The sequence below is a fragment of the Equus przewalskii genome, chromosome 2 (assembly GCF_037783145.1).
Source record: "Equus przewalskii isolate Varuska chromosome 2, EquPr2, whole genome shotgun sequence".
NCBI classification, from domain to species: domain Eukaryota; kingdom Metazoa; phylum Chordata; class Mammalia; order Perissodactyla; family Equidae; genus Equus; species Equus przewalskii.
This window is the reverse complement of record NC_091832.1, coordinates 33,854,843-33,995,659: the sequence shown is the minus strand read 5'-3', so window position 1 is coordinate 33,995,659 and position 140,817 is coordinate 33,854,843. Positions and strand designations below refer to the sequence as shown.

Genomic DNA, 140,817 nt, shown 5'->3' with positions numbered 1-140,817 from the left:
CCATATGATCCAGCCATTCCACTTCTGGGTATTTATCTGAAGAAAATGAAAATACTAATTCAAAAAGATATCTGAACCCTTAAATTCATGGCAGCATTATTTACAATAGCCAAGATGTGGAAGCAACCTAAGTGTCCATTGATAGATGAGTGATAAAGAAGATGTGGTATATATGTGCAATGGAATCTGACTCAGCCATGAAAAAGAACGAAATGTTGCCATTTGCAGCAACGTGGATGGACCTATAGGATATTATGCTAAGTGAAATAAGTCAGGCAGAGAAATACACCTACCATATGATTTCACTTATATGTGGAATCTAAAAAACAAAACAAATGAACAAACAAAACAGAAACAGACTCATAAATACAGAGAACAAACCGGTGGCTGCCAGAGGGTAGGATGAGGGGGATGGGTGAAATAGGCAAAGGGGATTAAGAGGTACAAACTTCCATAACATAAACGAGTCATGGGGACGTAATATACAGCATAGGGAGTACAGGCAATAATGTTGTAATAACTTTTTATGGTGACTGCTGGTTAGTAGACTTGTCGTGGTGATCATTTCATAATATATACAAATGTTGAATGTTGTACACCTGAAACTAATAAAATATTGTATGTCAACTAGACTTCAATTAAAAAATCAACTCATATTTTTAACCTGAAAAAATAATAAAATAAAACAAGGCAGGGAGACAGAGGGTAAGTGAGGGCGGGAAGGTGGTTAACTCAGGTTGGGAGGGCAGGGCATTTTCCTGAGTGACAATGGTCAGCTGAGCCCCTGACAGAAGGGGCCGGTTTTGCAAAGGGCCCAGGGAAGTGTCTTCCAGGAGAGACCCCAAGGTGGGCAAGGCTTGGCCAGGAACCTAAAGCAGAGAGAGAAGAGCGAGGAATCCCTCTGTTGCCTTCTCTGAACTGCTTTGAGTTTTTACAAACTGTCTTGAAAATCTCTTCTCTATTTTAAATGAAAAAGAATAGAGGACCATGAGCTAGAGAGAGCCAGCCAGGTTCTGACTCTGGGCTGTCAGGCTGCCCGGGGTCAGGTCGGCTTTCAGGTTGACCTCAGAGGTGAGCAAGGATACCAGGGACCCCAAGTGCAAATGCCCCATTCTCGCTCAAGGGGGCACTGAGACAGAGGGGCAGGTGGGGCACAGGAGCCCCGGCTCCACCTGCATGTCACAGCACTGGGGAGCACGTGAGAAAGGAGTATGGGATGTGGGGGCAGGATCCAGCTGGACAAGTAGGCAGAGACGTGAAGACGTCATCCGCCCATCCTGGCCCTGACCTGGGGCCCCGGACCCCGAGGCAGAACCCTGGATCCATGCGACCGGAGGGTTGGAACAGCCAATGGTGAGAAGGGGCTCAGTGCAGGATAAAGTGCCCCAAATGTGAGGGCTCTACTTGAGGGCGATTATTATTGTTGGTATGATTATTTCTCACTACTCCTTTCCCCCAGGATCCTGACTGGCCACACCCACCCTGACATCCTGGTCCCTGGGCATGGCTATTCCCTGCCAAGGGGCACTCAGGGCCGAGTCACCAACTATCCTAGTAAAGTGTGTGGGAGGTAGGGTGAGTCATTGCTTGGAGCCAGAGAAACCTGGGTTTGAATCCCAGCCCTGCCACTTATCAACAAGTGACTCAATCTCTAGTTTTAGTTTCTGCAGCTGGAAAATGCAGGTGACTATACCAATGTCCCGAGGGAGTTGAGAGGGGTGGGTGAGTGGGCACCACAGGTGTTCACTGTCAGGAGTTCAATGTTCGCTCTGCTTCTCCCCAGCGGGTGTCCCACTGCAGAACCTGACCCCAGAGGGAACAGGAAGCCCTGTCACTGCATCCTTCTGCTGCCTCCTACATCCAGTGCTCTTTGAGAAACAGAGGCCGAGAGCAGGAGCTGCCTGTCTCTCCTTCCTTTGCGCCTCATAATCAATTTCAGTAATTGGAAACTGGCCCAGGATGAGAACTCACAGGGTGGGAGGGTCCTGCTTTATTTGGGGGACTCAGTCCTGGCTGCCCTGAGACCCCATCTGCCCATCCCACTCCTGGTCCAAAGTCCCGAGTCTTTACCAACTTGGGATTCATTCATTCATTCAACAAATACCTATTGATCTCCTACTATGGGGTCACCAGGCCAGTTACCAGGTGCTTAGCTCACAGAGGGATAGCTGCAGGCCCAGCCCTGCTCCTGCCCCAGCCCCGGGCTTGCCCATCCTATCAACAACCCCACCAGCCTCAATTCTAGCAGCTACCTGCCCCTCAGAGACATCGACCCTGTCCTCTCTCAGGGGTAGATAAACCGAGGAATCTAGACCTACCAGGGTAACCCCATCACCCTGGGCCACCATGGTTTAGGGTGGCCAGACCTGAGTGGGAGGGCTGCTGGGTGGTGGTGCTGGGCTTATTAAAAAGAGGCATGGAAGAGACAGCTGGATGTTTCTCTGCTGGCTGGTATCATGTCCTGGCTTGAGGTCTGGACCACGGCTGCCGTCTTGGAGCAGGGAGGGGACCCACCCAGAGGGCAAAGCTGACACAGTGAGGGTGGCCGAGCCAGGAACAGGAAAGAAACCAGGCACTGATGACATCATCAAGCCGCTAAAAAGCCACCTGGACTTCTTGCCACATGAGATTATTAATGTCCTCATCACTGAAGCCCGTTGAGTCACAGTTTTTGGCTGGAAGCTTCCTGACCAGTAGAAATGGACCAGAGTGCCAGGGAGCAGAACGGGAAGAGTGTGGGGCGAGTCCCGGCTCTGCCTTTTGCTGGTTGTGGGACTTCAGGAGGTTCCTATTCCTGTTCTGAGCCTCAGGCTGCTGATTTATAAAATGGGGATAATAACGCCCATACCTGCCAACACTGATGTGGTCACAAAGCCACTAAGCCTGGCACACAGGAGCTCTTAGGGACAACTAGAAGTCACCAGCTCTTCACTGAGTGTCTTGAACAAATGGACGCCGTGCATCATTTAACCGACACAGCTTGCACAGTGGCGTAGAAGGGAGAGAGGAATGGGGTGGAGAGAGGGGAGCGTGATGAACTATTTTCTCCCCCTGATTTATCTTGGGAGTGACTTCAGATTCGGTCACTACATAACAACAACAACAATAATAATACCGTTAACATTTAAAGAGGGATTACCATGTGCTAAGAGCTTAATACACCTTAATCTTCTTTAATACTCAGACTGACCTCCTCTTGTTTTCTTCTTAATTTCTTCTATGCTTCACAAAAAAGGAAACTGAGAGTCCTCATGTAAGGTCACAAGGCTGGTGAGTGGTACGGCTGGAATTTGAACCCAGTGCCCATAGTTCTTAATTCCTATTACACTGCCTTGCTTGAGCCACTGAGCGTCACGTAAAAGGAAAACTGCTCAGTCAACTGTGTCATAGATGTGTGTCACAGGCTAGAGGGTGTGGGTGGCTCCAGGTGCTCCAGCCCCACTGCTGGAGATGTGGCTAATGACATATGAATAAAAGATTGTGGATCCTTATATGAAAAAGTTATCCATCCACCCATCCATCCATCCATCCATCCATCCACCCATCTATGCATCCACCCATCTATCCATCCATCCATCCATCCATCCACCCATCCACTCATCCACCCATCCACCCACCTATTCATCCATCCATCTATCCATCCACCCATCCATCCATCCATCCATCCATCCACCCATCCATCCACCCATCCATCCATCCACCCATCCATCCACCCATCCATCCATCCATCCACCCATCCATCCACCCATCCATCCACCCATCCATCCATCCATCCACCCATCCATCCACCCATCCATCCATCCACCCATCCATCCATCCACCCATCCATCCATCCACCCATCCACTCATCCACCCATCCACCCACCTATTCGTCTATCCATCTATCCATCCACCTACCCATCCACCCATCCATCCATCCATCCATCCATCCCCCATCCATCCACCCATCCATCCACCCATCCATCCATCCACCCACCCATCCATCCACCCATCCACCCACCCATCCATCCACCCATCCATCCACCCACCCATCCATCCACCCATCCATCCACCCATCCATCCATCCATCCACCCATCCATCCATCCATCCATCCATCCATCCATCCATCCACCCATCCATCCACCCATCCATCCACCTATCCATCCATCTATCCATCCATCCACCCACCCATCCACCCATCCATCTACCCATCCATCCATCCAAAGTCAGTTCCCCTAGAAGCCAAGCCTGAGACAAGGATTCTTGAACAAATGAATGATTTATTGAGGGAGTGCTCTCTGGAGACACCTATAAGGGAACATGGGAAACAGGATAGGCCAGGGGATGAAGCTAAGCAAAGAAGTGGTTCCAGATGTCTACCCTCAGCCTGATCCCACGAGGAGCTCTGGGGCACACAATGTGCCACCCTGATGGTCCTGCACAGAGGCTGGGCAGTTCTACCCTTGATGGTGTTATACTCCCTAGTCATTGGTTAGAGGAAGTTGGAGTGGGGAGGGGTGATGAGCAGACAGGGGCAATCCTTAAGAGAAGGAGGCAGATGTGAGCATTAGCAGCCAACACCTGGCTTAGCTGGGGTTTGGGGGCTGGGCTGGGAGAGGATTAATTGAGCACCTATTGTTAGGGGGGAACAGAGGAAATAAAGATGAAACAGACACGGTCCTTGTCCTCCAGGAGCTCCAGTCTATTTGGGGGAGCCCAGAGAAGTCTGGACAATTACATACCACTTGAGATAAAGCTTGGGAATTGCAGACCCATAAAGTGCTCTGGGAGCTCGGAGGACAGAGTGAGTCCTTGGAGCCAGGAGGAATCAGCCTGGGGAGACTTCTGTAGGAAAAAGACTTTGGACCCTGAGGAGCCTGAGGAGAGCATTTCTGCAGAAGGCCCTGCCTGAGCAAATGCCCAGAAACAGGAAAGGAAAGCCAGGAGGACATGTGGCATGTGCTCAGGGACCTGGTGCCTGGGGAAGGGGAGCAGGCGGCTTTATCCAACCCCTCCCTCAAGAGGCGTTGATGGAGCCCTGTCTCTGTTCCAGGCTTTGGACACCAGGGAAGCAACTGAGTAGAGACAGGCCTGGGCCTAGCCCGCAAGGACCTCCAAGCCTCGTTGGGGACGGGGACACAGTGCCAGACAGTGCGAGTCCCCAACTCCTGTGAGAGGCCCTAACCTGGGGCGGTGAAAGTCTTTGGGGTTTTAAGAAGTAGAGTCACATGGACAGAAAGATCGGTGTCGCCCTCTAGAGGGGCCACTCTGGCTGCAGTTGGACAGTGTATTGGAAGGTGGGCCTGGGTCAGGGAGGCCTGGTGAGTGGCCCTGTCAGGGAGAACCTGCCACACCTAGGCCTCCAGGCCCCTCCCCCACTGCCTGCTGCCCTCACTCTAACACCATCCCTGGGGGCTCCCAATCCACTCCCAGGGGAGACAGCTGCTGCCTCGGCTGGGAAATTTTAGAAGGTCCAAGAGACAAGATGGGGGGTGGGAGGGAGGCCGAGACCCTCCATCCTCCCAGGAGTATTTTAAAGGAGCCAGGCTGGTTCAGGGGGGTAGACACTGGGGGCGGGGGTGTCAGCAATCCTACGGGACTTCCAGAGCTCAAGATGCCAAGGGGCAGAGGGCGCGGGACAGCTGGGGCTTCTCCTAGCACATAGGGGTCTGGCCCTTGCAGCGGGGCCGCCAGTAGAAACGCAGATGATTCTGGTAGGTGTCCAGGTTACTCTTAAGGCAGAAGGCCAGCTCCTTGTCACAGGCACACAGCTGCTGCTCGCACCAGCTCCCCTTCTCAGCTGTGGGGTGGAGGAGGTGGGCTCAGTGTCTGTCCCTTCCTGAGACAGAGCCAGGGGTGGGTCTAGGGCCCCTGGAGGGAGCCTCTGAAGACAGCGCAGTCCTTGCTCAGCTTTAGGGTACCCAGCCCAGCTGCTTTGACTCTAGCTGTGTGACCTTGGCACGTACCCCGGCCTCCCTGTGTGTCTTTGTTCCCTTACTTATTTATGCATCCGTTCAATCAACAATCCAGCACCTATCCTGCGGCTCGCCCTGGGGGACAGGACTGAGCAAAACGGACACACGCATGTCAGATTCACACTCCCATGGGGGCGGCAGATATTTGAGAACCACGGAATGAATATCACCGTGCTACACGGAAGCAGGGAAGATGCGGGGCCACGAGAAGTTAAAGTAGGGGCACCTGACTCCATGCCAAGAGTCACTGGAGCTGGGAGCGGAAGGGCCCACTCCCCCACGGACAGCCAGGCTGGACAAGGGTAGGTATTCCAGGCCGAGGGAACAGCAGGTGCAAAGACAGCAGGGACCACAGGGCTTTGGTTTCATTATCCTTAAAATGGGGACATTGGGACATTGGGAAGTGCTGCCTCTGGGGGCTGTCATGAGAATTAAAGTAAGAAGGCCTAAAGTGCTCAGCGCGTAGTAAGTGCTCAATAAATGTTGGGCCTGCTGTTATTATTATTAAGCTCTCAATTAACAGGGGCTGCTGTAATGAGCCCTGGGACCTGCCACCTTTCTCCCGTGCAAGGACCCAGGGGCCAGGTGACCTGGGTTCCAGCCCGGGCTCTGTCCTTTGCAGCAGTGTGACCCCAGGCAAACCCTTCATCACTCTAGTCAGTTTCCCGGTCTGTAAAATGGAGATTGGCAGAGCGGTGCCACCTCCTGGCTGGGCTGCTGTGACCTACTGTGGACGACAGTAGGAGCAACAATATGGGCGGCCCGTGTGATGGATCAAGCAGGCGCTCTGCAGCAGGCATCTGTCATCTCTTGTTTTAGTTCTTGAATTAACTTTATGGCGTAGAAGACTGTTATCACCCTGAGTTTCCGGATGGGGATACTGAGGTTCAGAGAGGTTAAACACTGTGTTCAAGGTCACACAGCTGGTCGGTGGTAGGCAGGGAAATAAGCTGAGGTCCACCAGCCTTCCAGATCCTGAAGAGGTCAAAGCCCCTCTCGGACCTCTCCATGCTCCCACCTCCATTCCTGCCCCTCCTTCACAGCTCAGCCACCACCATTGGACACATGAGAAAAACAGAGAGGTCGGGCAGCTTGTGCATCATCACACAGCACATGAAGGCAGTGAGTGCCAGAACTCCCTTCCTCAGCCTCCAACTCCAACCCCGAGGCCCGGGCACTCACGGCACTGGACGTCCCCCTCGGAAAACGTGTAGTGGTAACGGTCCCAGCGGCGACGGCATTTGTGGTACTTCAGATGAGTATAGCAGCAGTCATGGGCATGGCAGCACCTGGAGGGAGAGGACAGAAGGTGGGACAGGCAGAGAGCACAGCTGCACGCTCCTTGGCTGACTCAGGTCTCTGGCTGCCCCTGCTCCAGAGGAGAAACCTTGGAAGAGCTAAGTCCTGCAGAGTTCTAGTCCTCTTTATGGTCATGCTAGTTAACACTTATTGAGTGCTTCCTGAGTATCAGGCACCTCCTTCATGTCTGAACTTTCTCTTAATCCTCGCTACTCCCTATAATAGAGATGCTAGTATTATTCCCATTTCACGGATGAGGAAACTGAGACTCAGGGAGGCCAAGCCACTTGCCTAAGGTCACACAGCCTGTAAGTGGTAGATCAGAGAAGTGACCCTGGGCCTGGCTGGCTTTCATCCTTCCTCTGGCTCATTCCCAGGTTCGTTGTGAAGATCACATCAGATAATGGCAAAAAGAGGTGGGACTTTTTAAAGACAACATGCAATGGCAGTGGGGAGTGTGTGGGGGTATTCTATCTAGATTAGAGATTGGAGTGCAAGGGGGTCCTTCAGAGTCTCTGGGGAGCCCTCTAGAAGGCAAGATCCAAGAGAGATGGAACTGTGCCGGAGCTCAGCAGAGTTCCCAGCACAGAGTACAAAACGAATTTGTGGAATGAACAAATGAACAGAGAGGAAAGGGGAGAGTCCCGGGGAGGGGGCAGGACAGGATTGCCACTGTGGGCCTGCCTGCGAAGGGGTTACCAGTCCGTGGCGTCTTTGGGCTGGCCTTTGCCACGGAGTCCACAGTGACAGCCGTAAAACCAATAGGAGAAGAAGGGTGTCTTCCCGGTCACCTGGCGGATCATCTTGTTCAGGTCCAGAATTCCTCCCTGGGTTGGAATCACACCTGCCAAGGAGCCCAGCAACAAGGAGAGGACATGAATCTCAGGGGAGGCCAGTGGGCCACAGGCCTGGCACCTCTGTTCTGCCCAGCTCAGACTAATGACCTTGATTAATAAAATAACATCACACACAATAGATATTAAAAATATAATGACAGTTGGTGAGTGCTTACTATGGGTCTTTTCATGTTGTAATTTATTGACTGCATCAATCCCATGAGGTAAATTCTTTTTTTTTTTTTTTTTTTTTTGGCTAAGGAAGATTCACCCTGAGCTAACTTTCACTGCCAATATCCTTCTTTTTGTATGTGAGCCACTGCCACAGCATGGCCACTAACAGATGAGTGGTGTAGGTCTGTGCCTGGGAACCAAACTGGGGCTGCCAAAGTGGAGCATGCCGAACTTAACCAACAGGCCGTGGGGCCTGGCCCTAAATACTACTTTTTAAAAAATAAATAACCTTTTATTTTGGTGTATTCTAGATGTATAGAAAAGTTGCAAAGATCATTCAGAGAATTCTCATATACCCCTCACCCAGTTTCCTCTAACACTATTATCATCTTACATAATTGTGGTATATGGAGGAAAACTAAGAAACCAACATTGGTATGATAAATAATATTTTTAATCCCCATTTTAGAGATGAGCAGACTGGCGCTCAGTGACTTGCTCCAGGTCACAGTGGCTGGTAAATGGAGGAGCCAGGACGAAACCCAAGGCGGTTTGGCTCCATTCCATGTCTCTGGGCATTGAGTTCCCATTCTATTATAGGAAGGATAATCAGCCTCACCCTTCTTCCTACACTCCCCACACTCCCCCTCTCCCCCCTGCATCCCATAGAGAAGTCCGCTTATTAAAGATCGTGCACAGCGGTCCTGGGAGGCAGTGTGCTTTAGAAATCAATCATTTTCATGGATGTTTTTCCATTTCAGTTATAGCAGCTGCGGTTAGAATTGATCATAAGGGAAATTTATTTTATTGGGAGAGAGGAATGCATTATGCTGAGTTAGGAGGAATAAAGTATATTAAGTCCATGAATTCAGGGGAGAGTTTGGGAGAAACAGACAAGATAAGAAGGAGACGGCAATGTGTGTGTGCAACCACAAGAGATGATTCGAGAACACAGATGGAGCCGAGAGTTTCAGCAAGACTGGGCTGGGGAGGTCCCTAGTTTTGGAAGACACGCACCCCCCATCCTCTGGGAAATGATGTTATAATGAAAGCTCCTCACACAAATGAAATAGGGTGAGCCCCACATTGGGGGTCGTTGGGGTGGGAAGAGGGGGTTGGGAGGGACTCGTACAGTGGACTCAGGGTGAGATCACAAGCAGGTGGTCTCGAGCTGCACCTCCAGGGACTGGTGGTGTCCGGTACTTGCAGGCCTGTGTCCCCAGTGTGTCCCTTCAAGGTTAGGGAATACACGTCGTCACTCCTTTGGCTCTAGCTGCACTTGATATTAATGGGAAACCTTGCTAAGCTTCCGCAGTGCTAATGACCGATCCCAGGCCCTCTGGATTCCCAGATTCAGTGATAAGAAACCCAAAGGCAACCAATGGCAAAGAGAGTGACAGTCCACCGTGCGGGCCAGCCAGGGACCTGGATTCAGAATCTTGTCTCTTTGGTATTCCTCCACCCCCTTTTCTGCCCTAAATCTAGCCCTTTCCATTGCATCTCAGAAATACCCACACAGATACACTCACACCTGAATGGTGCAGCTCTCTCTTTCCAGGCAAGCAATAAATTCAGCTTTGATTCAGAATGCTTTAAGATGGTCTTATTTCTAACAATTTTAGAGTAGGTGAACCCAGCCCTGAGAAATTGAGGCACTCAATCTGTGGATATGGGGCCTTTGGGGAACTGGCTTAGCTCGTCAGCAATTCCTGTCTTGTTATTTTCCCAACCTTGGCTGCCATCGGAAGGGGATGGAGCCCCTTCTCCCAAGGGTTAATCACAGCCATGGGAGGCAACAGCGCTCCCACCTCTTGCATGTGCTGCGTGTTAAGCTATTGCTTGCTTAATATTACTCACACTTGCTAAACGCTTTGTATATATTTTCTCATTAGAGTCCTTCTAACAATCCTGTGGAAAAGATGCTATTGTGCCCATTTTACAGATGAGGATATAGAGAGATGGGGTGACTTGGCCAAGGTCATACTACTCTGAGATGGTCGGGCTAGCGTTTGAATGCAGGTTCATCTCTGTATTCTATCTCTACACTGTATTGCCTCTTTACGTCTGAGAGATGAATTTCGGTAGTGGATTGCAATTTTCCTACTGGTTTTCAGTGTAACCCTGGAGATCAGTTCCTCTCAAGAATTTGGGAGCCCCAAGATAACATAAAACCACATTTAAAAATGCCAATCCTTCCTAAAATCACATATTTTGAGATGGGTCAAGAAACAAAACTGCCAGCTTGCTAACAACCACATTCTTTTTTTTTTTTTTCTGCTTTATCTCCCCAAACCACCCCCCTGTACACAGTTGTATATCCTAGTTGCACGTCCTTCCAGTTGTGGGATGTGGGACGCCGCGTCAACGTGGCCTGACAAGCGGTGCCATGTCCGCGCCCAGGATCCAAACCTGGGTTGCCGCAGCGGAGCGAGCGAACTTAACCACTCGGCCACGGAGCCGGCCCCTAACAACCACATTCTGACATTTGATCTGCTAAAGACCGAATGGACACTGCTCCATCTCCCTCTGACAGTCAACAGAGCCCTCTTCCCAGGGTCAAGGGGGAGAATGAAGACGAAAGGACTCTAGAAAGAGAGAGAGCTGTGCCTATGCCAAAGGTCGCTATTATTCAGTCAAATGAAGAGAGGGGTGCAGGAGGCGGTGGGAGATCCATTTCTGTAATTTGTGTCCGTGGTACTATAGGGGTCAGCTCAGCAGGCCCCCAGTTTCTGAACCTCTAGCTCTCCCCTTCACAGCAGTCCAGGGGCATGCCACATAGCTTGGCTGCCCAGAGCTCTCTGGCTGGAGCCCCCATTCTAGGTGCCTGGGAGCCGCTAATGGCTCCTTACAGGAGGTGGAAGGGTTGAAGCCTGGGGGGCCAAGGTAGTGGGGATCGGAGCAGCAGCTCAGTCCAGGAAGGAGATAAAGGACCTCCTCACATCCTCCCTCACCTTCTCAGCTGTGGGTCCTGCCCCCACTCACCAGCAAACACCACCAGCACGCACAGCAGGGGAACCTCCATGGTCCCAGCGCAGAGCGATGGAAGCAGCTGCTGGAAGTCCCCTTCCGTGTGGGCAGCTCCTTATATCAGCTGGACCCCCTGCGCCCACTCCCACTCAGTCCAGCTCCAGCTCTGGTGCAGCCCACTCCTGCTCTGTCTGTTCCTCTTTTCTGCCCATTGGGAACTTCTTTCTTTTTGAAATATCTGGTTTCTGGGCTTTTAAAAAATTTTTCGATTACAAAACAAACATACATTCAGTATAGAAGATTTGGAAAACATCAACAACAAGAAAAAATTTAAAGTCACTGTGAATCCATTAAGCACCATTAACTTTTTAAAATCGAAATATATTTGACATATAATATTGTGTAAATTTAAGGTGTACAGCATGTTGATCTGATACGTTTGTATATTGTAACATAATTGCCATGACAGCAACAATTAGCACCTCTATCACTTCATATAATTATAATTTCTTTTTAGTGGTTGACATGATTGACATCTAGTCTCAGCAAGTTTGATGATTACAATACATTGTTCCTTTGTTCACTGTACTGTGCGCTAGATCTCTAGGACTTATGTATTACTTGTTGCAAGTTTGTACCTTTATACAACAGACATCCTGTGCCCTCTCACCCCCCCATCCCCAGGTAACCACGATTTTATTCTCTGTTTTTATGAATTTACCTTTTTTAGATTCCACATGTAAGTGATGTCACACAGTATTTGTCATTCCCTGTCTGACTCGTCTCACTTGGCATACATAATGTCCTCAAGGGCCATCCACGTTGTTGCAAATGGCAGGATGTCCTCCTTTTCATGGCTAAATAATATTCTATTCTAATATAGTATAATTATATATATATATATATATATACACACCACACCGCATCTTCTTTATCCATTCATCCATTGATGTGCACTTAGGTTGTTTCCACCATTAACATTCTGGTGTATGTTCTTCTGGTTTTATTGTTGTATGTACAACAATATATATTTCCATACTTTTCCCTGACTAAATTGGGAAAATGTTATAGGTCTTTGCAGTCTGTCTTCTCATTTACCAATATATTGGACACATTTCTAAGTTGTTAAATATTCTTCTGCAGTAACATATTGAAAGGTAATCTTGTATTCCATTATACATCTATGCCATTCATTTAACAAATCCCCCATTGATGGATATACCGGTTGTTTTCGATTTTTCACTATTCGAGACCGTACAGGGAAAGGAATCCTTGAGGCTGAATCCAGTCCATTTCCAGAATTGTTTCTGTAGAATGTGCTACTGAAGCGGACTTGCTGAGTCAAAGCACAAGCCACTTTGAAGGCAATTGATGTGCGTCGACACCTTACTCTGCAGAAGTTCCGCCCCATTTCACGTTTAAAAATCCTGGTGAGGCAAACAGTGTGGACGCAGCCTAGCTAGGGTGGAGGTGCTGATGGCAGGACATACCGGCCTTACAAAGAGGCATCTGCCACAAAGGCTCCACCGGTAACCTTTCAAGGTTTAACAGCGAGTCCCTTGATAGCAGAAATTGCTTTTCTTCCATGCCTGTTAGATGGCTGTTCAAGGACATGGTGCACAGGCTGACCTCTTTGCTGCCAGCTCATCGGTTCCCCCAAAAGAGTGTGCCAGCAAGAGCCCCTGCTGGGAGTTATTCCCTCTGTCCCTCTCAACTCTCTTTCCTCTCTCTGTTAAATCTCATTTTTGCCTTTATCCTTTGACTCAGTCACCAACTGACCACCTCATGTATGAGAAAACAATCTGCATACAAAATAAACAGCAGGCAAAGTAAATGTCTCCGGCATGTTCTTTGACATACCTCCCCCATGCACGCTCTTACCAGTGTAGGACCCTACCCTACAAGAGATCTTCCACGTCTGGGCCGTTGATAGGGGCACAGAGCTACTTCCCAGAGCCCCAGCTTCCCCTGATCTGGTACTGTTCGGGCAGGAGGAAAAGCAGCCAGGACCACTTGTTGACCCCAGAAGGATTTTCCCTAGGGGGAGAGAAGACAGGCTATGGATGCTGCAAAGGGACCTCAAAAACAGTTGTCCCTGCACCTCAAGAGGCCCCAGGGCACATCTGAAAGGCTGGGTTTGAGCTCAGAGGGAACTGGTTCAAATTCCGGCTCCTTTTCAGACCAGCTGTGGGAACCTGGGCAAATCTCTTGACCTCCATGAGACTCGGTTTCCATATTTGCAGAATTGGGACAATATGGGGACAACAGTCCCTCCGTCCTCTGGTTGCTGTAGGGTTTAGAGGTCACATGCATACAGCACACTGCACCAAGCTTCACCTACACAGAGGATGCCATTGTGGTGACCACCACACGGGCTGTGAGCATCACGCGGAGGTGAAGAGGATGGGGAGGTGGGGGTCAAACCCAGGTCGCCTGGATTACGCTTGGGCTCCCTCCTTCCAGCTGCTTCACCTGGAGAAAGTTGCTCAACTCTGTCTTTCATTTCCTCGTGTGTAAAATAGGGGTGGCAACAGTAACTACTTCACGGGCTTCTTGTGGAGATTAAACGAGATGGTATGTGAACGGGGCTTGGTCCATAGCTAGAGATCAATAAATGTTAGCTTTGGTTACTCCCATCGTCATCATCTTCATCCACACCGTCACTGCTTAGAATAAATAGAATAAATGAGCATTTCTTCTGCGCTGCCCGATCTGCTGTTAATCCCATCTGCTGTATCTTTCATCTCAGGAGGTGTATTTTTTCTCTCTAGAAATTTGCTCTGGCTCTTTTTTACATCTTCTATGTTTTTACTTAACATTCTCAAGCTTTCCTCTATCTTCCTACATGTATAGAATACAGTTATAATAACTGTTTTAATGTCTTTATCTACTAATAGTCCATGATTTGGGCCACTTCTGGGGCCGTTTCTATTCATTGATTTTTTTCTCACTATGACTTTAGGTCACCAACACTCATTGCCATGGATAGCACTATGACGATACAGCTTTGTCTATTTTGAAAGGGTGGTTTCTTTAGGCTGGATTCCAGAAGTGAAATTGCTGGGTCAGAAGATAGGATTTGTAAGGCTCTTCCTCTCTCTGAAGTCTGTGGGAAATTAGACGCCCGTCTGCTTCTGCCTCCATCAGCAGCTCGTGGGTACTCCTTGGATGTGGTGGGTCCTTGAGACTTGTCAGCAAGTCTGTGTGTTTTTACTTCCCTAGAAAAAAAAAACACATGATGATACTGTTAGGCCACAATCTGTCAAGATCTCCAGGTAATGGATGGGAAGGAGCAGGAGGGGGCTTAGGTGCTGGAGTACAAATTCTATTAAGAATAGTCACGATCGGCTGCGCCTTGACTACATGTCCAACAGTGGGTTGATTTTTCACAACCACACCATGAAGGAGATACTGCTATTCCCGTCTTACAGGTGAGGGAACTGGAGCTCAGAGAGATTGGAAACTTGCTCAGGATCACATGGCAGGTAAGCAGCAGAGTTTGGGTTAGAACACAGGTCGGCCAGAGCTCGCCCTCCCTCTGGGCTGGGCCTTGTTCTAAGTGGTCCCACATAGTAAATGTGAGCAGAGGCTGCCCTAATCCCCATTTTACAGATGAGTCACTGTACCCAGGGGCTCTGCCGGACTTTCTTGCCCTCTCATTATAGATGGAGGTAGAAAGGAGAAGAGCTGGCAGAGCCTGGAACCTGCTGCCCCCATCCTCACTGCAGAAGAGAAGAAACAGGACCCTCGTCATCGAGATACCCCGATGGGTGGGAGCGCGTCCTCTTCAGCCAGCGGACAGAGTCCTCCCCCTGACCCACCCCTCCCTGCAAAGCCCCATTTACTGGATGGTCCCACTGCCTGGACTCCATGTATGACGTCACCTGCCAGAGGGTATTGGAGATGAAGCTCAGAATTACTGAAGGTTTGCAGGATATGGGAAAGTAAAAGGAGCTGGGCTTCCCCAGGCGTTCTGAGCTTCAGATCTGAAACACGCTGGCAGGGGAAGAGGAGGGAGGAAGAGATTTGAGACGTCTCTGTGGGAGAATGACCCACTTTTCTCCAGTTGCACCCAGGCAGAACCAAAGCCAGTGGGTTAAACAACCAGAAACCATCCAAATGTCTGTCACCTGCACAATGGATAAATGATGGCAGAGCCACTCCGCTCTTGCTAAGAGGGCTTTGGGGGTGCTGCTCATGTGTTCCTTTGACTGGGTGTTGGTTACACTGGGGTGTTCACACTGTGAAAATTCATCCAGCTATTTTAATTTGTGCGTTTTCCTGTCTATATTTTATACTTCAATACATTTAGGTAATGATGACAATAATGATAAAAGCAAATGGGCTCAAACTTCAGCAGGAAGTATTTCAGATACCCTTCTAGATGATCAGACAGCCTTCCAGATTACAAACTGAGGTTATGTAGCAGAAAGAAAAGCCCAGCTTTGATATCAGGCAGATGTGGCTTTGAATTCTAGCTTAATAATGGCATCGCCTTGATTACATTACATTTGTCTCTCTGAGCCTCAGGTTTCCCATCTGAAAAATGGGGCAATTTATGGATCCTCTGCAGGCTTGTTGTCATGATTTCAAGTGGAATGATTGGCACACTGTAGGTGGTCAGTAAATGCTTGGCACCTGGTGACCTCCCCCCAACCAGGAGGAAAGAGTAGAAAGTTCTGACCAAAGCAAGAGGCTGGGCCAGTGGACATCCCCCCCAGCCTCAGGCCCAGAGACTCTTGTTTCTGAAGGAGGCAGAGCTGGTCCCCCACCGCAGGGGGATTTGCACTTTGACCTCTCAGTTCATTCAGAGGGATCCAAGTTCAGACATGAGGCCACAGAATGTACTTTCAAAATCACTTGACACTCCCACACCCTGCAGCTTCCAGATGGTCATTGCCCAAGGTTCTTCCTGTTTTGAGACGCCCCAGCCCGCCGCTGCCTTCCTCAAGTCACCTTGGGCTGTGAGGCAGCAAAGCCCGGGCGTTCAGAAAGAGACTTGGGGGTCAGACGGACCTGATGTGGACCCTGACTCCCCTCTGCTTTCTCATTTGTTAAATGGGGTGGAGGAAAATGGGAAGGCCCAGCTGTGAGGACTCCTCTGAGGGTTCTGAGACATGGGGCAACATACACCGTGCTTGGCTTGTACACAGCAAGCGCTCAGTGATGGTAGTGTGTGGTATTGTTATTAGTAATAGCTTATGGGAGGCAAAGACTACGCTTCCAAGAAATCCCACAGGAGCCAGCAAATGATTCCATTCAACAGGCCTTTCCAGAGTGCCTACTACATGCCAGCCCCTAGGCAGACCCAGCACCCTGTGTACGGTGCAGAGAGGAAGCAGTCAGACCAATCACTTTCAGGCTGGTTGGAACTGGGGCTGTGCAGACCCCCGGTGGCCTGTCCGGTGGGTGGGGTGGCGGGGGGGGCTCACACTGATTTGCACAAGTGGATTTGCATGGAGGTGGGTTGACCTGCCTGAACAGTCAGAGTGAGGGAATGAGTGTGGACAGCAGGATATTTGTCTGGTGGCTTTAGCCTGAGCCCTGCGGAGAGAGCCCTGTAGAAGCTCCAGGCACAGGCTAGGGTCACCCGGAGGGGCTCTGCAGGGCCCAGGGGACAGCCGGGTGCAAACATGGCAGGGAATGGGGCTGAGGGCACGCCCCCTCCTCTGTGCAGAGCACAGTATGCTCTGAGGCTGGAAGGTGGGGGTACTCCACCAGGCCCCCGAGAGCCTGCAGCTTGGGGCGCCGAGTCCTCTGTGAGGTGGGGGTGGGGGGGGAGTGGGGCAGGGCAGAAGGCTTCTCCCAGGGCTTCTCTGCAGGCTCCCAGAAATAACAGCAAGACTTTGTTTTGGGGGCATAGGGGAGGTGCTGACTTGTGTGGGCTGGACAAGAACCCAGAGGTGTTTCTTACTGTGAATCTGATCCCCCGGGGGGCCGCAGCCTCTTGAGAGCTGGGAAGGGGCTAGCCCAGAGGGATACACCCCTGACTCTGCGGGAAACAACATGCTCAGGCTCACACCCAGCCTTTGATCTCACTCCCTCCTCAAAGCACAGCTTACACGGTGGTGGGTGTTATTTGTCACGTCTGCACGTGGGATTGGCGTGGCTCCAGAGGGTCAGCCACTGCTCAAGGAGAGGACCGAGCAGACTAAGTCTTTGCACTCCCAAGTCTGATTTTGGTCCAGTGGGCCACAGCCATGGGCCATACGCCTATTGCTATGGGCTGAATTGTGTACCCCTCCCCAAATTTGTGCGTTGAAGTCTTAGCCCCTAGAACTTCAGAATGTAACCGCATTTGGAGAGAGGATCTTTAAAGAGGTAATTAAGTTCAAATGAGGTCATTAGGGTGGGTCCTACTCCAGCATGACTCGTGTCCTTATGAGAAGAGGGGACTCGGATTCAGGTACGGAGGGAAGACCGTGCGGAGGAGACAGCCATCTACAAGCCAAGGAGAGAGACCTCAGAAGAAACCAGCCCTGCTGACACCGTGATCTCCGACTTCCAGCCTCCAGGACCATGAGAAAATACATTTCTATAGTTTAAGTCACCTAGTCTGTGGTTCTTGGTTGTGGCAACACAAGCAAACTAACATAGGTGTTAAGAGAGCCCAGAAAAAATAAGGGATGCTCTGGCAGGCTTCCTGGAGGAGGTGAGCGGCTGTTAGTCATTGTCTCTTTCTTCTGCTTGCTCCCCTCCCCTCCCCCTCAGTGCACACACACGGTCCCTGCAGTACAGAGACCTGGTCTGAGGGACTGGCCTGGTCTCTCGGGCCTCCTGACTCATGAGGCTGAGACATGTGGCTTCCCAGCTCGGTGCCTCAGTTTCCTCCTCCATCAAATGGCAATAATGTCCTTTGACACCTCCCTCCCCCAGAGTCAACGGTTTAATGATTAGGAATTATTTGGCAAAAACAATCATTATATATATGTATATATAAAAATTTTTGTTATGAATGTTTTAACAATAGGTGTTTCTTATAAACCTGTTTTGTTTCTTTTAAAGTCAACTTTAGTGAGGTATAATTTATATAAAGTAAAATGTAACCATTAAAATTTGGTGAGTTTGGACAAATGTACACACTTGTAGAACCACTTGCCCAATTGAGATAGGAAACATTTCTGTTACCCAAAAAAGTTCCCGTGTGCCCCTTGGAAGCCAACTCTACTCTGAGCCCCAGCCCTAGGCAACCAGGATCCACTTTCCATCACTCTAGGTGAGTTTCACCTTTTTCTAGAATTTCATGTAGATGGAATCACACAGCACGTAGACTTTTGTGTCTGGCTTTTTTCACTCAGCAAAATTCATTTGCAATTCATCCATGTTGTTGTATGTAACAATAGTTCATTCCTTTTCATTGCTGAGTAATATTCCATTGTACGAATGAACTTAAGTTTATTTATCCTTTTTCCAACTGATGGATATTTGGATTGCTTTTAGTTTTTAGCTATTATAAACAAAGCTGCTATGAACATTTGTGAATGAGTCTTGTATGAACACATGCTTTCTTTTCCCTTGGGTAAATACCTAGGAGTGAAATGACTGGGTCATATGGTTGGTGTATGTTTAACTTTATAAGAAACTGCCAAACTTTTCTCCAAAATGGTTGTACCATTTTACATTCCATTCCCACCACAAAAATACAAAAGTTCTAATTTCTTCACCTTGCCACCAAAATTTGGTATGGCCAGTCTTTTTAATCTTAGACACTCTAACAGGCATGCGGTAGAATTTCGTATGGTATTAATTTTCACTTCCCCAATGGCTAATGATACAGGGCCTCTTTTCTTTGTGCTAATTTGATTTATTTTAGAATTTAGACGTATCTTCTTTGGTGAAGAGTCTGTTCAAATCTGTTGCTTATTTTTAAAAATTGGGTTGTTTTTCTATTATCGAGTTTTGAGAGTTCTTTATATATTCTGGATACAAATCCTTTATCAGATATGTGATTTGCAGATATTTTCTTCTGGTCTGTGATTTGTCTTTTCCTTATCTTAGCAAGGTCTTTAAAAAAGTAGACGTTTAACTTTCACGAAGTTCAATTTATTGTGTTGTTTTCCTCTTACATATTTTGTTTTTGGTGTTGTATTAAGAAATCTGCCTTATCTAAAATCACGAAGATTTTTCTCCTATGTTTTCCTCTGGAAATCTTATGAGGCTTGGGTTTTACATCTAGGTCTATGATCCACATTTTTCATATTTGTTTTTAAAAATTTTGGTAATACATAACAAAACACATAACAAAATTTCCTGTCTTAACCATCATTAAGTACATTCACATTGTTGTGTTAGCATCACCAACATCCCTCCGTCCATCCACGGGACACCTCTCCTGGTGCGAAACTGAAACTTTGTACCCCTTAGACAGTAACTTATCATTCTACCCTCTTCCCAGCCCCTGGCAACCAGCATTCTACTTTCTGTCTCTGAATTTGGCTACTTTAGAGACCTCATATAAGCAGAATCATACATTATTGGTCCTTTTATGACTGGCTTATTTCACTCACTGCCCTCAAGGCTCAACCATGTGGCATGTCAGAATTTCCTTCCTTTTTAAAGCTGAATAATACGATCCATTTTTAAAACAGCTGTATTGAAATATCATTTGCATGCCATACAATTCATTCATTTAAGTGTACAATTCTCATTAGATGTTTTTTTGTTTATTCACAGTTATGCAACCATGATCACAATCGAATTTTAGAACATTTTCGACATCTCCCAAAGAAGCCCTGCCCATTAGCAGTCACTGCCCAAACCCCTCTTCCACACGCTCCCTCACCCTGGCCCTCGGCAACCACTAATCTACTTTCTGTCTCTATAGATTTGTCTATTCTGGACATTTCATATAAATGAAATCGTACAATATGTGGCCTTTTGTGACTGGCTTCTTTCATTTAATTTAATGTTTTCAAGGTTCATCTATGTTGTAACATGTATCAATATTTTAATCCTAATCGTTTAATCCTTTTAATTGTATAGGTATACCACATTTTGTGTATCCATTCATCAACTGATGGACATTTGGCTTTTCCCACTTTTCGGTTATTATGAATAATGCTGCTATGCACATTTACGAGCAATTTTTTGATGTGGATGCATGTTTTCATTTCTCTTGGGTAGAGACCCAGGAGTGGAATTGCTGGGTCATAGGGTAACTCCACGTTTAACCCTTTGAGGAACTGGCGAGCTCTTTTCCAAAGTGGCTGAACCATTTTACATTCTCATCAGCAATGAGATTTCCAATTTCTCCATATCCTTGCCAACACTTGTTATCATTTCTCTTTTTTATTACAGCCATCTTCCTGGGTGTGCAGTGGTATCTCATTATGTTTTTGATTTGGCCATTTGTTTATCTTCTTTGGAGAAATGGCTATTCAAATCCTTTGCCTATTTTTAAATTGTGTAAACTTAACCGCTGCGCCACCGGCCCTGCCCCTCTTTTTGCTTTCTTGATGGTATAGTTTGCAGCACAAAAATTTTTAATTTTGATGAAGTTCAGTTATCTTTTTTTGGTCACTTGTGCTTTTGTTATAATATATAAGAAACCATTGCCTAACCCAAGATCACAAAGATTTACTCTGATGTTTTCTTCTAAGAGTTTTATAGTTTTAGCCCTTACACTTACATCTATCATCCATTTGGAGGTAACTTTTGTGTACGGTGTGAGGAAGGAATCCAGCTTCATTCTTTTGCATATGGGTATCCACTTGTCTCAGCACCATTTGTTGAAGTCTTCTTTCCCTGCTGAGTTGCCTTAGCGCCCTTGTTGAACTATGATCCATTCTGATTAATTTTTGTATGAAAGATGAGAAGTATGGATGGAAATTCTTTCTTTCCTTTTTTCTTCATATGATAGCCAACTGTTCTAACAATGTTGTTGAAACATGATCCTTTCTCCATTGAATTGCCTTTGCATCTTTGTCAAAAATAAATTTTCCGTATATGTGTGGGTCTAATTATAGATCACCTATTCTGGCCCATTGATCTATTTGTCTACCTTTATAACAATCCACACCGTCTCTTACAGTGACTTTATAAGTCTTAAAAATCAGGTAGTGTAAGTCCGCAACTTTGTTCTTTTTAAAGTTGATTTGATATTCTAGGTCCTTTTCATTTCCATATGAATTTTAAGATCAGCTCATCAATTTCTACAAGAAAAGCCTACTAGGATTTTGACTGAGAGCGTACTGACTCTGCAGAGCAAATGGCAGAACTGATGTCTTAACGATGTGGAGTCCTGATTCATGAACATGGTATGTTCCTGCATTTATTTTCATCTTCCTTGATTTCTCTGAACATTGTTTTATAGTTTTCAGTGTACAAGTCTTCCAAATATTTTGTCAGATTTATGCCTAAATATTTCTTAGTTTTGGATGTTATTGTAAATGTATTTTTTTCAATTTCAATTTTCAGTTGCTCATTGCTAGCGTATAGAAGTAAAATTATTTTCTTGTATTTTCAGCTTATATTCTGCATTCTTGCTAAACTCAGTTATTAGTTTTAGCAGGTTTTTTGCAGATTCTACAGGACTTTTTACATGGACTGCCATGTGCAGTTTCAGGTGTACAGCATGATTCAATATTTGTATATATTGCGAAATCATCACCACAGGAAGTCTAGCTAACATCCATCACCACACATACTTACAAATCTTTTTTCTTGTGATGTGAACTTTTAAGATCTACTCCCTTAGCAACTTTCGAACATACGGTACAGTATTATTAACGATGGTCACCACGCTGTACAGTACATTCCAGGAACTGTTTATTTTATCTCTGGAAGTTTGTGCCTTTCAATCCGCTTCACCCATTTTGCCCACCCAACCACCAATCTGTTCTCTGTATCTATGATTTCACTTTTTTTTTTTTTTAAGATTCCACGTACAGGTGAGATCATGCGGTATTTATCTTTTTCTGTCTGAGGTATTTCATTTAGCATAACGCCTTCAAGTTTCATCCACGTTGTCACAAATGGCAAGATTTCCTTCTTTTTTATGGCTGAATAATATTCCATTGTATGTATATATACATATATGTATATGTATATATACACCACATTTTCGTTATCCATTCATGCGCTGATAGACACTTACTTTGCTTCCATGTCTCGGTATATTGATCAAGTTCAATATAAAACCAACCTTTTGTTTCTGGGATAAACCCCATTGGGCCATGGTATGCTTTCCTTTTTACTTATTGTTGGATTCTGTTTGTTAAGAATTTTTGCATCTAAGTTCGTGAGGGATATTAGGCTGTAGTTTTCTTTTCCTGTAATGTATTTATCTGGTTTTGGTATCAGAATCATGGTGGCTTAACAGAATGAGTTGGAAAGCATTTCTTCCACTGAAATTTTCTGCAGGAATTTGTGTATAATTGCCGTTATGAACTGAATTGTGTCTCCCCCAAAATTCGTATGTAGGAGGCCTAAGCCTCAGCATCTCCGAATGTGACTGCAGCTGGAGACAAGGTTTTAAAGAGGTGAGTAAGTTCAGATGAGGTCATTAGGATGGTCTCTAATGCAATATGACTGGTCTTCATAAGAAGAGGAAATTTAGACACATGAAGAAACAGAAGGGATGTGCATGTACGGAGAAAGACCATGTCAGGACACAGTGAGAAGGGGCCACCTGAGAGCCAAGGAGAGAGGCCTCCGAATGAACCTGCACCTGCCGACACCTTGATCTTGGACTTTCAGCCCCTAGAACTGTGATAAAATAAATTTCTGTTGTTTAATCTACCCGGTCGTCGTCCTTTGTTACGGCAGCCCCCTAGCAAACTGTTACAGTTGGTATTATTTCTTCCTTAAGTATTTGGTTAAATTCACCAGTGAAGTTATCTGGAGTTTATTTATGAGAAGGTTTTAAACTACACACTTCTTTAACAGACGCAGGGGCTGTTTCCAGTTGAGTGAGTTTGTGTCTTTCAAGGAAATTGACCATTCCATCTTCGTTGTTGAATATATTGTCTTACATTCATTTAAAAACAAAAAAAATTACAAATAAGAAAATAAAACTACCAGTTATCCTACTGTCTAAAAATAGCCATTACTAATATTTGGCTGTGTATCCTTCCACATAATATTTACATGTGTGCACACCAACCTCCTCACTACCCCCCCACCTTAATATCCAGACTTTTTTTGGTTTGGTTTTGTTAAAGCTTTGAAAACATGATTATGGATAGATGGTTAATAATTTGCCTAGCTAATTTGGGGGAGTACATAAAGAATGCCACAGTCTGCATCCTTTTTCATCTGTCTCTGGGAACAACTCAGGTTTACATCTCGGTTTATAGTTCCCGAAGTGGAATTACTGGGTTGACCAGTTTACTATTGACTTCTGATATTGAGCACCATGTGCCTGGTAGGGGGAGGGTGGCGAGAGGGAAGAACGCATCCCCCCTCAGGGATCTACCTCTCTGCAGACCGGCCCAACCAGCTCAGCCAGCGGGAATGCGAGATAAGAACATGGCAACAGGGCTTCTCAGGTGCTCTCAGGGGTCCTGCGCTCCAGCCGTGCCCTCCTTGGCGTAGATCTAAGTGACTCCTGGTTACCTGCACGTTGGAGGCTGTATCTGCAGTGTGTGGGCTGTACTGGGCCCCACTTCTTGGTTCCTCCTCCTTTGGAGTGAGTGAGGTCATTAAGAGGCTTGTGCAAAAACTCAGGTGAAGACTGAAGCCAAGCTTTGTGCAGACAAGTGAAGGCAGAGCCCAGCCTTATCCGTCCATCACTCTCAGTCCTCAGGGAGTTCCCAGTCTGACGAGGCAGGTGCAACCTCTGTCCCATGGGGAACCCCTGGGCTTTGGAAGGAAGTTACTGTCCCCTGTTCTCCGGGAGCCCCAGTCTGAGTGAAGTGTCAAGGTCCACAAACCAAAATGTGTACAGTCACCTACGAACGGCCGTACAAGCAAGTGCAGACCGACGCCTTCCGTGCAGGGGTGTGACTGCACGCAGGGGGTGGTTTCCTAGGATAACTTCCTGGGAAAGAGAAGGGCCTGGCTCCAGAGAGAGGAAGCTGGGTGGGGGAAGGACGGGGCCTGGGAGAAGGGGGAATGACCGGTGGGATCGGCCACCTGGCTGTCTTGCCAGGGCCAGAAGAGGAAGTTGGGAAAGCTAGAGGGAGGATGGGAAGTCCCAGGGGGTCTCTTCTGTCCTTGTCAGCAAGTTGGGGACATTAGGAGAGAAGGGCCAGTGTGAAGGGGGGGATTGTTTGGAGTTTTAATTTCCAAGAGTACCTTCTCTCCCCCTCCCTCGTTCCCCTTTCCACCACCTCAAGGCTGGAGAATGGGCTTACGCTTGACAACTATCAGATCTTTATCTGAACACCTACTCATCACAAGCCCCATGCCACAGGACACCTGCCACCTGTTAGCATAATCCTCACTCAGGAGGCCTGGTCCCATCCGTGCTACGGCGGAGGACACAGAGGCCAGGGAAGAGAATGATCCTGCCGGGATCTCACAGCCAAGAAGTAGGGGTGCTGGGATCAGAGTCCCTGTCAGCGCGACAGTGTGAACCTCCAGGGGCCCTGGGGCTCCAGCGCCCCCTGCTTCTCTCCTGTCTGTCTTTCCCACACACATGCCACCTGCCAACAAGAGGCAAAAGGCACCGACTCCCAGGCCACCAGGCTCTCAACCAGAGGTGACTGTGCACCTCAGGGCACATCTGGGCGATGTCTGGAGGCATTTTTAGTTGTCACAACTTGGAGAGGTGTGGGGAGAGAGAAGCATGGGGAGGGAGCTACTGCGGGGTCTAGTGGAGGAGGCCAGGGATGCTGCTCAGCACCCAGGATGCCTAGGACAGCCCTCCAACAGAGGGGTGTTGGGCCATAGGACAGTGGTCCCGGGCCCCTCCAGTCTCAGCCAGATGTGGGCACCAGCATGCTTGCAGATGTGGGCAGAGAGTTCTCTGCAGATTCTGGATTAAAGCCCTTCCAGATGTGGAGGGGTGCCTTACAGACACGGCACATCCACACGGAGGGCCTCCCTGACAAAGATTCTGTCCTGGACCAAACTCTACTCAGGCTTCCTCGATCTCTTTTTCAATTAGGTCTCAACTTTTGGACTCTGGGTTCCTCTCTGCATTGTCTGATTTTAGCAAGAATCCTGCTGTCAGCTCAGCCAGGATCCTCCTCAACATCTGGTGGTGTTCTTCACTCGCCACCCACCGCAGGTGTTGTCTGATCACCCCGACCCACCACCAGCAGGAATCCTGGTGGGTGGGTTTAGCCAGAATCCCCTCTGCCACCGATGTTTTCTCTTGGTAGTTTTCTATCCACTGCCCCTCACCTGCTCCTTGGCTATGAACCCCCACTTTTCCTCGCTGTCTTTGGAGATGAGCCCAATCTCTCTCTCCCACTGCCAGACCCCGTTGTAGTGGTCCCCACACACATCCGACGGCCCCCCTTGAACAGAGTCTGCATCACTGTATTACTGTGCTTCAGCAAGTGTCATTGAATAATTTTTCTTTACCACCCCTTTCAGATGGAAATAGAGAGGCCTTTGGGCCAATTTCCTTCCAGATGCCCGGGGAACGGTCAACTCCTGGTCAGGTGCTTAAACTCGTACTCCCTGCAGGCCAGGGCACCCTGGTAGGACTGGACCAGGTCGCTGTGGGCAGGGTGGTGGTGGTGGGAGGAAGGGGGTGGAGCCTCCTTTTTTTAGGGTGTGTGTCACCTGCCTCCTACCCAGGGGCATCGCCCCGGCACTACTCTGCCAGTGTGCGTGGCAGCGAGCTGGGGCCTGCTCCCCAGGGCCTTCGGAGCAGATTGCGGACCTTGCGAGCCCTATGTTGCTGGCCTCTAGGAACCCAGAACATGGCAGATGGGGCGCAGGCCAACCCCAAAGGGTTCAGGAAGAAGGTGCTGGTTAGCTACCCCTCTGGGCGGAGGGGCCCAAGTCTCAGGGCCTCTTCGCCTTCGAGAACCTCCAGGTACGTGCCTGCTATCCTGGGACGGAACCTCCATAGAGTGGTGCAGGGATGGGGTGGGGAACTGACTCCCAGAATCCCTTTCTCCAGAAAGGAGAGCTCTGAGTTTCTGAGCGATGGCTAAGATATGTCACTGCAGCTTTAGCTCTAGAAGGGCCTGAGGCATCATCTAGTCAACCCTCAGAGGGCACTGGAGACCCAAAAAGGCTAAGGGATCTATCCACAGTCACACAGCATTTTGGAAGCAGAGCCAGGATTAGAACCCAGGGAACCAGGTCTCTTGGCTCCAGGTGCAAGACCTAGCCCCCAGATTGGGTCACGTGACTCCCTGCTACACATGTGGAAGAGAGGTTGGTTCCCATCTGCGACAGTGGCCCAACCCCGTGAGACAGTGAACTTCCTGTCTTGGACGCTGATGCACGGAGGGGATTCCTGCTCAGGGTGGGAGGGGAGGAGGCTCCTGGTGGCTCCCGGTTCTGCCATCCTGGGGGTGTTCCTCCCGGAGGTGCCGGGCAGGCGGGAGGTGCTCAGATCTTCCTGGAGGTGCTAATCACAGAGAGGGACAGTAGGGGAGCAGGACCCGAGGCATCAAGGGACAGCATTGATGGCACCTATAATGAGGCCCAGGAGGGAGCAGCAGGCCCAGAACAGCAGGCAGGTGGAAGGGACCGACTCAGGACTTGGGTTTCCTCGTCTCTCAGATCTAGCCTGGCTGCGAAGTTCTGCGCCATTGCCCTCCTGGCCGGCTGCGGTGAGTAAAGGCTCTGGGGAGATTCCACCTCCTCTCCCCCCTCAGCCTTTCTCCCATGACCTTGGGCGCCCAGGTTCTCATTCCACTGACTGGTGGCAAGACCTCGGGCCTGTCGTTTCTCTCTCTGGGCCTCCACTTCCCCGCTCAACCCCTTGTCAGGCTTCATCCTCTCTCCGGGGCTGTTTACTCCTCCAGCCACCTGTAAACACGCCAGGGGCAGCCGGCTTTTATGAGCCTCAGGTGGGCAGGGCTCAGAGCTGAGCAAGCCTCATAAAGTGGTGCCATTCGCTGGGCGTCTGGGCACCACAGCAAACCTGGGTGTTTGCGTAGATGGGAATGCATGTTTGCATATGTGTGTTTGTGTAGACAGGAGCTAATGAGTCTGTGTGTGGATACACACATGTATCTATGTGTGAACAGGTGTGTCTGAGCATATGGTGATGTCTCTGTGTAAACATGTCAATAAGATGTCTAAGTGTGTGTTAACTGCCGTGTGTATGTCTCTAGGGTGCATTTGAACCTAGGGGTGCACATACCTGCAGACAGTGTGCGTAGCAGCGGTGACTATGTGTGAGTGTACAAGAAGACGGTGGAGCAGGTCTGGGGACGCCTTTCCCAGGCATGGCGCTCCCGGGCATGTGGATCCGGGAAGCTGAGGCTCCTGACACAAGTCTGACCCTGCCCACATCCAGATGTTCCAAAACAGGTGCCTCAGGTGGGCGCAAGGTGAACCGAGCCCCTCACTGACTTTTCACGGAGCCTGGTAAACATCACCGGACCACAGCCGGGCTTGGGGGAAGGAAAGAAAGTCCAGAAATAAAAGAAGGTTAAATGTGGCCAGACGCGTTGGTTGAATTCAGGCAGTGTAGCCTGTTATTTACAGAATAACCACTTGAGTTCAGCCCAAACCACTGGCGGGGACAGAGTCTTCGGCCTGACTAGACGCAGATGTCATTCCTGTTGCTTGGAGTGGGAGTGCGGACGTGGCCTCAGCTTCAGGCCACGGATTCCACTCTGGGTGCTGTGTGTGTCTGTGTGCGTTTGTGATGAGTGTGTGCACACATGTGTACAAGTGTGTGGAGAGTGTGAGGTGGGTGAGAGTATGTTTATGTCTGTGTGCATGTGTGAGTGTAAGAGCGTGTGTGCACGCATGTGCTCATATGTGTGTCCACCGTGTGTATGCCTAGATGAATTTCTTCTCGCAGCCTGGGAGCCGATCACTGGGGGACCCTGGGGGCTGAAGCTGCCCCTCGGGGGTAACACCTGCACAGTTAGCAGGTGGGTGGGGGGTTGGAGGTGGAGGGCTTCAGGCTGGGGGAGCGAGGAGGCCAGGACTTCACCGGGGGTGGTCCCTCCTCCAGGCACCCTCCCCGGGGTGCCCTGCAGGGGAGTGTCATTTACTGGCCGTCCTCAGACTTGGGAACTGAGGTCACAGAGGTTATGCAATGGCCCACGGCCTTAGGGTGCTGATGAAGAAACCTGTTGGTCTGCCAAACCCGGGTCTGTCTGCCTCCCAAGCTGCTCGCACGTACATTTTCCTACAGCAACAAGAGCCCCGCAGAGTAGGAGGAAAGGGTGGAGAGGAGCCAACGTGCCCGGGAGGGTCCCCTTGGCCCCTGTCTCCTTCTCCTTCAACAGCCATCAGGCCACATCTTCTGTGTGCAGCTCAAGACGCTCCGGCCCCTGGACTCAGGTCCTCTCTCCCTGCCCTGGACCCCAACGTACACATTTAGATGGCTCTCAACCATCCTCTTTGATCTGTCATTTCTCCCTACTCCTGCCTCATTTCCTCTCTTGTTTGTTCCTTATTCTCTGTAATGATGAAAATCCCTAAGCCAACAGACAGGAAAACTCAAGTGGAGCAGGATTCCCAAAGTCAACCCACTGACAGGGAAGGCAGCCCTGGCGCAGGGTCTCCACAAGCCCCAGGAGGTGGCGCCGTGGAGGGATCGAGCATCTGGCCCAGACGCTGAGCCGGCATTGGCCTGCCTGATCTCTGGCGGTCAGGATTGTTATTCCCATTTTACAGAGGGGAAAACAGAGCCCCCGGGAGTTTTAGTTATGGGCCCAGGTCTGTCTGACTCCAAAGTCTGTGCTCTTCCCTCTAAGGCATGTTGAGGTGGTGAGCTCCGCATCAAGAGAGATGTTGGACAACCACATCTCAAGAAGTGAGTCTCTGCGGTCTTTGGGGTTCTACCCAGGTGCCAGTTCCTGAAATTCTTGGTTTCCTCCCTCTCACAGTACATTTCCTCTTTTGGGCCATGGAGGAGGGTGGGGAAGGTGGAGAGAGTAGGGGCCAGGATGCTGAACTGGGCACCGAGCCCTGTGCACAGCTGGCGGAGCCCCAGGGAGGGGGAGGCAGGAGGGAGCTGCACCACATGGCGGTTAGCATCCCAGCCCTGGGGCACGCAAGCCAGGTTCAAGGCTGGGCTCTGCCACTTCCAGGCTGTATGACCTGGGCAAACCTTTACCTTCCTGAGCCTTAGTTTGCTCATCCGTAAAATGGGGCGAGAGAGGCTCTCCTGCCTGTGTGTGGGGAGGCCTCGCCCAGGTAAGGATCTAAGCACAGCCTCCGTGTTCACTCAGCAATGAGCCAGGAGGCAATGTGGGGGAAGCACGGGCCGCCAGCCCAGGAGGCAGGGAGCAGGGAGGGGAGGCAGGCCTGCCAGGCACCGGGAAGCTGATTCTGCTGGTATGGGAAGCTCGGTTGCACTATTGTTTCCTGTGAGACGGGGACAAAGGGAGAGATGTGTGCGTGTGCACGCGTGCGCATGTGTGTGTGAGGGTGTGTGTGTGTCTTCATTGAATGACCAGAGCATCCTATTGTCTCTAGATTAATCCTGAGATGCACCAGCCCCAGGACTGTGATGGGGACATTGAATCACCATGGGGGCAGAGGGACCAGGCCAAGCTGGAAGGGCCTAGAACAAGCCCCTGTGTTCAGAAGAGCACGTGGCCTTTGCAAAGCTCCTTACAGTTTACCGGGCTCTTGGGCTCTCTCTGCCCGGGTCCAAGCTCTGTCTCCACGGCTTTTCGACAATGTGTTCTTGAGCAAGTTACTCCGTGCTCTGGGCCTCAGTCTCCTCATCTGTAAAATGGAGGTGATAATGGCACCTGGTAGGTTGCAGTGAGTGCTCAGTGAGTTAATGCAGGAAGCAGCGGAGGACAGCGCCCGGCCAGGAGAAGCCCTCCCCAAATGGTAACTACGATTCCTTTCTCAGGGCCGTAGGGCTTACCGTGAGAATGTGGGTAACGCACCATACTCCATGCTTTGTAGGTTCCTTCCTTCCTTCCTCCTGCTCTACCTCCCTCCCCCTTTCCCTGGCCCTGGGGTGTGGGGGGCCGGTCAGTGAGATGGCAGGGAGCTCACAGCACCCCTGTTCTCTTGCAGTCCTGCCCGCTGCCCACAGCAGCCTGCTCAACCTGAAATCCATGGTGGAAGCCATCACGGGGAGAAACGCCATCCTGTCCTTCGTGGGCTACGGCTGCTTCTGCGGGCTGGGGGGCCACGGGCTGCCCATGGATGAGGTGGACTGGTAGGTTCCAGGGCACCTGGGCTGACGTTGGGAACCGGGTGGGGGCCGCGAAGGTCAGGCTGATCTCCATCTCTAGGAGGCAGGAGAGGGCCCTTTCCCCAGAGGATGGGGCTCGTTCGATGAGTTAGTGACCAGGAGCCTGGCCTGTAGACACTTTCTGTTGTCCATCTCCAAGGTCTTGGGCCTGGAGACATTTGAACTCCCATTCTCATGGGAAGGAAACTTTGATCTGCTCCCAAACACATATGAGAGCAGCTGCCACCCAGCTCATGCTCCACGAAGGTGAAGGCTGTGATCCCCACCCCCTCCGACTGGAGGCTCGAGAGGGGGGACCATGCTTCCTCCATCAGACTGGGACTTCCCAGAAGCCATGGCTTGTCTTCTGCTCCTACTTCCCCAAAAGAAGCCAGCACCACGTCTAGATCACTGGGGCCTTAATAAATGCATGTTGACTAACTGCCCTCCCTCCACTGGAGGGGATGGGGACAGTTACATCGCATTTGCTTCCTGTCCCCCACCCCCAACCCCCACTCAACCCTCCAGACCTTCATCCGTCTCTGGCCATCGTGCACAGCTAAGCATGACCTCTGCAGATAGCTGGTCTCCTCTGATGACTTAACCCTAACCCTCCCTCCCACCTGGACCACATTGCCTGACCTCCCCCGCCGCAGCTGCGGCCAGGGATCCAAGAGTTTATAAAGCTGGGAGCCTGGGCATAGGACAAAGAGGCAGGATTGTGGACAAGAACCTGGAGCACAGGCCCAGCTCTGCCTGGCTCTCCGACCTCGGGCAAGCAACTGGCCCCCTTTGAGCCTTCGACTGAAGGTCTGACTCGTGAGGACCTGGAGCAGATGATCAGTATCTCTGCCCGTAGGAGACGGGCCAGCCTGGCTACACCTGTCTGCTCTCCTCTACCCGCCCCCAGGTGCTGCCACGCCCACGACTGCTGCTACCAGAAGCTCTTTGACCAGGGCTGCCACCCCTATGTGGACCACTACGAGCACGCCATCGAGAATAACGCCACGATTGTCTGCAGTGAGTGTCCCGCAGCCGCCATCCAGCCCCAAGAGAAGGGCGTGGAGCGCCAGCCCTGCCAGCCTGTGCTGGGGGCTGTGCGCAGGGTTGCCAGATGAAATACAGGATGCCCGGTTCGATTTGAATTTCAGATGAACAACAAAAAAATGTTTTCACATAAGGCTATCCCAAATATTGCACAGGACATACTTATACTAAAAATAAAATGTTAGCATAAAACTCATTAGTATAAAATTGAGAATTAGCATGAGTATGTGCGGTGCAAAATTTGGGGCGTACTTATGCTAAAATATTCATCATTTTCTGAAATTTGAATGAACCAGGCTCTTGTTTTGTTTATTTGTCTGCTACATCTAACAACCCTTGCCATGGTTCTAGCACTTCTCTGTGATGTGCTCTGGTCCTGCAAACTGAATTGGTACCTTGGTTCTCCAGTCCCCAAGATTCTTAAGCTTTGGGGAGCGATGCTGATTCAGCGGGTCTGGGTGGGCCCAGGAATCCGCTTTCAGCCAGATCCTCAGGTGACTCTGAGACTTTGTGACCCGCTTACCTGGGAGTCAGGAGACCTGGGTTTCAACCTGGGTCCTGCCAGCACCTCCTCATGTTGTAACCCTGGGCAGGGTCATTCCCCACGTGGCCTCAGTCTCCCCATGGGTACATGGAGGGGGTGTGGATCAGAGCAGATCTGTCCCCTCTTCATCTGTCATTGGGGCCCCACCAGGCGGTAGCCCCACCCCAGGATACGCAGGGTCTCTGGGCATTGGAGGGATGGGAGCCCAGCCCGGTGGGGTCCCTCCTTTCCCACGAGCTCTTCATGGTCGTCCCCCAGCTGTGGGGTGCGGCATCCAATCTAATAGCCCAGGTGTCCCTGCCCTGTCCCTCCGTGCTGCCATGGGTGGCCCGGGGCTCCCTTTGTCTCCTTGTCTCTCTGTACGTCGTCCATCCCTCACTGATAGCGAACAAGCAATGCCAGCTTTGCAAAGAAACTCTCCTGTTCTCTGGGAAAGAGTCTGGTGGGGAACTGGGCACGCCTGGGGCTCCCTGGGAGCCAGGGCCCTGTGGTCTTCGTATTCTGCTGCTCGAATGTGGGGTGAAGGACTGGCTTGAGAGAGGGGGTGTCACCCCAGGAAAGCAGTTCAAGGAGAGAAATCTGTCCCCCGCCCCAGCAGGCCCTGGATGAACCCAAGAGTGGTTTTCATGCTGGTTCTGGGGATTCTGGGGCATTGGGTCAGCTGCTGCAAGATTGGAAGGGGTGTCCCTGAGTGGTCCAGTGGGCTCTGTAACATATACTATCGTTTAAGTGGCTTCTCTTTCTGTTTTATTTGATATATTAGCCTTACTGCAAGGAGTTTCGTTTAAGAGAAGGGATTCTGCTGATGGGAAGTTTGAAAAGTTTGCAAACCATGGGGCTAGTGGGTGATTCTCAAAGGGTGTTCCCCGAACCCACAGCACCAGCATCATGTGGGAACTCGTTAGAAATGCAGATTCTCAGGCCCTGCCCAGACCTGCCGAATCAGAAGCTCTAGGGGTAGGGTCCACAGTCTCAGTCTAAACAAGCCTTCCAGCTGATTCTAAGCGCACCTAAGGATGAGAACTATCGGGTAGGTGATTTCTGAAGGCTGATAATAATACCACCAGCAACAGCAATGGCAGTTGCTAGTTATTAAGCATTTGCTTCATGGCAGGCACCGAGCCAAGCTCTTTATAGGTGCTTTTCTCACTCATCCTCACCACGAACTCCCTCCAGGATGGGTGTTCTGTGATTTTGTGACTTAAGAGAGGAGGCCTGGGGTGGTAGAAAGTAACCGGCCCGGGGATGGGGCGTTCCTGACACCTGAGTTCCTGTCCCACCTCTGCCTGTGGTTCTGGGGGACGTAGATAAACCCATCCTCCTTTCTGGGCCTCAGTTTCCCCAATTATACAATGTCCTGGTGGACTTCAGTGGTTCTCCAATTTTAACATTCTCCAGAGTCACCTGGAGGGCTACTGACACAGACTCCTGGGCCCGGCCCAGAACTTTTGAGCCCCGCAGGTCTGGGGTGGGCCTGCTGATGCTGCTGGCCCCAGGACCACATTCCAAGGGCCCCTGGAACCTCAGGGTCCATGTGCTCTCCTCCCCATAGGTGAGCTCAACAAGACAGAGTGTGACAAGCAGACTTGCGAGTGTGACAAGAGCCTGGCTCTGTGCCTCCAGAGCCAGACGTACAACGAGGAGCATCGCAACTACCTCAACATCTACTGCCATGGCCCCACGCCCAACTGCAGCATCTACGAGCCGCCCCAGGAGGAGGCAGCATCCATACATATCTCCCCGGAGCCCTCTGCACCTCCCTAGTGCCTTCTGGGGTCTGAAGGAGAAGAGGGGTGGAGGTTCAGGCTCTGGGGACCCGAGGGATGGAGCAGGTGGAGTTGAGGGCAGATGGGGAGCCCACGGGCTGCCTTCACCTTGCCCTCTAGCGAGACCTGCCCCCAGAGGACTCAGGAAGGCCTGGGCCCTGACTGTGGCCTCCTAGCTCCTCCAGCCCAGCACTGGGTGTGGCTGCATCCTGGACTTGGCAGGGAGCATGTGGCTTGTTCGGGTCTCTCCTAAGTGTGGAAGGGGAGGCCTGAGAGAGAGGAGGCTGGGGGCTTCTGTTGCTGGCCCTAGCTTGACTTGCTCAGCTTGGGCTTCAAGGTTGGGCCCTGGTGTCTTAGAGACCAGACCCTGAGCGGCCAGCACAGGCCCAGAGCTTGGTGTGTCTGAGGACCAGGTTCCCAGGCACACAGACTGCTGGTCACGAGGCCTGGGTTCTGGGGGCCCCTTGGCTGCTCCTGCAGGATGAGTCAGGATGATCCCTGCTTTGGGGGCCTTGTGGCTCTTTCGAGCCCCATTAGACAGCAGGTGGCCTATCCTGGCCTTCGTCAAGGTGGCCCAGGAGTCCAGGTCCAGAAACCACAGGATAGCAACAGTGCTTAGTGACCCAGCTCTGCAGTCTGGCCTCAGTTATCCCAGTTGTCTCAGAGCAGGCTCCTGGCACTGACGGAACCCACATGTGCACCTGTCGGTGCACAGGGACCAAGATGGGGCACACTCGCAATGCCCCTCACACTCACAGGTCTTCCTCTGCCTCCCCCACTGACCCTCTCACATAAGAGTCACATCCTGGCCCTGCAACATTGCACTGCTCCGAGGGGCACCCCAACCCCGGGATTCCCGGGTCCCTGACAAACATGGGAGAGGGCAAGGCCCAGGCCCCTCCCCATGCACTTCTCCTCATGCAGCTGCTGGGCCAGTGGGTGGGAAGACCCCAGACTCTGCTCTCCCTGGGCAGGGAGAGGCGAGGCTGCAACCCAGCATCAGAAGCCCTCTCGACAGGAAGGAGGCTGAGGGCTGGGACCCTCCTCTGTGAAGAGGGAAGCAAAGTAAAGAGACGGGGTCCAGGCAGGAGGCCGCATGGATGATTCAGGAAGGCAGGAGGGAGGGAGCAAGATGCAAAGAGGGAAGGGAGAGGAGAAGGTGGGAGAGAGGTGAGACCAGGTGAGGGTCGGACGTCCAGAACAGAGTGGTCTTGGCAGGGGAAGCGGGGTAGAGGAGATTTGGGGGGCAGGGACCCCTGGGATTGTGGCCAGGGGTGGAGGAGGACAGGCCTCAGTGGGCCAGCTTTCTTGTCTCTGCCCAGCACTTGTTTCTCCAGGTGCACCTCCCCCGTCTCTCTTGCCTCATCTCTTGACCTCAGGGTCCGTGGCCTCCAAGTAGCCAGTGTGCCTGCCTCACCCCCACCTTCTGCCTTCATCTGGTGTCAACCTTGAGGACCTACTGACACAGCGCTGCGACCCTCCTGGACTCCATGAACAGCCACCAGGAAGCTCAGCCCACCCCGCCGGTGCCCCGTGGACCACTGTCACTGGGGGAGGGGCAGCCAAGAAGGACGGAGGCAGGGAGAGGAGTGGGGGTGGGGAGAGAGCTTCTACGGAAAAGATGGCAGGACTGGACGGAAACAGAACACGGGCTTTGGGTACTGAGGGTGAGGCTGCCGGCTGACGTCAGCTGTCAGTGTGTGGGAGGAAGCCCTTCCACCGCTCACCTCCTGCTGGCCGGCCATGGTGGGATGGCTGGGTCCTCTGTGTGCCCTGACCTGACCTGTCCAGTCACTGAGATCTTCTTCTTCTACCCTCTCAGGAGCCCAGTTAACAAACTACCTTCTTTTCGCCATTCTGGGCTGGCCCATCATCACTGAGCAAAGCCCCCACCAAGCAAGCGTGGAGCCAGCACCGTGCACCAGGCGTCGCCCCGGAGCGAGGACTGCGGAGGCCTCGGCCCCTCGCCTGTGGGAGCCCGATTTCTGCTGTGCCCCTCCGCACGTGCACACATCCTCATCTCCTGGGAGTCCGGCCAGTGTGTCGGGATGAGACTCTGCTGCTAAGGAGTCCTGCTGGCCTGGATCTCACCCCAGACCCTCCCGGATGCTGCAACCCCCAGAGATTCTCCACGGGACTCGGCACCCCCTCTGCAAATGAATAAAGGCCTCCTGCCTCAACTCCCCGCTGCTGGGTCCTCCTTGGCATGCACTCAGTGGCCCAGCATCAGGGGAGGCTGCAGTGACTCCCTCTTGGGTCCCAGCTCTGGGGAAAGCAGGTTGGCTGACACCCAGCATGGCCTGTCCCCTCTTGTCCCTGGCCTGAGCGAAGTGGCCCTGCTCCAGCAGAGGCAAATGTTGGGAAGGTTGGAAAGTGGCACTGAGGCTGCAGTCACTGTGGTCCAGCAGTCAGACAATGATAACTACTGCTAGGCTGAATGTTTGTCAGGCGTCAATCACCACAATGCTCTCCCTCCACCCCGCCCTTCGCTGTCGAACCCCTGAGGCCCGGAGAGGGAAAGTAACTTGTTCAAAGTCATACAGGTCACGTGTGGTGGGGCTGGGATCCGAATCCTCAGCATCCGACTTTGAAGCTCCCCTCCTCACACCTTCATAATGATGACTTGGGCAGCTGGGGGCAGTGCGAGGAGCGACTGGGAGTCCAGCAGATCCTGGGGCCCAGTCCTGGCCCCTTCTCCGACTCGAGTCTCTTCCCTGTTATGGGCCTCAGTTTCCCCATGCGCAGAGTGAGCACAGCGGCTGTTTCAGATGCTCCCCAAGCCATGAGTTTCCCTGGAGACATCCAGGGGAGATCTCCAGGGAAGGGGAGGCTGAGCAGATGGCACCCTGCCTCCCTCAACTCAGCCTTCAGTGGAGCAGCCCTGCCGTCCCTGTCTTGTATGTGGAGCTTTCACCTGAGTTACTGTGAGAAGAAAAGAGACTCTTCAGCTAAAATTGTTTAAAAGTTTGAAAACCCTAGGACATGATTGATCATCCATTAGTTCATTCATTCAACGGACCTCTATCGATGGTCTCCTATGGACCAGGCATGGTGCTGGGCTTCAGGGTGGACGCCACTAATCAGACACAGCCTCTGCCTGCGGGAAGCCCACAGCCTAGGGGGGGAGGCAGCCATGTGGACTGACAGCCTTGACACATGTGCCAGGTGGTGTCAGGGGAGCGCAGAGGATGAAGCCCCAGTGCATCCATGACAGTCCTGGAGAAGGTTTCTAAGAGGATACGGGGGGGGGGGGGTGCGGGGTGGGTAGAGCTGGGATGGTGTATTGAGGTCCCTGGAGGTGGAGAGGAGGAGCAAGGGTCACATTTTCTGAGAAAGGGGGCTCTTTACTTCTATAGTCCGGGGGGCCTCTCCTTCCTCAGGGCTCCTTCCAAGTTAGTGAGATCTAAGGCATGAGTCTGTGCTGAGGCTTGAGGAGGGGGCCGTAGATGCTCTGGTCTGGGGGCTGCCGCTAACAGACTCCCTCTTTGACCAAAATTTAGTCAGGCTTCTCTGAGACCTTTTCTCAACTAGGCCTCAACCTTTGCGTTTCCACGTCCATCTTTGCATCACGCAGTTTTAGCAAGAATCCTGCTATGTCAGTTTAGCAAGAAGAAGGCTGAGGCCCATGACTCAGCCAGGATCAGATTCATCACCGGCCCCCAGCCCTCTGACCCAGGACCCCAGTGCACATCTTTGACGCCTCTGTCATGGCTCCTGACTGACTGATCAGGGATCCCTTGATGAGTCTGACTCTGAGCCAGTGCTCTGGACAGATGTCTGCTGAGGCACCGTGAGAGCAGCTGTTGATTCTTGAGATTCTGCGCACACTCTCTGAAGCTGGGTTAGAGCTCCAGGCTGCTTTGTCTGAAAGATATCCACTGGGCTGGAAGTCTTTCTTCTTGCCTCTGTCTTTTGAGTGAGGATTCACTTCCTGACTCCCTGGACCAGAACAATTTCCTGGCTCTTTGGGAAGCCTCTGTTCTCTCTATTTGATCCGGTTTCTCCCGAGAGAACTTCTCGGCCGACTGAAAACCCTGTTCTCGAACTTCTGCTGAATTTGGAACTTCACTGGCTTCTTTGGGAAACCTGAGATCTCCCCAAAGTGGCTCCTGTAAGACCCCTCCCCTCCCATCTCCTCTGCTTACCACCTTCCACCTTCCCTTCAGTTCCCTTGAATCCTTTGATGTGGTGGAGGAGGAGGAATCTGAATCCTCAAGTCCTTGAATCCATCCTTTTCCGCCCCTGCCAGACCTTTTCCCTGTCCGCTCCAGCCCCTCAACTCCCTACAGGCATTTGAACTCTAGGCTCCTCGGTCCCCCCTCAGGGCTCTCCAGGGACTCAGGGGCCCCTGAGAGCAGCTACCTGAAGCTGAAAAGGGAAAAAAAGCTCATTGGAAACACATTGGATCCTGTGTCCACTCAGATGGACTTTGGAGACATCTGGGTGGCTGTTGGATGTCCCCTCAGTCCCTTGTCTCAGATGCAGGCCACAGCCTCCTTAAGGTGACCTATCAGGGCAAATGCAAATCTTAAAAGTCTCCTCCACAAATATTGGCACAAAGCTTTAGCCTCGCATTGAGTATGTTCCCTCAACTTGTCCCGCCTGGTAGAAACACAATTCAGATAAAAATATAAAGGGGAGCAAAGATGAGATCCAATTGTTTTATATAAACCAGTGAGTTTGTGTCACTCTGTTTTACTCATTCATGGTTAACATTTTAGAATGAAACCTATTCAATCTCTATTTGCATCTGTCAGTAGGTATATGTATATACGCATGTAACACATATGTGATACTTTTCTACTCAAGATTGTATTACCAAATTAATGTATGAAATCTCTTAAAGGAGTTCTATTCGAAACGGCTTAGAGATAAATAGCACTTAAATAAATTAAGTATTCCTAAAACACCCAGAAATAAGGAAACTAATCCAAATATTTTTCAAGTTCATGTGATTTGAGCAAATCTTTGATGAAGAAGACCAGTTTAACATCACTTGTTTAATGAAAACAGCTATGTCTTCTGAATTATCAGCATTAAAGTATCACGTGAGTACACATTTTATTCTACTTGGGCTTAGTAACTAAATAGGGTAGTGTCACACCTACTAGAAGTTTACGATTATCCAAGTTATAAATTCAATCTGGGAACGAATGTAGAGATGAGGTAAGGCAGTAAAAACGAATTGCTTAACGTCCAACACATCGTACAGATCAAGCAAAGCGGTAAAACAGGAAATCCACGTCTTTAACTTTTTTTAGGTTTTTACTTTTATGAAACTTGCTCAACATGCGTGGGTTGTAAAAACAGGTAACAGGGAAATAGCCTGAGATGAGGGCTTAGCTTTGTTTAACGTTGTAATTATGTCTGCCTAAGGACAGTTTCCCAAATATTGTTAGTAACTCGCAACCCTAGAGTTGTGCTAAATTAAATGAAAATTAATATGAAATGAAAATGAAATGAAAATTAAATAAAGTAAATATTTATTACTTCATTTAATTTAGCACAACTCTAGGATTGCGAGTTCTAGATCACTTCTAAGTAGGATAAACTACTGAAAAAATAATTACTAAGCATAAGTTTAAGCTTACATACTTTTGGCTTCTTGTTTTTATATGGTATAGAGTAATATATTTGAGTATGTTAATAAACATGGAAAGTTGTACCAGAGGAAGCATGCGTTTCTAGAAATCGTGATATGGTATACCCATAAAACTTGCTAACTTACTATAGAATGTTGATATGTGGAAGACAGTTAGCAATTGTCTACTTTCTAATTTTCACTGAAAATTAAGGTTACTAAGGGTTAAGAATTCTAATCAATATATGTAAATGAAACTACAAGGAATAATAAGGATGAAGAAAAAAACTATATGTAAAATAGGCAAGAATGTAGGATATATTTTTGTTAAGAAAAAAAGAGTAATCTTGTCTTAAAGTAGTTGTTTAGAGGTTGTTTAAAAGTTGTTCTAGAATGAGAAAGGAAAATACAGGATGAAAAAATTTGAGTGGATATAGAAAATTGTAGAGGGTTTATGGAGAAAGAATTTTATGGGCAGTCAAGCTGGCTAAGAGTGATTTGTTTTTAAGGTTTTTAAAAATGAGCCTAGTAGCATACTGATACAAAACTAGAATTTGGTTTTCACTCTGTTAAAAGAACAAAGTTTTCTTGGATTATTGGTCTGCTTTTAATAAGAAATTGCACAAGGTTTTTCTTTACTTTTTGATTTACTGCCTAGGACACAAAAGTTTTCTGTTTTAACAGATTAATTTATATTAATCACATCACGTCATTGATTATTTAAGAAAACCCAGACTTCGCACTTTAAAAAAACTTGGGTTGGGCCGGCCCAGTGGTGCAGCAGTTAAGTTGTCACGTTCCGCTTTGGTGGCCCGCTTTGGTGGCCCAGGGTTTGCCAGTTCGGATCCCGGGTGTGGACATGGCACCACTTGGCATGCCATGCTGTGGTAGATGTCCCACATATAAAGTAGAGGAAGATGGGCACAGATGTTGGCTCAGGGCCAGTCTTCCTCAGCGAAAAGAGGAGGATTGGCAGCAGATGTTAGCTCAGGGCTAAGCTTCCTCAAAAAAAAAAAAAAAACACTACGGTTTTTTTTGTTTCATTTTTACATCTTTGACAATTTCACCTTCCCAAAATCAAATCCTAAATGAAATCTTGATCTCAAACTGACCTTGATCTGGCCCTTTTCAGAGGGCCCCTGGAACATCTCAAAGGATTTGTTCTTTCACCTTGTACAAAGAGTGATGTTAAAAACAATTTAGTTTCCTTGACCTGTTGAATTGCATGACAGGCATTGTCGAATAAGAAGAGATTCTTAAACTTTTTCTGTTATATTTGCATGGGTAAATATTTTTAATTAATATAAATATTTTAGAAATTACATGAACTTCATAGAAACTTGTCAATGCCCTTGCTATCCATGAAATGTTCTACCATAATATTATCAGTCATAATTCCAGTTATTATCTTAATATGTTGTATGTGAGAGAGACAACCAAACTTCCTTGTCAATTGTATTGTAATGAACTCTGATCAGATCTTTAACCACAGCCATTTTAAGCCTTTTGTCATTCACAGATACTTACTGTTTTCCTCTGATGCTTTCCTGAAAACTAATGCAATCAGCTAGTTGGTAAAGTGCTTTGTCTTCATCAGAAAGGACTATTTCAGAGACCCAGGGAAAGGACAATGACAGGTATTCTGGGGAACAGACTTCTGATGACACTGGATAACTCTGATCATACCATGACTAAGGATTTCTAGAACTAGTAGAGAGGCTAGTGGGTTTATAAAACTGCTAACCCAAGGTTAAGCAGGTCAAAAATTAATTACATGGGACTGAATGAACCAATGAAGGATGATTTCAGTTTTGTGTGGAACACTGCTCGTTCTTTAATGTTCTAGTGTCTGGATTTAAGAAACTCCTTTCCCTTTTATCTTAAGTTGTCTATAACTCATCAGAATTTAGTAGATTATACTTTTGTAAACATAAATGAGACATTTCTCTTTTCTCCCTGCCTGATCCCTCCAGAATTTGGAAACTCTTCTTGAGTATTCTTATTTTCACGTCAATATAATTATTTGCATAAGTTCAATAAGAAGATGCTTCCTTAGAATGTAATTGGAAACACTGATTGTGTTACCAAGGCTTTGACTGGAATATCATATTTGAAAATGATGTGCATGGAATACGATTTAAGCAACAAGGGTTGACTTTATGGCACTAGTGCTTACCAAGCCCTCTTGCAAAAACCAGCCTGGTATCTGGCTTACAGACTCCCAGCGTTACAGGTCAGGAAGGTCACTTCCTGGCCCACCTAGGAAGGTTAGGATACCTTGAGGTCCTTGGGAGCAGAGGAATTCACCCGATTTATAGGTATTGCAAGAAAAATCAGGTGGTGAGTTCTTGGCTTGGCTTCCTAGCCCTGGGGGATTTTTAAAAGTCTAGTCTGAGATTCCTTATGAAAGGTTCCAGCAAAGCAAACTCAAAAAGACCTATGCGGTCAATTATCATTCTTACTGCCCTTAGGTAAATAGTCATGCCAAATCTAGTGAGATTAGACTTATTTTGTAAACAGGAATCTAAAAGGGAGGTGATTATAGAGAGAAATTTTCCATTTCAAGGGGAAACTATAATGTACCCTTGTGGGTTATTAAATTATAGTCCTCTTCATTGTCTTTGAGCTATTTTTCACCTCTTGGTTAAACTCCATTCTCCTTTCTACTTTGTTATCTGCCTGTAAACTGGACTGGATCCTGCCGTCTTGCACATTTTCTCACTTCTTCTAGTTTCCTCCAAGATCTGGCTACAACTCCCCAAATCAGCATTACAATTTTCCTCCCACCCTCCTGACTTGGAATCACTGAGAACTAAAACCCAACTGCCCCGATCCTTACTGGGACCATCTAAAGAGTCCCTATGAGCTGAAGCTGGACGCTTCCACATTCTTCTCTGAGAAACAAACCTGACTGTGACAATGATGACTGCGCCATCAGCAAAGACATTCCAACTACAAACCGGGAAGTCTTTTGGCCTGCCCCTGTGGTCCTCACTTCACCATCTAGAGATGCTTCCAGCTCAAAACTAGAAATCTCAACTGGCTGCCCTCTGGACTTAGAAACAGCAAGAGGGGGACTGAGAAAGACTCCCTCCTTGACCAAACATCAGTCAGGCTCCTCTGAGACCTCTTCTCAGCTAGGCCTCAAACTTTGGGCTTCTGTGTCCATCTTTGCATTGCCCAGTTTTAGCAAGAACCCTACCATTTATGTCAGTTTAGCTAGAATCCCCACCCACCCTCAATATCTGATCAAATTCCTCAACCTCCACCATATCTGGTTACCCTGACTTGCCTTCAGAGAATCCTGTTAGGTCAAAAGTCCCCTACCCTCTTAGCAATTTTCCATCCATTGACAGGCCCCCACCGCCTCCTGCTCCTCAGCTATAAAACCCCTCTCTTCTTTCTTCAGTTCAGAATTGAGCCCGGTTCTGTACTGAGACCTCTTTTCCCCTATTGTGATAGTTCTTGAATAAAATCTGTTTTTACCACTTTAACTTCTGTCAGCTCTGATTATCCACAACATCGTCTCTGCCCAGGTCGAGGTCCTTCCTCTCCATTTGGAGAATCACCCCCCAACCCGGCCACTCTTCAGACTCCTCCAGGGAGCAGCCGCCAACTCTTTTTTAGAACTTGGGTGACACCTAGTGGTCATGATAGGTCACCACCAATGCTGTGATCCACACTTCCTACTCCTCTGCTTCTGGACCTAAAATGAGAGAACCCGCCCCAGGCTGGCAATGTGTGGGGAATGATCAGCGTCACTTCCACCATCTTATCATTGCCGCCAACATCGCCTCTCACAAAGAGCAGACTGGGTGCAACCTCTGCTCTGCCACTCGTGGGCCACGTGGCCTTGGGCCCCCACTTCACCCTCCCAGGCTCGGTTTGCCCCTTCCGTAAAAAATGGGTAATAATGAAGAGCACGGTGCACGGTTTGAGGATTACATGAGGCCACGGATGAGCACATCCCTAGCACAGGGCCTGGTGTGGAGAATGGAAACTGTCAGTGCTGGTGACTGGGGCCCTTGGCCGCATGTTGGGCCAAAGGTCCTCAGGGCCAAATTGGCAAACAGCCGTAGGTAGAAGGAAGGAGGAGCAGATGGAGGTGGACAGCCCGTGGCATTCTCCCCAAAATGGGAAACTGGCAGAAGCTAAGCTGTGGTTCAGCGAGAAAATCTGGCCCCCTGCAGGCGGGTGTGAGGAGAGAGGCAGGAGAAGGAGGTGGGGAAGGAGGCAATAGGAGGCTCCAGGGGCACCTACTGCCCAAAACCCACAGCTGGGCACCTGGCACCTTGCCCACCTGGTCTTGGCTCGGCCGAGGGGCCGCCGCTCCCTTGCACTCAGGACTGACTATGAATGCAGACAGGCGGCTGTTTCCTCCCCAGAGGATGGCACAGCAACACTGGCTGTCAGCTTCCCCAGTTGCAGTTTCGTAACAAACAGCTGATGCCACTAAGCGTGACAATAAGCAAAGTTGGGCATCGGGAGGCAGGGGCGTACAGTACAAAGGCACAGGCATGTGGCCCCGCCAACAGCAACCCTGCTCAAACACCCATGCTCCGCCCCGGCAGGCAGTCCTGGATCTCAGGACATCAAGGCCCAGTAAGAAGAGCAGGATTTGTTAAGCACCTGCTGTAAGTCGAGGTTTGTGTGTGCCATCTGTTTAACCCTCTTAGCAACTCCGTGAAGTGGAGCTATTAATAGTTTGTTTATAAAAGGAGGAAACTGAGGCCCAGAGAAGCCAAGTAAATTACTCAAGGTCATGCAACGGAAGCAGAGTTTGACCCCCAATTTCAGAGCCTCCGTCTCAGAGAGCACCCAGTCAACTCCCTCATTTTGAGAATGGGGATGGGAAACAAAGATTTAGAATCAGAAGACATGGGTTCCCATTCCAGCCCCACCTGCCCTCTTGGACCCTCCATTTTCATCTGTGAAATGGGAATGAATAATTCCTGGGATCCCTCTGATGACCAAAAAGACAATGAATGAGAAAGAAGGTCAGGAAGGGTTTTCTTTATGACGATGAGGAAACCAGGGCCCAGAATGAGGAGGGGACTTGTGTGGAGTGGCCTTACTCCAGCTTCCTTCACGGAGCCCTGGGCCTTCTCTCCAGCCTCTCTCTTCCTCGCCTCCCTCCTGGCCTCTGCTCAGCCCATTCCCTCTGCCTGGGGCACTCTCCCCTTCTCTCTGCCGCCTTGCCAACTCCCACTTAACCTTCAGGTCCGGAAGCCTTCGCTGACCAGGAGGTCTGGGTGGGGTGCCACCCAGGTGTGCCTGCATCCGGGGCTTCCCACTCTGCACCATCATCACCTGTTTACCACTCTGTCTCTACCTGGGCTGTGAGCTTCAGGTGGGGCAACCTCTCCTACTCCCACGGGATCCCCAGAGCCCGGCCCAGTCTTGGCACCCTGGATATTTGTGCAACAGGCGGATGAATGCATGAGTGAAACCACACGACAATTTAGCCGCTTAGCCAGAACCAGAACCTGGGCCTCCCTCCGGGGCAAGCATTTAAAGCCTTGGAGCAGCCTCCTTGCTTACTGCCTCCCCTAAGACTCCCCAGCATTGGGTTCCTTCTGAGACAAGCCTGCGGAGGGGACTTTTAGCGTGAAGGGAGTCAGACAGTCTTGGACTCAAGTCCCTGCTCCGCCATGTGCTGGCTGTGTGGCCTGAGCCGCAGCAAACTGGGGGTTTTAACAGCACCTGTCTGAAGATGGCTCAGGTAGACTATGTAGGAAGGTAGCCCTGTGCCTGGACAAGGTGAGTGCTCAGAACCTGGAGGCTGCTCCTTCCAGCAACTAAGGCTTGGGGGCGCGTCTGGACTCCCCTTCTCCCTACTCAAGTTCTCGGAGCCTGGAACCCCACCCTCCAGCTCTCTTTGTTCTCCCATCTGGACACAATAATGCCTGGCCCATGCCAGGAGCCAGCAGCCCGAGCACTCACTGACCTAGAAAACCAGTCACTTTCCTCCCTGCCACACCCCAGCCGGCCCCCCAACCCCTGGACCCCGGCCCACAGCCGTGCCCAAGCTGCCTCACACCATACTCCCCACATCCGCTCATCTCCGTGCCTTTCATCGCTTTGCAGACACCCCAGGAATGGGAACGGGGGACAATGATTTTGCCTGCCTCAGCTCACATGCACACAGTCAGCCCAAAGCATGACAGCCTCTCCCCCATGGGGCACTGAGCCCAACACACCAGCCCTTGGTGGAGGTGCCCATCGCGCCTCCTCCCTCAATGTCTGACGGCTACAGCCAGACAGCAGGAACCATGGCTGGTGGAAATCTAGAGAGCTGCTGTAGAAATCTCTCTCCTTCAAAGGCTGTCCCCTTTGGGGCAGGTCGCACGTGCCAACAACAGTGCCAAGTGGCGAGGGGAATGAACATCGAGTCCCTATGATCACCACACATATTAGTTCTCACGTGCCGTGGTCTCAGCTTTCCGTTTTGCCCACAAGGATGCTGGGGCTCGAGGAGGTTGAGCTGCCAAGTTCACGCAGGTGGAAAGTGGTGGGCTCCTCAGAGCATGGGACCCCCACTGCTCCCAGGATCAAGCCAGACCTCAGAGTGGCCACAAGGCTCTCCTTGATCTGGCCCTGCCCATCCTGTCTCTTTGGTTTGCCCTAAAAGCCACCGCCCACATTTCATGCTCCCCACTCTGGGCTACTTGCAATTCCTTCACATTCCACATTCTCTCTTGACCTCACGTCATTAACATACACGTCAGTGATAAAAGAAGACAAAGTTCCTCGCCCTCATGAGCTCATTTTCTAGAGGGCTAGACAGACAATGAACAATGAATACAAGTGAATGTATAGTGGGTTGGATGGCAGAAGAAAGAACTGGAAGGACAGGACGAAGGAGAGGGAAATGCCGGTGGAGGGTGGGCGGTATTGAATAGGGCGGTCAGCATCAACTTTACTAAGAGGGTGAGGTTTCGGCAAAGACTTGGAGGAGGCAGAGAGTGAGCCATGTGGGAAGCGCCTTCCAGGCAGAGGGGACAGCCGGGGCAGAGTCCTCAGGAGGGAGACAGAATCCTTAGGAGGGAGCATGCCTGGTGTGTTCCAGGAACAGCAGTGGGGGCCAGGGTGGCTGGGGGGAGTGAGCAACGGGGAGGGGAGGGGATGGGAGGGGAGGGGAGGGGAGGTGGTCAAGGTGCAAGAAGGCCTTCCAGGCATTAGACGGATATTGACTCTTACTCAGAGGGAAGTCAGAGAGTGTGAGTCGAGGAGTGGCAAAGTCAGACATTGCATGAAGAGACTGCGAGACTGCAGGGTCCAGGTTGGACGCTGAGGGGCAGCCTCAAGAAGCAGGCACGAGGGGCTGGTGGCGCAGATCATGATGGCAGCCGTGAAGGTGGTGAAAACGGGTCAGATTCTAGATCCTTCCCCTCTTATTTTATTTTTTTAATGTGTACATTGTACTGTAGTATTTTATTTTTAAAACTTTTTAACATGTTAATATTTTATATTGACTTTTATATAAACATGTAGAGATAGACAATTAAATTGGAGTTATGCTGTAGTTTTTTAAAAAATCCTATTTCTGTCATTTAACAGTACATGATAAACAATTCCACATGTTATTAAAAGTATTAAGAAATTTAATGCATAACTTTCCGGGTACAGATACACCACAATCCTTTGAAGGATTATTCTCTTTTTGGACATTTAGAATGTTTACAAATAACCAACTCCATAAATAACGATGTAGCATATTTCATCATTCATCAGCGTTTGATTTTACATATATTTTTCAATGACGAAAGCTTTTTTATTGTTATGGAAACCAGAAATATATAAAGAAGATCATTTTATAATACAATTAGAACGTGTTTTGATTCCATCTGGTTGATTTTTAAGAAGCTATAATTCTTGAAGGTAATGCTTTTTCCATTAACTTTGGGTTTTTTGTTTTGTTTTGTTTTTATTGCCAAATAATACACCACATTTTATTTATCCATTCGTCGGTTGATAGATGAAGTATTTTATAAATATGGAATCTAGATGCATTTTCAAGTTAGTGCCAACAGATTGAATGTGGGAGGCAGGATGTGAGAAAAAGAGTTTGACACGCGGGTTTGCAGCCTGGGGGACCCGCAGATGGAGGAGGCCCCTCGGCTGGGATGGGAGAGGCGGTGGCAGAGGCGTCTGTGTTTGTGTTACCTTCCATCCCCTCCTGGGAGGCTCTGTACACCCCACTGGGCCTTCCCAACTCCTCCTCATTTTTTGGAGGAGTTGTCAGAGCCCCCCATTCCTCTGGGAAGCTCGCCTGACCCTCTCGGATAGCGGTCATTTCTCCCCAAGTCCAGTTGCAGCATTTCCCAGGCTGCTTTGTAATCGCCTGTTGACTTGTGTGCCCCCTGGTCTGAGAGCAACTTGGGGCCGGATGCTTCTTTATTTCTCGGCTTGGAGCAGGCCCTCAAGGTGTATTTGAGGGGGTGAATGATGACCCTCCCAGGAGAGCAGGCTTTCCCAGTGGAAGTCAGTGACCCCGCCTCCACCCCACAGTCCCACCTCGCTCCTCTCAGAATCAGGGCACGGACACAAGTGGGGCTTGGCTATCATCACGGGTCCATTTCCGCTATTTTACAGATTAGGAGCCAAGGCCCAGGCAGTGGAAGATGGCCTGGATCTCACACTGGAAGCCCTGTCCCCCAGCCCCTCTCCCTCCTCCGTGTCAGTCAGCCAGATACCTCCACGGTCCTGAGCTGGTCTCTGCTGTGGCCAGGAACCCCCAGGGAGGGGAGGTGCCCAGCTTGGGCGCAGTCTCCTGGTTCCGTATCTGCCTTTCTGCAACCACTCCCCTCAGAGGCCTTTAAGACCCCCGTGGAGGATGCCCGCAGTCCTCAAGCTTCCCTTCTGCACTTGCAGTTACTACAGTGTGCGGGCGAGGCAGGTGGCAGCGGTAAAGCAGTTCCCGCGTGGCCGTGAGAGCTGAACCAGGCAGAGCCCAGGAGCCCCGGTTCCCAGACCCTCTGCCGACCAGCTGTCTCTGGCTTCCCTATCTGTCAGCACGCCAGTGCCAGCATCACTCAATCCAGACTTTAAGTGTCTGCACTTGAACTTGTAACAGCTGTTATGGCTCTCAGTGTTCTCCCCAGCATAGTCAGATGTGATTTTGTTTGTTTTCTTTAAATCTGACTCCCTATTGCCCAGCACCATGCCCGTTGCAAAGCAGGGGCTCAATTCGTGTTGGATGCCTGAGCGATTACAGCCCTCTGTGTGTTCCCCATTATTACATGACTATGGCCTTTCTCCTTTCACATCTATAAGGTTAAGGGGCAGGGGTTGTGTCCACAGTGTTTCTACAGCCTCCGAGTGCAGCACAGTGCTGAGAACCCAGGAGTCTCAAGGAATAAGACCCATCATGTCAGTGGGTTATGCTGTGTAACAACCACACCAAAACTCAACACAGCAGCCTTTATTTAGCTCTCAAATCTGCAAGCGGGCAATTTAGCCTGGGCTCAGCTGGGTGGCTGTTTTGGTCTCAGCGAGGCTCTCTCCTGTGTCTGTGGTCAGCTCTGAGTTGGCTTTGCTGATCTTTGCTGAGCGCCCTCCCATGCCTGAGGTCTCAGCTGAGACAACTGGGCTGACGGACTCTGATCCAGGTGGGCTCCCCTCCTCCAGCAGGCCGGCCCAGGCTTTTTCTCACAGTGGACGTGGACGTCCTGAGAGAGTGGTCCCCTGAGGCCCAGGCTTGGAGACCGGTAGACCATCCCTTCCACTACATTCTATTGACCAAAGTAGGTCACAAGGTCAGTTCAAAGTCCAGATTCCAGGGGTGGGGAAAATAGACTGCACCCTCGATGGGAAAAGCTGAGTGTTACATCGTGAGAGGCGAGGATACAGAGAGGTAAGAACAATTGCGGCATTTTTGCCTTGTGTATTTCACGGTCAGTCTCCCTCCATAGAATGCCAGTTGGGCATTATAAAGATCAGAATGCACCCAGGTTGGATCACTTTAATATTTATTCGAATTTAAGTCTGATAGAAACAGGAGCTTCTAGATTTGGACAGACATTTTGGATCCCTCTGGTGCCCTCTCCCACGCCCTCTTTCTCCATTTCTTTGACGTCTTCCTGGCCAGGACATCCACATGGCGGCAGCGGGTGTTGAGGTTTTCATGATGCTCTGTCTCCTGAGAGGTGAAAATGGCATCAGTTTTCTCCTACCTGAGGGTTTTCAGAAGGCAGAACTTGAGAAAATGAGAAGCAAACTGCAAGAGAGCCTCCTGGGTCCTTGGCACGGGTGCCGAGACCTTGTTCTCCGGGATGTCTGCCTGAGTCTGAGCTAAATCTGGGTCATGGGCCTGGTTCCCAAGTGCGTCCTGCATCCTGATTTGGGGGTGGGGTGGAGGGAGAGTGTAGGGTAGATCTTGGGGCCTCTCTCCTCCTGGAAACTTCCTAGGATTCAAGCTGGGGACATCTCTCTACCCTATCACCTTGTTTGATTGCTTCCTAGCATATATTACTGGTGGAATGTATCATTTATTTGGGTGTATATTTATGGTCAGTCTCCCTCCAGAGAATGCCAGGATTTTGTTTTTTCCATTGCTAATCTCCAGCCCTCCGATGCCGAGGGACGGAGGAGTACCCTAGGCCGGATGCTGAAAGGTGAGCTGCAAGAACTGGAGCCTGGTGGAAATGATGTAAGAGGCTTCCTGGAAGATGCTGGAGCAGGTGTGACCGACAAGGGGGCCCTGTGGCCTCCCTAGCACTGGAGCTTACGCCTGCCACACCGCGGCCGGCTGGAGAACTGCTTGAAGTTTTTCTCGTAGGTGGGCAGGCTCTCTTTGAAGCAGTATGCAGATCGCTTGTCGCACTCGCAGGCCCTCAGCCCACAGAGGCAGCCGACACCAGGACCGAGGGTACATTCACCTGCAGAGAGACAGAGGGTCACTGGGGGCTCCCGGCCCACCCCCAGGGTTTGGTCCTAAGGTTGGGGAGAAACAGGTTGCTCACTGCCAGGGATCAAGGGATGAAAACAGAAAGGAAAGAGCCTGGACATCCTTTCCCTTCACTCTCAAGCCCTTCCCCGATCACACGTGGACATGCCCCGGCACTGGAGTGAGGAGAAGCCTAGAAGGAAGCAAGAGAAGCGGGGAGTGTGGGCTGCACGCAGGGCGCCCTGAGCTCGTGCACCTGGGCAGCACACAGAAGAAGGCAGCGGGACCCATTTTCTCAGAACTCATCTCCTATTTCCAACAGCTTGCTTGACATCTCACTTGGACATCTCAGGCACTTCCAACTTAAGACGCCCAAAAGGGAACACTTGATGTAAATGCTCCCTCCACCCACCAAGCCTGTCCTTCACCCACACTCTCGGCTCTGTAAATGGCACCACCTCCTACTCGAGCCAGAAAACTAGCAGCCAACCTCGATTCCTCTCTCCTTTCACTTTTCACATCCTGTCCACCAGAGAGTTCCATTGATTTCTCTATGTTTAAAATATTTCATGCTCTGCCCTCCTCTTGCCATCTTCTTGGCCACTACCCCAATCCCCGTCATCACCAGCTCTCCCCTCCCTGTTGCTGTCACCGCCGTGGGGTGGATTCCGACTCTTAGCGACCCTGTGGATGGCAGAGCAGAACCCTGCCCAGTCTTTCTGTGCCATCCTCTCACCTTCCAGAGCTATCAGACAACGCTCCGCTGCTGTTCACAGGATCTTCATGGCCAAGTCTTTGGGAAGTGGGTGGCCAGGAGTCTGTCTTAGTCTAGAAGCTCTGCTGAAACCTGTCCACCGTGGTGACCCTGCTGGTATTTGAAATCCGGGTGGCATAGCTTTCAGCATCACAGCAACATGCAGCCACCACAGTGCGACAACTGACAGGTGGGTGGTGTGGTTCCCTGACTGGGAAACGAACCCAGGCCGCAGTGGTAAGAGCACTGAATCTTAACCACAGGCCACCAGGGCTGGCTTCTCCTCTCCTAATGGGAGGAAATAAACAGGGAGCTTCTTAAACTGTAGCCTGCATTAGCTCCACTCTCCTGCTCAAAGCCCTGCTGTGCTTTCCTCCTATTTGGGGAAGACATCCCAAATCCTTGCCATGACCTGGCCCTCGCCAACCTTTCCATCCTCATTGTCCTTCAGTCTCCCTGCTCCAGGCACGCTGGCCTCTTTATGTCACATGTCTTGCCCAGGGCCTTTGCACTTGCTATTCTTTGTCTGAAACATCTTTCTGGGATCTTCACGCGGCCGGGTCCCTCCCATCCTTCGGGTCTTGGTCAAATTTCCCCTCCTCAGAGAGGCTCTGTCTGACCCCCTATCTCAAGCTGTCTCCAGTCGCTCTCCCTCACGTCCCTGTTTATTTCATTCCGAAGACTTCACAACCTGGTACTTCTCTTGTTAGTTTACTTGTTTGTGTCTGTCTCTCCTCAACAGAGCGTACGCTCTGTGAGGCTGGGACCTTGTCTGTCTTGTCATCACAGTGTCCCCAGCATACAGAACAAATGCTGGCCCATAGCGGGTGCTCGACAAACAGTCGTGAATAAACGAGTGAAGCCTCTATGGGCCTTTGGGACATGGTGTCTGCCCTTTGACCACGTCACCACTACATGGCTTTACTTAGTGGTTAGAGCTGCAGCCCTGCCTGTGTGTCTGTGTGTCCGGGTGTCTGTGTGTCCATGTGTGTTAGTGCGTGTGTGTGTGTTTGTTGGGGGTGTCTAAAGCACACCTTCCTCTTTCTAGATAACTCCATGCCAGCTCCACTCTCTTTTGAGGGTCGGCCGTCAGGAAGGGAGGCAGCCAGAGTCCCTGGTTTGTTGACCTTGGGCAAGTCAGCTTCAGGATCCTTGTTTATAAAATGGTGATAAAAATAAAAGTGTCAAGAATAAATAACAGTTTCTACATCACAGGATGGCTGTGGGGATTTTCGCAGCTGTTTACAGATGGAGCTGTGGGATGGGCCCGGCACAGAGAGTGCTCTGGAAATGCTTGTCCGTGTTAGGATGGGGCACCTCAGCCACACACACGAGGACAAAGAAGAGCCTGGCTGCGGTCTGTCTGTCTGTCTGTTTGTCCATCTCTGGAGTCCACAGTTCCCGCAGGAAGCTGTCCTCCCACAGCTCCCAGGAGACCTGATTTCTCAGGACGTGTTGACACCCACCCGACGCTTCAGCTGCCCCTCCCCGTTCACCCTCATGAAATGTGCCAGCGATGTTCACGCCTCCGGCTCTCGGCTCCTGCCGCGCCCACTGTTCCTGACGCCTGGGTCACCCTCGCCCGCGAGCTCCCTCTTCTCCATCTGTGGAAGCCCATCAAGCCCCACAGCCCCCATGAAGTCCCTCGCGGCCCCCGTCCCCGTCCTCTTCCAGGTCTCTCGCCTCAGCTCTACCCAGCATGCCCTTTGCTTCCCTCCCTGGGCAGTAAGCATGGTGTGCAGGGCCCACTTGGTCCAGCGGCTGGTCCTCTCAGGGGACAGGGCCACCTGAGTGCAGGGTCCCACCCCATTCAACCTCGCTCTCCTCCCAGAAGGGCCTGGTGCCCCGTGCTGCCACTCACCAGGCGCTGTCGCTCTGGAAACCTGAGAGGAGATGCTCTTCACCCCACCTCGGCCACCTCCTCTCCCTTCTTCTTTCTCGTCCTTCTCTTTCCGTTTATCTCTTTGTCTTCAGCTCCTCTCTTCTTCTTTTCCGTCTCAGTTCTCCAAACCCCCTCCTTGCTTTCTCTCACGTCCCTCTCCCTTTCTCGCTTTGTCTTCAGATCCTTTCCAGCGCGTGGAGTATGATTCACTTCCGACAGTCAGCTCCACTTCGCGTGGCTTACCTGGTCGCAGACCTTCTGGGACTGACCTTGAGCAGTGGTCTGTGGCTCTGGACTAGCATTTCCACAGGCATCTGGAGCCGTAGGAGGATCAAGCCTGTCACTGCCTGGAAGAAGAGGCCGCCCTAGGCCAAGAAACACCATCTACGGAAGCCATCTTTTCAAAACAAGCCTAGGTCCACATCCTGCAGCTTCCAATTTGCTAATGGGGAAACTGAGGCAGGAAGAATAGAACTGACAGCCTCAGGATATTCTTTCTCATTCCAGGAAATATATTTCCTCAAAGGAGACAAAACAAGGTCTACAATCCTGCCTACGGCTAACCCAGACCGCCTGCCAGGCCTCTCACCGTCTGCGCCCCTGGCCTCCGTCCTGGTCTCTAAGGTCTTGTTCAGTCTCAGGGCCGTAGGTACCATCTGAGCACAATGACTCTCCAGTTCTCATCCCAGCCCAGACGTGTTCCTTGACCTCTAGACTCCAACACGCTTACGTCCACTGGACTCCCCCTGGGTGTCTGACACGCCACTCAAACTCAACCTGGCTCATGCCAAGCTCTTGCTCTGTCTTCACAGTCCGCTCATCTGCCATCCGCACAAACTCAGCGGGTGACACCATTATCCATGGCTGCTCAGGCCGAGAACCTCGGGTTCAGCCTCTCCTTCCTTCACACCCCACATCAGTCCATCTGCAGGCCCTGTCAGTTTACCTCCAAACACAAGCAGCCTCCGACGCTTCTCTCCATCTCCACTTCACCGCTCTGACCCAAGCTACGCCCACTTCTCCCCATTGCCCACTCACGGCTCCCTCTCTCTCCTCCCTTGCTCCGCAACTGCCCGTCACAGTGGCCAGAGTAATCTTTCTAAAGCAAAATTAATGCATATTGCTCCCTGTTTCAAATGCTCCGATGGCTTCCCCCTACAATTGAAGTAGAAGGCAAGCTCCTTACCCGGTCAGCCCAGCCCCGCGGGACCCAATGGCAGCCCCCCTCTTCCTGCCTCCTCTGCTTCTACCACGCTGGCTAAATGCCACCTCCTTCGAGAGGCCTTCCTCGGCCACCTAGAGCAGCCTTCCTTCCTTCCCCCACTGTTGTCGTTGTTTAGCTTGTCACCTTGTTTTAGATGCTTCATAGCACTTGTCACGACCCAAATGTATCTTTATTTCTGAATATTTTATGGTCTGTCTCCCTCCCCGAACACGAGATCCTTCCTGGCAGGGAGCCTGCTTTTCGTTGCAAATCTTCAGCCCAGAACACACAGCAATCGCTCCCTCGCTATTTCTACTGCCTCTACTGCACTTACACGACCTGTGGGGCAGTGAGGGGAGCCCATCCCAGGAAAAACGAAGCCAGGCTTCAGTTCCAGATCTGCCACCCGCATGCTCTAGGATCTCAGGCAAGTTGCTTCTCTCCGAGCCCGTTTCCTCAGCTTTCAAACGGGGGTAAAGATATTTGCATTGACTGTTTCCTGAGTTTTCCCATTCATTCACTCATCAAACAAACAGGTACTGGACTCCTAACATGTGCCTGGGCTTTGGCTAGGAGCTGGGGGTAGAGGTCTGAGCAAGCGGACCCCACATTGCATAGCCCCAGGGCATCCTTCCCTGTGGGCCCTGTGAGCATGAGTGCCCCCCAACGAGGCAGGCGTGCTCCCTGCTCTCACGGAACTCACATCCTAGCTGGGGAGGGAGTCGATGCAAAAGTAAACAAGTAAACAAGATACTGTCAGCTAGAGATGCTAGGAGAGAAAGAGTGAACGGTCAGTGGGTGGAGGCATTGTGAGGAACACATTCAGTACAAAAGGAGAAAGATCTTTGCAAACTGCAAATTCCACGCGTTACCATGTTCACCTTCCCCCTTTGGCAGAGGGAGAAGTCAGAGGCTCAGAGATGGAAGTGACAGTGGTACCGTTGGCTGGAACCCAGTCTCTGCCTCCCACAGCCAGGCTCCTCCCTGCACAACATATGCACGCATGTGTGGGTGGAGGGGGTGTCACCGCTGGCTGCTCTTAAAGTCCCTTGCAAATGCCAAGTGCTTATGTAAGCCCACTCAGAGGAGGGATAACAACCTCCCTGGGTGCCCAAGAATGGCCGTCCCCACCGGCTCCAGGGCTCGGGTTACAGGCCTTTCCCTGCACCGATCTCCCAGTGACATTTAGAGCCGTGGACGGACCCCACTGTTTTTTTCCTTTTCTTCCCCTGCTCACCAACTTCATCCCCAGCAGCCACTGGTTGCTAGGCAACCTGGGACCAGGCTTGGGTGCAGATTTCAGAATTCGGAGGCTGGGGAGGTGGTTAACCCTTGCAGGGCAGCTCTTTGAATGGCAGGGTGACTTGGGGTTGGGGAGAGGTTTCTTCTGCCATGGGTGAATGACATTAGTTCGTGGGGATGCAAGTACAGAGCGGGTGCTTCAAAGAGATCTCTCAACAGTAAAAAAAAGAATCCCAGGGTTTTTCCATCAAATAACGGGAAAAGAAAACTGAGATGAAGAAAGACATCTCAACTTCTAACAGGAAGGGCACTAAGCCCCTGCTATGGGCCAGACCCTTTGGGCAACCCTTCCAGGACCGTCTGAGGTGTAGATCATGGTCTCCATTTTACAGAGGAGGCTAAGGCCTAGGACGGTCGTGCAGTCATCCAGCTGGAAGGGGGGAAGCTGGGATTTGGACCCAGCTCTGCCTGACTCCAAAGCATGTGCTCTCCCGGGGCCTCTTAGCAGGGCACCCAGAGCCAGAATAGAAAGATCTGGGGCACTACAGAGGAGTAAACTCCATCTGCCTTTCTCTGCCTGCCGCCTGGACCAGGGCCGAGCATCCTGACCAGCGTGCTGCAGACAGTAAACTCGCATTTGTCTGAACCCTCCGATCAAGCACATCTCCACCTCCCTCCCAACCTCCGCTGCCCCTGGGCAGGGTGGCGTGAGGCAGGAACACCAGCTCTGGGGTCAGACGACCTGAGTCCGAATCCCAGCTCTTCTTTCCCCGGCTGTGTGATCTTGGGCATCTCTCTTAACCTCTCTGAGCCTTAGGGTCCTCTCCCATAATGGGGAGAATGATACCCACCTCCAAGGTTTACCACGGGGGTTCAAGGTGCGTGTGTAAAGCATCTGTCACAGATGCTCAGCAACCGCAGCTGTTGCTGCTACACCTGTTTTATGGATGAAGAAACTGAGGCCCGGAACACCCAGGCCAGGCAGGGTGTTCCAGAGCACTGGAAAGGCTCAAGACGCATGTGTTTTAATCTTGCCTGTTACTTGGATCAAACCCTTGCCCTCTCTGGCCTTAGTCTCCTCATCGCTACAATGAGGGGTTGGGCTGGATGGTCTCTAAGGGCGCTTTCAGCTCTGGAGAATGCCAAGGGAGCCGGGCCTGAGGCTGCTTCTTCTGTGCCCCTGGCCCCTGGCCCAGTGCTAGCCTTGGATGGGCACCCAAGGGACACTCAGTCAATACTGGGCAAGTGGACGGACATGCGCTGGTCTCCCTTGAGGTCTCAGCACATAGCAGCAGCAGACCCAGGATGAGAACCCAGGTCACCTAGCTCCCAGCCCTACTCCTGGGAGCAGGGGCTCTGCAAGGCAGGGGCGGGTACTCACTGGCTGGGTCAGCTGAGGAGGGGGCTGCTGATGTCCTGGCGGTGATGGGGAAGTGTCTCCCATGCTACCTTCCTCAGCGGGGCTCTGGACTCTGGGAGCCCCGGTCAAGCTTCAGGAGCAAGGGGCTGCTGCTGCTTGGCAGGGAGCAGCATCTGCAGAAAGCACCGCCCAGGCCGCGAACCTTCTAGTCCAGCTTCCAGCCCTTGCCGGCACCTCTTGCATGTGCTGAGGTGAGGTTGTTTCCGTGTGTCACCTCCCAGGGCTCCAGGCTCTGCCCCAGGTCCCCCTCCTCCACCTCCTCCACCTTCTGGGGTCCTGGGCAGTGGCTCTGGTCCCCACATGGAGAGTGAAGAAGGCCAATAAAGAAGCTGCTCCAGGCGCAGAGTGGTGAGGCCAGCCCTCGTGAGCACAGCCAGCCCGCAGGAGCTGAGGGCAGAGGCTTGGTCTGAGCCCCGGACCGCAGTGCGGGAAGCCCCGTGGCACCTACTGACACTCCATTTCCTTCCTCAGAGCACTCTTCCCTTCTTCCTTGGCCCCTGCACTTTTGGGGGGCGTCAGAGGAAAGAACTCCTTGAGTATGTTTTCTCTAAAAGTGATGCCTTTTCAACCATGTTAAGGTAACACCTGACATGACAGATGTTAAGATGAAGACAAAAAGAGGGGAAAAGACACCACGTGAAAGCGAGGGCATGAGTCAGGCTGAGAAGAGTTGGGGGTACCTTTGTTGCATGCCCCCTCCCTCACCAACCAACAGCCACACTGCCCCGTGCCCCCCTCCCTGCCCCCACGGTGCAGCTGAAGGGGTGGGAGGAGGTGGTCAGCACCTCGGTCCCTGGCCTCTGGAAGGCATCTTATGCATAAGGAAACAATACTTCGGGGACCACCTCCTCTAGTGCCTCCTCCCCCGCCCCGCCTCTCGGCCCTGATCCCTGCCCATCTCCTGGACGTGGCCTTGGGGCCTCACAGAAGACACTTCGCTTTAGGCCTGAGGCTGGTCACAGCCAGAGAGTCCAACACAGGAAGTCTCCTTGAGCTCACACGGAGAAAAGGGGGCTCTCTCCCCGTTGACAGGGTACCTAGCCATGGGGCTGTGGAGGCCCAGACGCAGAGCTGGGGCTGGCCCTCCTCTTGCAGGGGCCCGAGTCCTCAGGCCACCATATTTCAGGTCTCACCATGGGGACCAGCGAGACTGCACAGTCCTAACTCTTGGGGGGTCTTGGTGTATCGTGAGCTGGAGCCCCGGGTGGGGCTCGCTGGGGAGACCTGGGGTCTGAGTGCTGAGCACCCATGATAAGGGGGGAGATGAGGGGACGGGAGATGGTTCCCGACCCCGCAAGGAGACAGATGAACCCTAAGACACACTCCCAGCTGTGAACAAATACAGCCGGGGGAAAGTGGTTTATGCAACTCCACCAGGCCAGACAAGAGGTGAGACGCACGCTCTAAGGGCATTCAAATCACTGGCTCCACTGGAATGAATGGCATTCACAAGACAGCTACGACCCAGCGCCTTCCAATGTGCTTGTCCCGCCCCCCCAGCCCAGCAGCCCAGAACAGGTGCCGGGATACTGGGGGCCACTCCCCACGTGCTGGACACTCAGTCCTTGCCTGCCGTGTCCTTTGCGCTCCTCCTTGCATGGCCTCGATGCCATGTGACTTGCCTTCCAGGGCGCCTCCTATTCACTTTTGTGTCCCCTCCGGCACCTATCACAGTGCCTGGCATGCAGTCCCCTTCACAAATGTTTGTTCAACTGAAAGACAGCCGAGCTGCTTTGTTAACACATGACAGACATAAGGAGGAACGTTCTCAACAGCAACAGTTGCCAAGCGAACCTGCAAAATTCAACATAATCTCAAGTCAACAGCTATTTATTGAACACCTACTATACGCCAGACTCCGTGCTCCCAGAAGGTGCTGGAGATACAGCTGTAGACAGGGGAGAGCCGAGGGAGACCAAGCAAGGACTCTCAGGAAGCTCTGATCCTTGGAAGTGGCCCATTCCATCCCAATGCACACGGAAAAATCTCATTCCCTAAAAGTTCTCTGGGTCCACGGGGAGGCAGACATGAAGGAAAGGCTCAGGTTCAGAGCCGTTTCTCCGCAGAGAAGGCTACTCACAGGCCACGGTCCCATTGACGAGGTGGAACTGGTAGGTGTTCAGCACCGGCTGGCAGCCCAGCTGCTTCAGCTTCTCATAGCAGCAGTCATGCGCCAGGCAGCACCTGGCGGCCAGAGCAGAGGGAGACAGTGCACACCTGGGGGCGGGCCCCTGGGGAATAAGCTGGAGGACCACAGGTGAGAACCAGAAAGGACTCACCTGCCTCCTCCCCTGGGCGAGAAGGCACTGCAGGTAGGGAGGTAAATTCCTGATCATATTAAAAATAACAAAAACAACCACTAACATGGAATGAGCCCTTTCTGGGACCTCCTGCCACCCTGTTAGCTCCTCGCAGCAACTCTGCAAAGTGCAATCATTGTCTCCATTTTCTAGGGGCGGCCACTAGATTCAGAGAGCTGAATTTCCCCAAATTATCTATACAGCTGGAAAATGATAGACTCAGGACTCAAACCTAGGTCCATGTGACTCAGGCATTCACTTAATGACTTTTTACTGAGTACCTACTATGTGCCAGGCTCTGTGATAATTTCTCAGGAGACAACTGTCAGCAAAAACATACAGAATCCTTCAGTCCTCGCTCTCATGGCACTCAGAGTCGGCCGGGGTCGGGAAGAGGGAACATGCAAGGAGAGAAAACAGCTGGGGAACAGCCTCAGCTCATTTCCTAAACCAGCACTCCAGGGCCAGGCGTGCAGAGACCTGCGACTGGATTCTAAGACAGAAAAAGAAAACATCTTCCTCTCTCCCCATCTCCATCTGCAAGCGGGCTCTTTGCTGACTGTTGGCTTTGGCTAAAAGTGTCAAAATTCTCAGCAGGCTTTGGAGTTAGAAGGACAGGCACAGAGCATCAAAGGGCCCAGACTTTGAAACAGGCAAATTCTTGTTCGAATCCTGACTCTGCCACTCAGGTGCTGTGTGTTTGGGGCTTTGCCACTTTGGTTTCGTGGGTCCTCATCATTGTCACCAGTGAAATGGGGATGGTAACACTGCCTCGGCCATTTGCTGCGAGGATTAAGTTAGGCCCTTTGTGCAAATTCTGGTGCTCGACACATGATGGGCATTTCATCAGTTCCCCTCCAGGGCTCCGGGGTCCTTCCAGCTGGAACACTCCACCGTCTCATGAGCCCAACCCAGAGGAATCCAGCTCCAGGAGTGGGCACATATTTATCCACACTAGATTTAGAGTGGCAAGGAACATTTTGCTTCTGATTTCTCCAGATGAAACAACATGCCAACTACCCTGTGTGTTCTTCCCCTGGCCAGATTACACCAAGCTCCACTTTTTCTAGAAACTCCCTCCCCCTCCCTCATCCTCAGGAGGAGGCCTGGCAGCCGAGTCTGTGCTAGGTGACCTCACCCAGACGGACAACTTTTCCAAAGTGAGCCCCTTGGATTCTTTCTCCCGGAATTCGGAATCAGGACTGGGAGACAGCGAGTCAGCCTTGCTGCGCCTATATTCCTAAAGAATGGGGAATTGAGAGGACCATGTTTGCCATGAGGACCGACGATTGAAAACGTTTCTAGAGCTCTGAGCAGGACTGACTACATAATTTGCACGGCCTCGTGCAAAGTGAGAATGCAGGGCTCCTTTGTTCAAACATTATTAAGAATTTCAGGATGGTGACAGCAGAGCAGTCAACCACGTGTGGGACCTTAGGAATCCCAGCTCTGCAACTGCACCGGCCACATATAAGGGAGGCCAGCCCAGGCCCAGGGGTCCTCAAGCCCCTCCTCCCACTCCCATTCAGTTTTTTTTCTTACACTCACCTGAATTGGTTTGTTACTTGCCATGCAAGAGTCCCAATCTGTCGCTCTCACTTCAAGCATGGATTTCAACACGAATCAAATGACAGGAGGCCTTGGAGCCTCTGCACTCACCTGTCAGTGTCGTCCACGGGGGTCCCTTTGCCCCCAAGCCCACAGTAGCAGCCATATCCGTAATATGAGAAGAAGGCACTCCGCCCTGTGATGTGTTTGACCATCCTTTGAAATTGCCAGAAGCTGCTGTGGGTGGGGGCGATCACTGCCAACGAGAAAATAAGGAAGAAGGAAAGACCCGATGAGAACCATGACACCTTGGCATCCCCTGACCAGAGGGCTCTGCATTCGGGCCCATCAGGAACCGCCCCCCCCCCCCCCCCAAACGGCTCATGGGCACGGCTGGGATCATCAGCCTCCTTAATGGAAAACAGAATCGGATCTACAGCATCACACAGCTGGCTTCTTGCTAGCCCAGGATGAGAACCCAGTTTCCATGATGTTCAGGGCAACAGTCTACTGTCAACTACAGTCTTCCCCTCAAAAGGAAAAAAACAGAGGGCCGGCCTCATGTCTGAGTGCTTAAGTTCACACGCCCTGCTTCGGCGGCCCAGGGTTTCACCGTTTCGGATCCTGGGCCCGGACACGGCACTGCTTGTCAGGCCACGCTGAGGTGGCGTCCCACATAGCACAAACAGAAGGACCTACAGCTAGAATATCCAAATATGTGCTGGGGTGCTTTGGGGAGAAGGAAAAAAAAAGATTTGCAACAGATGTTAGCTCAGGTGCCAATCTTTAAGAAAAACAAACAAACAAACACCATCTTAGGCAGAAACACCCCAGGTCTGATGAGAAAGTTTAACGGGAAAAGTTCAAAGCAGAAATGCCAGTCCTTACAGATATAATGGGGCATTTACAATCTCTCTGGAGAAACAAAATACTTAAGGGGCAGAAAAGATGCCCTGAGTCCATTTTTTTAAATGGCAAATATACATGGACCCAGCAATTTTTACTTCTACAAAATGCTTATGCAAGTGGGGAGAAAAAATATATATGAGGATGTTTGCTGCAGCTTACTTGTCATATCAAAAAACTGGAAACTACCCACACATCCACTGACAGGAGGATAATAAGTAAATGATGTCTTAAAAACATATCTTTTAATAGCACTATCTCTAGGCAATGGGCTTAGGGAAGTAGGTGGAGAAAATAACAGGCAGCATTTATTTTATAAACTTTAATGCAATTTGATTTTTTTCTATACTGAGCGTGTATTACTTTTCTATTAAATGTTCGAAATGTGTATGTGCGAAGGCCTAGGGGCATGTATATAAACTCTGCAGAATGGCCACATCTGGGTGTGGGCAAAAGATTGGGGTCTGCAGGGGCTGGCCCCGTAGCCGAGGGGTTAGGTTCGCGCGCTCCGCTGCAGGCAGCCCAGTGTTTCGTTAGTTCGAATCCTGGGCGCGGACATGGCACTGCTCATCAGGCCACGCTGAAGCAGCGTCCCACATGCCACAGCTAGAAGAACCCACAACGAAGAATACACAACTATGTACCGGGGGGCTTTGGGGAGAAAAAGGAAAAAATAAAAAAAATCTTTAAAAAAAAAAAAGATTGGGGTCTGCGAAGGACTCTATAGTCACTTATTTGACTTTTTAATTACAAGCATATATATTTTGCAATAAAAATAAAATAAAAACATGAACTTGAAGAAGAAAACCAGAGACAGAAGGTTTGGGGAAATTTTCCCAGGAGCATTCTCATCTCACACGGTGGTTCTGGATGCCTTGTCGTCACAAAGCACCGCAGAGGGGGCCGCAGCCCAGCAGTGGTCACTGCTGCCTGAGCAGCCCCTGGAAAAAAAGTCAGGCACTGATTTTCAGGGCACATTGTGGGGGCTGCAGAGGCGGCTCTCCCGCCTACAGGTCCCCCCACACTATGATCGTGAAAACTTGAAGTCTACCACTGACTAAGGGAAAATAGGAACCCCATTTTTGACATTTTGACTTAGGGACCTAAAATTATTTCTACGCAGCCGAAACAGACAGAAAAATGCATTTAGACAAATCTCTACTCAACTAATAAAACCAGAGTCAAAGAGTTTCCCAACAGACCCAATACTGTTTCCTAGTAAGTTCTCTTTCACTTTGCAGAGGTCTGTAATCTGATCTCCTGGTAGCAATGACTTATAATTACCAATTATTCCATAAGTCACCGTGAGAACGTCTGTCTCTTAAGAATTAATCGTTCCTCAATTAGCTAGATATATGCCTGCGTTTCAATTCTAGAATCCACATGACTTTAAATAAAGGCAACCAGCATCCAAAGGACCAAAAAGACTCCGGAAGGGGCTGCGCGCGGTAAAACGGCAGTCAAATGCCCCCTTTCTAAGCAAACGGTGAGTAACCTTCGATTTTCCAAAAGTTCTGTGAGCTCCCAAGACTTCGAATCAGCCTATTTTGCAGAAGAAACAGAAGCAGCAGGACTCGTGGGGGCCTGCTCCACTTCTGATTCTCTTTTCAGTGACCCATGATTTTCCCTCACCCCATGCCGCCTCAGGAGGGGCTGCCCCAGACACCGGCACCCAGATGGGAGGAGGGCACCCTGGAGCTCTCCCGGCTGCTTGCCACTTACAGCAGGAGGCGAAGATCACGAGAACGCCAATGATCTTCATTCCCGAGGAGACCACGGGGCCAAGGTGCCAGGATCACCCCTTCCTCTGCTCTGGAGGGGTCTGCCAGTTGAACTCCTGTTTGGGGAGGAAATGACCAAAATGAGGCAAGGCCGTGTGGATGCAAAGCCCCCACCACAGTGCAGGCCTTCCAAAGCCCCCCGTGGAGGGCTCAGAGCAAAGAGAGCTTTCTCAAACTAATTGTCTCTGAATATGATACCCCGTCTGGTATTTAGACCTCAATATAAAGATAAAAAGGGCTCAATAGCTGGAAAAGTGCAAGTGGTTTTTTTTTCTTAAATTTCTTTCTTTGGCAACACTATCCCTTCACCTTTTTTTTCTTTTGAGGAGTCAGTATTCCCCCGGTTCCCAAGTTTAAAGGCGTATACCGTCAAGTGTCGCTTAACGACGAGGATATGTTCTGAGAAATGCATCGTTAGGCAATTTCATCGTTGTGGGAACACCACAGAGTGTACTTACACACAACTAGACGGTATAGCCTACTGCACACCTGTACTAATCTCACGGACCGCAGTTGTAGATGCGGCCTGTTGTTGACTGAAATGTCGTTATGCAGCACGTGACTGCGTAGGGTTCATCATGGAGATCCAGCACAGGAAAGCCCAGCCCCATTTGCACGTCGGTCCTCGTGTTTTCCTTCCTTGATGCCCAGGTGTCTTGTTCATAAACCTAGCCCCTCTGAACCTCCGTTTCCTCTCCCATGAAGTGAGACTAAAATTACCCACCAGTAATTTCAAACATTTAATAAGAAATTGCTATACACCAAGTGCTGTTTTCTTTAAGGGCTTCACGGGTATTACACCATTGAATCCTCACAATAACTCAAGAAGCTCTATAATCATTTTAGAGGTGGAGAAACTGAGGCCCGGAGAGTTTGGACAACTTCCTCACGCTCACGTAGCGCCCTACTGCACAGACTTGGGGGACCAAGTGAAACCACACAAGTAAACGGCTTTGTACTATAATTGCTGGAACAGGCAGACACACCCTTCTGATTGCCGTTAGCAACGGCAGTGGTAGCCGTATTCGGCACAGTTCCCACAGGAGGACAGAGGAGAACGTGGGCTCCGGGTCCCACGTCACTGGGCGGGGGCCCCACGGGTCAGTCAACAGCTCTCTTCAAATACAAGTGGTCTTTATGCGCCCATCATACATCAGACTAAATCTGATAACTCAGGACTTGGAGTGTGAACAATGGCTCATTTGAGCCTAGAGGATTTGGCAGGTGCAGAGCTCCAGCTAGATTTACACTCTGCAGAATGAGCCTCCTGCCGCAGAGCCCTGGAGAGTTCATCAGACACCTTTGCTCTTTTTTTGCCCTCTTTGGCAAAATTCTGGTGGATGCTGAGCTTCTGGGCCCTGACCAGGCCTGGTCCCAGCCAGCCTTCATTTCAAATGCTGCGCGAGATGTTTCTAAATTAGGTTCCATCTCTACAGGCTGGCTTCCTTTTTCTCTTTTGAGTCTGAAAAAATAAGCGTGTGACGGTTTAGTCCATGAAGAAGGGACGCACATCTTTCAAACTGGCAGGTGAAGACACTTTGGAGACAAACAAAGGGACCCAGGTGCGTTACCGGTAATGAAATTTTACGGGCTCTTATTAAGGACCAACTCTCCGCTCATCCAATGAGACAAGATTCTGGCCCAAGGAGGGCTTCCGAGCTGCTGGAGAGACGAAATGGGTCAACAGAAAACGTGGATCACGAGCCCCATGCGGGCAGAAGTTCTACGTTTGGTTTTCCATTGTTTCTGGAATGCTTAGCACGGTGCCTTGCAGCTCCCCTCTCCAGGGCTGGAATATCAGCTGCTCCTGGGAGTTGCCTCTGCTCCACGGAACAGTCTAGTCAAAGGTTATGACCCCTCCTGGTGAGGAGGGGAGGAGTAGCCAATGCCTGGCTGAGGCGAAGATTTAAGGCGCAATCCCTGCTCTCCTTCAGGACAGCTCTGAAAGGCCATCCCAGCCCCAGAGCTCCCTGGAGGACCAGCTGAGGCCTCAGCAACTGCTTCTGTGTGTCAGCTTCTCCCTCTGAGTGTCAGCTTCTCCCTCTGTGGGTTAGCTTCTCCCTCTGAGTGTCAGTTTCTCTGAGTGTCAGCTTCTCCCTCTGAGTGTCAGTTTCTGCCTCTGTGTGTCAGCTTCTCCCTCTGTAGGTCAGCTTCTCCCTCTGAGTGTCAGTTTCTCTGAGCGTCAGTTTCTCTGAGAGTTAGCTTCTCCCTCTGACTGTCAGTTTCTCTGAGCATCAGTTTCTCTGTGTGTCAGCTTCTCCCTCTGTGGGTCATCTTCTTCCTCCCCTCAATCTTGCCTTCCTTACTTCCTGACAGGTGTCTCTCCTGGAAGCTTCCCGGCAATATACTTCTTTGTCTCAGAGTCCGTGTCCAGGAAGGACAATTTAAGCCCGGGTAGCAATGAGCATTACTCTAGTCGTTGTGTAAATAAATGCCTTTGAGCTCAGTGGAAGGAGCAGTGAACTCACCTCCAAAAGGATGCAGCGTTTGTGGGGGCCTTGAACCTTAAATTCGTGTTCTGCTCCTATTTACTCCTCGCTCCCACCTCACCACAACAACACCCTACCAGGTGGGGACTATCACTTTCTCATTTGAGAGTTGAGAAACCAAGGCTCAGAGAGGAGAAGTGACTTGAAAAAGATCCACACAGCTACCAAGTGGCAGGGCCAGGACTCAACCTCGGGCACCTAACTGCAGATCCAGTGCTCTCTGCACCACGCCAGGCTCCCTTCCTGGACCTCTTGTCCGTGTGGCATTTTGAAGGTTGCAGAGCACTTTCACAGACACTGACCTTCACGGCTATGAGTTAGGTGAGATGAACATGGTTCTCTCCACTTGACTACCATTTGTGGGTGCTCTGGATTGTGCTCAACCAAAACCGAGAGCACAGAGATATGATGAGGGGTGAGAACATGGTAGAGACGGGGGCATGGACTCCCCTAAACCAGCAAGTTGGCAGGTCCCTAAGATGCCCTCTCAGACTCATCAATCCATCTTATGTAGACAGTGAGGAATCACTGGTTGGCTTTTTTCCTGTAGACAAAATAAGGAGGAAAGAGCCTGCAAGATCCGTAGGCCACAGGTCAATTTATTTTGTCCACCTAGCATCTATCTAGCACAAACTAGTACTGATGATGATGGTGGGTAACACTCGTTCACACTTATTTTATATCTTGCACAGTTTCTGAGCATTTTACATACATTTACTCATTAAGTCCTTACATCCCCCAGCTAGATAGACATTATCCTTAATTTACAGAGAAGGAAACTAGGCACAGAGAGACAGGCAGTACATAAAGGTTTGAGGAATGAATGAATGAATGATCAGAGTCCTATCATGCTTCAAGTTACAGAAATAAAAACAAAAATTACAACCTACTGAGAACCAGCACAGGGCTAAGCACGGCACATGGGTTATCTCCTTGAATCTTCTTTCAGTACTCTCAGTGAGGCGTAGATGATCAACCCCAGTTTACGGATGAGGGAACAGAGGCCGGCAGAAGTTAGTACTTTTCTCTGCACATTGACAGAGACAGGACTTAACCCAGGTGTGTCTGACCACAAAGGCAGCACCCAAACCCCTTGGCAGTCCTCCTGCTCACCTGTGGGTGGTGAGCCAAGCACTGTTCTTATCCAAAACACAGCTGAGAAACACAACCAAAAACCGAGCATGCAAGCAGACACCACAGCATCTTCTTTTAGACGCAATTCTAATGAGGCATCAGCCTCTTTTTCTCAGACCCAGAAGATGAACAGGAGTGAAGCTAGAGTGGCTGCTCGTAGTAGGAAGGCAAAGGGGAGGGAGCAATGATTAAAACGAGAACTGATCAAGCTTACAAGCCCTGGGGCCGTTGAGTGTAGGGGCAGAGAGCTCCAGCCACGGCACCAGCCCTGCATCTGGAGCACAGTTATTGACTTCCAGTGACCAAGAAAATGTTGCATTGTGCAAGAGATTGCAAAGGTGGAGAGCAAATAACTCCGGATCTATATTAGAGAAGAGGGTTGCAGTAGAGCTCCATCACTTCCTGGCAGAGCCGTTTATGCTCCCCGAGCCTTAGCTTCTTCATCTGTGAGGTGGAGACAATGACCCTGGCCCCCTACGGATCACAGGCAAGACTCAACAAGCTCCTGAAGGCGAAAGCACTTGGTCAACAGTAGCCAAGGTGAGTTGTGGTGTTTGATATGTTCTGCTTAAGAAGACTGGGCAGTAGGCAATATAGTTTGGATATTTTCTCACAAAATGGGGAAAATAATAAATAAAAAACTAACTGTGGTACTTCAAGGGGTAAGTTTCATTATCCAGAATCTTCCCTCTTGCAGGTCCCCTCGGGACGCTGATCCACCAGGAGGCACGACTAACTGTGCCAGCCTCTTGGCCTCTCTGCCAGAGTATCCATCCAGTCGACCTTCCGCTTGAAGGTTATCCATCATCTCAATCAACATGTCTAATGGGATCGAGGACAGACAGAGGAGGACACTGGGTATAGACTCCAAAATCTAGAAGTCACTAGTTCAAAAAGAGGCCAAATGCTCTTTGGGGACAAGCTGCTAAGAAGCTGACGCTTCTGCCTTCAGCCCGGGCTGGGGGGAGGTCATTTAGACTTCAAGCCAGAAATCCTCGTGGGGTCACCAACGGCAGCTTTGCTGGATCTCTCAGTAGAAAAGCCAGCTGTGGAATCAGCATCACCATCATCATAATTTAATTCTCATTTACTGAGCACCTACCACGAAGCAGGCACTGTGTGGGCAAAGCAGGAGACTCAGACACAGGCAAGTTCCCGCCCACAAGGAGACGGAAACAGGATGAGGATGAGTGTTAACCTTCACCAATCCTTTACCATGTGCCAGGCACTGTGCTAAGACCTTGACATGTTATCTCATTTCTCCCTCACAACAATCCTATTCTTATCATCTCCATTCTACAGATGTGGAAACTGAGGTTCAGAGAAGTTAAATCAGTTACCCAAGGTCCTCGGCTAGCAAGTGGCGGAGCCGGGATTCCAACTCAAGCCTTGACTCCAGAGGCCATGGCTGCAACCCCTATGACCTGTGCAGCAGGCAGGTACAGATAAAGTCCCATGTAGGAATGCCGAGTGCGGACAGGGGTCTGGGATACAGGGTGGGCTTTGGAATCAGCCGGGTGGGGTTCTAAAACTGCTCTACCACTCAGTAATTTGGGGGGCCCTGAGGTTCAGTTGCTTTCTTGGGACTGTTCTACTGGACCCAAAGGAACCAGGAAAAGCACATGAGTTTTGGGGGTACAGGGAGGGGCTGGTCAGAAACGGCCTTCATGAAAGAGATGACTTTTAAGATGGGCCTTGAAGGATCAGTAAGTTTGGATTAACTTCAAGGAAGGGAGCAGGGTGGGGCAGGAATGAGCAAAGACCCTGGAGATGGAAAAGCTGAGGGCCCATTTGGGGAACAAGGTGACTGATGCCCAGGGAGAGAGCTGGGGAGCAGAGGGAACCATGGCCGGAAAGGAGGGTGAGTCCACATCTAAGCTGGCAGAGCAGTGACCTCTGGCCACGTTTACTAAGAATCCACTGCGCGTGTGTGCCAGAGACCGGGCATTATCGGGTTCCTCCTGTGAAGACACCCTCTCTAAGGAGGGACAAGGACAGCAGAGTCAGCTGTCTCTTTAAGGAGCAGGTGGGCACAGCAATTGACTGGCCAGCTTCCTTTCCTTCCCTCCAGCCGCCCCCGGGACTGTGCATTACGTGGCACCGGAGAGCAAAAGGCACATACTGCGGAATATTCAACAGGCCTCAGGCATAAGTACCATTTCACTGCATGCCCATGTGGGGACACACACACACATACACACACACACACACACACAAAGGGGATGAGAAGCCAATTTGATTTTCCAGAAGATTGCATAATTCTTAGGTGATATTAAAATAGCTGATGAAGAATCCACTTTCATCTTTTTTGGGTGGGCGTTGAAAGGCTGAAGTGCATTGCTTAGATATTTCTGACAGAATCATTTACAAGAAATAAGCCACCAGCACCGAGCTGCAAAACCATCAGATCCTCAAACCGCCAGCTCCTGCACCTTCCTGGGGCCTCAGATGCCTCCTTGGACATCGAGGGTAGGCGAGGAGGCCACCCAGCATGAGGCCTGCCCAGCCCAGGCCCTCGCCAGCAGCTCCCACGCATCAGGGGCTTCCTTCCTGAGATGGGCAGAAACAACACCATTGAAAGGATTCTCTCCTTTCCAGGCCCCAAAGAACTTTCTGCCGTTGCCAATCACTTGGCACATAATCACGTCCAGCCCGTGCCTGCTCTTCCACCCTTGGCTCAAATGTATTGAAAATACTCTGATTTGTAACCCTCTATGGGTATGAGATGTGTTTTCTCAACCAACTGTGAACATCTCATAGGAGGGTCAGAGTTGTGCTCTGTCGCAATCCTGTGTCCATGCGTCTGAGACAGACAAGACAGCAAATAGTTTGCCACAATTCCAGGTAATGAATCCTAATTCTTTCCTCTGATAATATGGCTCTTGAATGTCTACTAACATTACCTTTCAATAACATAGTCACTAAATTATTCATCTGCATATTCCAAGAATCTAGAACAGCGCCTGGCAGACAATAGTCCAGTTAGGACTCCTGAAGCCACCTTAATTCCATTTTGCAAGAAAGTGTTCATCCATTAAGTTGGGATCTGAAGGGCAAGTGGGCATTTGGCAAAGGAAGGAGAGGAGGAGTTGGGGAGGGTGAAGAAGAATCTTCTAGGCAAAGGTGACAGCAGGAGCAAATGCCTGGAGTATGGGAAGGGTGTGTGTACGTCAGGCCCTGTGGCAGGGAACAGGCTTCAGGGCAGTCGTGGACGGGAGTCAGTCTTGGACAGAATCAGAGGACGGTTCCCTCCCATTAGAACAGAGGAAAGGAGGAAAGCAAGGAAACAAAAGTAGACAAGTCTGTAAGTTTCCTGGCAGAAAGCTGACAGCCTTCCCATACGATGGCTTCCAGCTTCTCTCTGAAGAGGGGAGGAAGGATGCCTTCTGAATGGGAGGAGAGAGGGGGCAGAGGGGGGCAATTTCAGGAGAGAGGACAAGGTTTGAAAGAGCCACTGAGGAGAAAGGAGACAGAACGGAGCTGGGGAAAGTGGAAGGATTTCTGCATAGGGTTGTATGCCCAATTGAGGTTGGAGATCACGTTCCCGTTACCTCAACGTCTGGGGCTGGTCACCATTTCTTCAGCACCTGGGTGTAGGTGGACTGACTGGGGTTCCATCAGGTGGGAGGGATGGAGAGACAGCAGGACAAGGGCATATGGAGGATTCTTCAAGAGACTGGCTGAGGCAACCGACCACAGACTGGACAGGATCGGGGAGAAGCAGGCTGATAGGCAGGGAGAAAGCAGAGGGCCATGGACTGGAGTCTGGAAGATGCTGAAAGACAAATGAGGTGGAAGTGACCAGAGTTGCTGGAAGTACAAGAGGTCTTGGTTGGAGAATCAAAGCAGATGTGGTTGATAAGCTGGTTCCGGATGTGGCCTGGCAGCGGGAGGCTGATGTGGAAAGGAGGAGGACGAGGAACTGGTGTGGACAGGGTTGCACTGAGGACAGAATAGGCAGACAAGTGATCCTGAACTCAGATGCCCAAAGAGCAGCCACTCAGATTCCAGGGTTCACAGAAACCAGTCTAGCAGCTTCATGACACGAGAAGATCAGGGCCCAATTCAAGATTCAAGGTCACAGGGTTTGAGTCAGGCGAGACTGTTCCCCTCCCTTAGGCCCCCAGGCCAGGGCTCTCCGCCCCTTGATGGTCTCTCCCCTCGGAGGTGAGCAACCAGGCAGGCAAGCGAGACCAACTGGCGCCCTGTCGCCACCAAGGCCTCCGCCCCCGCGCCCAGCCCCCTATCCCACCCCGCCAGGCCAGGCCAGGCCAATCCTGCCAGACCGGAAGCACGTGGCCCCCCCCACCAGCGCGGTTGCCCGGGAGACCCAGGCTGTTTACCGGCAGGACGGAGCAGGGCGACGGCGGCGGATGGAGCCGAGCTGCGAGGTGAGCGCGGCCCGGCCTCCCTCTAGAGGCCTGGACGGGTCCCAGAGAGGTGGATCCGAGCCCCCCCCCCCCAACCTCCCCCGGTACATCGCCCCGATGGGCATCTCCAGACCCCGCCCTGTGGCGAACCCCGGGAGACAGGCGAGGGCCCGTGAGAGAAGTGGCTACTCCCCAGGGGCAAAGCCAGCCTGGCCAGAGCTCACCCTTGCTGGATTAGGACACCTGCCGGGCTCTGCGGAAGCCAGAGGGCCTAGGAAAGCGCTGGGCCATGCCCTTCTGGCTGGGCAGTACAGAGGAGGGCACAGATCCAGAGGGACAGCAGGATGTCCTGTCACACGGAGAGACCGGAACCAGATCTGAGCCTCCCCCAGACCAAGCCTCTTTCACCCAAGGCAACTCTCACTTTCTGGATGCCTTTCTTGCCCTCCCCCAAAGCCCTCCTTCTACTGCTTAAGCTTGTTTCCTTCCAGAGCTGCCAGGCCGTGGAGATAATTGAGCTGCCCCCCCACCCTTCCACCTTTGGAATCATCCCCAGTTCCTTTTCCAAACCTTTGATCACTTGGTGGCTTGTGGTCCAATTTCTCCACTCCCCCTTTTAAATGTGGCACTCTGCATAGGACAGTGCCTTCTAATCATTAGCCCGGGTGGAACTGGGAATGGTACCAAAGTTTTCTCATTCTCAGGCCAGCTACCATCTCCTGTTGGTTCTTCTGAGTGTTTTCATCCTGAGCCTCACGAGGAGGAGGGGGCATTGGCAGGGGGTGGTATTAACTGATGAACAGTTTTAAAAGACCAATTCAAATGCATGCATCCTTGGTATATACCAGCAGATGGGATGTGGGTGGGTATATTTTATTGCATTTACTGTCAATTTAGATTTAGGTTGTGAGTGAGAAAGGGTGAGCTGCCCCTCTGGTGGGAGGTGGGTGCCTTTGGAAAGCAGGAATATGGCTTTAGCTTTTCCTATCAATGTTTCCTTCTTTCTAGTTGGTTGGGCAATTAGTCTGAAGGAGTGGGCACCTGCCCTTCTGGCGGTTCCTTGGAAACAGTTATCAATGTTTGTTTCCTGACTCCTAGCAGCCCTCGGGGGTGCAGCTATTATGTTTAAGTAAACAGGCCACTTGCCTCTTCAGCTGGCAGCTTGATGGATGCCTACGCCCAGATCTTGTCAAATCACTTTGTGGTTGAGAGTCTGCCAGGCCTAGAGGTGGTGAAATGAGCTGAGCAGGGACAGTGATGGGTGCTGCAGAAGCCTCCCTGGACTGAGGGGGGCAGGCAGAGTCAGGGACCCAAGGTGTGAATTGGTCCAGGTCCCCAAACACCTGTTTCCGTGCCCTCCCCTCTCTGTGAGATAGAGGCTGGGGAGAGTTGGTGTTCCCTCCATGCAACAGATGGTCCCGCGCTCGAGAGGAGGCAGTGGGTTATGAAAGCAGGTTCGATGGAACAGTTTTACCTGAAGGAGGTGTTAGTCTCTAAATAACCATGAGTGGGCTTATAGGAATTAGTCATAATTGAGGTTTTTTTTTTTTCCTCTGAGCCAGCTCCAAGTCATGTTATCTTATGACCAGGGTGTCTTGAATATGACACCCCCTGAACATGGATAATTATATAGTACCAAAAGGTATAGAAAGTACATGCACATACTCAAGTTTTACTGTTAAAAATAACCCCGCAGAGAGCCTATGAGAACACATGACTTTCCTTATCAAAGTCGTTAAGGAAGAGGTTTCTAAGTTACCAAACTTGCTGACAGTCGAGCCTTCCTGAGGCTTGTGTGGGAGTTGGAAGCCAAGTCTGTGATAATTCTGTCGAAGCTGTGGCAAATTAATAGCCATTCCCCGGGGGGGAGGGCAGGCCAGGCCGGGAGGGGAGGCGCTTTCCCAGTGGAGCTTGTCTTAGCAGAACGGTTGGACAATTAGGACCTGCTCCTGCCGTCCTGAGTTCAAGTGCAGAGCTGCTTAATTGTAAGTGAGGGACTTTAGAACTCAAGTAAAACTAAAATATGTTTATAAAAAAAACCACATTCTTCACAGTTGATGAGAAGATAGATTAAATTAACAAGGAGCTGGGCAGGCTTTTTGGATGCCAAGGAGAAGGCTTCTGAACTCCCAGCTGCCAGATTGGGTGTGAAAGACTGGGAGAAGTGGAAAATGTGGACAGACTCAGTCTGTGAGCAGAATCGGGAAACAGGCCTTTGAGTTAAGAAAGAGAGGGTAGATTTTGAACTGAGTAGGACTTCAGGCATGTGTAGGGCTACTGTGTGTTGTTTAGTTGTGGTTTTAGTGGGAAAGAAGAGGATGCTTCCTAAAATTAGGCAGTAATGATAATGTGCACAGAATGTTAGAGTGCAAAGCTAAGAGGCTTGAATGACATCCTTCAGGACTGGGTGATGGAGGTAGCTTGGAGTTAGTGAATTTGAGGTAAGTATAGGATTAAAGTGTGGAGTTAGAAGAAATTTATTAGAAAGCGTTTCTTTTGCATTTTTGAGGCAATTTCATAGGCAGGAGCTCGTTGAAACCAACCTTCTGGCATTTCTGCGCAGTGGGCAGGGTAGGCACCAGTGCCCTGATTTACTCATCTGGTTGGAGGTGACTAGGAATGCAGCCACCAAGGATGCCCTGGGAAAAAGCTCTGAAGCAACAAGTAAGACTTTTGGACCTAAAATTATAGAAAGCACTCAACAAACAGAAAAACAAAAACAAAAGGAAAAAAGCCTTACCACTTAATTAAGCCTTGGCTGTGTCCTAAGCCTGGTGCTTACAGCCTTACCTGCATTATTTCTTATTACTGTCCGCATGGTGCAGATAAAGAGACTGATGTTCAGAGGTGTTTAAATAACGTCTTCTAGGTGATATAGCCAATTCTGTCATTGAGGAAAGTGATGCAGCAGAAAGGTAGAATGATCGCCCTGTGGTCACATAGCTAGCTCTTGGCAGAACCTGAAATAGAACTCGGGTCTTGTGACATCAGGTGCTGTGTCCTTTGCACCCAAACACGCTGCTTCTTGGGGACCATGAGGCACTGGGAAGTTACCAGAAGGTCTTTAGAGGGCTGGGAGAGACCTGGTCAGCTTGTGGGCAGAGAGAGCAGCAGTCACAGTAGTGGTCAGGATTCAGAGGGAGGCGGGGAGCCCAAGACGTGGCAGTGTCCTGGGAAGGATGTAACCAGGAATGGGGAGGAGGAGCTGGTGGTAACCGTGTCAGTGGAGGGCCCACCAAAATGGCGAGGAAAGAGGGGGAGATCTCATTTGGCAGTTCTGGGCCTGCATAGAGAAATGCTTACGCCTCCTGCCGCACTTCAGAACATGCTTCCATGTGATTTCACTGGTAATGAGCACCCTGTTGGGAGATCCAAGTCTGGAGGCCCCCAAAGTGTTTACAAGGTAGGTGGGAAGACAGAAAATGATAAGTGCTGGGGAGACACCAAGCCCGGTCCTCAAGAACAGGACCAGATGTCACAAGACCTGGGTTCTGTTTCATGCTCTGCCGCTAGCTGGCTTTGTGACCCTGGGGCAATTGCTCTGCTTTTCTGGCTCGCACATTTATAGAATTAGCCTGTGCCCAGAGTCCCCTTTGGAGCTGGGCTAGCACAGAGTTTGGTAAGTGATGGCTCACCGCTCAGATCTGGCCCACCACCCATTTTTGTGTGGTTCGTGAGCTAAGAATAGCTTTTACATTTTTAAATGGTTGAAAAAAAATCAAAAGACGAATAATATTTTATGCCACATGAAAATTATATGAAATTCAAATTTTAGTGTCTGTAAATGAAATTTCATTGGAACACAGCCACACTTGTTCATTTATATACCGTCCGTGGCAGCTTTCACACTACAAGGGCAGAGCTGAGTAGTTATGACAGACTATATGGCCCACAGAGCCAAAAATATTTACTATCTGGCCATTTACGGAAAAGGTTTGCTGACCCCAGTCTGGAACCTGAGCATCTCCCTGAGTTCTGGCCAGTGGGCGGGTCCGCAGAGGGGCTTCCTGCTCCTCTCCCCGAAACCCACTGGTGGCAAAGTTAGGGCAGTGGAGGTATGTTGCGTTAAAGTAATTTGTTCAGAGCCACCTAGCAAGGCTGAATGAAAAGACAGTAGGAAGGAACATGAAGTAAGGGCAAGCTATGGGAAGATGGGGAAAGAGTCAGAAAAGGAATGAGGGAGAAAGGGAAAATGGGAGTCACCGAGGGTGGCTCTCCCACAGTGAACCCTGGACCGGAGCCGCTGGCAGTCCCTGTTTAAGAAGCTCCTTAGATGGGGTGCGGGGAGAAGTTGTCATCTGCCTCTCAGCTCTTGAGTGCAGCTGAGTCTGTTTCCCTGCCTAGTATCTTAACAGCGTTGCTTTTGCTCTTTTAAGCAAAGGCAGCTACCGGGAGCACTCCTTTCTCTGCCTCCATGTCAGTGGGAGGGAACAGGCCACGCCTGGGGGCTCCCCACCCCCGGAGCCCGCAGATGCCTCAGAGCACAGCAAGCCCGGCCGTGCCTTGGGATTTGCCCTTGCTCTCCCCTCGCCTGGAAACTTGCCCCCTAGATCAAGGGTGGGCAAACCATGGCCTGTGGGCCAAATCTGGCCCACCTCGTCTTTGCAAATAAAGTTTTTTTTTATAGGAACACAGCTGCAATCGTTAGTTTATGTATTGTGTATGGCTGTTCTTATGCTACAGTGGCAGGGTTCAGTAGCTGGAACAGAGACCACGTGGCTTCCAAATCTGAAAATACTTACAGAAAAAGTTAGCTGACCCCTTCCCGTAGACTGGACCATGGCTTGTTCCTTTTCATTCCTCTGGTCTCTCAGCCTAAAGGAAGCTCCCCCAATAAGCATAAGAATTAGTCTCCCACCCTAGTCACTTTTGGTCCCAAGGTTCTGTTTATTTTCCTCATTCCTTATTACTCTTTGATAATATCGATTTACTTGTGGGTCTTTCCTCACTCGAATAATTTAAGTTGTAAGGACTTTGGTTCATTGGTAAATGCCAAGTGCTGAAATGAATGAATGAATTGCAACTGACGCCCCTCTCCAGATGCCAAAAATCCAGAGAAGCCTTCTGCCACCGACAGCGGCTGGTTGGTTGTTGGTTGTTCTGGCACCTGGAGAGTGAAGGGCTCGGACCCAGAAGTCCCAGAAAGTTTAATCGATGACCTTCTCTCTTTTCTCCTGCTTTTTTAGGGGTCTTGAGAAGCAATGGCCACAGAAGCTCCTGTAAACATAACCCCCCCTGAATGTGGCACTGTTATCAGCACAGCGGCTGACAGCTTCGTTTGGCAGCCAGACATGCACGTCATAAGGCCCAAGTCCGCCAAGGGACGGACGCGGCCCAGTCTGCACAAATCCCAGGGCGCAGAGGTGGGCTCTCAGCGCACACCGCCTTGCCTGCCTCCAGCCATTCCCTATGAGTTGCCAAGCAGCCAGAAACCAGGAGCCTGTGCACCCAAATCTCCGAATCAGGGAGCTCCTGAGGAGGTCCCGGAGCTGCCGCAGCAGGTGTCCTTCGGGGGTTCGTCTTCCCTCAATAAATACCCAGTTCTTCCTTCCATCAACAGGAAGACCCTGGAGGAGAGGGCTGTGGAAACCGTGGCCGAAAAGGCCGGCTCACTGCAGCTGAGCGGCATCCAGGCTCTGTACCGAGAGGAGTCCTGCACCAGGAAGATGAGCACAGAAGATTCCAGAGCCCGAGCTCGTTCCCCGGAGAGGAAATTCATTGTCCAAACCAAGAGACAGAGCCCCTCCGGGCCTGGAGACCTGGAGGAACCATCAGATCAGGAGCCAAGGCTGCTGCTTGCTGTCAGATCACCCTCAGGTCGAAGGTTTGTACGCCATTTCCGGCCAACCGACAACTTACAGACCGTTGTTGCTGTGGCTGAGCACAAGAACAAGGCCAGCTACCGACACTGCAGCGTTGAAACGATGGAGGTGCCCAGGAGACGTTTCTCTGACCTCACCAAATCTCTGCAAGAGTGCAGAATCCCCCACAAGTCGGTGCTGGGCATCTCCCAGGAAGATGGGGAGGGGTGGCCATGAGTCTGCAGCCACCCAGCTGGGGTCCTGGGTCTCTGAGCAAGGAGCGTGCTCGGGTGCCATGGCCTCCCAGGCAGCTTGGTTCGAAGTGCCATGTGAACCTGGTGTGGCTGTGATGCTTGGGACTCTTGTCTTCACAGCATCTCCTTTGAAGCAGTGAAATTTGCACAGGCACTGGGTGCCTTAAGAAGATTCTCTTCCAGTTGTTAAATTCTCTCCACCACTGGGATGAACTGGCAAGTTCCCGAGGCGGTTCCTGAAACAGCTGCAACCAGGCCTTCTCCTTTCCAGAGTTTTGGGTCCCTCTGGAGCACCTGTTTGCCTTTACAATGAACTCTCACTCTCTTGAAGCCAATGGTTTGCCTTTCTGTATTTGATGCGGGATTAAACACTTCCCAGAGAGGATTCTAGTCTGGTAAATAACCAGGGTTCAGGAAATGTCGACGTGGCATTTGTATTTCTTGCAAGCATCTTTGAGAAACAGGCGGTTGACCCTCTCGTGGAAGGAGCCCCTTTGCTGGGCTCGACGTGTCGAGGTTTTTGGGGATTACTGTTTGTGTGAGGTGGCTTCAGAGGAAAGAGCAGCTCTTTTGCTAATACAAACATGCCAGCACATCAACATTGCTAAGCAGTCTGAGAGCTGGAAAGTCACTTGCTACCACAACCGTGGATTAGCCAGTAGCTACTTTTTAAGAGAGACTGACGAGATTTTACAACTTTTGGTAGGTACTCACTGTGTGCAAAATTTTTCCAAAGCTGAGAAAAGCCGGTGTAATCTGATTCCCTTTGCTTTTGTCAGTAATGGAATCTTTTGTTTTTAAAATGCACAAGGCTCTAAGTCTGTACAAGTTTATACTCAAGGCCTCCTTGGCTTATCTGGTTGTGGGTACATCGTGTTATCTCCCAGTTTCAGTGTCTCGCCTACTTCAAACACAGAGGCGCCCCTGAAGCGACAACAGTGCCCCTGTTCTCTGATTTAGAATCCCCTGGAGGAGGAAGGCGCCTCAGTTTGGTGTCACTTTGCTGTCCCTGTGCTGGGAGACCATGTGCCCGAGTCTGGTTGATGGGCGTGAAGTGCCTCTGACTGCCTTAGCCTGGAGCTGTGTTGAAGACCACAGAGTCTTGTTTTTCCAACTCTGCAGTGGTGACGTGGACAGTTTGCCAAAGTTCTCTTGTACTGTAAGTTCAGCAAGAGTGCCACCTCTCCTCTGGATCCCCTTTATGGCCAAATCACCGTTCAGAGTAGGGAACACTTGTCCCCCCAAGCTTAACCATCACAAAGCCCCGAGTACTGCTATGGACCCCACTTCCTGGGTACACAGAGAAGGCAGGAGTCCTTTCTGGGTTGCTTTCAGTGTTGCTGCCTCAGCAACAAGTGTATCTTGTGCATAGATAAGGGATGTGGTTGGAAATGTGACTCCCAGCAAATCGATACTTAGCCATGGAGATTAGTACCACCATCATTTCCTCTGAAGAAGGCTCTCCTTGTCCTGGCTGCATCCCACACCAGCCAGATCACTCTAGAAGAGATTATTCCTAAATGTTTCATGAAATTTCTTAATACCATCCTTCATACCACTTCTTAAGACCATTTGTTCAGCTGCTCCTTTGCCTGCCAAGGTCGGCTGGGGCTCGCAGTGCCTTGAGCAGGCCCACGCAACTGGCCACCTCTCCCAATCAGTGACCCTGGCAGAAGGGCCTGGTGGCTCGAGTCTGGTCCTCCCGGTACAGGAGTTCCACCTCCCAGCCAGGACTCAATCTCCTAACTCTGCCTCTGATGTAGGAGCAGGGGGAAGAGCCTCCCACAGGCCCACACCTCCTCTGTGGTAAGAATAAACTCCCACCCACCTGGGACTCGGTAATTGCTCGAGGCAGGAAATCTTTAGAAAACTTCAGTGCAATGGAGCATGTTTGAAGGGGTTGGAATCTTCCACACTTCGGGGTTTGCTGCTGCTGTTTACCTTAGAATTTGGGGGTGGCGAAAACAACGGAAGGCATAAAGCATAGAAATATATTAGGATATGTGAATAAAGCTAGATTTGAACCACCTTAATAAACACTTTTGGGGGGGACAAAAGATGATGATACTAACAATAAAAACCGGTTTGTGTGAAACTGAGTCAGTGGAGAAGCGTATCTTGTGTTTTAGCCCAGACTTCCACTGCCACACTTAGTGGTCAGAGGGGCTCGTGAGTCGGATCCTCGGGTTTCTCCTTGGCAAAGCACTTGGCTCTGCCGTTAAATCCTAGTCCTCTTGCCCAGGGTTGCAGATGCCCACTTTCCTCTATCTCTTGCTTTCCGCTTAGATCATAGCACCACGCTCGTCTGTGTGGCAAGAGATGCCTGAATTTCTCCCCAGAATAATTCCACGTACTCTCCTTTTGAAGCTGGCAAGAACAGACTATATCAGAATTTCAGAGTTCTTGGTGGCTCTGCACCAATTAGGCACCCTGGCCTACTGGGCTAAACTGGGCCCAGTGTGCTACTCTTGGTGGCCCTGGGTAGGTCACTTTGCCCACCCTGTGGTCACAGACCTCAGTCATCCATTTAACCAACAGTCACTGAGGGCCTACCCTCTGCCACACTTGGTGTCAGGCGTTGGTGCCCTAGCAAGAGAGCATGGGCAAGAAAATCTGAAACACCTCTGGACTCCGAACTCAAAGCGCTGGAAGGCAGTAGCTGGAGCTTCACCGGGAAGGCCCCTGGAGTGAGGATGAGGCTGGCTCTCTGCCCTGTCTTCTCCCCACCTCGTGGAAGTGCCCGGGTAACTTGTCCCCACCTTTTCTCGTGCTGGCACAAGAGGTTGCTCATTAGGGACAGAACTTTGCACAGGACAAAGCTTCATGACGAGTTAGTCCAGTATATCCCTGGGAAAGTCCACTAGGTAAACTAGTCCTGGCAGCAGGAGGAACAGCAGGAGAAATAAGTGACTCATCGAGAATCCAAAAAGTTTTCACCAACAGATGGCAGGTGGTTTTGACACAACAGTCCTTGCCCTGAAAGGACCTGGAGACCCAGCCAGCAGCCGCCAAGCCAGGGCAGTCCTGCGGCAGAGACCCGGTGAACCTGACCGTGGCCAGCAGTACCCCAGAGCTCCCTGCTGCGTAAGATGCTTTACAGACAGAGAAACCAAGTCTTGAGGCTCCTGCTCCAATTAACCTTACACACTGGTGAGAGATCACTATCACTGTCATGTGTCGCAAAAGTGGGCATTCCAGGCGCTGAAGTTTGCTCTTGTTCATGCTTTCATCACCGTTTTAAATGGGTTTCTAACATCATATAGAGCCAACCCACCCCGGGAGGCAAAGAAGTTTCTCTTTACGTGATTTTCTGTTGAGGTCTTCCTAATAAGGTGAGATCAAAAGATGCACAGTTTCCTGCGGTTTGGGCGTTATTTTAGATGAGCCCTTTATATGGTAAGATCATCTACTTTTCTACCTTTTAAATAGAATTGCGAAGAAAACGTGGTTATTTTACTTTAGCATTGGTTTGGAAATCGTTCTGAGAATTAAGCAGGACCATCTGTTTTCTTAGTCCCCTAAGGCAACACACGACAATGAAGATAAAAGTTCTCGAGCCTGTTTAGCCTCGCCCCGAAACCAGAACGAACCCAAACCCCACTATATCAGCAGCGAAGGTCAGAGGCCACTGCGGAGGAGGCAAGCCAAGTGGAGCGGACTTTCGGCGACTCGCCAACACACAAGACAGTAACTCATGTTACAAAAATAAAGTTGGGTGTTTTATTTTGTCTACACTGGTGATGTGACATTTTCCTCTCCTGATTAGGGCTGTTTCTGCCAGCCCTTTCTGACGTCCCTCTGTGCTGCTCTGCCTTGCGACAGCTTCGGAAGCAGCCGCGCTCCCAGGCGATGCAGAACAGATCTCTGGAGGTGTTTTGGGACACACTTAAATCCTGCCCCGAGAGGTTGAACAACTGATGTGACAACTGCCGATGGGCACAATTAAGCAGCCTCATCCTGATGGTCCTGCTCAGAGGAGCGCGCTGGCTGCTGTGTTGAGTAGACTGTAGGGCTCACGGGGAAAATGGAAGACCAACTACTGGGCCTTGACAGTAACCAGGGGAGAGACGATGCTGGCTTGGGCCAGGGGTAGCCATAGATGTCACGAGAAGTGGTCAGATTCTGGACACATAATCCATCTTTTTAGGGAAAAAAAAGCAAGCTAATTTGACAAGTTGGGATTTACCCAAGTGGACTTAGCTTGACCATATCACCAATGTGGAGTTTTTCTGCAAAAACAGACAAACAAACATGACAGCAACAAGACAAACACGTAGTGGGCAGGGGAAAAACACTGCCCAGCAGCGATGTTCATGGGAAGGAAATGCATGAAGGGTTTTGGACAGAGTGTACAGAGAATCCAGTGCTATTAATTGCTTTAATTAAGAAGAAATGCAACTAAAAAGGTTGCTATTTCACTTAATGTGTAGGTTAAACGAAATCAATTACCATCTAACTCTAAGGGTATGACTACAGACCAAGGTTACTTAAGAAATCCTTCTTCCAGTAAAATAATACATTATTTATCTATATCTCCCCTCTTCCTTCCCTCCCTCTCTTGCCTCCCTTCATTCCTTTGATTCAAATGCAGCATTGGGATGCATTTCTCCTCTGGAGGACAAATAAAACCGCTGTCCTTTGGCCTAGTTAACAAAGCTCCTAGTTTCATAATTTTCATGCGCACCTGTTCTTCACAATGAAGAGGTCTGTGCAGTAAAGGCCTTGGTCCTTTTTGTGACCAGCTGAGGACCGTACCTCTCTGACATCGGCCCTCTGAGGAGAGGTAGGGATCATGGGTCTACTCTTTTGGGTGAGTACTGACGCAGGCTTGGCGAGCCGAGGAGTTGAAAGAAAGATTTCTGGGACTCTCAAGGTCTGGTAGCAGTGCTCCTTTATTCAGAGAATAGCATGGGGACAGGACCCATGGGCAGTGAAGAGCTGTAGGCATGGGGACAGGACCCATGGGCAGTGCAATGGGTTGAGGGTAGGGCTAAATTTATAAGGCACAGGTGTGAGTTATTTATTTACAAGACAAAGGAAGAATCACGTAAAAAAGTCGTTAAAATGGTATCGGTGCAGGTGGGGTCTGGTTATCTGGTGGTCGTATAACTTGGGATACGAATCAGGTCGCATCAGGCCAGGACGTCCTATACTTCCCGGAGGATGATAGATGGCATGTAGGCCAGGACGCCTTGGGCTTCTCTCCCTGGGGCAGTCTTGATCCACATCAAGTACCACCCACAGACATCCTGGGTCAGCTCCAGCCCCAGCCCACTGTTAACAAGAGTGGCCAGCCACCTGCAGACAAATCATAGGAGAAAGGCAGCAACTCTCATCCTCCCAACTGGGAAGGACAGTCTGGAAATCACCTGCTGCCGCCACCCCATCGCCTGCATCCAGCCCAGGGATACTGCAGTGTCAACCCAGACCAGACTTAAATGTATCATGCCCTGAAGATTCTGGATCCAGACTCTGCAGAGAGTTTGTTAGTTTCCCCAACCCAGGCCTGGACCTCAGCTAGCTCTTTTTCTTCTTACTGGAGTTCCCAGCAGGCTCTCATCTTATTCAGAGCTTCTGTAACAAATTCATTCAACAAATATATATTAGGCACCTAAATGCCAGGCACATATCAGGCCTATCAGTGAACAGAGCAGACCAAAATTCCTTGCCTCTATGGGGGTTATGTTTTACCCCCTACCGTGGGGAGACAGAAAAGAAACAATGTACATAATAAGCTATATAGTATGATAGGAGTTGTGGAAATTAATAATAAAAAAAACTTCACTAAATTGGAGTCAGGAAGGCCTGCAGGGGGCGTTCTTATACCTTATCACACATCGTGAGTTATACCAAACAGGAAGAGCCCAAGAGCTTGCATCTTGGACAGGAAGTAAAACTACTTTACTACTGAAGGAAGATTTCTCTCCCCACCTAGGAACAGCCCAGCCAATGAAAAAGCCGCAGCTGAGCCAATGAGAAGCTGGTTCCACTCTGAACTGTTACTTTCCCCGCAATGGACTTTCCTTTAGAACAGCGCCTCCCTATCCCCCCTTTTTCTCTAGAAAGGCAGCTCCCCTTCTTTGTCTTCTGTACTTGCCTATGGTTTGCCATAGGGCGCACATCCTAAATTGCAATTCTGACATATATGCTCAAATCAGCACTCTGGCTCTGAGAACAGGCAAGGATAGAAGATGGAAGACCAAGTAGAAGCTATTACTTCTATAATCCAAGCAAGAAATGAAGACCAGAATGGTAGCCACACATGTCATGAGAAGGGCTCAGCTTCTGGGTGTATAATCCATTTACTTTCTAAAAAAAGTAATATTTAATTTTATTATAAAAATAGTATTAAAGTAAATACTAACCCATAATATGCATCATCATCATAAATTATTTTTCCAGGCGGAAGAGGTTCCCAAAACAAAACATGTTTTTTTTAATAGAAAACTTGGAAAATATAGAGAAGATTGAAGAGGGAAATAAAAATCGTCCATAATCCTTTCAGTCAGAAATAATCATTGTTAATATTTGGCATATATTGTTTCATTCTTAAAGATTAAATTTATTTACACATTATTTTCTTGCCAGTAGGCACACACGCATATTTTTAACATTTATAATTCTAGCAAACACAGCAGTTTTATATTCTTTTTCCAAAATTCAACAGTCTTCATAATTATTTCAAGACTGAGTAATATTTCCACATATTGCTGTATTGTGGTTTATTAAACTATTTCCCTTTTATGGAACTTTACATGTTTCCAGTTTTTTTGCTATAGAAGTCAATGCTGAAATCTTCATTTATGTAGCTTTTTGCATCTTTAGAATTATTTCTTTAGGACAAATTTCCAGGAACAGGATAGGTTGGTCAAATTATATTAAAAACTTTATGGATTTTACTTTGCTTTTCAAAGGATTATATTGCAAGCACCTGACAGTGTCATTGCAGCATCTTCAGTTTTGAGGTTACTGCTTTTTATAATTTTCCTTACTTTTGTTAGTTGAAAATAGAAACTGAAAGCTTTAAAAAAAATTTTTTCATGTCTTTGATTGCTATTAAATAGTAAGACTTTTACATATCTTTCAACATATTTTTAGTATTAAAATTAAAAACTCAAGGTGCAGTTAATTTGTTGTCATATTGGACACTCTATTCAAAATAAAACCAAGGAAAGTGGGGACTGATGAGGGGCTGAGAGGTAAATTTCTTTGTTCTTAACATTCGCATTTGTTGATATATGCGTTACACTTGATATAAGCATAGACTTTTCAAAATCCGTATAGTCGGGGGCCGGCTCCGTGGCCGAGTGGTTAAGTTCGCGCGCTCTACTGCAGCGGCCCAGGGTTCGGATCCTGGGCGCGGACATGGCACGGCTCATCAGGCCACATTGAGGCAGCGTCCCATATCCCACAACTAGAAGGACCTGCAACTAGGATATACAACTGTGTACGGGGGAGGGTTGGGGAAATAAAGCAGAAAAGAAAAAAAATCCATATAGTCGTGAACTGAACTGTACGCATGTTGGATTTTTATGAATCAAATCTTATTTAAATATCTATCTTTTCATTGAGCCAAAAAACTGAACATGCACATGCACCAGACATGGAGCATAAAGATGAATCAGACTGATCTTTGCTCTCAAGGAATTTCTAATCTAGTGGGAAGAGGCATGTAAATTAACAAATACCATACATGGTAAGTACTGTACTAGTCTTTTATCTCATTTCACAATCTGAAACCAACTAAGCAGAATAGTGGCAGAAAATGTTCCTATTGATCTACAACAAATAGTCTCAGAAGGATATCTGAATGCTCAACTTCACGGGAGCCTGGTCAAAGCCATGAACATTCAGTCTGAGGACCTGGGCTACCAAGACACTGTCTTCTAATGCCTTTTAATTTGGGTTTAAAAAGAGGGTGGAGGAGGTGCAAGAGGCAGATTGAGCCAAAGGCCAGTCTGGGAGCACTCTACAGAGAGTATTTGCCCCCAACTGTCATTTATACTGGAGAGGGGCCATTGAGGGCATACTCCCGGGACTTTCTGGAAATGCTCTTGAACTTGGTCCTGGCTGTTCAGGTTGTGCTATGCTGCTTAAATCATTCCCAGGAGGCCAAGGTATCTGGTACCAACCAGTCTAGATTCCCCGGTCCCCTCCTCCAGGAAGGCCAAGGTGTGAGCCCTCTGCTCTAGAGAGAACAAATCAACATACACGCTCACCGCCAACTCCGGAGGCTATCCCTTCATTGTCAGGCAGAGGAGTGGGAAGACCAGCGTGTAAAGAGGGGCGTGCAGCTGGCAGACAAGAGCTAGGCTGCGAGCATTGGGGAAAATGCAGACCATCCCAGCAAACCTTTGACTCAACATAACTACAAATGCCTCCTAAAAGGCGTCTGAACTCTAAGACTATCCAAAAGGGAAAAATTGAATAATGGATTTTAAAAGGGGACTGCGGCATGCAAAAGGCTCTGGAGCTTTTTCAAAAGATCTGCCCCAGATCTTCTGATTTAAAGTTTCTGGAGTTGGAGCCTGGGGACCACCCTTTTAGAACTGCCCCCCTCCCCAAACACTCATAGGAATGCTAAGGGTCAGCTAGACTAAGAACTGCTGGGCTGGGCTAGGTCATTTCAAGGTCCTGCCAGCACCCATGGTCTATGGCCCTCTTCCTCTCAATCTCAACAGGCCAGACCAGTGACTGGCCCCCAAGCCTGCCCTGGGCCATCCTCCCTACCAACCCCTCGCTCTGCTGGTCAGGAGCCACCTTTCAGTTCCAGCTTCAGGCCCAGCTGTCTCTCACGCTCTCTGCTGAGGGTGACCTCTCCCTTCCCTGGGTTCCCCCAGCTCATTATTCCCTCAGATTCTCATAGAAGACACACTCCTGTGTGGAGTAGAAAGAGCAAAGGATTTGGCCTCCAAAGTCCCATGTTCTACTGGGTGGGTCATACTTTGCCCAAGCCTCAACCTTCCCACCCACAAATGGAAACGATTGCTTCACAAGGGGTTCTTATGAAGAACCAGATGAAGTAACGTTTACTGAGAATGTTTTGACACCTGTAAAAATATGTATAAATGCTAACTTTTCTTTTAGTAACTACCCATCTTATATTGTTGTCATTTCTCTCTTCATTTGTTCCACAGACATGTACTGAGCGGCTGCTCTGTGCCAGGTACTGGGGATGCACGAAGGAAGAAGTGCTCCCCGCCCTCAAGGAGCTCCCCGTCCAGCGTGGGGAGGCAGATGGGTATGCAGAAAACCAGAACATCGTGAGATTAGCACAGCTGTCTAAACAGGGCCTGGCACACAGTGGGCACCCAGTAAGTGTTTATGGAATTAACAAATACATTAAAAGATATCATGGAATCACAGATGGAGGATGGGGGAAGCTTCTAGAAAGTAATATGGGAGCTGAGGCTCAGAGGGCTGGGTAGGAGGGAACCAGCCAAGGGAGGAGCGATGTCCTGGAACCAGCGTGCAGCTGGCCTCTTTTACAAGGCTTCCAGGCCCTTCAACACTGGCCTGTGACTCATTCCTCTTTGTGCTCCTCCGGGTGCCTAGGGTGCCTAACAATAGACTCTGTACAGGGCAGGTGCCAACCTCCCCGAAATGAAACTGTTAAATATCCTGCTTTCAAAACAAAACAACCACTCAGCATCCCAGGCATAAAACTAACTGGGGTCATTTGGGTCACCCAAGCCCTTCCTCCAGTTCACAGTGACATGTCTCACAATGATGCCATCCTCGGTGAGCTTGGCATGGTTTTCAAAGTCCTTGCAGTGCTCTGTGTAGAGCTGGCAAACACAAATTAATTCAGTCCATCTGCTTTGGTCCTCATCCACCTGTTTCAGAGCACGTCTCTCATTACCTTAATCAAGATAATATATTCTTAGCAGTGAGGGACCATGGAGACAGGTAGGTTCCTGTTCTCTAAATATTTTACATTTTCACAAGAACACAAGCCCGATCTGCAGGCGAGACAGCCGCCATTTAAGTGCATGTCCCTCTCCGGGATCACGTTCCTGAATGAAAACGGACCTGGGCTCCGAGACTCTATCTAAGGCAGAGCTGTAACGCTGAGGACATTGGGGGAATAGATTTTGGGGGTCCCTCTGTGATCTCTGTCTTTGGATATATCCAAGAAGAGAAACGGAGCCTTGTGACCAGAATGGTTTACATATTCTGTGTCTGAAGACAGGCTGGGCAAGCTCTCAGGACCCTTTCCATTCTGTGACTCCGCAGCCCACCAGGAAGTGGGTCTTTATTGCTTGTAATGGGCGACTTTGCTAAAAGCAAGCACTACTGCTGAGCTGTAGCACAAACAGGCTCGTTTCTGCAAAACACTCAGATCTGAGGTTCAAGTTCCACAATTGCCATAGAGCCCTGCGACTCGGCCAGCTGCCCAGCCTGAATGGGGCTGCGTTTCTGCACCATCTACACCTGGGGCCAGGTGGGCAGGCAAGGCGCACAGGCAGCCTGACCACGCTCCAGGGCCTCTGGGACTTGGAGAACAAGTCCTCCCTTATTTAATGTATAACCTGTGCCTGAACTGATGCTGTAACAGGAAAGAGTGGCTGTGCAATGAGTGTGTGTAGAGGTTGCTGTACAAGTGAGATGGCTTTTCCTCCGCCTGAAGGAGATCACAGAATTAGGAAACATTTAGTTCAGAATTCATAGAGAAGGATCTGCCTGCCGCACCAGCGCGTTCATCCCTCTCTCCCCTTCCCCTCCTCCATCTACAGTCAGTCTCTACCCCATGAACCTCATTAACCTGCCTTTCCTTTCCTTCACTTTTTATTATTACCTGAAATTTTCTTATTTATACACTCATTGACTAGCTGTTTTCCCAACCCCAATAAGTTCCACGAGAGCTGGGACCTTGCCTGTCTACACCCCTCCTGGTAAACATGTAACAAATAAATGAGTGAATGCCCCATGGCCCAAGACCATACCCCCAGTACACTGGTTTTTGGCCTCTTGAAAATGGCAACCTAAAGTTATATCATCTAAGAGGCATCGGAACCCCCAGCTTCCTGGAAGAATCTTCTCTACGCGGTACTGCTGGCTTAACCTCAAAGACCTAGGGGGTAACATGAGCCACGTGAAGTTATTGAAGCTGCCAGGGCAAACTGAGCTTTGCGTGGGGTGGTGAGTGTTGAAGCACGTGGCCCCTGGGGCCAGACCACCTGGGCCCACCTACAGCCAGGTCACCCCAGGCAAGTTCTCTAGCCTCTCTGTGCCTCAGTTTCCAGGTGCTTTTAGAGAGTAGTTAGTGTACTTAGCTCCCAGGGTTATGGGAATTAAACGGTTAACACACAGGAAGCACTTAGAATTGAGTGTGGCATATGGTCACCACTCTTGTCAACAATCTGCAAGGAAAACAGAGAGGGGTGCTCTCGTGTGTGCTCAAATACAGTCTTAGAGTCAGAGGGGTGCCCCTGAGCAGGGCACCTGCACCTGACGGCTGGCGGGCCACCAAGGGCTCTGTCCACCGCCAGCACAGCCCTGCATCAGCGGTCTGCTTCTCCCTCCCTCCCAAAGTGCTCCTGCTTTGGTCCCTCCACAGCGCCACCTGGTGTACTTTCTGGAAGAGCTCTGCAGCCATTCACAGGCCAACCTACACCCCGGTGATTAAATCGAGCGGACACAAAGGACACTGGCCAGAAATAGTGGCTAAGGCCCCAATTCTTTGAATAATATGCAAATATGGATGCGAGCTAAATCTATGGAACCCTCGCCATCAAGTGTCCGTGGGTAGAGCTTTTCCCAAGCAGTAGAAAGAAGAGGAAAAGAGGCAGCATTTCACCAAGGCCTCCAACCCTCTGGCTTGACCGGTCCCTCTGTGTCACGGCTGCCATGCTCTGAGAACTTCCTTCCTTCTAGGGCTGCCCCGTGGAACCTGGGGTGATTTCTGGCTGAAGTGAGGAAGGGACAAGGAGAATGGAACTAACTTGCTTTTAGTGTCCATTAAGAACTTCACAGATAGAATCTCATTGGCTCTTCAGTATATTCCTCTGAGGCAGACGTTACTACCTCCATTTTATAGCCGAGGCAGTGGAGATTCAGAAAGGAAGATTTGCTTTGCCGAGCATCCCGGTGTCGCAGATGATGAAGCCCTGCTCAGTGACTGGAGCAGAACAGGGGTGGCCGAGGGGTGGGCAGACAGGCGGGCTTGGCATCTGTATCCAATCTATGTAAGAAACCCCCATGGGTGACTCTGAAATACCTTGTCTCCCACCCCTGTTGAGAACCCCTGCTAGAGTTTACAGAACAGTTCCATTCGAAATCCCAGTGCTTCTCCATTTTGTTACCACAAAGAAGACGAGACGATTTAACAGTGTTTTTTATCCCCTAATCGTCAGTTACACAATTTCCATGTCTAGGACAATTTCTGGTGTAAATATTCACACTGTGTCTCTTAAGGAGGTTGACGTGGACAGCAGGTGACAAGTTTGGAAACATGGTCCAGGCCAGGCTACACCGTTCAGCGGGACCCCAGCCCCGTGCAGAAGTGGGGGTGGGGGGGGGCAGGGGCCCACTCTTGAATACCAGGAAACGTCTCGACACCAGCAGCAGGCTCCTGCTCGCAGAGGAGAGTGTGAACCTCTGCTGGAGAAAGTCAGGAAGGCCACCCAGAGGGGGTGCTCCTGCAGCTGGGTCTTGCATGATGAAACAGGAGTTTGCCAAGCAGAGAAGTGGGTAGGGGTGGCCTCCAGGTGGTGGGAAGAGCATGGGCAGAAGTCTGGAGTCAGGAAAGGGCCTGCCCTACCATGAAGGGTGAGTTCAGAGTGACTAGAGCGTGTCCTTCTGGGGATGGTGGGTGGGGTGATTATAAAGGGCTCTGAAGGCCACACTGAGGAGTGTGGACTTGACCTTGTAGGCAAAGGGGAGCCAGCAGAAACTTTAAAATAGGGGTGTATCATGACCCAAATCAGAAGATGGTTCTAGAAAGGCCTCTTGGTGGCTGTGTGAAGGGTAGAGGAGGGTGAGACAGCCTGGAAGCAGGGAGACCAGTTCCGAGGGCCTGAGCTAAGCCTGTTGCAGCATGAAGCATGGCCTTACTCCAAGCCACTAGCCAAGTAATAGGGTTCTTTATAAAGGACAGTGTGGAGCTTTTGTATTTACAACCATGCTAGCGGGTCAGCAGTGCTGTCTTGGCACAACCCAGATGGTTGAAATGCACGGGAGGGCTGGGACTACAGTGGAACAAGACTGACCAGCAGCCCACCGACGTGCAGCCTGAGCTCTCTCCGTCGGCAGGGCCTGGAAAGATCAGCCCGAGTGTAGCTGAGACCTTGTGCAGTGGCCATGGGCAACAGCCCTCCCTGACCGCTGCCTCTGTTCCCTCACCCGCAAAAAGGGACACAGCTCCTCCCGTAATGTTGATGTGATGAGTGACACGGGCAACAAATACCCTCAACGTTTGCTGTGCACCAGGCACTGAGAACAAGCTTTGTGTGGATTCTCTCTTGTAACCTTCAACAACCCTAGGGGCAGGCCCTAGAAGAGTAAGCAAAACCCATCATGACAGAAGGGTCCTTGCAGAGAAGGAGAAACAGTCCAGAATCACCTGAACCCTGAAATCTCAAACCAGCTGCTCTTTGCTAACATCCGGTACACCATGCAGAGAAATCTCTTCCTCCTCTTTCTCTCATCCCTCCACATCCCATCAGAAATCAGGGGGCTTTTTTGACGGCTTCTGGTAAACGCTCTTTGTCTATCAAAAATGTCTGCTAAATATGCATCACACTGAGGAAAAGCTCTTCATTAATTGGCGGGGTGGTCTTTCTTTGGGGATTTTCATTTCTACCCAGCCTGGGAAATGGCTCCAACATTTAATGAGGTGGTCTGTGGCTTTTACAGCGTGCTCATTAGTCACACTTCTCAATTCCTGGTTTAAAAAAAGACATTGAACTCCTCCGCACAATGAATTCCTTCACCCCAACAGTTACCCCGCTGGAATGAGGCCCCAGAAAGGGCTTGGAGGGGAATTGTTTCACGCCAAGCATTTGCCACATGCAACAATATTTGGGGGTGCCAGTGCGCACTACAGCTCGTCCAGCTGGCTAGAGATGAGTCAAAGCAATACTCTCCTGTTATTCACCTAGGAAGACAACTCAGCTGGCAAAGTTAACTAAGACCAGAAGGATTCCAGACCACTGCTTTTGCAAACTTTCTCACGTACCATTTTAAGAAATGCTCCATGACTAGCTGGGAACAGGTGTTTGTCATGGGTGGAGGTTTATGTTGCTAAGTTGAGGACGACAGTTCTTTGTTCTTCTATGAAAAGACCAGCAGAAAGTTCAACCATCATGAGGGTCGTATGCCCAAAAAGCTGCCCTACGCAGTGCCTGAGAAGGAGAGGGTCTCAGGGTCTGGTCAACACGTCCACATAATCCAGAGGCCAAGGGTGGTCGGGAAGGAAAGCAGCCTCGGGGCAAAGCTGCACCAGCCTGGGGACCAGAGAGTGGAGCTCCTGAAGTCCTTGGTAAACACAATTGTTGTTTCCCTGGGGAGCCGTGGGGATTTAGAGGGTGTAGTTTCCTCTCTGGTCTTGTGGAAGCAGAGTCAAGAACCACCTAGAGAAATGCCCATCAGGGTTCTGTGGCTCTGTCCTCAGGGACAGTGGTTTCTGGTGGGCTGGGTGCCTCTACCCAGCCATAGGTCAGGATCAGCCTCCCATGAGTTCCTAGGAAACCTAAAGTATTTCCTAGGATAAGGTTAACGAGAGATACCAGAAATACGCTTTCACCAGCACAACTGCCTTGTCTGACCCAGGCCGCTCAGAAGACCCCCCAACACACTGAGGGGTGGTAGAAAGACGCCCACCTCGGCCCTGGGAGACCTCCCTCCAGTCTTCACTGTCACATACAGCTCAGCAAATGCATGTCCGGAGTCTTCTCTGGCCTCAGTTTCCTTCTCTACGAAGTGCAGCTGTTAACACCTGCCCTGCCCACTTTCCAGTCTGTTCTGAGGAACCAAGACAGAATGAATGTGGAAGCACTTCGTCCGCCGTAAAAGCTGGGGCTCCAGTTCGGAGGTCAAAGGTCTCAGTGGCTCTTCCCGACCTGAGCCTCTGGGCGTGAGCACCCGAGCACTCCTAGGACTCGATCGCACACCGAGCTGGATCTGAACCCCCAAGTCTCCTGTTTCCCCTTGACCAAACCCCTGCCAGAATCGTCCTTAAAGCTTGGGTGTTGATCTTAATTTCAGGGTTCCCCGGATATTCATCTGAAACTGGTAAATCTTTCCAAGCGCCGTAGTGCTGAAAGGTCTGCTCTCAAAAACAAAGAATGTACCACAGCTGCGACGGAAAGCATCCAGCGTCCTCAGAAGGTGAGAGTACAATACAGGCACCCTGTGGGGACCTAGCTTATAAAGCGGGATCTAGCCTCCCATCCGTCTCTCGTGACCATCAAGGTCAAGGTCAAGGTTAGAAGGCCCCTGAGCCGTTTTCTTTTGGAGGGAGGTGGTAGCCAAGACCAGCTGCTCAGAAACCGAGGGGAGTTGCAGGACAACCAGGTGGTCATCTGCCCAAATATAGAAAGAAAACCTCTACCCAGATTCTGCTTCCAGAAGGGATTCACATTTCGCACTTGTAAAACTATTTCCTGGCTGCGAGCTGACCTACATCGCTGTCCCTGCCCACACTGGTAATTGTTTACCACGGGGTGCCTGTTCTTTGGCCGCCGGCCTTTCTCTGGTTTTCAGTCTGTTAATTGGTTTCCAGTGGTTCTGTTGCACCAACTGTACCGCATCCTCCCTGTGATCTGTTCGCTGGCTTCCTCGAGCATGCCCAGGAAAACAGATGCCCCCAAAGGCATCACAGTGACCCCAAAGAGGCATCCCGCCCACAACAACCGTCTTTGAAGAAGAGGTCATTTGTTCTTGACAAATGTTTGTGACCACATGGGAGTGGAGAGGGGAGGATGCGGGGGGAACAAGCGGGAAAGGCAGGCAGGCGAACCTGATGGAGAGGGCTCTCTCTTCTCTCTTTCTCAGGACCGAAGAACGGTCAAAGCAGAAAAGAATTGCGAGGGTCGAGAGTGGAGTCGGCGTGAATGCCCCACTTAAGGAGATGCAGGGAGCTCTACTCGCTTGGCTGGGAAGCCGAAGATTCTAGAGTATAAGAAAGATCACAAACCAAAGAGCCCTTAGATGGTCACAGGGGTGAGTCCTTGTCTGGGACCAAGTCCAATCTTTTCATTCTCCAGATGAGGAGACTGGATCAGAGAGGCAGAAGTGACTTAGCCGGTTAGTGGAAGCATCTAGACTAGCTCCTCAGACTTCCAAGCCAATTATCTTCCTGCTCATTACATCCTCACTCGAGCCCCAAGTGGATTTTTATCTGTTTTATTCACAGCTATATCCCAAGTGACTTGGAAAGTACTTGGCACATAGAAATCAATAAATACCTTTGGAATGAATGAATGCCCTTTTTAGCTACCCTGTCCCCTTAAGGCGGAGCGAATTGGGGTATATTCAGACTGTTGGAGGGCTCCAACCTGTAAGAGCACTGCACAGGGATTTTCTTTATATGCTAATCACAGTCCAGGCTCAGTAATGCGGGGAGGGACGGGGTCATGATGATCTGGGGTGCTGCTCGTCACAGCGTGGGTTATGCCAAATGTGGGGGTTGGCGGGAAAGGAGAGCACTGAAATCGTAAATTGTTCAAAGGTCTTTTAGCTAAAGGAATTCACTGAAGAAAGGAGAAGAGCCAGCTAGTGCGGAACAACGAGGGGGCTAACAGCCTCAAGATCAAGGGCAGGAGAGGAAAGAAAGGGCTCCAGCCCGTGCGGCGGGGAGGGAGAGCTCAGCTCAGGAACACTGAGTAATGAGCTGAGGGCTCTGCCAGCATCAAGAGAAAAAGGCTTGTCAGAGATTTTCTTCTGATAGATGATTACAGAGGTTTGGGGACATATTGGCTTTGATGACATGCTGCTGGAAATCACGGTGATTCATTTGAAGCCACGACTCTGGTTAGAAACGCACCCCAATTAGAAGAGCGTTCCTATAAGAAAATATGATCGACATCCTGAAGGTCCTCTTTAGAGCCCCTTTTCCAGGGATGTGCTGAGCTGAAAAGTGGGACTGTCTGTGCTTCTACAGCTCAACAGACTCCTGACAGCGCGACAAAGCCCAGTTTTAACCAAGTGCTTTGGAGGAGAGTGAATTTTGGAGGGCAGGACAGTGACGGTGGAGAGGTGTCGAAGCAGGACCTCCCTTGGGATGGGCTTTCTGTTTGGGGGCTGCCAGACCCAGGCCTTCAGTGCTGGGCATCTGTAGGCTGTTCATCCAGAGAACTTGGAACGTTTTTGCCCGGGGTGAACCAGGCTGTGCGATGCTGCTCTGTGACTCAGACAGTGCCCTGGGCACCGAAGGCTTTGTCAAATCTTGGCCGGTTCAGGACATTCCAGGCCACAGAAGTCCCTAAGTCAGATTCCCTGGGTTAGAAAAACAAATGGCATTAAAAGTTTCCCTTGCTCTAATTAGCTTTAAAGAAATTAAATGAAAGGAGTGAGTTTAACAGTTAAGAGCACACCCTTCATGCTCACATTTACAGCTCAGGACTCTGCCAGTGACCTTCAGTGTAAGGCAGGATGGGCTCATCTTGCCTGCCGGAATGATGGTCCGGGAGTCAAGGAAGGCCAGCCTCTGAAGGAAGGGAACACAGCCAAGAAAGCCTTTTGCTGTTTTAGGATATCCACGAGAAACAGGATTGATCCCAAAGCATCGCCATATGTTTCCAGTCAACATCTAGGATTTAATTTTGAAGGAATGAAATGAGGCATTGACTTTCCCCTCCCCCCACCCCCACACTGACACTGAATAATGCAGCGTGTGCTCCCCTCCACCATCGTGGGGAACACTCGGCTCAGTGTAGTGCCTTTTAGCTGCAGCCTGGCTGAGAAGCCCACATGTCGTGCACTGCGTCATGGCAGTCTGCGTTAACCCAGGTCGCGGCAGTCCCCAGAGGGCAGAAAACGAGGGTGCTGCCCCCGCCCCCACCCCACCCCTCTTCTGGGATCTGGGGACCTAGCCTGGGCACCTGGGGACCAGGAACTTAGAGTTGTAGGGAGTTTCTAAAAGGTGGGAGAAGGAAGTAGGACCAGGGTCAGATGCACAAAATTTTCCTTAGCTGTAAATAACACGGGCTGGGAAAGACTGGGCCGGCAGCCCACAAGCTCTTTCTCTTCTCTCCACCCAGGGCACAGGACACCTGTGGCATCTCCTGCTCCCTCACCCAGTGCAATGCACCTGGTCTTATCTTGTGCTGAGTTTCATGGCAGATTTGCTGGGAGGGAGAGCAAGGTGGACAACTGAATTTGCTCTGGCCTTGCACCCATGACTGAGAGAGTCCAGCCAAGGCATTCGATAGTGAATAACTGACACCATCTCTTCAGACGCTGGCCCCCGCTTGTGTTCACCTCCACCTCAGCAGAGGTCTGAAATGCCACTCAGCCAAAACTAGAAGCTGTTTTATCCTCTGGTTTCTTTACTGTGGTATAGTGCGGAGAATGCTGGACCAAGGCTCAAATGATGAGGCTCTGTAGTGTCAATGCGGCCACCAGCTGGCTGTGTGACATTCAGGAAATCCATTTCCTTCTCTGGTTATCAAGCTCCTTTGGTAGCAAATAAAGACAGCTGATTCTTTGGTCTATGGTTCTCCAGTAACTTAAAAAAAAAGCGATGGAGCCTTTTTTCTTTTATCCGCTAGATGGCACTGTGCCTCCAACTGCAGCTGGCCAGGGCCTGCAGCACTGTGGGTGTCGGCTGCGCGGTTCGGCTTGGCCCAGCCCCCGAGAAGGCGCTGGTGGCAGCTGCTCCTTCAGGACCAGGCAGAGATGGTGCAGTCGGGCTCTGCAGGTTGAATCAGGACAGAACAGGAAATGGTCAGGAGCTTACACTTCAAAAAGCAATTTGGTTTTAAAAGGGTAGAGCTCGGGTTGAGGTTGGCCAGGACAGGCAGGTCCCTGGAGGCAGGGCCTGAATCGCCTGCGTCGCCCCGTTTTCACCAGGACAAGGTGCCTGAATCGCCTATGTCACCCCGTTTTCACCAGGACAAGCCGCCAGAGGATTCTGGTGCAGGCTCTGTGCTGGACCTCCATTTACAGCTCAGCTTTTTAGAACGTCAGCCTCAGAGAATCAAGGCTCAGAAGCTTTAGAAAGACCCTTCGAACAAGACCCCTCTGCTGGCATCTCTGGCCTGGAGTCCCAGAGATGAGTGTGCAGGTCACCTGTGACCAGTCCCTTTCCTGTCCGTTCAAGTCAAAGATGGCAAGACTGACGTCTCTTTCTTTCCAGCCATAATCCTGATATCATTATTTTTTTTGAGAAGTTCAAATAGTTCGAGTCAATAACTTTCCAGAATGACCATGTTTTAAAAGTAGTCAGTAAACCCTTTTTTGAATATTTGAAACAATAGTGTATCGGGTAAAAATACTAATAGTCTTTTATGGGGGAAAAACTGTATAAATATATCTAAAGCTAGATTATGTTAAATTTTGTGTATATATGAGCAAATATTCGAGTATAAGGAAAAAATAGAAAGATAGCTTGGTTTGTGGCATTTGTGTGATTATGCAGAATTTTTTTCTGAAATTTAGAATGTTCTTAGTTTTGCTATGATATTTGAAACAATATCAATAGCAAATCCGTAATGACCAAGATGTACTGACTTCTAAAAAGCTTCATGTATTTCCCTAAAAATGTGTTTCTGTTTTAAAACCCCTTTCAAGTTCTCTGCCCAAAGGTCAGAATTTCCATCCAGTGTGACTGGTCTTGAGTTATTCTTGAAAGTTCCTTTTCTGAACCTCACCATTGATGTTTTTCCCATTGATTTTTAAAAATGTACTGTTTTGGATATAACAAAATAATTCTTTGTTCTCTCTTTAAATTGAAGGCAACACAATATTGAAAAAAATATTTCCTAAGAAATAATTCATGGGGCTGGCCCCGTGGCCGAGTGGTTAAGTTCGCGCGCTCCGCTGCAGGCGGCCCAGTGTTTCGTTGGTTCGAATCCTGGGCGCGGACATGGCACTGCTCATCAAACCACGCTGAGGCAGCATCCCACATGCCACAACTAGAAGGACCCACAATGAAGAATATACAACTATGTACCAGGGGGCTTTGGGGAGAAAAAGGAAAAAATAAAATCTTTAAAAAAAAAAAAAAAAAAAAAAAAGAAATAATTCATATTCTCACCACCGCAAAATAACTACCTTCAGGGGCTGGCTCCGTGGCGGAGTGGTTAAGTTCGCACGCTCTGCTGCGGCGGCCCAGGGTTCGGATCCTGGGCACGGACATGGCACTGCTCGTTAGGCCACGTTAAGGCGGCGTCCCACATCCCACAACCAGAAGCACCTGCAACTAAGATATACAACTATGTACCGGGGGCGCGGGGTGGTTTGGGAAATAAAAGCAGGAAAAAAAAAAAAGATTGGCAACAGTTGTTAGCCCAGGCGCCAATCTAAAAAAAAATAAAATAAAATAACTACCTTCACCATGCATATTCCCATCTGTATACGGGACACGTATATAGATATTTTTGTATAGTTGTAATCATAGAGTACATGCTATTTTGCAAAATACTTCTTTTTAAAGACTTGCCAAAATTTATCCAGTATCTGGCTGACATCGTTTCCAATGCCCAAAGTGTCAATAATCCAAAGATCCTTCAGCATGATATTGGATTAAGGCTAAAATGAAACTGGGGAATTACATGATCTAACTTGACCTTTTTAGTTCTTAGAGACAGTAATACCTGTGAGCTCTGATTGGTGTGAAAGGACCATGAGGCATCCACATATATGATTCTGCCGTCCTCTGCCTGATCCTGTTAATTGCCCCTTCCTCTGCGCTGCCCTGAGTCTCTCTATTTAGCACTGTTGAAGTTCTCTCTCGCTTAGTTTATTGTTTCCCTATGTGTGTGTGATAGAGCTGGAGCAGTGCCTCCTGATCTTTCCATCCTGGTCCATTGATGAGCACAGCACCTTACACTCTCAATGGTGTAATGAGTGGGAGATTCCTAGGAATGCGTCTTCTTTTGTCAGAGACAATGGGCTGCAATCTATGGCAGAAATTGGGCTTCTGAAAGAAGATACGAAATAAAAAGGAGCCATCCGTCAACTCCCAGCGTTAGGGAAGAGCTAGATATATTCGCAAGTACCAAGATTCTGCCTTCTTTCTCCCAGCCGGTAAGAAGGAATGGCACCAACCACCACAGTCACACAGGTTTATACACACCATTAGTTGCCCCAGTCTTTCTACAAACTCAATGTTATCCTTCACTGGTCTGTGCAAACCTAGAGAATCCAAAACCGCGCCTTTTCTCAGGGGGGTGCTGTCTGCTCGCTCACCCACACCGCGGGCTGTCTCCAGCTGCTGAGGCTTCCCCAGAAAGGGCCGGGGCCGTGTCAATTAACTCATGGCAGCAAAGGCACAGGGGAGTCACTTCAACACCGAAAATATTTCTGGCCTCACAAAATCACTTTACAGCACAATAGCCTTGCTTTAATTACCTCCAGAACAAGTCAAGATCAGAGCTAGTGTTTAATTAAAACAAATACAAGATAAACTACTGGTGTGTCCTTAGATTTTGTTCAGAGCAACCTTGCAAATAATGTAATGAGACATGGCAGGCCAGTCATTAGAATGTAGACTTTGCTTTCATGCCATTTACAGGGTAAGAATGGGCACGACATCACGACATGCTGAAACGCTTCCATCTGATGATAATTACTTGATACTTCTCTGCAAGCTTGTACTAAAGCATTCCATGCAGCCCCAGAGGCCAGGACAAAAGAGATACCTTTTCACAAAGCTCTGTCACATAGTCATCTATTTATATTCTGCCTTGACTCAGAAAGGATTTGAGGTATAACCAATAACGACAATGACAATAGAAATGGCTGCCATTTGCGAGTAACTACTACATGTCAGATACTGCATACCAGGTGTTTTATTTACATTGCCTATAATTTTACAGAAATCCCTCCAGGAGAGATATTATTAGGGAGGCAATAGGCACAGAGGTTAAGAACTCAGGCCGTGGAGTCAGACTGTTTGGCTTTAAATTCTGGCTCCATCACTTACCAGCGCGGAGACTTGCCTAACCTCTGTATGGCTCAGTTATTCATCTGCGTAATGGAGATGTTAGCAATTACTTCCTAAGGTTGAGGATTAAATGAGATGAATACGTGAAGCGTTTGTCATCGTGCCTGGCACACAAGAAAGGCTCAGTGAATGTTAGTAACGTGGCAGGGACTGCTCATCCAGTAGCCCATGTGTTCTCCTGAACGTCTGTCTTCTTGCAGTTAAACAAAGCCATGTGGTTAGTTTGAGTCAATGAAATACGAGTGGAAGTGACATGTATCATTTCTGGACACAACATTTAAGAGCCCGGGCCTGACCTTTTAGCTCTCTCTTCCCTGCTCAGTGACCCCAGAAGCCACATGTTGAGAGGGTGACAACACTAGATGGATGACATCTGCCTCTCAGAGACACCAGTCGGAAGAGTGCCCACATGACGCACATCACATTTTGTAAGAGCAAAAAAAATCCATTTTTGCTGTGCTCAGCCAGGGATATTTCGAGCTCTACTTGTTACGGCAGCATAGCCTAGCCTAGCCTGACTAATGCCGCTCCTATGGTTCTCATTACTTTCTTTTTATACTTTGAAGAAACTGAGGGCCAATTCGCCAAAGGGAGAAGCTCCACTCAAACCCAGGTATCTACTGAACTCCAAAATTGCATCTTCACGTTAGCATTTGCCTTTTCTTGGATCCCTGCAAACTCTTGAGTGCTGTGAAAAAAAGACATCCTCAGTTAAGCACCGATAAAGATGTCAGGGATGGAACTGTAGGAGAATATGTGTGTTCGCCTCCTCTGAATCTGGACTGTGACTACCTTTAAAAAGCACATCAGAAAACTGGGGAAGGACAGAAGCTTAGAATTGTTTTATCACTCTAAGGAGGGTGTGCGTTGGATCCTAAATTTGAAAGTTATCCTAGGTGGGCTGGTGTGCTGGAAACACCAGAGGCATGGAAATCCGGGGGACTGGATTTCCACAGAAGAGGAGCTCGGATGGTCTGTTACAAGGGGATGCAAAGAGTCCTGGATACACTGATCTGGCGGGAATCCAGCAAGCAGGAGTTGAGGTCACTTTCTCTGGATCCTCATAGCCTCCTACCTACCCCACCTCCAATCTAATCTGTAATAATTTATTAGACTCCCCCCTTTTTCGTTTGAAGGCCCTCAGCAGGGATAATGTTATATATTAAACTAAAAGGCCCCTCTGGAACATGCCCCATGCTAAACAAGGCATCTTTCCAAACGTTAGGCCAACTCAGTGCTTCACGTCGGTTTCTCCTTTGCCAGGTGGTGGACCGCACACCGTTTCTAAGGTCCTTGCCCAGCCTAAATGTCTGTGCTTCTGGGGATGGGTAACAGTAGCAATATGTCCTCACGTAGGCCCTAATTTCACAGTCTAAAAACATCAGTAGAAGCAAAACACAGTGTTCATTCTGTGCCTGTTTTTTTTTTTTTTTTTTTTTTAATCCATAAAATCATTACAATTCCTGCTGCCTACCACACAGGGCTGGTATGAAAATGAGCTCAGCTGCTATAAAACACTTTAAAACCTCCCATGAAATGTTATATAAGTGCTAAGCATTAATATCCAACAGCTGCCACTTGCTACCATTTTTTAGTTTAATGGTTCTACCACCGTCCCCTCCCTGAACCTACGAGATTTTGTCTTTACTTTTGTTAATAACACTTTTACCTAAATTGAAGTTATTAACGTGCACTATGAAAACTTAGAAAATATGGGGAGATATAAAGAATAAAATAAAAATCACTTACAGTCCCACTGCCAAGTAACAGCTTTGGTACAATTATCTGCTTGGCACATTGCCTTTTGGTCTTCATCTATATACCTTTTTAAATTTAAGTCAAGATCAGGCTCACCTTACAATTTTATGTCCTAGTTTAACATTATATCATAGATATTTTCCCATGTCTTCCATTAAAAACTTTTTATAAACGCAACTTTTAAAGGCTGTATGAAACGCCCTCTTATGGCATGTTCCAATCTCCCTAACGACGTCCTCTTTGCTGGGCATCTCAGCTGTTTCCAGTGTTTTCCTAGTGTGAGTAACGCTGAGATGACTGTGCTAAGCTTTTTTGGTGTGCCTGATTATTTTCTTCGGGTTTACTTTCATACACAACTAGTTTGTACTAAAACAGTTTCCGGCAAGTACTCAATATTGAAAAAAAGGAAAGAGAATCCAGCCATTGTATTTGATGTTACAAATGGCCTACTCAAGTAGCAGAGCTTTCTTAGGGAGGCCCTATGAATAGGAAAGTGATGGCTTCCCGTAGAAAGATTCAAAAACAGAGTGACCCTACAGGTTGCTCTTAAACTGATGTTAAGATACTATTATATGGCACCTCTTAACCAGAGAGCTATTAAATCAAAATCAGACAGTTTAAAAAGTATAATATTTCTATTCAAGGGAAAGAAGCTGGCCACCCACATCTTCCTTATAATTCAACAAGCTCTCTAAAAAGCACATACTGCCTACAGACATGAGCTGAGAGACACAAAGAGGTCTTACCTTGTGTGCCCTCCACCTGAAGGCAGAGCTCTGGGAAGCTCAGCTCTGGCCTAAACTGTTGCCACGGATACCCCGAGTAGCTACGGAACCAAAACTCAATTAGTCCAAGTGCCTCCCTCGGTGAAACAGTTTTTCTTTTTGTTTTGACAGATGAAATCATATTTTTCAAACACAAAACAGGCAAGATACACAACGAGATCTGGGTTTCATTCTTTGTGTGTGTTCAGCTACAAGTAACTACTTATCATGCTAGAATCTCTCTTTAAAAGAGACACCCCATCAATACGCATGTTAACAACAACAGTAATTTGAGCTGCAAACTGTTTATCGCACCAAACACTTGCTTCCACAGAACGGTGGGTACACAGATCAATCATAACCATTTTGGATGTGCAACCAGGATTAAAGCAAGTGAAATTCATGATTTCACCTGAAAACATTTGGTTTAGGAACAAACGTTGATTGGGTGGCTCCACGGGCCAAGCCCTCTGCCGGGGGCTTTGGATACATTTTCGCCAATCCTCACAACTACCAGGTAGGAAGGTGCTAGTAGTCCCATTCTACAGAGGAGGAAACTGAGGCTCTCAGAGGCTAAGGGGCAGACTGCACGCTGGTAAGTGGCAGAGCGGGGGGTTGAACACAAGTTCCAGTTCTGAGTTCCAGGTCTTTCTTCCCACTGCCTTCTCCACTTCCTCAACAAAATTGGTAGGGTGACAATAATTGTTGGCCAAGAGCTGGGAAGCGGAATAGTGTGAGAAGGGGAGATCTAAAGGGACACAAATAACTGACCCCGGGAAATGATAAAGGGCAGGGAGAAGCGAGCAGCCAGGTTCTCAGGCCCTTTGGTCTGTTCCTTCCAAATTGGGGACCGTGGCACTGCCAGCACTAATGGTGAAAGAGACGTGCTTGCAGCTTTTCTTCTCAAGGATGGCCCTTGAGAACCCCTCCTCAACCGGTCTTCAAAAAAAGAACCGTTCCTCTGGCTCCAAGGAAGAGAGGCCAATTTTACTTATCCCTCCGAGGAATTTCCTAACCCTTGTCCACACAGAGAAAGCTCCAGAGCCTTTATATTGGAACCACTCTTGGGCCAAATCCTGTAAGAGGAGATTAAAAACAAACAAAGCATTCGCACTAGAAAATGTGAGAAGCGGCCCTTTTTTGAAGCTAAGAATTCGAAGTGACGGGGAATCTGTGAAGGAGCCAGAACCGTGACAGGTGGCGAGGACGAGGAGGAGAGACAGTCACACTTCTACTTAGGAAAAATGACTCCAAAGAGAATCACTTTACGCCGTGGGCCTGGTGGGTGATACTGCGATAGCGCCGTTTAAACCGGCTAGAGCCACCTACAGCTTGCAGACTAAGGAGAGTTTTCTCCAACATTTACATATTTATTCAGTGCTGTTAACTGTAGAGCACTGAAGAAGAGATCCTAAGAAAATTGGACTGGAACTCGGGAGTCTGGATTCCAGAAGCAGGTCTGCCAGTCATGCGCTGGAGCTGATCCTCACCTTTACGGACGAGAGGAAGCACTGTAGACTGACTATCCGCGGGCCCTTCCAAGTGTAATTCAATGTAATTCAATCCAACTGGGCAAACACTTATTCAACACCCACACTGTGCCGGGTATTATCTCGGCTTTAGTATGTAAAGACTTGGTGCCCGCCCTAGAGAAACTCGAAGTCTGGGAGGGGAGAAGGTGTGTGAATAAATCTGAGCAGTCCGTGCGATGAGGGCAGCAGGAGGCAGCACAGGGGAGGCACGATCCGTCCTGAATGCGGGCCTAGAAAGATTCATGAAGAAAATGGTGTGGAAGCTGGGTTTCAAAGGATTAGGAGGCATTTCCTGAAGGGAGGGGGTGGGTTGAGAATACTGATACTTTCTAACCTGGAGAACACAGAGGTCAGATTTCTGTAAGCTCCTTAGGTGCAAGGGAGCTGACGGATCATGGGGCGCTGTGGTGCGCAGCCTCAGAAGAGAATCCAAGATGATTCTGCCAGGAGTAGTCCTGGGCTCTGTGGGCCAAGGGGCTCTCCTCTAGGGCAGGGCTGTTCCAACGTCCTTCCAAAGAGCCTTGGGGTTCCGAGATGGGCGGTGGGGGTGACCAGGGGATGGCTGAGTGAGCAGGACCTCAGCCCAGCCTCCACCTTTCCAGGTGGCATCCACATAAGATTTTACTTTCAGGTGGATTCTGCTGCTTAAAGGTTTTTTCTTTCTTTTTTTCTTTTTTTGGTGAGAGAGATTGGCCCTGAGCTAACAGCTGTGCCAGTCTTCCTCTATTTTGTATGTGGGACACTGCCACAGCATGGCTTGATGAGTGGTGTGTAGGTCCGTGCCTGGGATTCGAACCTGCAAACCCTGGGTGGCCGAAGCAGAGTGTGCGAACTTAACCACTTTGCCACTGGACTGGCCTCTGCTTAAGTGTTTTTGAAAACCAGTGCTCTCAGGCCTGAAGTGGTTATCAGTTCACAACGATCTTCTTGCAGAAAGCCTTGGAAATAAAAACCATCTCCAAAAAAGGTCCTCTCCAGATTTCTCCTCTTGTATTTGGCAGCTCCTTCTTAGTTGCCTTGGCTGAGTCCTGATTCCTCCTCTGCTAAGGAACCATTAAACGTTGGAATTCTTCAGGGCTCAGCTTGGATCTTTAATGGATTCCTTCTGCCACGAGACAGAGGCACCTGCTGAAAAGGGCGCCTCTGTCGCTCTGTCCAGTTGTGCAGGGATGGCCTATCTCTGATCCAAGGGCATACGATTTCTGAAAGAATCTCATTACACACCTCCTCTTGGAGGAGGGAATCTCCTGCCCTGCAAGGGAATTTTGTGGAGTGCCAGAGATTTATAGTCTGCTGTTGGCCGAGGACTCCCACATCTCTAGCTCCTGCAGGCTCCAGACCCGCCAATCCCACTGCTCCTCATGACGTCGCCATTTGATGCTTCAAACTAAACACGGCCAAGACTTGAATCATAGTTGCCCCATGCCCACCCCCACTTCTACTCTCTCCCCACCACTCCTAATCTCAGTAAATGGTCCCACCTTAAACCCAGTTGCTCAAGCCATACCTTAGGAACCATACCTTTAGGAAAGGACTACTCCCTTTCCCTCATTCCCAACATCCATAACCACCAATTCTTGCTCATTCTATCTTCTACATGTCTCTCACATCTATCCACCTGTCCCCATCCCCACTGTCGGCATCCTAGTTCAGGCCATCATCGACTTGCACTTGGACCACTGTGAAAACCTAAATGATCGCCCACTTCCCATCCAGACCTCTTCTCATCAGTCGTCCACATAGCTGCTGGGCTATTTCAAGGACACAATCTGATCATAAGAATCACCTGCTTAAAACCTTTTAATGCTGTCCCATTCCCTTATAGTCCAAAATCCTCCGTGGAGCTTAAAAAGCTGTGAGTGATTGGGGACCGTTCCAGCCTCGACCCAAGAAATCCTTCCCTTCTTCTCTCTGCTCCAGCATGTGGGGCTTCTCTTAGCTCCTAGAACAAAACCTGCGTTTTCTCTCTCTCCTGCTTTCGTGTCCTATTCCTGTAATGGGGACTCTGTTCTGGCCCCTCTGCCCAGCCCTCTCTAGCTTGACCTTCACTTCTCAGCTTAAACTGCATTCCTCGGGAAGTCTGCAGTGTCCGTAAAGGACATGCCCACAGCACTCAGGATTTCTGTTAGGCGGCACTTTGCACACTGTAATTTATTTATATTATTTACATTACAATATATTTACAGTTTATTGTCTGTCTTCCAAACAGTCACGGTTTGCTCATTGCCCTATAATCTATGCTCAGCATAGTGCCTGGCTCACAATAGGTGCTCAATATGTATTTTAAAAATATTTAGTTAAACCACTCATGTATTTGGCTACTCTGCAGTAGTGGTACGCGCTGCCCTCGGATCGCTGCCTCCCTCTCCTCGCTCCCTTATCTCACCGTCTGCTTCCGGACCTCGGGCCCTTCTGTTCTAACGCGGGCCTGGCTTCACAATAACCCTCACACATTGAGCAAGATGACTGCAACCTAGAAAGCAACTTTATTTTACACTGAGTAATGCCTACTATGTCAGAATTCTCCCACTATTGTTATTTTTACAAAAATAATCATCAAAACTCTAGAGTTCTGTGTCTAGAGTCCAGCATCCAGGTTAGCACAAAGAAAAAAAGAAGAAACATTATTTAAAACATTTATCTGGTTTTAATTCTCCCTGCTCCTTTTTCAGGTAGATACATATGTGTACTATGGGGGATGTGGTGGTTAAATGATAATTCTGCTTAGTCAGGATCTTTAGCTGTTATCTCAGAATATACGTGGTCAGGAGCGGGGCTAGGTGAGCAGAGCAACCCCCTCAGAAGTGTAAGATTTATAAAGCATCAAGCACAGAGAAAGGAGAACCTTGCTTTACAAAACCCAAAGGCTTTCCTCCTGCTGCAGTGCAGCCTCTCGCTGGCACAGGCGACCTGACCGGGACAGAGGCTGATTGGTTCAGCAAATTGTTTCAAAGCAATTAAAAAGAGAATGTCATCTCCTGTAGAGGCTGCAAACAAAAGGCCACGGACGCTTCTTCCTTTTTTAATTGATCTGGGCTGTCAACTACTTCATTAGCAACCTGATTAGGTGCTAATTAGCACCCTAATTAAGTGCTTTTAAATCAGAACCTGAGAGCAGAGTGAACTGGGAAGTGAAGGTGGAGGCAAGTTGAAGAGGACCACTCGCAAGAAAAAAATGGGTTTCTTAACCCCAGGCAGTGGCACAAACTTTGTTCTTGCAAGTGGATTTCCAGATAGAGGGAGTCCTGTGAACATTTTATTTCTGAAGTGAATGGTTCAACCCCTTGCTTAGAAAGTCTCGTCAGTAAAGCACAAAGAACTAGCTGCTTAAGAACAACATGGAAAAATAATTGGAAAATATTTCACAGGCAGGAATAAAAGGAGAAAGCGAAACGGATGCTTTTGGCTCACAGTCTGTCCTCGAATGTTCTCTAGGATGACTTTCTTTGACCTTATGAAACCTTTGGATTCTAGGCAACCAAGAAGAATCTTGGAAAGACCTCTCAAACCTAAGATTCATGGAAACGCAGCCTCATTTTTTGCAGTGCCACATCGAGGCGAGCATAGATCCTAGCACACACTCCACTTTAAAAGTACTTCACATCTGAGATGTCTATTCTCGGGCGATGGCCGTTGTTTATTGCCTGTATGTTACTTTCACTGCCTATGCTGAGTTTCCATCACGCTCAGCTGAACAGACTGTGGGCCGGCGGCCAGGTCAGAGCCCCACAAAAGGCCAGCATAAAGCCTTGGGAATTTTATTCTTCAAAACCACAAGTATCAGATTTCAACTGCTAAGATTATTTTTTTAAAAAATCAAGCACAGAGGAAAGGAAACATCTTTATTTCTTGCCTAAACTCTCTTCTTCAAAACAATTTCTCCTTCTTTTCATGTCTTTGTAGCCATCATAAAAGGCCATCAAATAAGAAATGGTTCGGTAGGGCTCCTCACATAAGCAAGGAGGTTTCACGCACGTGTGATGAAAGGATTTCACTGGCTGGCCAACACAAGGCCTTATCTTAGCACCCAGATATTAAAACCCCACCCCGCTTCTGGAATTTTCTAAGCTGGAGAGGAGATTGAAAGCAGCTTCAATCCATTTGGCTACAATGGATTGAACCAAAGATAGTATGAGATTTAACAGACCTGAAGCTCTCCAAAGGCTTTTCTGAATTAAGGGGAGTGTGTACATAGTGTGTGTGTGTGTGAATGGTATGTTGTGTGTGTGTGCATGTGCATGGTGCGTGTGTGTGCGTGCACGTGTGCATCTGTATATGGAGGGAATGGATGTCGGACTTGAGGGAGGGGGTTATGAACTCATCATAAAACTTCAATTGGTTTGTGTTATAAACAAATCAAGGTCACTACTCAGGAATATCCTGTTTAATTGTGACCTTGTAGCACTGTCCCTACATGTCACAGGGTGAGGACAGAAACTGAAGGTGACCAAGGATCTTGGAGTTACAGCATCAGAGTCCCTGCTCCTCACCAGGCAGCCCTTCCAGCCCGGTGGGGTGTTTAGTGATGTGGATTAAGGCTGCCCCAGGTAGAGAAACCCAAGGTGACCTGACCTACATGTCCATCTATATGAACGGGTGGATTTTTATGGTGTGAATTAGGGCTGCCCCAGGGAGAGAAGCCCAGGGCATCCTCACCTACATGCCGATCTATGTGACCAGATTCATATCTAAAGTTATACGACCACACAATAACCAGACCCCATCTGCACTGACATCATTTAACGACTTTTTACATCATCTTTTCTTTTTCCAGTAAAAATAAGTCATGTACCCATGCCTTATAAATTTAGCCCTAACCCTCAACACATTGCTGCAGCAGCAGCTCTGACTGCCCATGGGTCCTGTCCCCACGCTATTCCATACTATTCTTTAAATAAAAGAGCACTACTGCCAGACCTTGAGAGTCCAAGAAATCTTTCTTTTGACTCTTTGGCTCACCGTCCCCGCATCATTTTGGACGTGGGCTTTGGGATCAGGTGTCCTGAGGGTGGCCTTAGGAAGGATTTTCAGGTGTTCTGAGTTCCTGGTTCCCGATCTGTAAATGGGGGCTAACAGACTCTATGCTCACTGAGGTTTTGTGGATATTAAATGAGTAAACATTTGTCAGGTGCTGAGCACATGGTAATGACTAATAAATGTTAGTTCCCGTCTCCCCTTCTCTCCTCACATTTGTCTGCAGTATCCTCTCCTCTCCCGGGCCCTCTTCCTCTTCCTCTCCTAGAACCACATTGTTTAATCCCAATTTGTGACGTCAGAAAATATTTTCTCACTGACTTAGCTGTAGATCAATTGAATCCCAAATAGGCCATCAGTAGAATTTCTTTCTCTTTTTTTTTTTTGAGGAAGACTTGCCCTAACATCGGTGCCCATCTTCCTCTAGTAGAATTTCTTGTATAGAATTTTCATGGATTTTATGCTTTCCTGGAAGTCTTGTAATTCGTACGTAAACAAGTGAGATTTAAGGTACTTAGTCTAAAAGTGAAGTCCTGAGAATAACAGCTCATTGTCCTCATTATTCCAGGAACTTCACAGAATCCCTTTACCCTGTCTCTTGTCAGAACCTCAGCCGGTCCTTCCCTTTCTCTCCGCCTCCTCTTGCCTTCTCTGCATCATCAGCCTTGACAATAGCGCTGCTGATTACAAGCCAGGCAGGTGCCCTTACTCAAGGGCATAAGTTGCAAACAAAATCACTAACACAATTCAAAACCTTTGACAGACTGACTTTTGGAGCAGCCAAAATGGGAAACGCTCTGGTCATTCATGTAAATGACAGGTCTGCCCATCCTCCTGATAAACTGCACCTTTTAAAAAATACAGCCCGCTTCAAGGGCCACTCCTTGCACTCAAGGGCTTGCAGGCCACATCCGGCAGAGTGGAGGAGACTGGAGAGAGAGCACGGAACAAGAAAGGAAGAAGTGGGGAAGGGACAGAACCTGGAGAATACCCAAACTGAGAGGAGGAGGAGGAGGAGCCAGGGAACAAACAGAAGACAAATGATGAGAAAAGTGGGTGAACCAGGAGAGTGTGATTTCGAGGAAACCAGGGAAACAGGGAACATGGAGTTCTCAGCAGGGTCTGCTACTACTGATGCCTGACATTTACTGCCCGTTACCATGTGCCAGACTCTGTTCTAAATGCATGACCCAAGCTACCCCCATTCCCACAGCTCATGAGATAGCTACTGTTCTGATGCCCGATTACAACAAGGAAGCTGAGGTTCCGAGCAGGTGGATCAATCTGCAGGATCACACCGCTAAGTGGTGGAGTGTAAGGTTCTAATCTGGCCCCCGTGGCTCATAGCCTTTCTCCATCTCCCTTTAGCAGGATGCAGGCTTATGCACCAAACAGGGAGGGACCAGAATATGGACAATTCCACTGACTATGCTTGCACTGAAGGCTGGATTCCCTGAGCAACGGATCTCAAGACAGAGATTTGTACGAGAAAGCTTATTGGAGGGTGTGCCCCGATCACAGCTGTGGACGAGTGAAGGCCGAGGTGCGGGCAGGAGAAACAGAACTGCAATGTAGTCAAAGCCAAAGCCTCAGCCGATCCCACGGCGGGCCTGGCGCTGGGGTGGCCCTGCAGAGTCGTGCTGCACCGAGGCAGGCAGGCCAGCAGAGGGGACTCTGCTGAGAGCTGTCAGCCACCAACAGTCCCAGAAGCTGGAGGAATGAGTGCTTCAGTCCTGAGGAGGTGGGAGGCGGGAGGCGGGCGGTGGGCGGGCAGGGTGGGGTGCAGGGGAGGCCTGAGAATCTAAAAGGAGGGGATGGCTTCCTAACAGGGCGTTTGATGGGGGCTTGGTCAAGGGCCGGGGTTTGCCTCCCAGCTCGGTCACTTGTTGGGTATATAATCTTAGTAACTTGCTGAAATTCTCTGCTTCTCCATGTCTTCATCTGTAAAATACAGATGACAAAGCCTATGTCATAGGACTGTTGAATAGTACAGGAGATAGTGTATATAAGTCCATGCTATGTTTCCTCCCCAGTTTTGTAGAAACCTAACACTCCAGAGAGCAGGAACAAGGTAAAGGGCTGCTGTAAATTCACAGGACAGACGCATGACAGGCCATTAGGGGAACCCCAGGTTTTGGCCGTATAACCTTATCCTTTTGAGGTTTGTGCCATGAAAAACAACGACTTCCTCTCTGCTGGGATCCCGTCCTGCGCTGTCAGGCAGGAAACAGAAGCAACAAGGAGGAGTGACGCTGGCAATTCCTACAGTCAACCTACCCTGACGTTCCAACGCACAGGAAAGCTGGCCTGACACAGCCAGAAAAAGTCAGAAAATGCCACGCAGGACAGACTGGTGGCCTCAGCAAATGTCAGATGTCATGACATCTTCTCTTGTTGCAATGGCAACAGGCAGAAAGCCCAAAGGTTTCTTAAAGAAAAAAATCAGAAAAACTTCGGCAGGCTATGAACCACAATTTGCTGGAGAATAGGAGAAACCACAACTGGTCACGGCACTCCCGACGTGGGAAAGATATTATATTCCCACCACCTGGCCCAAATACGCATGGTCTCAGCCCAGGTCCTCCAGATTACATCAGTCTGGGGGAGGGTGGGGAGGCAGGATTGGAGGTCGCGTGTATGTGCCAAACTGGGGAGGAGGAGGGAAAGGAGAAAACCATCACTTAATGAGCAGCCAGCACGTTGAGAGGTACTCAAGCTTCAGCACATTTCATCTTCAGCACAACCCCGCGGCGGGGAGGGGGTACTGGCATCACCCCTGTTTCTCAGATTAGAAAAGTGAGGCACAGAAAGGTAAGTGTTTTCCCAAGTTTACTGTGCTAAACAATTTACTGGAGTAATTGGGATTTGAGTTCAGGCTTCTCTTTCTACCACTCCAGTGCCTGTAGATGTTCTATAGGAGGGCAGGGTGCTACTCCAGTCGATGACCCAGGACAGCCTCAGGTCCTGGCCCCTTCTGCCACCCACACCCCCCAACAGGCCCAGCCAGTAGTGCCTCCAGCGGGGAGGCGGCTGCAATGCACTGCCACAGCTCAACGTGCAGAGGGGGAAGCTGCCGCCAGCACATGACTGCCAGCTGCCAGGATCCCCGACTGCCCAGTTCCAGGCGCCTGGACCACCCCCTCCACAAGGGTGTCCAGGCTTCTCAGGCTGCTGAGGATCTGAGTGACTCAATGAGCTCGAGGACCAGGAACTTGAAACAGAAAACCCGAGCAAGCACTCTGGTGCTCCTGGGCAGGCCCTGTCATCAAGCCTGCCGAAGCTGGACACATTTCTCTCATGTTTCTGGAGAAAGACTTGGTTTTAACCCTGTCTTGGCTTTAACACTCATTAGATGTCCAGCCTTGGGTAAGTGATGTGACTTCTCTGAGCTTCAGCTGTCATCTGTAAAACAGGGTAATGACAGCTCCCTGCAAGCTTGTCGTGGGGCAGTGTTTCGCTCAGCAGGAAACAGACGGGAAGTTATTCGGTGGTATATGGATGGGGCATTAAAGAACATGGAATTCCAAGAGAGAATGTTACTCTTTTCCCAGTTCTCTTTCAGTTGTTCACTTAAGGCCAGAAGAAATAGCTGTTTGGTTCTCGATGTCTGCAAGGCATCTCCAGCACTTGCTAACCTCCCTTTTTAACAGAGAACAGGCCTCAGGCCCAGAGCATCATCTAGCGGGGACTTGACAAGCCTGCTTTGTTTTAATTGTACTTACTTTACTGGTCATCTCCTATTTATGGTAAACGATGCTGACTTTCTATTTACAATAGTGACAATTACTTTCTTTTAAAACACATTTACTTAAGTAATAAGGTGAACCAATTTTTAAAGAAAATTACATAAAATAATGATAGAGGTGGTATACAGAAATAGCAAAAATTGTGAAGACAGAACACAAATGACTGAATTTTGGAGATCCCTGTTTAAAAGATTAGAGAATGCTGCCAGTTGCCTCGCACGCACCTACCGTACAGCGGGGGCTCAATAGATATTAGCTACCACATTATAATTTTTTTATTATTAGCCTTGGAGTGTAATTGCATAGCTCACTGCCAAAATACCCAGGAGCTCCAATTTCTTTTTCACAGTGCTCTGGCACTAACACAGCCTCCTTTCTAGTAAAGGAGGAGAGGAAGAAAAGGATATAGATTCAAAAGATTTGAATTCACAGTTCAGTTCCATCACTTACCAGGTGTATTTCCTTGCATAAGCGAAGTCAGCCGGCCAAGTTCCACCCTCCGTGACGGGAGCTCCCCTTCCTCAAGCACTTGGAACACGCCAAGGCACTGGGCTAAGGGCTCCCCATCAACCATCCTGCTTGAATCTCACAATGACCCTGTGGAGCGGGGACTATTATCTTCATTATACAGCTAGAGAAATAAAACTCAGAGAGGTCACTTGAGGTACTTCAGGTCACACAGCTGGTGAATGGCAGCACTAGTATCCAAACCCAGGTCTTTCCGACTCCATACCTACCTCCCAGAGCTGACATGAGGATTCAAAGATACGGTAGAGAGGATGTGCCATCTACAGAATAGGCATTGGATAGCGGCTGTACTGCAGGACATTGAGAACATCCCTGGCCAAGGCACCAAAGGAATGTTATTTTCCCGAACTGGGCTCAAGAGATGCACAGGAGGAAAGGAGGAGGCACCAGCTGCTGCTTAGGAGGAGTGAAGTCAGCGCACATCCGGCTTTTAGCATTTGCAGCAGGACTGGAAGTTGCACTCCGCTGGTGATTTGCATTGAAGAAAGACAGCTAATGAGGACGAGGACGAGGACGAGGACGAGCACGGGTGGGTGTGCAGGGCGCCTGTGCACCTGCCGACCGCATGTTCGCTTTAACGCTCGGGGCTGAAAAGGGAGCACCGTGGGGAGGAATTACCCACATCCAACCCAGAACAGGGACCGACGTGTAAAGTGCTGCACAATGCTGGGAGGCCAGGAGAGGGCTGCAGTCAGAGCCAGGCATCCCCAAAGAGCGACGACAACATAAGCACCGTGTGATTAAGAGAGTCGAGAGTGGTGCTGTTCACTGTTGTCTACACTCGACAAAGCACCCTCGGAAATAGAGAACGGCCCTGATGTAAGTGAAAAGTTAGGTTCAGACTGCTGGTCCCACGCATCAGGGGCTTGCACTGTATCATTGATGACATCATTATGATGAGGTGAAATGCTTAAGTTTAAAAAAAATCATCCTAAAAAAGAGTGCCTTAAATCTTTCATATGCTGGTGATGATTTTTCAGTTTTGCTGAAAACTAAGCTTGGAAAGGGAGCAAGAATGTAGTCCATTGGAGGGAGCACCCAACGGAAGTGGACAGGACAGTGAAATGGGAGATGCGGGAAGGCCAGGAGGACCAGGGCAGCACGCACCATTTCTCTACCTAGCCGGGGAGGGAAGATAGGAGCATCTTCACGGGAACGGGAGCGAAGGGAGAACTGGACGACTGCAGGCTCGCTGTCGGGGAGACGGGAGGAAGACCACGCCACGGAAGCACTCATGAGACGACTCCGTTAATTGTGAAGGGCATGAGCTGATAAATGTTGATTGCATCGGCTGGTGTGTGTATTATGCAAATGAGCCCAAAGGGGACTGATAACGCTTCAGGGTCACCACCTGTCATATTCTCGTACCTCGCATTTTAAAAAGGGTTAAGAATGGCTGACTTAGTCCTTAGAATACCTGAGTGGGAGTCAACAGTTTTGAATACCATTATTTCAGATCTGACTCATTGTGGGTAACGTTAATTTCCTATTTACAGAAACCACTTGCCAGCACATGACAGATCCTATTTATTCAATTTGCCACCTACATATCTGTCAGATGTTACTGATGTCCAGAGGCTTTCCAAATCCTAGTCTTCCCCACACGTTTGGAAAAGCTATGCTTTTTCAATTATGGTCTGAAAACGATAGCATTCAATGTTTGTCTCAATCACATTCAATTAATAGATGGGCCATGAATTGTCAAAAAGGCTTAACAGTGCTGGAGGGAAAAAACCCTGATCAAAGTAGGTCAATCCATCAGATGACAATCTTACCACAGGATACTCCCACACTAGCCAATCCCCTCTCTCAGCTGAGGTCACGACAAAACAATTCAACATTCTCGTTCACAAATATGTATTTAATGGTCTCTTGGCTCGATGGAGCTTTCACAAAGTTGGGAACTCAGTGACCAGCCAGCTCTCAAGAGTTTACACTAGAAGACAGACAATGGTTTAGGAGCTGCATTTCCCTCACCTAGGAGACTATGCAGTAGAAGAAATGACCACAGAATAAAGGTAAATAAACATTATACAGATTCCTTTCTTTAGCCCCACTTTCCTCAAGCTCCTCCCTCTTAAATTGGATGAGTAAGGACTATCATTTTTCTTGTCTGGCCAATACTTATTAAAAAGTTCAACAGAGCCATGTTCTACTTTGTAACGTACCTCTTGGTGCTATTACAGAAAAAAGCCTTTCTCTCTTTTTTTTTCTTTTGACAAGTCCACATTTAGAGGATATAAGATAAACTGAAGACAATATTTACACATCTGCCAAGGGCTGCCTGCCTCTTTAAGAAGACACAGTAGACTACTATTTCTCCCTTTTTTTCTTCCTTATTGTTGCTGTGATATTATTTGTGGGCTAAATAAAAACCAAGAGAAAAGCAAAAAAGAATCTGGTCTTTTTTTAACCCATTTTTTTTTTATAACAACAAATTCAGAAAGAATTAAATCATCCTAAACCCAGAGAGATTAACAATCCTGCCAAGTTAGCAGCCTTTCCTTCACAAACATACAGCAACAACGGCTCCTAAAATGAAACGATAAGAGTCTTCTTCTGAAATGGCAGAACGCGCCCATTTACGGTCAACGAGACAGGTGTGGTGTCCTGGACACCTTCTATCCGTCATAAGTCCTCTCCCCTCTGATTTCTCTCTATGGAAACAATTCAGTAGATCCACGTGCACCTTCAGCAAGCAGAGCTTTCCTGTTAGAGACATTTATTGGTTTGGGGCCCAGCCTCCAAGGACCCTGCTTCCAGCCACAATCTTGTTTTCATTTGAAAATTCACTCCTCCTCTGTTCTCATTCAATGTAGTTTGGTCAGGGCTGACCCCACCCCGAGCTGGGGAAGGGGGGACTGTGAATTTGAACTAGGCCTAAGCCACTTGGGACACTGCATTCCTCGGGTGACTGGTCCTGAGAGGTGTACATGAACGAAACCAGGTTGTCCCAGCCATCAAGACTCAATTCTAGGATTGTTATTGGAGTCACTGGGAGAGTTGATGATGTTTTTCCTAGACTCTAGCCTTGAAAGACGTGATCTTGGAGCTGCTGCAACCATTCTGTCACCATGAGGGGAAGCCTGCCAGAGAAAGGAGCCTACTCAAAGGATGCAGAGCAGAGAGATTCAGAAAGAAACCAGTTACATCATTTGAACTGCTGGATCAAGCTATGCCTAAAGTATGCCCTATCCTTGGACTCTCCAGGTGTATAAGCCAATAAATCCCCTTTTGCCTAAGCTTACTTGGGATGAGTTCCTCTCGCTAGCAACTGAGAGTCCCAAAAGACATATTTCTCATGCCACTGACTTGCAAATGTTACCATTCCTGCTCAAAAAATACCAATGGCTTCCTATTGTCTGCAGAATAAAGTTTAAATTCCTTAGCCTGGCGCCTGAAGCCGTCCACAGATGGCCTCAACTTACTTCCCCACCTTTATTTTGAATCCTACCTTATATGAAATTGTTCTTCTGTCAAACTGGTACACTCTTTGTCCCTGAATATGCAGAGCCATAGCCACCTCCGAACAAGTCTTCTGTTCTTCTCTAAGAAATAACTCACCTCCCCCACCCGAGGCCCAGTGATCTCTCCTTTCTCTGAATTCTCATCACATTCAACGTTTTGAGCTTTTCTTTGACACTTGGCATAAGCTATCTTACTGCTCTCGTTCTTTCAACCATTATTTAATGGGCATCTGTGTATTCTAGGCACAGTGCTGGGTGCTGAGGCAACGTGCTATCTGTTCTCAAGGAGCCTGCAGATTAACGGGCAAATCGATGACCAAATACTCATGCAAAGAGTACTGTATAATTATAATTAAGATAAGGAGTACAAAAAAAGAGGTCAGGATTTCATCAGAAGGCATAACAAGGGAGCCTGACCTAAATAGCAGGGGGCAGGGAGGGCTTCCCTGAAAAAGTGACCATCGATGCACAAAAAGAAGGTCAGTGTGGCGGAAGGAGCTAACTGAGGGGGCAGCGGAAGGCGGTGGAGGTGGAGAAGTCAGCAGGGGCAACTTACATGGCCTGTCTGAGGGCTGGGGAATGACTCCAAACCTTAATCTGCCAGCAAAAGCACTGGGGGATTTTCAGCAGGGAAGCGGCCTGACCAGCTCTGTACCTAAAAAGATCACTCTTGTCGCCACGTGGGAAATGGATTAGGGGAGAGGGCCGAGAGGCAGCTGTTATGGTGGTTCAGGGGACAGATGACCGTGGCTTGAACTCAGGTGGTATCACTGGAGGTGGAGAGAAGTAAGTGCTGTACGAGCTGTACGCCTTAGTGATCTGTTGGATGCAGGGAGGGCTTAGGAGAGACAGGAGACGACAAGGATGAGTTCCGGGTCCTTGACTTCCCCACTCAGGGAAGGCGGGGAACACTGGAGGGAGAGCAGGTTTGGAGGGCAAGAGGGCTGGTTGCAGATAAGCCTAATTTGAGGCAGTTGTGGAATAAGTGCATTTGCTAAGTAGGTGGTTGGATATATGTGTTTGAAGTTTCCATGGCTGGACGTTAGATATAAATGTGGCAGCCTCTGGAATGTAGTGGGTAAAGCCACGGAGGTGGATGAGTTCACCCCAGGAGAGTGTCAAGCCAAAAGATGACCTGGACCACACCCCAGAGAACTCCAACGTTTAGAGGTGTAGTTGTTGGCACAGAGTTGACACCAATAAGAGACAGATATCACTAGCTTCTCAGATCGACTGAAACTTCTTGAGAACAGGAACTCTGCCTCATCTATTCTTTGAAGAGACAGTGCTTTGAACTTAGTATGTATTCAAGAAATACTTATTGTGGACTACACCAAACAGTGGGCAGAACACTGGCTGAGAACCAGAAGACACATATTCCAAAATTTTATGATTCTGGGTGAAAGAGAAAACCTTTAGTCCACACTCGTAATTTAACTGTATGTGACAGGCCCTCATTCATTCAACTAGTATTAAATAGAACCTATAGACACAAACACTAGATAGGGCTGGAATAGAAAATACAAAGGTGGGGAGGAATGAAAGAAAGGTACTTCCCATCTTATTTAATTTTCCCTACGTGCCTAGAGTAACAATTCTGCAGAAGATAGCTTCTACATGTGATAGCTGAAAAAACCGAGGTTCAAAAAGGTTTCAATCACATAGCCAATAAGCAGCAAGACCAGAATTCAAGCTTATATCTGTTTATTTCCCAAACTTGTGCTTTTCCATTTACTGTACCTTGTCCCCAACTTCCTGCTCAACAACACACAGTTTATAATGAGAGTTAACTAACAAGGCAAAGTGGGCTATGATTAAATGTCCAGATAAGAGCCGTGGACTGTGCATGTTACAATTTAAATAAAGGAAAGATCAATGTGATACAGATGATTAGGAAAGCGTGGCAGACTAGCTGTACCTTAAAAGAAGGATAAAAGAGCTTAAGAGTCAGGAATGCATGTTCACAGAACAGGGTAGCAAATGCCAAAACGGTAACAAGAGAAGCAAAATTAAGCCTCAGAAATTCTCCTTTTACGTGCCTGACACAGGTCCTTTTAGAATATGTTCCCAGAGTCAGGAGCATGTCTGTGATGATGGATAGTGGACCCAGAGTGGGTAAAGCACTTCAACTCTTCTTCATGACAACTAAGGGACTGGGAAAGCATGTAATTTGGGTTCTAAACCATGTTCACTGAGAAACATGACACCAATCATGAGTAAAATAAAACCACCAATAGCGTTAACAAACTAATGGATGTTGTCTGTGAAATCCCCATTTAGTCCTAATTTAACTCTACTTCTATGAGATCCCCTACTACCTTCTTTCTCAATACAGTAACTCCCTGAGAGCAGGGACTACATCAGAGTCCTTTTCTCATGTGCTGAGGGCTTGGCACAATACCCCGTCCAAGTTAGTTATTGTATAAACATGTTCGAAGCTACTAGAAAATAAATATTACACTATATGTCGACAAATGGAACACTGAGCCTTATAAATGAAGAGGAAGCAATGAGAATGCCAGGGGTGCTTTTCCTATTACTGGTTTTTTATTAACCAAACGGGGAAGGAAGGGAACAAATGTTCCATTTCAACATCAGCAATTTTCAACCTCCCAAATTAATTAGGAGACTGAAATATATTCCGAACCTGCCAGAGAACTACGCTCAGAGTGGTTACAAATTACCAACTCACTTTAACCCCTTTGAAGGAGTAGCAAAGATAAACGGAACAGCGACGGCGGCATCACAGTCACCTCCCCGCACTGAGCCCATCCTATTCTCCACTCTTCCCGTGACTAACTGGACCCACCGACAAGGAGTCCGGCCAGGGAGGGCGGGGTGACCCGAGGCCAGGAAACGACAAAGCCTGACCTCCTTCCTAATAAAAAGGAACCGCAAACACGGATGGGGGTTCCTGGGAGCTCACATTTACAACGCGCTTAACGGCAAGCCAAGTGCTTCCACTCTGGGCATCTCGTTAATAAGTGGCACTCAGTGCCCAGTGAACGTCATCAGCATCCCCGGAAGGAGCAGAGTCGGGGGGCAGCCGCAGCCGCTCGACCCCCGCAAGGATGCGGAGCCTAGGCCCAGGGAGGCAGAGCGAACTCGGTCCCTCCCGGTCCCCCAAGCGCGCTGTGCGCGTGCGTGGACGCGCTCCTCCTCGCGGCGCGGTCCCTTCTTCAGCAGCCCCTCCCCCCCCCTCCCCCCGCCCCGGCCCGGGCGGCGGCCATCCCTGCCTCGGGGGCCCTCTCGGGTTCCGCGTTTTCCAGGCCTGCTCTGGGTCCCTCCGCCCCAGCCCTGCGGACCTTCGCGGCCGCCGCCTGCCCTCTCCCACCTCGAAGGCCACGAACGCGGGTCGGGTGAGGGCGACCTGGCTGTCGTACTGTGGGGCTGCGGACCCGGCGGCAATACGGACGAGGCCTCTGCGCCTGCGCAAGAGGCGCCTCCATTCCCGCCGGGCTGGGAACCCAAGCCGTAGACTTCAGTTCCGAGGCCAAACTCTCCCGGCCGTCCTCTCTGTCTCTGACCCTGATGGGAAAGAGCAGCCGGCAGGACAGACAGACCTTCAGGTCACTGTTCCGACTGCTGGCTGGAAAAAGCAGGTTGAACTCTCGGGCAAGTGGTAGCTCCTGAAAAGGCAAGTTAAGAGCCAGACTGTCTGGGTTCAAATCCCGACTCCACTGCTTAACTACCTAGGTGACGTTGGGCCTCAGTTTACTCATCTGTCATGTGAGTTTTAAGTGTGTTAATGGACGTAAGTCTCTTACACGAGAACAGTCTGGCACAAAGTAGGCGTTAGATAAGTGCAAAGTTTTATTATCCCAAATATTTTACTGGACAGGTTGTGAATGCTGCCCTTGAAATCGCCTTTTTGGTATGGTTAAATGAAGATTACGAAATTTTCCCTCCCCGCTCTTAATTACCAAGAAGTCTTCTCTCCTTTACCTGAATATTTCACCATCTTTCACCATTAGATTTCTCCTAATCTGCTGACCACAAGGCGCATTGCTCCAAAAGAGGGGTGTCTTAGGTTGTGCTTGTGTATAAAAGAAAGCTTGTAATTTTGTTGTATAAAGACACTGAAGTGCAGTTGTCACTCAACATTTGGCTAGTGATGGCTCTCCCAACATTTTCATCTTCTGTATAGATTTTTCAAAAAACGAAAAAGCCTTACTTTGACTTCTGCGTCTGTGGACTTGCTTTCCATAATACCTGTGGTAGACTGCAGAAACCCTCCCAGCCCTGTGTGCACTCTGCTTTGCAGTGTGTGTGTGTCCTGCATTTCCCATCAAGAGATGGAGTCTGGTTCTCTACCCCCTTGAATCTGGGCTGGCGTCTGACACGCTTTGACAAGTACAAGTCTCACCATGGAAGTTCCGAGCCTAGACCTCAGAGGCCTTGTGACTCCCACTCTCTTCCTTTCTTGCAGCTAGAGTGATCAACCATCCTGGTTTTCCCAGGCCCGAGGAGTTTCCTGTGATGTGGGACTTTCATTGCTAAAACCAAGATAGTCCCAGGCAAAGCGGTATGGCTGGTCACCCTACGTTTTGCCCTGAGGCTGCCGTCGTGCTTGAGGATGAGAGATCCTGGGGAGGGAATGGCCCAGTCATCATCCGGCACCACCAGCATTTGGCTCTTCCAGCCCTAGACTGCTTGCCAGATGATAGCAGCCATGTGAGTTAATTCAGGTGAGACCAGCAGAGTCACCCAGCTGAACTTATCCCGCATTTTTGTCCTACAGAATTGTGAGCAAATGTCATGGTGGTTGTTTTAAGCCACGCAGGTTGGGTATGTTATGCAGCAACGAATAACTGATACAATACTGTAACCCATTAACTACAGAGCCTTATGCTAAACACCTAAGGTCCCACCTATTCCAGTAAGAATCATAAGAATCACAGATTGCTTAACCACTCCTACTTTGCCCGTGAATTCTCCCCATCCCGTACAAGAAAGCTGTTCCCAGGTTCTTACTGAACCAACATAATCAATACACTAACTTCTAGGTTGTACTTGCTGAAGGGTTCTTCAGTATTAAATATTTCAGCATCTGATCAGCCATTCATTCAACACACAGTCCTGGGCACTGAGGATACAGTCCTGGACAAGGTGAAGTCCCCGCCCTCATTGTACTGGAAAAGGCAGATACTGGAACAATTAACTCCGTAAATATAACGACAGGTGGTGATAAATGCCATGAGGAAACAAACAGCTCAATATGAAAATAGAGGGTGATAGGTAAAGGAGAGGGGCCTCCCATTTCAAACAACTGTGTTATAAGTGAATTAATTATTAAGGAAGAAACGTTGTAGTCGTGGTCCAAAGTTCAGGAGATGCCAAGGAGCTGTTCTTTCAGCACCCTTAGCTGAACGCCTTCATTCACCCCAGATATTGGGCAGTTAGGTGCAGTGGGATATTGCTCTGGCAGAGTGAGAGGAGAGGAAGATCAATAAATCATGGACCCTTTTCCCAAGGGAGTTATATCTGGAAGCATCATAAAAATGCACAATACTATATAGCACATTGACTTGGCTTAGTGCCATGCCAGAGCAGGGAACCGTACAGGCGTGTTTCCTTGCCAGTGCTCTTCCACCGCACCTTTGCACCCCCAGAAAATCCTGCTTTCTTTCAGTTTCTCGAATGGTCATGTCCTTCTTGCCTCAGGGCCTTTGCTCATCCCTCAGCCTGGAATGCTCCTCTTCTCCTCCTTCACCCACTGAACTTGGCTGTTGCTGAGATGCCATTTCTTCAGGGAGTCCCGCCATAGCCTGCTTAGAATAAGTCAGTGTGTCACCTAACTATAAACAATAATGCTGCATAACAAATAGCCACTCTCAGCGGCTTACATCAATAAGCATTTCTTGAACTCACAAGTGTGCAGGTGAGCTGGGTTAGCTGACCCTGGCTGGGATTGGCTGGGTAGCTCTGCTGATCTCAGCTGGGCCCTCTCATTCATCTTTAGAGCTGTGGGGTCAGGTCAGTTCATCTAGCCTCCTCTTAGCTAGAGTGGCTCAGCTGGGGCAGCCGTGCTCCATGTGTCTCTCAGCCTCCTCGTGGGGCCAGCAGGCTAGCCAAGGCGTATTCTCAAGGTGATGGCAGAGACACAGGAGGGCAAAAGGGAGCACACCAAGACCTGCCAAGACCTACCCTTGGAATTGGCTCACTGTCACCTCCACTTCATCTTACTGGACAAAGTAAGTCACATGGCTAAGCTAAAAGTCAATGGAGTGTGGAAATATACTGTGCTGTTATGGAAGAAACTTCAAAGTCACATGACACAGTTGAAACTACAAGGAGAGGTAAAGAACTGGAACCAGTGATGCAATCTGCCGTCATCACGCTCCCCATCAGCTTCTTCATGGGGCTTGCCACGCTTAAAATCATGTTACAATATATGCATTAATTTGATCGATGTTTTATTCTCCTACTAGACAGTAAACTCCACAAGGGCAAAGAACAAGTCAGAGTCATTCATTTCTGCATCTAACATGGTGCCTAACACAGTGCTGGGCATACAGTAGGTGCTCAATATTTGTTGATTGAATGAAGGCGTGGCAGGAACATCAGTGGGAGGTGTTCACAGGGAGGAGAAGTAATTTCTGAATGAATCTTCTTGGAGGAAGTCTTCACTGTGAGTTAAGAATTAAATGCAGGGGCCGGCCCCGTGGCTGAGTGCTTAAGTTCTCGCGCTCCACTTCGCCGGCCCAGGGTTTCACCGGTTCGGAGCCTGGGTGCAGACATGGCACCACTCATCAAGCCATGCTGAGGTGGCATCCACATGCCACAACCAGAAGGACCCACAACTAAAAATACACAACTATGTACCGGGGGGATTTGGGGAGAAAAAGGGGAAAAAAATCTTAAAAAAACAAAAATTAGAAATCATGTTAGATGCAAAAATACATTTTAAAAAAAAAGAAAAAAAGAATTAAATGCGTTTCTCTCTGGCTCGCTTCTCCTCCCTTTGCCTGGTTTTGAAGCAGAGATTGGACTTTCGATTTCTTCATTCCGAGAGCAGAGGGCTCTCTGCTTCCCCACCGCACTCCCTCTGTTGTTGGTGGTGAGGCCGTGGGGAGGGTCCAGATGCACAGCTGGCAATGCCCTGGGCTGGAGCCATGAAACCTCTGGGTTCCAGCACTAGGCTTCCCATTCACACGCGCTCCACTTGCCTCGTTGCCTTCAGCATCCCAACCCTGCAATCCTTCTTCCACGTGGTGAGTAAGCTGATTTTGTTAAAACCTCAGCATCGAAAGTCTTCCAATGGCTTCCCATTTTCTTTAGGACAGTGTCTAAAGCCTAGACATGGCTGACAGCGTTCTCGGAATGGAGCCTCTGCCTCCCACTTCAGCCCCATCTCCTGCTCTGTGCCCTGCCTTTCACCGCCTAAGCTCCAGCGGTACTGCATCATCTTCAATTTCTAGAAAACACCAAGCAATTTCCTGCCTGGGACTTTGTTCATATAGCCTCCTCTGCCTTGAACACCTTGCTCCACTCCCCATCACAGCCCTCCTTCCCCCGCCCCACCCCCAACTCGGCACACCCCCCTCTGCCTTCCATGTATTACATCTTCTGGAAAATCTTGCCTGACACATCTGTAGACCTGGTCCCTCCCTCCTTCATTTCTGCCTCTCAGACTTCTATTATGGCACATGAAATACTGTTTGAGAGTATTTGTTTATGTGACACAGTGGTTCAGATCAGGGATTCTGAATCCCAGCTGTGCTACTGCTTTCTGTAGCTGACAGCCCCTCCTTCACAACGTGTGAACTAAATAGGCTAAAAACACCTGGAACATTGCTGGCACACAGGTGAGTGATCATTAAAAGTTAGCTATTGTTTTCTTTTCTCTTCTTCCTCCCTTCTCAACATGCTTCCTTACTTGCCTTTGCTGCTAGGAAGCTCTGAGAATACGCTAGTGGTTGTCAAAACATCTATAATCTCCTCCTTTGGAGAGTTTTTTATCCAGTTAGGGGGATAGACATTAAATCACTAATTTCACCACTACAGTTGCAGTGAACTTCCGTGTTGATGGGCACCGTGAATAAGGAGGGTATGTACTAGGAAAGCACATAACTTGAAGTTAACCTGCATGAGGGGTAGGCAGAATAATGGGCTCCCAAAGATGTCCACATCCTGATTCCCAGAACCTGTGAATGTGTTACTTGATGTGGCGAAAGGGATTTTGTAGATGTGATTAAATTAAGGGTCTTGAGATGGGGAGATTATTCTGGATTCTCCAGCTGGGCCCAATGGAATCAGAAGAGTCCTTCTAAGTGAAGGAGGGAGGCAGGAGAATCAGAGTCAGAGTGATGCATCGTGGGAAACACTTGACTGTCCATTGCTAGCTTTGAAGATGGAGGGAGGGGCCATGAGTGGAGGAATGCTGGCCTCTAGAAGCTGGAAATGGCCGAGAAGTGGATTCTCCAGAGGGAACACAGCCGTGCTGACACCTTGATTTTAGCCTGGTAAGACCCATTTCAGACTTCTGACCTCCAAACTGTAAGATAGTAAGTTTGTGTTGTTTTAAGCTGCCGAGTTTGTGGTCATTTGTTACAGCAGCCACAGGAAACTAATACAGGTGGTCAGCTGAACACATTTTGGGAAGAAAGGAGAGAGGAAGGGAGGGGCGAAGAGAAGAATTTAAACCAAGGGAGGTTGAACCAGTTAAAGGAGGTGGCCTCTAGGGTCTAGCAGCCTCTGATGCTGTTCACGGAAGGAAAGACTTCAAAGTCAATATTAACTAAGGGGGGTGTCTTGGCCTCTGTGTTATTACTTGTGCTGGTTTATTGCAAGTCACCTTTAGCCTTCATTTTAAAACACTCAAAGTCAGACACACTGCTGGCCCCAGAGCCCCTGCAAACATATGGAATGGAGATCCCCGTGGACACGATGGAAACATTTTAAATGTAGGTTAATATTTTAATATGAGCCTGTCTCCAGCACAGTAATCCTCCATGCCGTGTAGCAGACCATGGCAGAAACTGTGATTGGTTTGGTGGGACTGCCCAGTCACCTCTGTACACAGAGGTGGCCCGTCTGTGTTCTGCACTGCCTGGCAGTGGTTCAGACAAGAGAGATCCAGGCTGAACTTGGTTGCGGGGCAGTCAGAATTCAGGCAACAGAAACTCCAGTAACTGGAAACTATCGTCAAGGGTGGCCGACGTCGCTCTCTTCCTCGGGGGCGGCAGGCCTGCCTGACTTTTCCTCTGTCCAGTGCCACCCTGGAACCCTCAGGGTGGGTAGTCTCTCTTCTTTCCTGAGGGTCACGGTCCTGCCCAGCGCCTGAGCCCTGAGCTGCAGACCTACTTCCCACTGTCTGGAAGGGGACCGTAACGGCCATCCTTACTGCATCGTATTCTTGCTGCTGCCCTGCGTCCAGCCTCCGTTCCCAGGAGGCCTTGTCCCCACCCTAGGAGTTAGCAAATAGAAGAGAAATGCTTCGACAACAATAGCGGAAAGAGCGTGTTGTGCTGGAAGCTTCCATTTAGCTCTGCAAACCCACTTTCCATCCTGCTCTCTGCCCCAGAAGGCTGGATCACGTGGACCATATCTATGAGTTTGGCCATTTTGGAGCTTGGCTGGCGAGGAAGGCAAGAAAGTAGGGAGGGGTACTTATTTCCCTGGCCCCCTTCCTGCAGCTTCACTGCCGCCTGGCTGATCTCCAAAGGCCACGCTTTTAGTCAAGCAGCTCTCTACCCACAGGCTGTTCTCTTTGGGTTCCTGCTAACTGCTCCCTGGCAGCCCCGGGGGCAGAGGGCGGTGGGTAATGGCTCCCCATGGTTTCTAGCCCCAGCATACTGCACCCTCTTATGTTGCCTCACACCCAGCCCACATCTCTACAAATGGTCCTTTTATTAGACTCACCTCAAATTACCAAATTTGAGCGTGCTGTGTATTTCCTGCTAGCACCTGAACTGATAAAGAGGAACTTGTCACAGACACCCCATCCAGTGTTTTCTTGCAAGTTCCTGGTTCTCATGTCTTATACAACAGAACGTTTTCCTATAGTATTATAGGCGACACCAGCATCCTATAGTATTATAACATGAGTTAAGTTATAGGATCATTTTGAGACTAATCAGAGTTTAAGGAAAAGGAATTGAAGATTTTAAGTGTAGACATTATGAGGTCTTTAAAAGCCAGAAATTATTACAGATTTTTAAATTAGAAATGAAAAGGCCACTGAAGCATCCTACAGATTTTAATTTCTAATAAATATCACTCTCTAATATCCCACATAAGTGAAAAGCCCTTTGGAGTCCTTTTTTATTATTATTGAGGTTATAATAGTTTACAAACTTGTGAAATTTCAGTTGTACATTACTATTTGTCAGTCATCTTATAGGTGCACCTCTTCACCCTTTGTGCCTACCCCCCACTCCCCTTCCTCCTGATAACCACTGATCTGTTCTCCTTGTCCATGTGTTTGTTTATCTTCCACATATGAGTGGAGTCATACAGAGATTGTCTGTCTGGCTTATTTCACTTAACCTAATACCGTCAAGGTCCATCTGTGTTCTTGTAATGGGATGATTTTATTCTTTTTTATGGCTGAGTAGTATTCCATTGTGTATATATACCACATCTTCTTTATCCACTCATCAGTTGATGGGCGCTTGGGTTGCTTCCACGTCTAGGCTATTGTGAATAATGCTGCAATGAACATAGGGGTGCCTGGGTCTCTCTGAACTGCTGATTTCAAGTTCTTTGGATAGATACCCAGTAGTGGGATGGCTGGGTCATATGGTATTTCTAGTTTTAATTTTTTGAGAAATTTCCATACTGTTTTCCATAGTGGCTGCACCAGTTTGCATTCCCACCAGTAGTGTATGAGGGTTTCCTTTTCTCCACATCCTCTCCAACATTTGTTCTTTTTTGTTTTGGTTATTTTTGCCATTCTAACGAGTGTAACGTGATATCTTAATGTAGTTTTGATTTGCATTTCCCTGATGATCAGAGATGATGAGCATCTTTTCATGTGCCTATCGGCCATCTGTATATCTTCTTTGGAGAAATGTCTGTTTATATCCTCTGCCCATTTTTTGATCAGGTTGTTTGATTTGTTGTTGTCGAGTTGTGTGAGCTCTTTATATAGTATGGAGATTAACCCTTTGTCTGGGGTCCTTTTTTTAAGACTAAAGGGGTATTGAGACCAAAAAGTGAGAAAATCACTGTGGTTTCTCCTCAGTCATGGTTGGCACATTTCTTGCTTTGCCCTCCTAGTGAGCCACTGTAATGAAATTGCAAAATACCTATAAAGTCTCTGGCCAGGCCTAGGTTTTTGGTTCTTATAACCCAGGAAGCTAACTTTTGGTGACCTGTAGCTGGACCACAGCCAGCTTGTTTGCTCACCACCCCCCATTTTGTTTATTTTTTCTTTTTTATCTACTCTTTTTTTTGTTATTATTTTTATTTCCTATTTTTTCTTATTATTTTTTATTTTTCTTTGTTCTCCTTTCTCATTTTTAAAATTCTTTTTGTCTTTTTCTCATTTTTCCTTTCTTTTTCTCACTTTTTTATTTTTTCTTTTTCTCAATTTCCCTTTGTACTTTTCTCATTTTTTCTTTGTTCTCTTTCTCATTTTCTTTAATTTTTAAATTTAGTATTGTTAGGACAGTTAGTATTGTTGGTATAGTTAGTAGTTAGCATGTTTAGTCAGTATTATTTATTTGCATAGTTAGTAAGCATAGGTGGCATTGTTAGTATCATTAGTTACTAGTAGTTAGCATACTATAGTTTTGTTTGTTAGCGTAGTTAGTAAGCATAGTTAGCATTGTTAGTATTGTCAGTTAATGTAGTTAGCAGGTCACCATGCTCCTGGGCTTTGCAGCCACCTCTGCCAACAAGAAGACCTGTGTTAACAATTATGAGCTCCTCAAGACCATTGGAAAGGGTATCTTCTCCAGCGCGAAGTTGGCCTGGCACATCCCAACCGTGACAGAGGTGGCTGTTAAAGTCATTCGCAAGACTTGACACAGCCTCACCAGAATCAGGGAACTTTTCCGTGAAGTCCACAGCCTGAAGGCCTTGAGTCACCCCCATATTGTAAGGTTGTTTGAGGTGATTGACACGGAGGAAACATTGTTCTTCGTCCTGGAGGACGTTAGTGGAGGAGACACACTCGATTACTTATGAAACCACGGCGGCGTGCTGGAGGAAGAGGCCCAAGGAAAATTCCGGCAGCTCGGCTCGGCTCTCCGATACTGCCACCACAGAGGCATCGTCCACAGGGGCCTGAGCCTGGAGAACCTGCCTCTGGATGCTGAACTGAATGTGAAGCTGGCGGACTTCAGCCTCAGCAACGTGTTCGTCGGGTGCAAGCTGAGCGCGTACTGCAGTGGCCTGGTTATACTGCCTGGAGACCTTCCAGGGCCCAGGCTATACAGTCCCCCGGCTGATATCTGGAACCTTGGCGTTATTCTTTACGTTATAGTCACTGGGTCCCACCTATCCTGGGAGAGGACATCTGCACAGTGCAGCAGCTGGTGCTGAGCCAGCGATACCCGCTTCCCATGTTCCTTTCACTGGAATGCAGAAGGCTCTTGAAAGAACTGATGACCCTTGACCCCAGCAAGAAAAGGAGTTTAAAAGATGTCCTGGAGGACCTGTGGGTCAATATGGGCCAGGAGAGACTCAGGCCTTACCAGGAGCTGCCCTGTGACAACAGGGACTCCTGGGTGACACAGGTAATGATGAACATGGGCTTTGAGTGGGACAAGATCCAGGATTCCTTAACAAGAAGGAGGTATGACGATGTTACGTCCACGTGCCTGATGCTTAGTTCCAAGAAACCCCGGGTGGAGGGTCACACCGTCACTGTAAGGTCATTGACCCCAACAGCTGCAGCTCTTCCCAGACCTGCACGGTGCATCTGAAGGCCTTTGCACTCCCAGGAAGACGTGATCACAGCGAACATGGTTTTCGCATCTGGCTCTGCAAGGCAGAAAATCAGCAGCCTGGGGAGAAACAGGGGTCAGGGCCAAAGGCCAAAGAGCCTGCCAGTACCCCGGCCAGCCTGGAGTCGAGAACTGCCACCCCCAGCCCAACCCTCCAGAACGGCCCTGGGGCCTTCCCCTCCACCCACAGCACCAGCAACAGTAGTGGCGGCCCAGCGGAAAGCAACTGCCCCCAGGGTGTGTCCTGCAGTGGAACCTTCCTGCACGCTGGGCAGCGTGCTGGGGCGACCCCAGCCTCTCCCTCTGGCCCCAGCCAGGGCCCAAGGAGGTCCGCTGGTAGATTCTTAAACTTTATAAGACGCTTCTGTTTCTGTGTGCCCAGCAAGAACCGGCATGGCAAACACAATAGAGTGAAGCCAATTTGATCTCATGGCAGGGTCCAAATCAAAGATGGTGGGGAGGTCAAGCCAAACCCCTGCGTTTTAAATGGAGAGCAAGATGCCGAGCTCCACAGGCTGGCACAGTGGCGAGGGAGTTTGGCCAGAGGTGAGATGCATTCAGCTGTGAGCGGGAGCAGTGCGAGAAGCACACGCCATATGTGCGCGGACATCCAGGTGAGAGGATTTGGTCCAGCAGACGATGGAGGTGTGCAAGCTGCTGCAGCCTCCTCCACACGGGATTCACATCAGAATGGCATCTGGCATCTCCATGGCCTTCAGAAGCATATATCCAAGATACTTGGTGAACTTCGAGGACGGCCTGGAGGTGCCTGGGGACACGAGGAGAGGCCACCTCGCTGCAGGTGTGCCCCTTGGCCCCAACCTGGGTGAAACTTCAGAGGCTGGGCTGCTTTTCCTCGGGCACTTCTTCCCTCTCCTGTCCCCTCCATCTCTTCTTCCATGTTTGTAGGGTAGAGGGACAGTTCTGGTAAAGTCCTTGGTCTTCCAAGTCTTGTAATCAACTGGATGCTCCAGAAAGGTGTGTCACAGTTACTTTTGCATTCTCCCTACACAGAAATGGCGCCGTGCATGCTCCAGTTTGAGAAGTGTGTAGTGATGTAGTACTTGGAGTTAATCAGAACGACAAAGTGGAAAAATGACTTAGAATTATTATGGTAACTCTCAGCAGCAATGAATGTGGTTCTGAAGGGAAAAGGCTGGGAGCCATGGTGCAGGGCAGAAAGGGAGAAACTGTGTACTAACGTTACCTAACATTTCCAGAAGGACCGAGGGAAACTTCCGATCCTGTGGCCTTTATTATCTACAACCAAGAGGTCCATGATAGGGGAACCAAGCCCCGTGAGCCAGCCTGTGTGGGGAGCCAGAGAAGTGGCACGGGTGTGGGCCCAAAAAGCAGCCTCAGGTCACTTCCAGGTACAGCTGAGTTTTCTGACTATTATGCATGAGTTGGGCCTGTCCCCTGGGATGATTTCTCCTTTTTATGACAGTGGCACAGAGCAGTCCCGCTGAGAGTCGTGACTGAGGTGCGGGCTGTTCAGCCTGCTCAAGGTTCCAGAGGAGCTCACGGGAAGCCAGACATCCTGGGGGGTCCAGAGGAGGATTCATCTGTCAGAGAGCTTCTGCCTGGCCTCCTAAGACGCTGAGGATGTCCAGGAGGCCGCTGGCTGCTGCTTGCAAGGCGGGTGGCACTGTGTGCAGAGTCTTTCCACATTCTCACGAGACGGCCCCAGCACGGTCCCAGCATCTGAGCGGGCAGAGAAGATTTTCCTTCGTCCATAGAGAGCAGGGCCAGGGGAAGTAAGAAGAGGGCTGGGGATGGGCTGGGGGTCTTTTCGCTCCCCCTGCATGTCCCCCGTTTTGGTTTCCTTTACGCCAAACAGCCCAATGTGTGATCCACCAGTGTTGCTCTGCTTGAAATCCGCCCAGGGCTCTCATTCCCTTCAGGGCAAGTCCCAGTGCCTGAGTGGGCTTTCGGGACCCTCTGTGACCTGTCCCCCTGCAGACCTTTTCGCCACCACCCCCTCCTTGCACTTTACTCACACTGAATTGTTCAGTTTCCCACAGACACTCTTGCCCACGAGGTTCACTCTCTGTGAAGCCCACATGCTGGGCACTTGACCAAACCCTGTCGGGCTCCCCGAGGTGAATCAGACACGGATCCTGCCCAAAGAGCACGGTCCAGCTGGGAAGACAAGATGGGGACTTCCCCATCGTACAGTCACCTGTTCACAGGTACAAAGGAAGGACATGCCCAGCACAGCACACGCTCGCTGCTGCTGGCCGTGTCAGGACAGCATCTTAGGGAAGTGGTGTCTAGCAGGGTCCCGAGACACAGCTCTGACCACAGGAAATGGAGCAGAGGCCTTCCAGACAGGAGCTAGAGTGTCAGGAGCATACAAGACAGAGGTGGGGTGTGAGGCTGGGGAGTGGGGCGTTGGGCCAGCACCCCTTGTTTCTGGGACCACTCCCCACTGGTGCATTTCTCGCTGGGTCTCCAAGCTTAAATATCCCCCAGCTCACGGCCTGGAAGAGCAGTCAGCTCTGATAACAGAAGGCTCTGCTGACGAGGCTTTCTCCTCCTCTTCTGTGAGCCTGGGCCCTGGCTGGCTGGGGCCGCGGCTGCCTCCGAGCTCCCTCATTAGTCCAAGTTCAGTTCCACAGCAAGGGCTTTGGGTTTTGTTCCAAGGAGCAGGGGGTCCAGGCGCAGGGAGCGACGTGATGGGCTTCCGTTGGAGAAGACACTGCTGGCTGCTCATGCACCGTGGGCTCTGTAGGAGAGAACCTCAGAGTTGGTAATGGAGCCCCAGCAGCGATTTGCCAGCAAATCTAATGAAAAGCACCCACCGGCCCATGATTTTCAGCTGGTTCCTGAATTATGAGTGACTTAATGCAATTTGTCTGATGGACAATTTTTCATAAAATGCGAACTCAGAGTAGGGAGTGGTGGGGTGGTGGGAGGAAACATTAAAAGGGGTGTGGCAGAGAGGTCCAGGTGGCTTCCAATGGCATCGTCCACTTCTCAGAGCAACCAAACACCTGACTTTTAACTGGGTGTGTGGTCACCCATGACTACAGAGTTCCCAGCCTCCTCTGCAGCTAGGCTGCGCATGGAGCCAAGCTCTCCCTCCAGGATGGGAAGGGAAGCGATTTGTGCGGTTTCTAGGATATTTCCTAGGAGAGAAGCATGTCCTTCCTTCTGCTTCTCCCTCTGTCCTTGCTCCCTCTGTCCTGCTCCACACTGATGAGGGCAGCTCCTCTGGGGTGACGGCAACAGGGAGAGGAGCCTCCCAGAGCAGCCCTGCCGGACCAGCCCTGGACTGTCTGTCTCCAGAGTGAGCGCAGGAGAGATGCCAGCTTCTGTGCGCCACTCTCCTGTGGGCGCCTTTGTTACAGCAGCTGAACCTTGTCCTGACCAGGACAACAGTCTCAGAGAGGACTTTCTGTGTGGTTCCCTTGGGTCAGGCTGCTCCCAGGGCCACAGCTGTCTGAAATTTTCAGCCCCCCTTTCCATGAGGTGACAGCCAAGCTCAGCTCCAACCCACTCCCCTCTCTGGGCGCTTCTCTGGAAATCTCATGCCTCTAGGTTGATGCTCCTAAGTCTGGGGCTGGTATCTCCCAGGGCATCCTCTTGTTCTGTCCTCCCGCGCTGTGCACCCTCACTGCTCCCAAAGATGCCCCTTGTTCTGAAGTAGGCTGGGCTGACTCCCTGCTAATGTCTGTGGATTCTCATGAAATAACTCAGGGAACAGGCCGTCTCACGCGTGATGTAACTTGATTATTGCTAGAAAGATGAGTTTGGAAGCGACGAGCTCCCTGCTAAACTGACAAGATTAAAAGGTGAATTTGAAAAACCAGCCAAATGCCAGTCACAGTATGAGGGCGGAGACTCGGACTCCGTCACGCTTGGCCTGAGCCCTCCGTCTGGGGACACAGATATTCAGGGCTTCCCAGGGGTCTGGCCTTGTCCGTGTAATTTCTGATATGCCCTCCACTCTTATGGAGGCTCCAATTTCGTGGGGAAAAGGAAGTTCAGTGTATATTAAAATATTAAACTTGTTGAAGATGTTGTAAAAGGGTAGATCATTCATTTATTCTTCATTTGTTTACGCTAAGTGCAAAGTGTCCTGAGGGCTGGTCCAAGACAGAAAGTATTAATGAAAAATTTGAGGTTCAGTAAGGCCAACAGATCAGGAGATGATGCCATTGACAAGATAGTCTGTTACTCACAGTTCCCAGAGGAGGGGGCATGCCACACAGGGCCACACAGGGCCTCACGGGGAAGCACCAGGGTGGTCAGGAGGCAGAGGGAGTAGGGGACCTGTGGCAGGAGACTTTACTGTGGTTTCTGCAGAAAGGAACAGTGGGGCAGGGTGAGCAGGCTTAGGACTGGCTGGCCTGAATAATTTCACAGGCTCTGGGGCGTAGGGGCTGTCCCAGTTGTCTGGTACCTGCCCTGGGTGATAAGAGCAGTGGATAGTGGCCCAGAATATGCGTGTCCGGTAGAGGAGGTGGTTGGGGTGTGGATGGACACTGGATTGGTTGGTTTGTATTGGAAAAGTGGGTTGGTTTGTATTGGAAAGGAGGGCTCTTCCTGAGGGTGGGGTGAGGGGGCACCGAGGCGGGCAGGAGGCTGAGTGGAAGGGAGTCAGAACAAGGCATGTCCCACCTCCGCACGCAGGACAGGTGTTAAGGCATCAGTTTTACAGAAGCTAGAAACATGGTCCAGACAAGGGCTCAGCTCAAATGTCACCTCCTCAAAGGAGCCTTCCCTGCCTGCTCCATCTACAGTGACAGCCTCCCCAACCCGGTCTCCCTACCGTCACCCGCCTCATTCCTCTCACAGCATTCGGGGCCTGACCCCTGGCTCAGCACCCCACCCTGACTGTGCCCACCCAGAAGGAAAGTCCTCACAGGAGCCCCCAGGCCCTGCACCATCCGGGGCCCTCATCCTCACTCCTCTCCTCCCACCTCTGTGCCCCAACCCGCGCCCTCCTGACCCCTGAGCCTCGCTTCTCCTCTGTGGCACTTCTGCCTTCTTACCTGCTGTGCTCTCCTCACTCTTTGTTTCCCTCTGCGATGTCAGCTCCATGGGGGCAGCAGAGTTTATTTTCTCGTCTCCTTCACTGACGTCGTGCCTGCGGCCTAAGTCGGGGCAGGGCACAGAGCGGGGCTCCATAAACAGCGAGTGAGCCAGTAACACTGAGAACTCCCAGAAATGTGCTTGCTTGTGGTCGGCGGTGTTCACTTGCCCAGCGCACACCACTGAGGCCCTACTGCCTGTGGGCCAGCTCCAGACACCGGGCACAGCAGAGTGAAGCACACAGAGGTCGCCATTCTCGTACAGCTGACAGCCTAGTGGGGGAGACAGAGAAAAAAATAGGTAAAATATACACAAAGTCAGGCGGTGATATGTACCATGGAGAAAAATTAAGTCAGGAAGGACGTTTGAGCAAATTCCCAAAGATGTTTAGGGAGCAAGCAATGCAGAGGGTAGAGTGTTCCAGGCTGCGAGACCAGCAAGTGCAAAGGCCCTGAGGCCACAGTGGGCTGCATGTTTGAGAGTCTTAGTTATTAGTGTGGATTCTTAGTTTTATCTCAAGTCTGTATCTTGCTTTTGTTTATAATCCTTGCTTTCAGCTTCCTACTAATTAACCTGGGTCCAGCAAATTCTATCCTGTTCCATGATTTAAAGTAGAAACAAGTGAATTTGGGTTAAGTCAGTATGCGTTTATTGAATGGCCTCCCTGGGCCCAGCTATGTCAGGCACCAGGAGGCTGTGAAATCAACACAGCAGTCTCCACCTTGATGACCCCAGTTAGTGAATGTCCTCAATGTCCTCCAGCCCCTTCCACTGCCCCTCGGCCCCATCTCATCTGGCTCTCAAACTCTGACCCTGACCATCTGTGGTGCCTTTACCCCCACGTCCAGCTCCTCCTAGACTTCTCTGTCTGGGTGTCCCCTGAGCTTCTCCAAGTCAGTTTGGCCCAGGTGGAGTTGAGTCCTTGCCCCACGACTCCCTTTTCTCCATGAAGCCCCGCTGGGTGAGGGAACCCCCGCCAGTGGGATCCTCCGCCCCCGAGCATGGCTCCTCCCCACCCCATCTGCCAATGCCCCCCGGCCCCTGGATCCACCGCCTCGGGACCCCGTGACCCTCTCCCTCCTGTCCTCAGCCTGGGGCTGCACACTGACCTCCCCCTCTTCACAAACCCCCAAGAGGCTGGTGCCCTTACACACAGGGACATGGAGGTGACACACGCTGGTGTGGCTGGGAATGACGAGCAGTATCCCAGAGCAGAGGGCAGGCCAGGGCTCCCGGGCGGCCAGAGCACGGCTATTGTGGCAGCAAGATGGCCATAACGGGGGTGAGTCGGGCACTGCATGGCAGCCCCTCCTCACGTTCCCCAGGAGGCCCTGTGTTTCATGCCTTTGCTTGGGTGGGCTGCCCCTCCTTGCTGTCTGTTAGGCGGATGCCAATTCGTTCATTCACTCACTAATTCACTCGTCATGTGTTTGGTTCCTTCTTGGTGCCAGGCCCTAGCTAGATGACGGCTCGTCCTTGGAGACCCAGCTCAGACGTCACCTCCTCCATAAAGCTGTTCCTGATCCCCAGCCCCTCCTACGGCCCCCTGAGGCCTCACCTGGACTCCCCCGGCGCTATCGTCACACTCTGATGACCTCTCCAGCCTGTGAGCTCTGGGAGGGCTCTGGGCCAGATGCAGAAATGGGCTCAGAAATGTGACGATGGCTAAAACCCTGAATAGACGAAAGGATTACCCACGGGCCACATGGGGGTCAAGTTCACCCCCTCCCTCCCGCTCCGGGACCAGGGCTCTTTCATTATTGGGAACCTGAGCAACCTTCGCTCGCCATCTGCTCATTTAGACCATTAACAGTCTGGATTTTTTTTTCAATTTAAATTTTTTTTAAACTTTGAAGACATGTCATGAGGGTATCCCTCAGTAATGAGAAACTTAATTATCACTTCAAGGGAGGGAAGGTGTCTGTGGTGTCTGAGCCAAGACGGGACAATGTGGAAAGTGCAGGACGATGAGGAGGAGCCGGCTCAGGGGCTGGGCCTCGGGGCAGCAGGAGGAGGGGAGACAGAGAGATGGATGGAGGCAGAGCTGCCAGGGTCAGGGGCAAGCCGGGGAGGAGGGGAAGTCCAGGGGCCTCCTCCCGCGTGAGCAGTGGCTTCCATTGTCCCCCTCTGTCACACACAAGCCGTGTTTCTCATGCTGCAGCACCTCCCGGCCTTTGCACGAGCTGGTCCTCCAGCAGGAGCGCCTTTCCTCTGCTCTCCAGCAGAGGGACAGCAGTGCCCTCACCCTGCGAGACTCTGCCCTTCTGGGCATCTGTTCCGCAGCCTGCCCGTCCAGTACCCTCGCCCCCACCATGACACACACACCCTGCTCTGTGCTGAGTTCACTTGGCTGTCATTGCCTGAGGCTGGCCTGTCTGCTTGCGTGACAGACAGGCAGCCCTAGCTTCTAAACATTCTCAGTCTGTGTGACCTTGGACAAGTCCTTTGCCCCTTTGGAGGCTCAGCTTCTCACTATAATTGGTCTGGCAGTGGCCACCTCACAGTGGCGCTGTGCTGTCTGAGCTGCTGGAGATGGAGTGTTGGACGGGTGCCTGTTGCTGGTGCCCTTGGTGCTGACCCCGGGGTCACGGCCCCTGGCACTCCTGCGGTTTGCAGAATGCCTGGCTGCAGTGATGCACGAGGGAGCGGGAGACAGGTAGGAGGTTAGCGTGCAGCTTTGGAGTCAGAAGACATAGCGGTCCTTGAGGACACTTCCCAGGGACCCTGGTCCCGGACCTTACCCACCTGCACCCCTTCTCAGCTACCTTCGGGGGGCACACGATAAACCCCTTACTTTGAGGGCTACATTCCCAGTCCATCTAACCCGCCTGCCCAGGCTGGACACGCTGTGGTCCTCATGTGCCAGGTAAAGAAGTAAAGGTCCACAGGGCCCCTGCATACCTGCAGTTTCCCGTCTGTGGCTGTGCTCACTCTCTGCTCAGCATCTCTCAGTAGCTCCCTATTGCCCAGGGCCCGCCTTGCTCCAGGCATCTAACGGAATATGAGGCCCTGCCCACCTTGCCCCACCCCTGCTGTGCTCATGCGGTAATGAACCACCAGTAGCTACCGCGCCTCTGCACCTCTGCGTGGTATGCTGTTCCTCCTGCTCTTCTGTTCCCTTGTCTTGGAAACCGCAGCTCCCTCGTCCATTTCTCCTTTGTGGCAGCATCGAGTTGGTTGCTCACACAGCAGCCTTTGCCCACCTCACCCTGCCTTCCTCCTGGGGATGCTCATTTTGGAGGAATCATGACTGGTCCAAGCCAGTCATGGCAACTGCTCCCCTTCCCCTCCCCCACCTCTGGTGATTGGTTGGGACAGGGACTTGTTCTGGCCAATGAGATCTTAGAGGAAGTCTATGGGGGCTTCTGTGAGAGATTTTCCTTCCTGAAAAGAAAGAGATGGGCAATGAGGAAGGTGCCCTCTTGCTTCTGGCTTGAGCACTAACTATGCAGATGTGATGGCTGGAGTGGAGGCAACCACACTGCAATCACGAGGGAGTGACACTAACATTCTGTTAATGGTGGAGTAGAGAGGTGGGTGGCATCTGAGTCACCGATGACGTTATTGGGCCACCAGACCACCTCTGGACTTCCCATCTCTCACATCATCTTTAAACATTAAACATTAGATGCCTTTGTAGTTTAAGCCACTCTTAGTAAAGTTTTCTGTTACTTCAGCCAAACATATCTAACTGGTACAGCCTTCGAGTCTCAGTGAAAAATTCCCTATCCTTAACTAGTTCCCCAGCAGGCATGGGTCTCTGCCCCGACCCCCACCCTTCACCCATGAAAACAGCCCGTGAGCTCTGGTTCTCTGTCTGCCTGGCTGGCTTGTCCATATTTGGCTTGTGAACACCTCTGGGGCCGGCTTCTGCCCTTGCTTCTCTGTGCACCCTGAGCCTGCACACAGTGGGTCCTCAGACACTGCAGGGACCTCGCCCCCCCACCCTCCAGCATGGCCAGAAGGCCCCAGCCAGCAAGAAGCCTTTGGGATCACTTTGGCCTGAGCACTGCTTCCGGCCCTCGGGGCCTCCACAGCCCCTTCAGCTGGAGTGTGAGGTCCCTTGTGAACAGCGCTTCCCAGTGGGCAGCTCTTGCCTCACAGGGGCCCCAAGTGCGGAGCTGTTGATGGACCGTCTGCCTGGTCTCTCCCGCGACAGCCCCGGAGGCCATGATGCAAAGAAAGGAGGACCCGAGCTGCGTTTCAGGGAGATGTGGAAAGGGCGGTGATGGACGCATCCTGTTCCAAAGTGAGCGAGGTTCTCTGCGTATTCTGGAAAAGATCTCTGGTGTGCAAGTAGGGAATAGGACCCCCAAGGCCCAAAGGAAGGAGGTGTCCCCAAGGACGGGGGCGGGTGAAGGCTCCTGGCCTCCCCTGCAGCAGCTCCAGACACTGGCCGTTGTGGTCCCGTGAGCATGATTCTGCCAAGCAAAGCGAGAGAAAGGGATGCGGGTGTGGGGGAGCTGGGAGGGCTTGTGGTGCCGGTGAGCCAAGGTTCCCTTCCTCCCTTCAGTGCGAACTGCCTGACGGGCACGGGGCAGCCACCAGGTCTCAGGCACTCACGGTACGCCACACGTGGCACTGGGTACCTTGGCCGCACTTCCTCACTAGAGTCAGTTACCTCCCTTTTCTGAGCCTCACTCTTGTCCTCTAAAATGAGGATTAATTTGGGCAACGTGAGTGGCCCAGCCTGCAGCAGGCCCCCAACAGATATTGCTCGAGTCCATTTGGATCTCCAGGTTAGAGTGGAGTCTTGCAGTATTATCTGGAAGTTCTTCCTTGAAGCTAGCCTAAATCCTACATACTGTTGCTGTTCCAGGGTGCTCCGTTTAGCCAGCTGGAAGAAACAGATTTTTTTTTCTTTTTTTTTTTTTTTGAGGAAGATTGGCACTGAGCTAACATCTGTGCCAATCTGCCTCGGTTTTGTAGGTGAGACGCTGCCACAGCGTGGCTTGATGAGCGGTGTGTAGGTCCACATCAGGGATCCAAACCCACAAACCCTGGACCACTGAAGCAGAGCGCACAAATTTAACTGCTATGCCACTCAGCCGGCCCCCAGAATATTTTTAATAGACAGTGACAGAAAACCCAAAGTGGCTTGAACAAGCAAACAGCAAAGCAGGAGAGAATGATTTATGTAACTAAGAAGTCTAAAGGCAGACAGCTTCAGGCAAGGCTGTACCTGGGTGCTTGATGCCGTCAGCAGGAATCGGCTCTCCCAGCCTCTTGGCTTGGCTTCCTCCCCTCTGTACTGGTGTCCTTCTCAAGTGGTTTTTCCGTTGATGAAAGAAGATGGCCACCACCGGTCACAGGCCTCAACAGCCCAACGGAAATAGAACTTCTCTTCCCCAGGATTCCAAACCTAAGTGCTCCCTGTTCCCCAGGTGGGGGATGGTGTGGTGCCTGGGAGAGCAGGGCCAAGGGTCCAGCCACCATGCTCCTCTCTACCTGATTTCCTGGGATGAGCCTACTCCCATGGGCTTCCCGCTCCCCACTGATTTCTCCTTACAAAGGATTCACGGCCGCGCTTCTTCCCTCCCTTGCCTCCTTTCCAAGCCCCGCTTCACTGGTAGCAAAGAGGAGCAGGACTTCCTGTTGGAAGACAGGATTTGGGGTCCACTCCCAGCTTCACGGTCTGCTTTTTGTGTCCCATAATAATCACTTATTCAGTCCACAAATGTCTGCTGAGCACCTACTGTGTGCTACTCTGAGTTTCCAAGGCTGTTAGTTGTTCCAGGCAGGGGCCATCGCCCAGGAGCCTTCCGAAAGAAATGAGTTCTGTCCAAAAGCTAGCTTCCATTCCCTCTCTGCCCCTCACTGTGTGACCTGAGGGAATTCCTTCCCCTCTCTGGGCTTCTGCTTTCCCATCTGCAAAGCAAAGTGTTGGGGAAAATGAGGTCTTGGAGCCCCCTTAGCTCTGACATTCTGTGGGTCAGTCCTACAGCGTGTCTCCAGCTGTGAGGCACCCCATGTGCGTCACGGACAGTGACCGCGATGCTCCAGAGGCGGGCTGGGCTGAGAGGAGGCCACAGTCACACTGTTGCGCGTCTGACCCCTTCCCCTTTGGGCTGTCGGGGGCACCCAGGGCAGAGGAGGATCCTGGGCTTTCTGAGCCTGTGCAGACCCTGGGCTCCGAGTTTCTGTGAGCTGCCCAGTGCTGCTGCTGCGACAGAAAATCTCTTTTGGGGTGTTTGTGACTTCCAAGCCTGCCCACCACGGATGGTCAAGCTGTGGACTCTGAAAGGGAAATGCAGGGAGGCCACATGGCGGGGAGGAGAGGATGACATAGAGGTCCCACAGAGCCCGTCCATCCTCTGCCTCCCTCTCCTTCCCCCTCCCTCCCGGCCCACCCTCTCCTCCTCTGTCGCAGCTGAAATTGGCCATCTCCCTGGAGGAACTGAGACCCTGAGGTGTTGGTGGGGGAGGGTCCCTCTGAGCATGCCCAGTGGGGAGGACGTCCTTTTTCTTCTGGTTGAGTCTAGTTTCTCTTCATTCTTTGAACATCTGGGGACATGAGTGAATTCCCCTGGTCACTCTGTCACTCATTTGTCAGTTCACTCAGCACTCATTGCCTTCTTAATCCATTCATTCCCTCCTTTATTTAGCTCATTTTTTCTTTTTTTTTAAG

The 140,817-nt window shown here is 49.8% G+C and overlaps 4 protein-coding genes and 2 long non-coding RNA genes across 30 annotated transcripts; 3 read left to right on the top strand and 3 right to left on the bottom strand.

The window, feature by feature from the left end:
• Positions 1-4,240: 4,240 nt before the first annotated feature.
• PLA2G2D (phospholipase A2 group IID) lies at positions 4,241-11,424 on the bottom strand. The gene is made up of 4 exons (XM_008519142.2): positions 11,247-11,424; positions 7,954-8,098; positions 7,138-7,244; positions 4,241-5,780 (listed from the first exon to the last, which is right to left on the bottom strand). Exons 1-4 carry the CDS (start codon positions 11,284-11,286, stop codon positions 5,635-5,637), a joined length of 438 nt encoding a protein of 145 aa, XP_008517364.2. The 5' UTR covers positions 11,287-11,424; the 3' UTR covers positions 4,241-5,634.
• Positions 11,425-25,890: 14,466 nt separating this feature from the next.
• PLA2G2F (phospholipase A2 group IIF) lies at positions 25,891-35,999 on the top strand. 2 transcript variants are annotated; one of them, XM_008519143.2, is made up of 5 exons: positions 25,891-26,163; positions 26,862-26,911; positions 30,303-30,447; positions 31,373-31,482; positions 33,606-35,999. In XM_008519143.2, the coding sequence occupies exons 1-5, from the start codon at positions 26,048-26,050 to the stop codon at positions 33,815-33,817; spliced, it is 633 nt and encodes a 210-aa protein (XP_008517365.1). In that variant the 5' UTR covers positions 25,891-26,047; the 3' UTR covers positions 33,818-35,999. The 2 variants fall into 2 exon arrangements, with proteins under 2 accessions (XP_008517365.1, XP_070456783.1); XM_070600682.1 differs by lacking the exon at positions 26,862-26,911 and having other exon boundaries at positions 25,935-26,163.
• Positions 36,000-49,354: 13,355 nt separating this feature from the next.
• Positions 49,355-119,670, bottom strand: PLA2G2C (phospholipase A2 group IIC). 18 transcript variants are annotated; one of them, XR_011534828.1, is made up of 8 exons: positions 66,928-67,098; positions 66,701-66,841; positions 63,267-63,381; positions 60,750-60,894; positions 60,229-60,330; positions 58,871-58,974; positions 49,997-50,280; positions 49,355-49,541 (listed from the first exon to the last, which is right to left on the bottom strand). XR_011534828.1 is itself a non-coding variant. In XM_070600565.1 (7 exons), the coding sequence occupies exons 2-7, from the start codon at positions 63,304-63,306 to the stop codon at positions 49,525-49,527; spliced, it is 558 nt and encodes a 185-aa protein (XP_070456666.1). In that variant the 5' UTR covers positions 63,307-63,381; positions 71,543-71,682; the 3' UTR covers positions 49,355-49,524. The 18 variants fall into 18 exon arrangements, 13 of the variants coding, with proteins under 13 accessions (XP_070456666.1, XP_070456672.1, XP_070456754.1 ...); XR_011534807.1 differs by lacking the exons at positions 66,701-66,841; positions 66,928-67,098 and adding an exon at positions 71,543-71,682; XR_011534812.1 differs by lacking the exons at positions 66,701-66,841; positions 66,928-67,098 and adding an exon at positions 70,500-71,198.
• UBXN10 (UBX domain protein 10) lies at positions 70,965-81,103 on the top strand. 6 transcript variants are annotated; one of them, XR_011534804.1, is made up of 3 exons: positions 70,965-71,339; positions 76,505-80,769; positions 80,888-81,103. XR_011534804.1 is itself a non-coding variant. In XM_070600519.1 (2 exons), exon 2 carries the CDS (start codon positions 76,520-76,522, stop codon positions 77,354-77,356), a length of 837 nt encoding a protein of 278 aa, XP_070456620.1. In that variant the 5' UTR covers positions 71,200-71,339; positions 76,505-76,519; the 3' UTR covers positions 77,357-79,472. The 6 variants fall into 6 exon arrangements, 5 of the variants coding, with proteins under 5 accessions (XP_070456620.1, XP_008517371.1, XP_070456650.1 ...); XM_070600519.1 differs by lacking the exon at positions 80,888-81,103 and having other exon boundaries at positions 71,200-71,339; positions 76,505-79,472; XM_008519149.2 differs by lacking the exons at positions 70,965-71,339; positions 80,888-81,103 and adding an exon at positions 73,201-73,303 and having other exon boundaries at positions 76,505-79,472.
• LOC139080378 (uncharacterized) lies at positions 85,360-86,721 on the top strand. Its single transcript, XR_011534855.1, has 2 exons — positions 85,360-85,490; positions 86,511-86,721. It is a non-coding gene; the product is annotated as an uncharacterized lncRNA (long non-coding RNA).
• Positions 119,671-130,385: 10,715 nt separating the features above from the next.
• LOC103550330 (uncharacterized) lies at positions 130,386-140,609 on the bottom strand. Of its 2 annotated transcripts, none has more exons than XR_011534800.1 (5): positions 139,372-140,609; positions 134,150-134,461; positions 131,630-131,877; positions 131,150-131,486; positions 130,386-130,853 (listed from the first exon to the last, which is right to left on the bottom strand). It is a non-coding gene; the product is annotated as an uncharacterized lncRNA (long non-coding RNA). The 2 variants fall into 2 exon arrangements; XR_011534801.1 differs by having other exon boundaries at positions 131,332-131,486.
• Between the last annotated feature and the right edge of the window lie 208 nt (positions 140,610-140,817).

Coding starts and splice junctions, on each gene's coding strand:
- PLA2G2D (XM_008519142.2), bottom strand. CDS start 11,286: ATGGAGGTTCCCCTGCTGTGCGTGCTGGTGGTGTTTGCTG. Junction 8,099..11,246: donor CGTGCTGGTGGTGTTTGCTG/GTGAGTGGGGGC, acceptor GCTCCTTGGCAG/GTGTGATTCCAACCCAGGGA. Junction 5,781..7,137: donor CGAGGGGGACGTCCAGTGCC/GTGAGTGCCCGG, acceptor TCCACCCCACAG/CTGAGAAGGGGAGCTGGTGC.
- PLA2G2F (XM_008519143.2), top strand. CDS start 26,048: ATGGCAGATGGGGCGCAGGCCAACCCCAAAGGGTTCAGGAAGAAGGTG. Junction 26,164..26,861: donor TCGCCTTCGAGAACCTCCAG/GTACGTGCCTGC, acceptor CTCGTCTCTCAG/ATCTAGCCTGGCTGCGAAGT. Junction 31,483..33,605: donor TAACGCCACGATTGTCTGCA/GTGAGTGTCCCG, acceptor TCCTCCCCATAG/GTGAGCTCAACAAGACAGAG.
- PLA2G2C (XM_070600595.1), bottom strand. CDS start 63,306: ATGAAGATCATTGGCGTTCTCGTGATCTTCGCCTCCTGCT. Junction 60,895..63,266: donor CGTGATCTTCGCCTCCTGCT/GTAAGTGGCAAG, acceptor TCTCGTTGGCAG/TGATCGCCCCCACCCACAGC. Junction 60,331..60,749: donor CCCGTGGACGACACTGACAG/GTGAGTGCAGAG, acceptor CCCATTCTTTAG/GAATATAGGCGCAGCAAGGC.
- UBXN10 (XM_070600519.1), top strand. CDS start 76,520: ATGGCCACAGAAGCTCCTGTAAACATAACCCCCCCTGAATGTGGCACT.